The sequence below is a fragment of the Vitis vinifera genome, chromosome 13 (assembly GCF_030704535.1).
Source record: "Vitis vinifera cultivar Pinot Noir 40024 chromosome 13, ASM3070453v1".
NCBI lineage: Eukaryota > Viridiplantae > Streptophyta > Magnoliopsida > Vitales > Vitaceae > Vitis > Vitis vinifera.
Genome location: NC_081817.1, coordinates 2,927,168 through 3,043,679, shown reverse-complemented (window position 1 = coordinate 3,043,679; position 116,512 = coordinate 2,927,168). Strand labels below are relative to the sequence as shown.

At 33.1% G+C, this 116,512-nt stretch overlaps 10 protein-coding genes and 1 non-coding gene across 18 annotated transcripts; 5 read left to right on the top strand and 6 right to left on the bottom strand.

The window, feature by feature from the left end:
* Positions 1–25,626: 25,626 nt before the first annotated feature.
* On the bottom strand, positions 25,627–27,165 carry LOC104881137 (uncharacterized). The gene is made up of 2 exons (XM_010660271.3): positions 27,049–27,165; positions 25,627–26,681 (listed from the first exon to the last, which is right to left on the bottom strand). The coding sequence occupies exon 2, from the start codon at positions 26,653–26,655 to the stop codon at positions 25,882–25,884; it is 774 nt and encodes a 257-aa protein (XP_010658573.1). The 5' UTR covers positions 26,656–26,681; positions 27,049–27,165; the 3' UTR covers positions 25,627–25,881.
* A 6,894-nt stretch (positions 27,166–34,059) lies between these two features.
* LOC104881165 (uncharacterized) lies at positions 34,060–34,719 on the bottom strand. Its single transcript, XM_010660368.1, has one exon. The coding sequence runs from the start codon at positions 34,717–34,719 to the stop codon at positions 34,060–34,062; it is 660 nt and encodes a 219-aa protein (XP_010658670.1).
* A 19,082-nt stretch (positions 34,720–53,801) lies between these two features.
* On the bottom strand, positions 53,802–54,793 carry LOC104881139 (protein VACUOLELESS GAMETOPHYTES). Its single transcript, XM_010660274.3, has one exon. It carries the CDS (start codon positions 54,645–54,647, stop codon positions 53,871–53,873), a length of 777 nt encoding a protein of 258 aa, XP_010658576.1. The 5' UTR covers positions 54,648–54,793; the 3' UTR covers positions 53,802–53,870.
* A 3,875-nt stretch (positions 54,794–58,668) lies between these two features.
* LOC100266766 (trans-2,3-enoyl-CoA reductase-like) lies at positions 58,669–62,585 on the top strand. Of its 2 annotated transcripts, XM_010660275.3 has the most exons (4): positions 58,669–59,233; positions 59,966–60,005; positions 60,789–61,543; positions 62,259–62,585. In XM_010660275.3, the coding sequence occupies exons 1-4, from the start codon at positions 59,165–59,167 to the stop codon at positions 62,325–62,327; spliced, it is 933 nt and encodes a 310-aa protein (XP_010658577.1). In that variant the 5' UTR covers positions 58,669–59,164; the 3' UTR covers positions 62,328–62,585. The 2 variants fall into 2 exon arrangements, with proteins under 2 accessions (XP_010658577.1, XP_059597639.1); XM_059741656.1 differs by having other exon boundaries at positions 58,694–59,233; positions 60,789–62,585.
* Positions 62,586–65,279: 2,694 nt separating this feature from the next.
* Positions 65,280–73,337, top strand: LOC100244452 (actin-1). 5 transcript variants are annotated; one of them, XM_002283554.4, is made up of 7 exons: positions 65,280–65,432; positions 65,934–66,066; positions 66,197–66,347; positions 71,182–71,251; positions 71,364–71,757; positions 72,219–72,832; positions 72,927–73,337. In XM_002283554.4, exons 4-7 carry the CDS (start codon positions 71,192–71,194, stop codon positions 72,990–72,992), a joined length of 1,134 nt encoding a protein of 377 aa, XP_002283590.1. In that variant the 5' UTR covers positions 65,280–65,432; positions 65,934–66,066; positions 66,197–66,347; positions 71,182–71,191; the 3' UTR covers positions 72,993–73,337. The 5 variants fall into 5 exon arrangements, with proteins under 5 accessions (XP_002283590.1, XP_059597862.1, XP_019080143.1 ...); XM_059741879.1 differs by having other exon boundaries at positions 65,316–65,432; positions 71,170–71,251; XM_019224598.2 differs by lacking the exons at positions 65,280–65,432; positions 65,934–66,066; positions 66,197–66,347 and adding an exon at positions 69,177–69,322.
* A 1,445-nt stretch (positions 73,338–74,782) lies between these two features.
* LOC100261575 (uncharacterized) lies at positions 74,783–82,034 on the bottom strand. 3 transcript variants are annotated; one of them, XM_010660280.3, is made up of 11 exons: positions 81,934–82,034; positions 81,484–81,628; positions 81,333–81,384; positions 80,714–80,820; positions 78,546–78,591; positions 77,285–77,419; positions 77,061–77,150; positions 76,828–76,959; positions 76,653–76,736; positions 76,436–76,500; positions 74,783–75,293 (listed from the first exon to the last, which is right to left on the bottom strand). In XM_010660280.3, the coding sequence occupies exons 2-11, from the start codon at positions 81,594–81,596 to the stop codon at positions 75,107–75,109; spliced, it is 1,011 nt and encodes a 336-aa protein (XP_010658582.1). In that variant the 5' UTR covers positions 81,597–81,628; positions 81,934–82,034; the 3' UTR covers positions 74,783–75,106. The 3 variants fall into 3 exon arrangements, with proteins under 3 accessions (XP_010658582.1, XP_019080172.1, XP_002283615.1); XM_019224627.2 differs by having other exon boundaries at positions 81,484–81,658; positions 81,934–82,028; XM_002283579.5 differs by having other exon boundaries at positions 81,484–81,597; positions 81,934–82,028.
* Positions 82,035–82,114: 80 nt separating this feature from the next.
* Positions 82,115–82,187, top strand: TRNAK-CUU (transfer RNA lysine (anticodon CUU)). Its single transcript has one exon. It is a non-coding gene; the product is annotated as a tRNA-Lys (tRNA).
* Positions 82,188–87,380: 5,193 nt separating this feature from the next.
* Positions 87,381–88,363, bottom strand: LOC100241117 (uncharacterized). Its single transcript, NM_001402605.1, is given in 1 exon segment — positions 87,381–88,363. A coding segment is annotated over 1 exon segment (675 nt). The 5' UTR covers positions 88,300–88,363; the 3' UTR covers positions 87,381–87,624.
* Positions 88,364–92,195: 3,832 nt separating this feature from the next.
* Positions 92,196–95,126, bottom strand: LOC100256478 (glucan endo-1,3-beta-glucosidase). Its single transcript, XM_002283611.5, has 3 exons — positions 93,950–95,126; positions 92,939–93,215; positions 92,196–92,424 (listed from the first exon to the last, which is right to left on the bottom strand). Exons 1-3 carry the CDS (start codon positions 94,985–94,987, stop codon positions 92,396–92,398), a joined length of 1,344 nt encoding a protein of 447 aa, XP_002283647.1. The 5' UTR covers positions 94,988–95,126; the 3' UTR covers positions 92,196–92,395.
* A 5,167-nt stretch (positions 95,127–100,293) lies between these two features.
* Positions 100,294–101,770, top strand: LOC100263391 (protein RDM1-like). The gene is made up of 2 exons (XM_059741473.1): positions 100,294–100,297; positions 101,349–101,770. The coding sequence occupies exons 1-2, from the start codon at positions 100,294–100,296 to the stop codon at positions 101,768–101,770; spliced, it is 426 nt and encodes a 141-aa protein (XP_059597456.1).
* Positions 101,771–105,127: 3,357 nt separating this feature from the next.
* Positions 105,128–106,783, top strand: LOC100258254 (putative UPF0481 protein At3g02645). The gene has a single exon (XM_059741472.1). It carries the CDS (start codon positions 105,128–105,130, stop codon positions 106,781–106,783), a length of 1,656 nt encoding a protein of 551 aa, XP_059597455.1.
* The last annotated feature ends 9,729 nt before the right edge of the window (positions 106,784–116,512 follow it).

Sequence of the window (116,512 nt, the reverse complement as noted above, 5' to 3'; positions counted from 1 at the left end):
AGCTGTAAACTAGTTTGTTATATATGGAGAGATGGAAAATATTAATACATCCCACCTGCTTGTTGGAATTTGAGATGCAATCACCCTAATGTTTGGCACCTAGTTGAGCCAAGAGTTTACTAGAAGAAGAAGAAGAAATATGATAGAGAGAAAAGAAAAGCAGGCATGTGATATAGCATTGGTGCAATGAAGATAATTTATAGGCAAAGCAAAACAATTTTTTATTGAGTTTGTACTTTAACAGTCCACTATTGAAATTACAGTTACTACATTGTGATGAGCAACTAGTCCAAAAAACCATCCAATCATTTTTAAGAAACATAAATAATATATTTTTGGATTGGGTCTTGATCATCTCATCAGCGTAGGACAAGTCTTTTACCACTATTATTCGGGTAACTTATCCATTGACTTAAGCACATTGTTGCACCTCAACAATCCCTTCCTCCCCTAACATGACGTTCTTGTGGCTCAAATTCATGATCACCATCTTATTTGAGAGCTAATTAATATCCAATGGAGGTATGATAAGCATTTTATGACATTCGGCCACCATCATTTGGGCAACTCATCCACCGGGTTTAAGAGTAACATTATCACAGCCTAACATATACCTCATGCTTTGAATTAATCAAAGACTAGTTTTTGTATAAACTAATGTATTTCTCTTTGTTAAAATGAAAACAAGCTATTCGTGTGAACTTGACCACCAAGAAAGAGATTGCCCATTTTATAACATTTTGAAGGTTTGAATTGATCAACACATGAGTATAAAATTGGTCCTTCCTAAATCAAAATAACTTTGTGGGTCTAAACCTAATTAGGAAGAGAAGAGGATTAGGGTTGACGGATAAGGATTTGAAAAATTTTCAAATCACCGAAATGAACATTTAACATAATTAAGCCACAAAATCTTATGACATAAAAACATAGGAGCTACCCAATTACATTTCAAAATTTAGTGAAATGTTTGTAAAACTGAGTTATTAAAATGGTTAAAGAGAATATATTCGTTGTGTGTTAACGATTAACAACAAATTAAGTAGATTACATATTATATATGCATAACTCTGGGTTTTTATGATATAGGCTAAGATTTATCTCAGTTCATCTACAAATAAATACTTGTGTCAATATTACATGGGCTAGAGATTATATATATAAGCAGCAGTGAAGCAAACAAGGAACAATTAGTAGGATATGGAGAGAAAAGGAAAAGCAAAAGGAATGGGTGCCCATTAATAATGATACACATTGAAGACAGATGGAAATTGAATGCATGATACAAAAGCTAAAAGGGGAAAGGAGTAAAACCCTAACTTTGAAGCAGTAAACAAGGAGCAATTACTAGGATATGGAGAGAAAAGCAAAAGCAAAAGGAATGGGTGTTCATTAATAATGATACAGATTGAAAACAGATGGAAATTGAAGGCATAATAGAAAAGCTAAAAGGGGAAAGAAGTAAACCCTAACTTCGAAGGGGAAGGAGTAAAACTCTAACTTTGAAGCCGTAAACAAGGAGCAATTACTAGGATATGGAGAGAAAGGCAGAAGCAAATGGAATGGGTGCTCATTAATAATGATACAGATTGATAACAGACGGAAATTGAATGCATAATAGAAAAGCTAAAAGGGGAAAGGAGTAAACCCTAACTTTGAAGCCAGAAACTATATATATATATAGAAAGATGGAAAATATTAATATATCTCACCTGCTTGTTGGAATTTGAGATGCAATCACCCTAATGTTTGGCACCACCTAGTTGAGCCAAGAGTTTACTAGAAGAAGAAGAAATATGATAGAGGGAAAAGAAAAGAAGAATGCATGTGATATAGCATTGGTGCAATGAAGGTACTCAATTTATAGGCAAAGCAAAACAATTTTTTATTGGATTTTTACTTTAACAATCCACCATTGAAATTACAATTACTACATTGTGATGAGCAACTAGACAAAATCATCTAATCATTTTTAAGAAACATAAATGATATATACTTGGATAGGGCTTTGACCATCTCATAAGGATAGGATAAGTCTTTTACCACTATTATTTGGGTGACCTATCTATCAACTTAAGCACATTGTTGCACCTCAACAACCCTAACTTACTCCCCCAATATGATGTTCATGTGGCTCAAATTCATGACTTTGACTCTTATACCAATTTTTAAATTGGGCTTTGACCATCTTATCTTAAAACTAATTAGCGTCCAATGAGGTATGTTAAGCTTTTTATGACATTTGATCAGCATCATTTGGGCGATTCATTGACTGAGCTTAAGAGTAACATTATTGCACCCTAACATATACCTAATAGTTTGAATTAATCAAAGACTAGTTTTTGTATAAACTAATGTATTTCTCTTTGTTAAAATGAAAACAACCTCTTCATGTGAACTTGACCACCAAGAAAGAGATTGCCCATTTTATAAAATTTTGAAAGTTGGAATTGATCAACTCATGAGTATAAAATTGGCCCTTCCTAAATCAAAATAACTTTGTGGATATAAACTTAATTAGGAAGAGAAGAGGATTAGGGTTGACGGATAAGGATTTGAAAATTTTTCAAGCCACTGAAATCAACATTTAAAATAACTAAGCCACAATATCTTATGACATAAGAACATGGGAGTTACCCAATTACATTTCAATTTTTTTTGAAATGTTTGTAAAACTGAGTTATTAAAATGATTAAAGAGAATAGAATTCAGCAGGCAAATGAGGCAAATTAGCGAGGGCACCTGAGCCATGCATTGTTTGGAGTATAAATATCTCAAGCTAATAAAGGTGTAATATTAGAAGGTGTCTCCCTTATATGCTAGATGTTGAACATTTCTAGAAATTAATCAAAAGGTTAGACACACCTCGTTGATGATGATCAATTCTACTAATTGTATGCTTGATGCACATATAACCCACCAAGATATAGCTTTGTGAAAATTCTGAACATAATTAATCTATACAATGCTAACAGATCTGATTGACAAGAAAAATCAATAAAAAAATATTTATGACAAGCCTTTGTAGGTATAAAATTCATTCCAATGCAGAAAAATGACTCCATAGAAGACTAATTATTGAGAAATTCAGGACAAACATTCTAGGAAATTTGCAGTGGTTTCTTATATGACTTTCTTCCTCCATATAACCTTTTCAAATAGAGAACAACTCTTTTATTAAATCTGGGCAATATTTCTGGTTTGTTGGTTTCCCAAAAAAAAAAAGTTAGTTTTAAGCTTTGTTCTTCTCTAATGCTTTTTGTTAGTTCTTTTTCCCCTCCAAATTGAGCCTGACTTTTAGAGGTTTCCTTTTATGGTTCGAATTCTCAACAATTTACAAGTTAGGGTCACCAGCCTTAGCTTATTTCTGATCAGAACCATGTTTCCCAGAGCATATATAAACTCCATTTCCATAGTTTTCTCCATCCAAAAAGCCATATATTCTGAAACAGGACTAGTGATCAATGCACAATTCAATTAAAATAAAAAAATGGATTTTTAGTTTTGGGATGGAAATATAAAACAGAATGCAGGAAGATTAATGTAACAACTCTCACCCAACCGGGTAGATATTATTCCCTCTCAGTCCAAACTCCCACATCAAGGTCAAAGATTGGTTTTGATACCATTTGTAATTACCAGCACCCAACTATGTAGATATTATCTGCTCTTAATCCAAATGAGTCCTCACGACTTTAAAATATGTTTATATGATTAAAAGGAGTTCATACTCTTATGAAAAGATTCTTATAAAAAAATTACAAAAAGATTACCGAACCTCGAGTCAAACAAAATATAACAAAATACCTAAAAAAATGAGGAAGGAAATTTTTAGATGTATGTATTTGTTATTGTTCTATTTCAACAACAACAAGGTTTCGGTGCAAAAGATTTATGATCTTTTAAATTTATTAAATTCAAATATTTAATATGGATGCTTGTTTCTTAAAAGAAAAATTATAAAATAATTTAAATAGAACTTATGGAGCATGATAAATGTTGGAAACCTATCTAAAATATCTGAATTTATCTAGTAATCTTATTGTTGACAGTGGCATTGAGATATGCAGTGGAAATTTGTAGACCTGCGATTCTTCTCTCTAAGTTTCTCTTCCTTTGTTTTTTAGCTTTTACACGGCAACATCAAGGTTCTTAAGGCTACAAACCTTAATTAAAGACTTGATCTGATCAAGTCTATCTTATATATTTATATGTCCTTTTGACTCTGAAGATCAAATTAGCTGAGGCCCCTTGACAAGCCCTTTTTGTTTCTTGATTAATGCTAGCTAGTAAAATCCCTCTTTTCTTTCCTACATGAGAATAAAAAATAATAAAGCTTCTATAGTCCACCATTCATGACCACCGTACCGGCTTTGTTGTTTTTTAGCTATTTATTATTTAGAAAAATGAAAGTGTAAAGTCATTTGACGTACGTACAAGTTGTTATTAAGTAATAGACATATTTTTCATAATCTTAGTCACAAATATTAGAATAAATTTCTAGATACGTACTGCTAACTAATCTTCTAATAATTAATTTACTAGAAATATATATGTTTGAAATAAAAGAGTTGACTTTATTAATAAATATTATGTCTTTGGGAGCATCAAGCATGCATGTCTCAACGATAGACTCTACCTTTGAGGTCTTCATGATCTGTTTATGAACGTCTTTTATGCTGGATTACGAAGAGAAACTAATAGAGTCTATATTCGATTTCATTATTGCTTATGTTATGCGGAAGCTCCAGACGGGAGGGGTGTATGACATGTGCCTTACTTGTGAGTTTGGGTAGTTGGTATACTTGATAGTCTCGTGTGGAAGATTTGGTTGGATAGGATTCACAATCATGTTTTATTATAATTTATAAGAAATCAAGCAATGTGTTCCTATGTCCTACTTGGAAAGAAGTTGTCCCACTTTTCACATTTTTCTATTATGACTCGTAATTTCTTATGGGTCATAATGGAAAGAAGTTGTCCCACTTTCCAAGCATAAAAATATCGTTTTTGATGGATTAATTGATAACTTTATTTTTTGAATATATTGAAATATATAAAAAAAAATATCGATAGATATTTTAATTAATATAAAATCTTGATGAATCGAAAATTAATAAAAAAAAAACTCATAATATTGAAAAAAAATCTAATAAATGATAAAACATACAATAAATGTGTATGAGAAAGTTATGAAAATTTTCTTAAAATCTTGGTACTAGTTGATGCTTGTAAGTGTGTACTAATCTTTGTTCATACATATACTACCTCTTCTTGAAGCACGTACCATCCCATGTTCATGTCTACGGTTTAGCTTACTTTTATATATTATTAGCTTGTCTACTATCCAAGTAATTAATTTAAGAAGAGTCTCGGATGCGTTTAATCCCCAATGATATGGTTCTCTAAACCTCATTAAGAAAAAAGGAAGTCTCTATGAATTGTAGATTTGGACAGAGGGGCATACCATGAAATATGGTCATGGCCAGTGGTGAAACTAGCTAGCAATGGCCCAGTATATTGAATTTTTCTGAGTTTGATTCTAGCCCTTCTTGAAGGAAGAGAAATAGAGTTACCATTAGGCAAAATGTATCATTTATATGACTTTGCCCGCCTTGAATAAACATCCTATTATTTGTACTCCTACAATAAATTTCTAGCTATCTCTACTATTATTGATGGCAGAATCTGGCTAATTCAAGAAATTAAGTGTCTTTTCTTACCAGAAGAAGGAAATTGAAAGAAAGGAAAGCCAATTTTATTCATGTTCCAGTCTCGTGCATACAAAAATAATTAGTTCATTCATGATCAAATGAGAGATCACCTCATCTCTCACACACACCCTTACCTTGGATATGATGACACCACACACTTGAAAAGGTAGACATAGTCTATTTATTTATCGTTGAAAAAAGGCAATAATTTAGAGGCAGACCAAGAGAAACACACCATTTAAACAGAAGTGACACTAGAATTCAGAATTCAGAGGCACCTGCACTTTTGTCATCATCTTTAGTAGTATTTGCTAATGCAATGGTATGTAAATTTAGTATGTTTTTTTTTAACCATTTCAGGGCTAATCCAATAGGGAGAGGAGGCAGCCCAAAGAGGAGAGAAACGATTAAATTGAGAATATCAACAGCCAGCTCCCAGCAGCATTCGGTGACCACCTCTCCAGGGCGCAGTTTTATATCTGGGTTGTGAGCTCCCTTGTCAAGGCTCCTCTACTGGCCTCAGTTCCAACACTTTGTTTCTGATCACCACACTCCTCTTCCTTCCCCTCCTCGACTTTGCCCTTCACACAGGACACTTGATAACAGTATTTTCCACAACGGGAATTACTTAGGCCCAGCTCCTGATTTCATTTGAAAAACCCTCATTTCCACATGCTAGGCACACCGATGTAATATTTTCTTTAAGATCAAGTACAAGGCTACCATTATCCGTTCTCTTAAATGGAAGCTTGGCACAACATGGGTGCAAATGAAGTGGTTCCCCTCGTGATAAGCCATGGTAAAACCAACCTTTCACGTCCTTCCCGCATACATCACAAGCCAAACCATATTCTTTCCTCTTGGGTCCTGCTGAAAGGTAAGGTCGCAACTGATTAATCCTAGCCAGAAGGGGAAGGAGGAAGGGACGCATTCCTCAAGTGGATGGAAGCCGCATTTCTGGAGCTAGCTCATTCTCGTGCTCACACTGGTAACATGGTTTTAAATCAAACTCTAATTCTTTACAGCCCACACAATGATCTGGTTTTTGCGCAGGCTTCTTCAGTTTAAGCGTCTGTGTGGGTGGCTGTCTATGGATATCTCTTCTGGATGTAACTCCATTTTTGTGGATGATAGCTCTCCAGCACCTGCACACATATGTGTATCATATATTTGTGTGTGGTAAATACCAAGTAGTTTTGTGTTAAAGATTAACTACAGAACAGAATACATACTAAGTTATGGGTTTTAATGCTATAGGCTAAGATTTATCACAGTTTATCTACAAACAAATGCAAGTGTACATGGTACATGTGTTGGAGATTCTATTTTTCATTTTTAGATAAGCAGCAGTTAAGCAAGCAAGTAGCAATTAGTAGAACATGGAGAGAAAAGCACAAGGAATGGGTGCTCATTAGTAATGATATTTATTGAAAACAGAAGGGAAATGATGAATGGATAATACAAAAGCTAAAAGGTGGAAAGTAGTAAACCCTAAGTTGAAGTCTAACACCATTGAGAGGGAGTCCTTACATATCACCTACTGGGTAAAACACGAGATGCAATGAGCCCTAATGTTTGGCGCAATTGAAACGAAACAAAAAGAAGAAATCTGATAGAGGGAAAAGAAAAGAAGTGGAAAGCATGTGATACAGCATTGGCGCAATGACTGTGCTCTTTACAGGCAAAGCAAGACAATTTTTTCTTGGGTTTTTATTTAACAGTCCACCTGCTTTTTGTGATGAGCAACTAGGTCAGAGAATCATCCAAACCATGTGTGTCCAGTTCATTTTTAAACGAATGTTATACCTAATGGTTTGAATTAATCAAAGACTTGCTTTTGTATAAGGAAGTAGAAGAAAATTTGAAGGAAGAAGAAGAAAGGGAGCAAGGCATGTGACTAAACATCAGTCTACTGAAGGTAATCTTATGTAGGCAAACCAATACTCTAAAACTTGGTTCTTATTGGAATTTTTTTCTCTAAGCAAGCTTTCAAACGTTACTGTTACTGCATTGTGATGAAGAACTAGGTCAGAGGATCACCCAAACTATTCATTTTTAAGCAGAATGAACAATATACATAATGATTTGCCGATGAAAGACTAGTTTTTGTATAAAAACCGATTTCTTCAACGCAAACTTGACCACAAAGAAAGTGACTGCACATTTTAGGTCATCTGGAGAATCTGAATGGATCAAATCATGAGTATATTGGGAAAAATGAGCTAAAGGTACTAGCCATAATCATAATATAGGCATGAAGGAAGAAATAAAAGATCATATATATTCAGTGAAATAGTGCCGGAAAATAGACGCATGTCACCTGACTGTTGGAATGTGAGGTAAAGTGACAGAAGAAGTTGAGCCAAGAGGTTGCAGGAAGAAGAAGCAGCTACAGTGACAGAAGAAATAAAGAAAGGAAAGGGAAGGCATATGATACTGGCGCAACGGAAGTACTCCTTATACAGGCAATAAATTAAGGAGCCTAAAAATTTAATTTTATGGGACTTTTGCTTCACAGTCAAACATTAGTGCCCATTTCAGTTTAAGCAAAACAAATGTAGTACCTGAGTTTTTAAGGACACGTTAGATTCTAGGATTCTAGGAGTATAAAGTCTTTCATAAAATTGTGGGTCAAATGGTCAAAAAAAGTGGTGAAGATCCATGTGTCAATATCTAATTGTGAGAGATTTTGAAAAAGTTAGTCAAAAGTCAATGTTTGAAAATTTTGCCACATGTAAGGAGTGAGAATGTTAGAAATTAAGTTTAGATTTGGAGAAAAATTTAGCCATCAAATAATTGAAATTAGTTTTGAAATTTTGAATATTAAGTACATTACGGGAATTAATTTAATTATTATTGAGTAATTCTCAAAAAAATCGTAGTAAGAGAAACTTGGTAAAAATTTATATTATATCAAATTGTTATAATGGATAATTAAAAAAAATGAATTTAATTTTATAACGAATCAAATTAGTTTTTATAATTGGAATTTAACTTTATAAAATTACAAAACATTAATCGGAGTTGAATTGAAATTAAATGAAGAGTAAATTATGATATGTAAATTTAGAATATATATATATATATACAAAAAAGGTAAATTAATTAAATGTGAATTTTATGAATTTAATTTTTGAAATTTTGATGCGATTGAATAATTTGAAAAATTAATTAAATTAAATAAAAGTCATACCAAATGATTGAGAAATTGATTTTTATAAATTGAATGACTAATTAATTTATGAAAATAAGTTTTAGAATATTACTTAAATTTTGTTAGTAAATAAATATTGGTAAAATCAATGAATTAATGGTTATTACAAATTTCAACTTCTTTGTTGTCGAAAAAAAAATTATTTTATGTATTTAATATTTTTATGAAATTGAATTTTGTTAATAGTTAATTATATAACGTTTGAAGTGAATTTCAAAATAAAAATGTTTCAGGTAATTATAGTCAAATTATACTTTTTGAAGAGCAGACTTGTAGCAAATTAAATTACAAATACGGTAGTATTTTTTGTGAGGTGGAAAATTATAATTTGGGTTTAATTCATAATTATAGAAAATAAATTAAGGAATAATGGTTTTAATTTATTAAGAGAAAAGAACGTGTGTGGCATTCTAGGATTTGTTTAATAATATTATATATACATATATAAGTGAAATGGGCGTGGAAGTTGAGAAGAAGAAAAAAGGAAAAAAAAAATGAAATTGGAAATGGAAAATAACCAAATGAAACTAAATAAAAATAAAAAAAGGATTTAATTGGAGCCTTTGGATTTGGGCCTGGGCTGTAGCTTAATTAAAAGCCTAAGATGGTGGGCTATGGTTTGTTAAAACAAAGGGAATAAATGCGTTAGGCTTTTGGGCTTTTGGATATTGGGCTAGCTGATGGTTAAATGAATTAAAGAAAAAAAATGGAAAAAGGAAACCAATTAAACAGTGGCAGAACGGGAGAGGAAAGCGGACTTTTCTCAATAGTACAGTAATTTAAAAAAGTTATGCTTAAATTATTGTAGTAGAAGAAGTTATTACAAATATATGGTAGTTTTTGCTACATAGGAGAGAGGAGAGAGGGTGAGAGAGAGGAGAGAGGGTGAACGAATAAATTCTTTTAAAAAAGGAAACTCGTCTCTTGAAGAGACGAGTTCCATGAAAAAAAATATATATATTTTTTAAAAAAAATTCCTATTTACTAAAGGGAACTCGTCTCTTCAAGAGACGAGTTCCATGAAAAAAGACAAGGGAAAGACGAGTTCCCATGGAAAAAAAAAATATTTTTTTTTAAATATATTTTTTATTTAAAAAAAATCCTAAATTAAATTTAAAAAAAAAATTTCCTAAAGGGAACTCGTCTCTTTGGGAAAAAATTTTTTTTTTAAAAAAAAAAAAAAATTTTATTTTAAAAAAAATCCCAAATAAAAAAAAAAATTCCTAAAGGGAACTCGTCTCTTCAAGAGACAGTTCCCATGTAAAAAAATATATATTTTTTTTAAAAAATATATATATTTAAAAAAAAAAATTTCCTAAAGGGAACTCGTCTCTTGAAGAGACAAGTTCCATTCAAGAGACGAGTTCCATGGGAAAAAAAAATATTTTTTTTAAAAAATATATTTTTTGTTTAAAAAAAATCCCAAAAAAAAAAAATTTCCTAAAGGGAACTCGTCTCTTGAAGAGACGAGTTCCCATAGGAAATTTTTTTTTTTTTAAATATATTTTTTATTTAAAAAAATCTCAAATTAGAAAAAAAAAAAAATCGAAGAGACGAGTACCCAGGGGAAAAAAAATCCCAAATTTAAAAAAAAAAAAAAAAAAAAAAAAAAAAAAAAAAAAAAAAACAATTCCTCAAAATTCCTAAAGGGAACTCGTCTCTTCAAGAGACGAGTTCCCGTGTAAAAAAAAATATTTTTTTTAAAAAATATATATATATTAAAAAAAAAAAAAAAAAAAAACAATTCCTCATGGGAACTCGTCTCTTCAAGAGACAAGTTCCCATGTAAAATAAAATATTTTTTTTCCCATGGGAACTCATCTCTTCAAGAGACGAGTTCCCTTTAGGAAATTTTTTTTTTTTTAAATATATATATTTTTAAAAAAAAATATTTTTTTTTACATGGGAATTGATTTTTTTTTTTCCCATGGGAACTCGTCTAAAGAGACAGTTCTCTTTAGGAATTTTTTTTTTTTAAATATATATATATATTTTAAAAAAATATTTTTTTTTACATGGAAGAGACGAGTTCCCTTTAGGAATTTTTTTTTTTTTAATTTGGGATTTTTTTAAATAAAAAATATATTTAAAAAAAAATATTTTTTTTCCCATGGGAACTCGTCTCTTCAAGAGACGAGTTCTCTTTAGGAATTTTTTTTTTTTTAAATATATATATTTTTTAAAAAAATATATTTTTTTTTACATGGGAACTCGTCTCTTGAAAAGACTAGTTCCCTTTAGGAATTTTGAGGAATTGTTTTTTTTTTTAATATATATATTTAAAAAAAAATATTTTTTTTTACATGGGAACTCGTCTCTTCAAGAGACGAGTTTCCTTTGGAATTGTTTTTTTTTTTTTTTTTTTTAATTTGGGATTTTTTTTAAATAAAAAATATATTTTTAAAAAAAAAAAAAAATTTCCCATGGGAACTCGTCTCTTGAGTTCCCTTTAGGAATTTTTTTTTTAAATATATATATTTTTAAAATAAAAATATTTTTTTTTTACATGGGAACTCGTCTCTTGAATTGTTTTTTTTTTTTAATATATATATTTAAAAAAAATATTTTTTTTCCCATGGGAACTCGTCTTTTAGGAATTTTTTTTTTTAAATATATATATATTTTTAAAAAAAATATTTTTTTTTACATGGGAACTCGTCTCTTCAAGAGACGAGTTCCCTTTAGGAATTTTTTTTTTTTTTTAATTTGGGATTTTTTTTAAATAAAAAATATATTTAAAAAAAAATATTTTTTTTCCCATGGGAACTCGTCTCTTCAAGAGACGAGTTCCCTTTAGGATTTTTTTTTTTTCCTTTTTAATTTGGGATTTTTTTTAAATAAAAAATATATTTTAAAAAAAATATATATTTTTTTTCCCATGGGAACTCGTCTCTTGAAGAGACGAGTTCCCTTTAGGAAATTTTTTTTTTTAAAATATATATATATTTTTTAAATCCCTTTGGAATTGTTTTTTTTTTTATTTGAAATTTTTTTAAATAAAAAATATATTTAAAAAAAAAAATTTCCCAAAGAGACGAGTTCCCTTTGGAATTGTTTTTTTTTTTTTTTTTTTAATTTGGGATTTTTTTAAATAAAAAATATATTTAAATAAAAATATTTTTTTTCTTTTTTTTAATTTTGGATTTTTTTTAAATAAAAAATATATTTTTAAAAAAAAATATTTTTTTTCCCATGGGAACTCGTCTCTTGAAGAGACGAGTTCCCTTTAGGATTTTTTTTTTTCCTTTTTAATTTGGGATTTTTTTTTAAATAAAAAATATATTTTAAAAAAAATATATATTTTTTTTCCCATGGGAACTCGTCTCTTGAAGAGACGAGTTCCCTTTAGGAAATTTTTTTTTTTTGAAATATATATATATTTTTTAAATCCCTTTGGAATTGTTTTTTTTTTTATTTGAAATTTTTTTAAATAAAAAATATATTTAAAAAAAAAATTTTCCCAAAGAGACGAGTTCCCTTTGGAATTGTTTTTTTTTTTTTTTTAATTTGGGATTTTTTTAAATAAAAAATATATTTAAAAAAAAATATTTTTTTTCTTTTTTTTAATTTTGGATTTTTTTTAAATAAAAAATATATTTTAAAAAAAAAATATTTTTTTTCCCATGGGAACTCGTCTAAAGAGATGAGTTCCCTTTAGGAATTTTTTTTTTAAATATATATATATTTTTAAAAAAAATATTTTTTTTTACATGGGAACTCGTCTCTTCAAGAGACGAGTTCCCTTTAGGATTTTTTTTTTTTTTTTTAATTTGGGATTTTTTTAAAATAAAAAATATATTTAAAAAAAAAAATTTCCCATGGGATTTTTTTTAAATAAAAAATATATTTTAAAAAAAATATTTTTTTTCCCATGGGAACTCGTCTTTTGAAGAGACGAGTTCCCTTTAGTTCCAAATTGTTTTTTTTTTTTTTTTAATTTGTGAAATTTTTAAAAATATATATATTTTTTTTAATGGGAACTCGTCTCTTGAAGAGACGAGTTTCCTTGAAGAATTGTCTTTTTTTTTTTTTTTTAATTTGAGAATTTTTTTAAAAATATATTTATATTTTTTTTCATGGAACTCGTCTCTTGAAGAGACGAGTTCCCTTGAGTAAATGGGGAATTTTCTTAAAAAAAATATATATATTTTTTTTTCATGGAACTCGTCTCTTCAAGAGACGAGTTCCCTTTTTTTAAAAAATTTATCCGTTCACCCTCTCTCCTCTCTCCTATCTCCTCTTTCCTCTCTCTCACCCTCTCTCCTCTTTCCTCTCTCCTCTCTCCTATGTGGCAAAAACTACCATATATTTGTAATAACTTCTTCTATTACAATAATTTAAGCATAACCTTTTTAAATTACTGTACTATTGAGAAAAGTCCAGAGAAAAGCAGTGGCCGACTGTGGAGGATATCCCATCTCACCGGAACTTTGACCAGCCGTTTGGACGGTCAAACGACCTCCATTTTGGCTCAAATTTTGAGGAGGTGCTCTACTCGACGAGAGGAACAATCCTACGATGGTCAATCGTGTTTTTAATGGTCGAATTCTTAGATATGTGGTAGGAGAACCTAACCCTAAAACTTAATTTAAATGCGTTTCTCATTAAAAAAAAAATTATAAATCTTGTCATTATGGGTTAAGTAGGTAATGTTGATGTTGTGTGAATTTTTTTGGATGATTTGGAATTTTGTTGGAATTTTTGTAATTTCAGAAATACTTTTTTGGTTGATAAATAATTGTTTTGAGTTGTTAAAAATTATTAGAAGTATTGGAAAATTTTGAAATTAGGTTATAATTTCAAATTTAGTGATATGTGAATTTTTGGAAATTGGTTGGAATATTTTCAGAATTTTTATGATAGAAAATTAGTCATTTTAGAATATTGGAATTTATTAGAATTGTTGAAAATTTTCGAAAGTGTGGTATAATTGCAAGTTTATTGATACGTGAATTTTTGAAAAATTGTTGTGATATTTTCAGAAATTTTGATGTGGAGAATTTATTTTATTGGATTATTGGAAATGTTGGAATTGTTGAAATTGTTGAAATTATTGAGAAATCTTGGAATTGTGGCATTTGTTTGCATCATGAATTGTGTGAAAAAAGAATAAAGATTGTAAAAGGTGTATGAAACAGAAAAAGAAATGAAAAAAAAAATGAAATAATGATGAAAAGTAAAAGCCCGTGTGAAGCAAATTAAGAAGGGAGAAAGATCCCTAAGGTGAAAGACCCAAAAGTTTACCCCGGGAAGACTCCGAATGGGTAGTGTATTTGGGTGCGGACGTGTATCCTTCGGAAAAATCCCGAGAACAATAGTGCATTGTATGACTGTGTGTCACACGTTCATGTGCATTCATTTAATTGTTGAATGTTATGGAATTGTGTATAATATTATATATTAAATTATGTGACTTGATTAATACCGTTGAAATATTCCTTTTGTGTTCTTTGAAACTTAGTAATCCCTTTTAACCCCCTTGGGTGTTAGGCACCCTACTGAGCAATGTGGAAATGCTCACCCCTTCCTTTTTACATCTTTTTAGATGCAGATATCATTCCTGAGGATCCACAGGTGGGGCAGGGAGGACTTCAAGATGCTCTTGGAGCGACCTAGTGGAGCGTGTCCTTTTTATTGTGTATCTAGTTTTGGGATTTGTTTTAGTAACTATGAACTATGGATTTGTAATAAGACCGTATTTTGATTAAATTGTATAATTATGAATTTTATTTTTGAACTATAATAAAAAAATTATTAAATCTTGTTATTTTTTAGTAATGTTTGGGATATTGTTAGTCGGTGAGAACTCTAGTGGGACGTATGTGTAGAAAAAAAAATCAAAGTATTTTGGTTGATTGTCAGCGTGGAATAAGAGGAACCCTTAGGGTCAAACCTTTGACCTAGGGTCATGGGCCAAATTTTGGGTCACCCAAAATTTGGGTCGTGACAGCGTGGTATCAAAGCTCAAGATTGCGATAATACCTGAGTTTGTGTGTTATGTGTGCTTACCTTCTTACGTTTTCCTTCTTTGACACTTTGATATATCATATTAGTTGTCAGTGGATTTCAATTTATGTGTTTAAGAAATAACATTGGAATAAATATTGAAAATAGCTTGAGCATGCAAATTACCTGTAATGGGTGCTTAAATTGCTTGTAATTAATATTGTTGACAATGATTGAATAGAACATGATTTGTTGTTATTATTACTTATTGATATTAAATTCCAATCATGTTGTTATGCCTTATTGTAATTTTGATTATATTGTGATGGATTGATTGAAATGTTTCATTAATTTTAAGTTGAACGATTAAAGTAAGTGAAGTATTTGGACATGGGATTGGGATGTTCCGAAGACTCAAATGAGGTGATATGGTGTGAGAAAAAATAAATAAAAGAAGGAAAGAGGTAGAATTGCACCTCGTAACTTTTGCATGATTTTGGAGTTTTCCAAATATGAGTGGTATTGTAATTGTTTATATGGATGTTCTTATATGTCCCAGATTCCAATTGTTATGATTTTAGTAATGTTTATTTGGTTAATAATTGTTGAATTCAAAAGCAACATGTATTTTGTATTAATCATGAAGCATGTTTGAATTTGATGTGAAGAGTTGCCTAGGTTGAAAAGAGATGTGATTAGATTCGAGATAGAGTTGGAGGTTGAGTTTCTTTCAGACCTTGAGTGGTCAACTGGCAGGCCAACCAATTTACCAGCTAGGGACTGTGAGGTTTATTTTTGCTTTATCTCGTTTATCACATCTCCCTTGCCTTGTCATTGTGAAATTTAGTGTGATTGTTTGTATTATATGCATCTTACTAGGAAATATGATGTGTGTTGAATAACAAGAAAAAAAAAATATTTTATAAAAAGGAAGTGTTGAAGGCGACGTAGGGAAATTAATTGACTAAGAGTATTGAAGAGATATAAGACATTCAAACTAAGGGGTTCTAATAGGAAATAAATAAAATCAAGTGACATTACAATTATTGGGACATTTGGGGCTGCATAAATGAAATATTTAAAAATATTAGTGAGTTAAGATAATAATTTACTAGACGAAGTTAATGGTAGATTTAATCAAATTGTTTTCGATGTATGTCAAATAATAATAGTAATTATAAAAGGCTTTGAGAAAGAGAAGACTCTTAATTACTGTGTGAGATAAGATTGGAAAATTCAAACTGGGGTAAATAAAAGCAATAATGAAAGAAATCAAAGGCTAATAAATGCAAGGTATAATTTCTTAATTGTGGAAGTGAGGAATTGTGATTATGGCATGAACTTAATGACAAAACATGCACACGTTCAAAAAAATTCACTTAGAAATAGATTAGCTTGAGGAGATAAAATAAGATAAAAAGTGATACATTAAAATATTTGAGGTGTAAGGAAGAAAATGCAATATTATAGGATTACGAAGAATAATCACAAGGAATAAAATCCTAAAGAGTATCTAGACAATAACTCAAAGTCGACCTAGATTTACAACTACGAGGATTAGATAGTGAAATTTCAATTCCATGAAATCCAAATGCAATAAGAGATTAGCAAATGTTTGGACTATATTATGATCTTAGGCTTTCAGTAATTCACAAGGGACAACTATTAAGCTAGCAATAGTTAAATTTCGAGGATAAATTTTTTTTTTCAGGGGGAGAGAATGTAATACCCGGGTTTTTAAGGACACCTCAGATTCTAGGAGCATAAAGTCTTTCGTAAAATTGTGGGTCAAATGGTCAAAAAGAGTGGTGAAGATCCACGTGTCAATATCTAATTGGGAGAGATTTTGGAAAAGTTGGTCAAAAGTCAATGTTTTAAAATTTTGCCACATCAGATGTAAGAAGTGAGAATGTTAGAAATTAAATTTAGATTTGGAGAAAAATTTAGCCATCAAATAATTAAGATTAGGTTTTGAAAATTTGAATATTAAGTACATTATGGGAATTAATTTAATTATTATCGGGTAATTCTAAAAAAAATCGTAGTAAGAGAAACTTGGTAAAAATTTATATTATATCAAATTGTTATAATGGATAATTAAAAAGAAAGTGAATTTAATTTTATAACGAATCAAATTAGTTTTTATAATTGGAATTTTGTTATAAAATATGAGATTTTGTACCACTATAGTAACTTGTGGATGATACTCCACAAGTATCTTTTGTAACTCCCTGTAAAAGGGAGAGACCCCTAATGAAATTCAATAGAGTCTTCCTACATTCTATTCTCTCTTTCTTGCTTTCTTCTTCTCCCACTTTATAATTTTACAACATGTTATCAGCACGAATAGTCTCTACAAGAGAAATAAAAAAAAAAAAACTCTTCTCTTTTCTTTCTCACAAAAGGTATGTGATAAACTTATATCATTATTTTATATTTTATTACCCTTTGATTTCTTTCATTTATTTTATTCGAATGCATAAATATTACAATCCCTATAACCAGAAATTATGGGATAAATTATAAATTATTGGATAAATTCATAACCAAAAATTATGAAAAATATGCACAATTCCTATAACCAGAAGTTATGGGATAAATTATAAATTATTGGATAAATTTATAACCTGAAGTTATGAAAAAATATGTACAATCCCTATAACCAAAAGTTATGGGATAAATTATAAATTATGGGTTAAATTCATAACATGAAGTTATGAAAAATATATGCAATTCCTATAACTAGAAATTATGGGGAAAAATTACAAAATTACAAATACATGACCAGAAGTTATGTATATGATCCCCAATTATTTATTTTTAATTATATGGTATAATTGGATGTTATACCAAACAATATTATAGCTAGAAGTTATAAAGTAAATAAATAAATAAATATTCATAGCTCGAAGCTATGTACAAATTTACATAAAATAATTTATAGCTTGAAGTTATATATATTACTTTGCACATATTTGTTATGATAAAATATTCATAACCCGAAGTTATAAAAAGGAAAAATATATATGTATATGTTAAATTTTAATTCTTATTTCATATTTATGCATTTTTACCATATTTACTGATAAATTTGACGTCATTATATTTTTAGATATTGTTTACTTAAAATATTGATAAAGAATTTTTAATTTATTATAATTAAAATATTTCTCTAATTAATATTATATATAACCTTCAGATAATGTCAAACCTTGCCAAGCTTGATTTTGTTGCCCTTAATATTTCGGGCAAGAACTACTTATCTTGGGTTCTAGATGTCGAAATTCATCTAAATGCGATGAATCTTGAAAATATCATTAAAGAAGGAAATGACGCATCCCTGCAGGATCGCGCTAAAGGTTTGATATTCTTTCGCCATCATATTGATGAAAGATTAAAAGGTGAATACCTTACACCAACATAAGCCCGTGTTCTTATGAGCACGAATAATACAGTTACGAAGTTTCAGAGAATATTTCTGTCATAATCTTCATCACTAAGGAGATGACACGTGGACTTATGATGGAAGATAAAAACTGAGAAATATGCCAACAGAAGGCAGATGAAAAATCAGTGTAACAACAATCCCCACCTTCGACTTCGTTTTGTGATAGCTCCGCTTTGAGCCCTCGTCAAGGATTCACAGCTGCAAATCTTCCTCTCATCACTAGTTTCTTTGATAAGATATCGATCATCATCACACCATGTCCATAACACATGCCACATGATAACAGTGTTTCCCACCGTTGGAAACGTAGAACCAGCCCCCGAGTCCTTGGGAAATATTCACACTTCCGCATTCTAGGCACTTTGATGAGGTCTTGGCTTTAAGATAAAGCACAATCCCCTTCTCTCCTTTTTGCTTGATGGGAAGCTGGGCGCAACAGGGGTGTAAATAATGGGGTTTCTTACACATTTTACACTGGTAAAACCACCCTTTCACGTCCTTCCCACATGCATAACAAGCTCTCTGATCGCCTCCTGGGGCTTCCTGATGAAATACAAAGTCACATTTCTTACTCTCCAGGAAGGGGAATTCGATGAAGGAGGGCAAGCCGCCATCGGATAAATGATAGCACTGCTGATGAAGATGATAGTCACAATTCTCAGCATCTTCACACTGGTAAACTTTTCCTAGGCCTTTCTCTTTACATTCCCCACAAGTATATGGCGTCTCGTGAGCATCCTTCAGCCGAAGTGGGTGTGGGTGGAAGCTTGCCGTTATGTTTTCTGGGGGCACACCTGCTCCATAATATATGATGAGTAGACGGACGACATGAGGATCGATTACAGCTCACCTGCACCTGCACAAAAGTATAGTTTTAGATTTTTATGTTACAGAATATTGTCTACAAAGTACAAACAAATGCTTGTATTATTTTAGAGAAAAGAGGGATGCAACAGTCCCTAACTACTAACCATGATAACGAAAACTAGGTCAATAAAAGAAAGGTTAAAAGAGTATTTGCTTACCTGTTGTACTTGTTGTAGCATGTGGCTCATATTGAATGAAAGACATATGAAGAAAAAGAGGCAAATATGAGAGTGAAGCGAAGTGAAACGGAGCGGAGCGGAGCGACGACATTTTCTATTCAAGCTTGTATTTTCATTGTTGAGGACGAACGATAGGTTGAGGTTGTGGGGAGTAATGCCCTCCATGATACGGTTCAGATGTATTTTTGAAATTTCATTATCTGAAGGTTAATATAAATATATTTTATATAACCCTAATTTGACATATAGTGAAGGTCTTCTTTCCGTTCCGTGAAAGTCTTCTTTCTGTTCCCGTGAATGTAAGCAATTTGTCGAACCATGTTAAATAAATTAATGTGTCTTTCTTTTTATTTTTCTCTAATTTTTCATAGGAATCATTGCACGAAAATCAACACTACTATGTGTGATGCTGATGCCTGGAGATTTGTCTATATATATAAGATTTCTCTCAACAAGGAATTGATCATTTTCTCTTAGAGAGTTAGCTCTGAAACGTCCCATAATCTATGTATGGATTTAGCGTACCGTTAAAAATCTCTTTATTTTAATTTGCCTCGATGCTGTTGGGTTACAAAAGTCGGAGTGAACAACCGGTTTTGGCTATTTGGTTGTTAAGCCTGTTCCATGTTCCAAAAGTTAAAATCTTTTTGATATCATATATTAAAAAATGGTTTGGCTAAAGAAATAATCTTATAATGTCACAAATACACCCTCAGGAAGATGTACGTCTTTCATTGAAGCTCCTTTACGCATGGCCATGGCGATGAGGGTCGTCCTGTCCCATCCACAGTTGGATCGATTAAAAAGTTTGAGATTTCCCACTATTCTTTCTACCAAAAATCTTATTTGTCTTATTCCTTCCGGGAACCTGAGGTCTCTGGTTTGTAGGGCTCATACAGTCACGCGTTATTCTTGAACATAATATTAGCAAACCAACCATTGACTTGAAATAATTTAAGAGAGAGAGAGTGAAGTCGGACGGTGTTTGGAAATGGGCGGGGAGAGAAATATGTCAAGAAATGAAAGAGAAAAAAGGGTAATTGCGGGGGTGCCGGGGGGCAAGGTGGGGGTGGAACCGCGGAAGTTGTTTGGAAGAGGGGAAAGTGAGAGGCTGAAAAGTGAACTCTAAAGGAAGGTTTTTCCATTTCGCAGACAATTAATTAATAATGATGTTGTTTGAAAATGGACGGCAAGAGAAATTGCGGGGCTGTGGGGAGTGCGGGTTGAGGGTTGTGGGCGAAGTTGTTTGGAAGAAGGGAAACTGAAATAAGATTTTTTTTTTTTTTTTTCATTTGGCAAATTTTCAACAGATTTTCCTGAGAAAATTTCTTTCTTGTGTTTTGTTCACGGAACTGGAACAAAATGAATGCCGAAGGCTCTGACGTTGGGTAGTTGTGTGATATATGCATAAATTATGGGCTGGCATGTACGTCATCATTGACTAAATTTAATTAATATATAATGCCGAGTTTGATAATTTCACGAACATTCCACTGGATTAGACAGGCCATGACGGCAATTTCCCATGAACTGCCCAAACTTTGATGCATGCATGACAGTTGACAAAGGAGAGGCTGTGAGGATGTTGCTTGGAAGTCAGACAAGAAGACAAAGATTCGTCAAGGAGTGTATTCTCTGGTTGACTTTCTGATTTGATATTTATCAAAGTCTACGCAAATATAAGTAATAGTATATACACGCTTTTGAATCTGAGGTACAAATAAGGAGAGGCGGTTTGGGAAAATAATTAGAAAAACAATTATTATGAAAATTAGCTCCAAGGATTCCATTAATATTATTCAATACTTTTTAGAATTAAGTGAATTAGAAAACTTATTGATTCACAAGTTAATGGTTAGATATATGGTTGAATGGTAATTGAATCAGTAATATTATAAATATATAACATATATTTTATTAAAATTAAAAATAATTTAAAATTTTTATTAAAATAAATAAAATTTAAAATTAATAATATTTATTTTTTTCATCTTTAATTAAATATATTAATATTTTAAATTTTATTAAATAAAATATATGTAATATTTAAATATGAAAATATAAATTAAGACAGGAAGAATATTATGTGATTTTATATATATCTTATACAAACCATGATAACGAAAACTAGGTCAAGAAAAGAAAGGTTAAAAGAGTAGTTGATTACCTGTTTCTGCTACATGTTGTGTTGATGGATGCCCTTTGAGGTTCATCTATTTATATATAAGATCTATCTCATCATGGAGTTGATCATTTTCTCTGAAACTGAGAGAGTTAATTCCGAAACTTCCCAGAATCTACGTAAAGGTTTAGCGAGAGTTCTAGATGGACAACGGCCCATCAGCAAGCTGCAGGAGATTTCCCATAAACCGCTAAAAATCTCTTTACTTTTATTTGCAAGTCGGAGTCAACAACCTGTTTGGGTTTGGCTTAAGAAATTAATAATTTTATAATATTACAAATGCACCCTCACGAAGACGTACGTCTTTCGTTGAAGCTCCTTTAGGCATGGCGATGGCGATGGCGATGGCGATGGCGATGGGACTCGTCCTCTCCCATCCACAGTTGGACCGATTCGTAATTAACGTAAATCATGGGTGGCTTTTGAGATTTTTTATTTTTCTTTCTTCCTGTTTTAAACCTGAGTTTGGGCATTGCCTTGTCTGATGACTCTCACCTAAATTATATATAAATTGATTTTATAAAAATAATTTAATTTAAATTTTTTTATTTACTCATTTTTAATATGTAAAAATAATAATAAATTATTTTTTTATAAAAATAAGTTATAGATCATTATAATATTTTAACTATTTATAAAATATATTTATTTTTATATAATTTAAATTCTTTTAAAAATAATTTTTTTATAAAAAAAATAAAATGAGGTGAAGGCACTTATCCTATCTTGTTTAATTCTTTTACTCGCTGAAAATGATAATTATTTTAAATAAAATGAATCAAATTATAGGCAATCCGTTCCAAACTCAACCCGTTTCATTGTCATTCATAATCTTCTTTATTGATACATTTATTTAAAAGTAAAATAATTTAATTAGATTATTGAATCATTAATTTGATGGTGATCTATCTAATATCAAATTATAACCATTTTTGTTCATGGACCATGGTCATAAAAGAAGACGTAAATAATAATAATATAAATACATAATGAGAGGTATGCCTATATTTATTTTTAAATTGATTGACGGATTGAATTTAAAATTTTTGTCATTCAAAAATGTAAGTTGAAGGAAATGTGTCCTCCAACATCGATAAAGCGGGTCGTTTACTATTGACTGGCGTCAATGAGGCGTGTTGGAGTGGGCAGTAAGGAAGGTGTTGTGGCCCATCTGGATCCTATAGGGGCCCATGAGGAACATACATGGCCTTTTCTTATATCATGAACCTTAATGCTGAGGACTGGAGCCCACTAAAGTCAGAATACAAAGAATATGAAAATTAGCCTAGAGTTTCTTCTTCCCAACTTGACTTTTCTTCTCTTCCATCTTGCAAATCAGCCAAGGCCATCCTCAAATGGTAAAATTATCATATCATATATTATTGGAGCCCATTAAAAATTTTTTTAAAAAAAAGCCTAAAGAGGCAGGCAGTCATTTTCCTTGGTAATGGTTTGTATCCTGTTAACCAGTCGGAGCTTTCCCACCGTTTCATGTGGAAAATTTTCTTGGTCGTTTTGCCGTGGATTATGGTTTGTAGGGCTTCACACGTAATGGTTGAACATGGAATTAACTCAATAAAAGCTTGATGCGTGTAAGGGTATAGTTTGCACTAGTAATGGAGATTGGTCATGGACACTGACCCGGTCAAAGATTGAAAGGCCACCTCACACCCCAAGTTGTGGATTTTTTTTCTTTTTTCTTTTTTGGAAGAGAGTAGGAAAGGAGAAGGAAATTGGGAGAAAATAAAAAATAAAAATAAAAATAAAAATAGAAAAATAGAAAAAGAAAAAAGAAAACCAAGTCTTCATGGAAGAACATAAAAGTAGGGTTTTTATTTTGAGAAAAATTAAGGGCATGTTTGATAATCGTTTTGAAAAATAATTTTTGAGAATCATTTTTAAAAATTATTTTATAATGTTTTATAGAATAAAAATTTGCTTGAAAAATTAAAATATTTTTAAAATTTTTAAATATGTTTTAGAAATAAATTTTATATCTAATATTTTATTTTTAATCATTCTACGTATTTATACCATTATTTGTTAAAAAATAGTCTTTAGAAAATAAATGAAAACAATTAAAAAATAATGTTTTGAAAACATTCTATTCTTAAGAACAGATAATAAAGAACATAAAATAGAAAATAATTTTTAGTTATTAAAAGTGTTTTTAAAAACAGTTGTTAAATAAACCCTAAAATTTTTAGTATTAATTTTATTTGTGATTCTCATTATATTTAAGACTATTTGGCAGAAAAATGATTAAATAACATGTTCTCTTGAACATGAATAATAAATAGGCCATTCCAATTTATATATATATATATATATATATATATATATATATATATATATATATATATATGTGATTAATTACATACAAATTGTTGCGCAAAATCTTTTTTTATTCTTGACGGTCAATATTGAAACGTCGACAATACCGTGTTAGAATGAGGAACCACCGAACCAGGCCAGAAAATCATCCAGGCCTCCGTTTCAGATACATGAAGAATAAATATATGACGTATCTTACTGGTTCTGAAGCTCATATATTTGTGTTTGTTGAACAAAACTGGCCATTTTTTAAGCACACTTGACCAATGGCAGCTATGTTTTAGCATTTGAGAGTTTGAACCGATCAACTCTTAGGATTATATTGGTCTTTCCTAAATCAATTAGAAGCTTCATGAAAAGTTCTAAAAGTAACCCATAGTTAGTACAACGGTAATAGCAGATGTAATAAATCAGCAAAATCAAATAAAAACTATCATTGTAACATGAGCAGATATTTTAATATTCCATAACCCTTCAAGACTGAAGATTTCGTGACATCACATCAAGAAGACCAGCATTAGAGGAAGTTGTGATAAACATGCAGAGAAGTTTAGTTCTGGTTTTTTATGCAATTTCTTCCTCCATGGACAGTAGCTTCAGAGAAAGTTGAAATGAACATACATACAGAGAAATTTTAAATTTTCAATAGGGTACGTATTAGATTTTTTCTGGTGATTGTGTTCTTAAGTGTAGATGGTCTTTTCAATTGATAGAATTTAAAGTAAATAAATCATCTTGGACGGAGGAGAGTCTTTTGCAAGTCATTTTCACGGCATCTTCTATAATTTTCCACGCCGAGTAGAGAAACTAGAATTCCACGCACGAGAATTGAAAGTCTGAAGCCAATCCTCAGTTTATTAAAACTTCGGTGATTTCATTGTTTTTGGAAGCAAGTTGGTGTACTTGATATCATAATTTCGGTCAAAATGCCTTGACGTAGGTGCGTGGAAATAGTTGTGTTCACAAGGGTGGTGACAGCCGGGTACGAGTGAGGTAGAATTAAGCTACACATACCCTTTTTTTTTTTTTTTAATTTGGATATAAATAATCTGGATATAAAAAAGTTGGAATTGTTATTTTTGAAAAAAGTTCCAAATTCCTTATTATTTTTTATATTTATGTCATTGTAATATTATATTTTTTTTATAAAATAAAAAAAATTATTATAAATATTTTTATAAATATTTTTATAAATATTTTGGTTAAAAGAAGAAAAAGTTATAAAACTACAGAAAATTATATAAAGTGAACAAAGATAGGAGGAGGGATAGGAAAGAGTGGAGCAAGAGGCTGGTCGTTAAAGGTGTAAATATAAGAAATGAAAAAATATGAAATATTTCATAAATTAATAAATATTTCTAATTTTTATTTTTTTAATATTTTTAATAATATGGTAAAATGATTTTCTCTAAAAATGATTGACCAACTCATATTAAAACCTCATATGTTTTTATATTAATTATTTTATTTTTATATTTTTAAATTAATATTTTATGCATTAAAACTTTGATTAGTACTACACTTAATTTTATATCACTTTTTAATATATTCGCATATTTTCTTGGTTGACACCCGTATTCCATGTTGTTTTCCATAGAAAATTCGTTGTTATCAATAAAAAATTACTTCAAAGAACCGTACCAATATCTGTATGAACCTAAACAACAATCAATCATCATGTTTGTTAAAACATTAAAGGGCGTTTATTTTGATATTACAAAAAGGGAAATGAAAAAGAAAAAGGAAGGAAAACAAACTTCATTTATGTTCCCATCGAGCACAACCTTGATCAAACGAGAGCTAATCTCATCTCTCATGCATACCTAAAGAACACTACACCTCACACCAGAGATAAATTGACCACGTCAATCGAAAAAGGGGGCAAAAAGAAAAGCACTCGAAACAAAAGAAAAAAGCTCGCATTTGCTAAAAAGCCATAACAACTAACCATGATTAATGATTTTAGATGAATCACTTTCTGATGCGATGACGATCTATCATTTTCTTTTTAACCATTTGATCACCAATCCGTAAGGCACAGGGACAGATACCCCAAAGATGAGAAGAACCACGAAAGTGAAAATATCGAATGCCATCTCCAAGTAATCGAGGACCTTCTCTCTACGGCCTGTTTTTATCTCTTGGTTCGGAGCCCTTCTCACCAAGGCTCCGCTGCTGGTCCCAGCCCCATAACTTTGTTGCTGATTACTACCCTCCTCTTTGTTCCACCTCTCCACTTTGCCCTTCACGCATGCCACATGATAACAGTAATTGCCACAGCGGGAAACGTAGACCCAGCTCCTGAAATCTTTGGAATTGCCCTCATTTCCACACATTAGGCACACTGATGAAGTCTTTTCCTTAAGATCAAGTACCATACCTCCCTTATCCGTCTTCTTAAACGGAAGCTTGGCACAACAAGGGTGTAAATAACGTGGGTTCCCCCGCGATGAGCACTGGTAAAACCATCCTTTCACATCCTTCCCACATCCATCGCAAACCATTTTCTTTCCTCTTGGAGCCTCCACCTGAAAGGTAAAGGTGCAGTCTATAAACTGAAGCCAGATGGACTCGGAGTAAGGGTCACAATCCACATGAAGATGGAAGTCACATTTCTGGTGCACATCCTCGTGCTCACACTGGTAACATTCTCGTAAATCTATCTCATACTCTTGACATCCCCCACAATGGTATGGTTTTTGAGCAGGCTTAAGTATAAGCGGCCAGTGTGGGTGGCTCTCTATATATTTTTCTCTTGGGTGCAACTCCATTTTTGTTAATGACAGCTCTCCTGCACCTGCAAACATGTATCCTGAGTATTACACATATGTGTTTGGTTACCAACAAAATAGATTTCATACATATAAAACATGCATAATTTTGGGATATGCTTATGTCAGTATAAGTTAGAGATTCTACTTTTCATATTTAGATAAGCAGCAGTAAAGCAAACTGGTAACAATTTGCAGGATATGGAGAGAAAAGCATGAAGTAAAAGGAATGGGTGCTCATTAATAATGATACAGATTGAAAACAGACGGAAATTGAATGTATTAGACAAAAGCTGAAAAGGAGTCGAAAGGAGTAAACCCTAAGCTCGAATCCGTAAACTATATATACATAGAGATAGATATAGAAAGATGGAAAATATCAATGCATCTCACCTGCTTGTTGGAATTTGAGATGCAATGACCTCTAATGTTTGATACCACCTAGTTGGGCCTAGAGATTAGAAGAAGAAGAAATCTGATAGAGGAAGAAAAAGTGGGAAGGCATGTGATAAAGCATTGGTGCAATGAGGGCACTCTTTATAGGCAAAGGAAAGCAATTTTTTATTGGGTTTTTACTTAATAGTCCACCATTAAAACATTACTTTCACTGCATTGTGATGAGAAATTAGGTCAGCAAATCACCCAAACCGTGTGTGCCCATTTCATTTTTAAGACAAATGAATGGTATACCTAATGGTTTGAATCAATCAAAGACTAGTTTTTGTATAAACCTAACGTACGTATTTCTCTTCGCTAAAATGAACCGCCCTCTTCAAGCAAACTTGACCACCAAGAAAGAGGATTGAATTGATCAACTCATGAGTATAAAATTGGTCCTTCCTGAATCAAAATAATATTGTGGATCTATACTTAATTAAGAAGAAAAGAGGATTAGGGTCGACAGATAAGGTCTCTAAATTTTTTTTTCATATCACTGAAATGAAAATTTAACATAAGCCACCAAATCAATGGCAAAATATTTTCCCAATTATATTTAAAATTAAATTTTGTGAAGTGTTTGTGAGACTGAGTTGTTAATATTTTGTCACTTGAAAACCAGTTAAAGAGGATAGAATTCATCGGGCAAAATGAGGTGAATTAACCAGGGCACAGGAACAATATGGTGCTTGGGGTATAATCTCAAGCTAATAAAGCTGTAATACCCCGAGAGTGTCTCCCTTCTATGCTAGGTATCAGACATGCCCAGAAATTGATCAAAAGGTTACATGCACCGTGATGATGATCAGTTCTACTAATTTTTTACTTGGTATGGATACAAACACGAAGATAGCTTTATGAAAATTTTGAACATAATTAATCTGTAGTTAAGGATGATTAATGTTTACAGATCTGATCAATTAACAAGAAAAATCAATAAAAAAAAAAAATTTATAACAGGCCTTTGTAGGTGTGTAATTCACTCCAATACAGAAAAATGACTCCATTATTTTATTTTATTTTGGTTCATTTTAAATTACAATTTAACTTATTAACTTGATGAATATTGGTGTGAACCTTTCCAAACTGTCTGAACCTATCTAATAAATTGTTAACAATGGAATTCAGATATGAACTGGAAATTTCTAGGTGACTTATGATTTTTCAGAAAAGTTCATTTTCCTTTGCTCTTCGTAGCGTCAATGTGGAAATTTCTAGATTTAAAATGTCTGGAAATTTGCTAGGGTCATTCTTTCACACGCCACATGAAGGTTCTCAAGGCCACGAACATTAATTAAAGACTTGATCTAGAGTCAGTCTTATATATTTATTTGTCCTTTTCACGTACGAAGATCAAGTCAGCCTGGGGAACAGTCGTTTAAATAGAAGATGGATAAGCATAATCACAAACCATGCAGGATTAAGTTCAAGTTAGGAGCACCAATGAAGAATCAAATACAAAAGCTCATTAAGTTTCAGAAGTGTTCTTATTTTGTGAGAAAAATGCAAATCTTTATAGCTCATAAAAAGGTATTGAAAGTTTATATTATGAGATTAAAAAGGTATGAAAGACATATATGTCCCGTTATGTTATTGAATTTCATTTCTATATTGCAAATTTTATAAATTTCTAGTGATTAATCACTATATAAATTACAAATTAATTAAAGTATAACTTATGGAACTCGATCAATGGTGTGAACCTTTCCAAAATGTCTGAATCTATCTAATAATCCTATTATTAACAATGGAATTGAGATATGAAATGGAAATTTCTAGATGACTTATGATGTTTCAGAGAAATTCATCATCCTTTGCTTTTTGTAGAGTCAATGTGGAAATTTCTAGATTTAAAATGTCTAGAAATTTGCTTGGGTCATTCTTTCACACGCCAATATCTAGGTTCTCAAGGCTACAAACATTAATTAAAGACTTGATCCAGTCAATCTTACATATTTATTTGTCCTTTTCACGTATGAAGATCAAGTCAGCTGGGGAACGATCGTTTAGATAGAAGATGGATAAGCATAATCACAAGCCATGCAGGATTAAGTTTCAGAAGTGTTCTTATTTAATTTGTGAGAAAAATATAAATCTTTATAGCTCATAAAAAGGTATTGGAAGCTTATATTATGAGAATAAAAAGGTATGAAAGACATATATGTCCCGTTATGTGATTGAATTTCATTTCTATATTGCAAATTTTATAAATTTCTATAAATTAAACTAGAGATCGATGAATTTCAATTTAGGTTGAATGGGACGGGGGTTGCTAAAAAATCTTTTGGTTTCCATCAATTAGTTTAGGCTGATGCCTATTGCTTCTTCGAAATCCACTTGGGCGTCATTCATTGGTTTGAATGAACATGAGTCGCATCAATGGGTTGTTAAAAATATTTCATTTTCAACAGTCGTTATATTTATTTATGAAAAGACCTTATTAGTATTCTTTTGGTTGACTTGTACGTGATTATTTTGAAGGGTGGGTGAAGGTCTTTTCAGATAGGGATGTCCAATGAAGCAAGAGGGGGAAAAAGTAAAACTAAAAATAAAAATATATTTGTAGCTATCTAGACATGAAACCTTCTGCGAGGCTCCAGCCCTTGTGACAGCTAGTTTTTTTTCTTTTTAATTTTTTGGCCCCTTTTCGTTTATTTCTTTCATGAATGAAAATGAAGCTGGTAGGGAAGCTTCAATTCTATGGTCCCCTTGACAACCAACCTTTTTGTTTCTATAGTCCACCTCTAACCACCGGCTTTTTTGTTTTGTTCTTTAGAAAAATGAAAAAGTGTAATAGATATATTTTTCATAATCTTAGTCTAAAATATTAGAATAAATCTCCAGATATGAAAGGGCAGGTTAGTTGGTAACCAATCTTCTAATAATTCTTTATAGAAATAAAGATGTTTGAAGGAGAGGAATTGACTAGATTATGATAGAAGTCAAGCAACGTGTGCCTACCTCCTACTTGGAAAAAGGCTGTCTCACTTTTCGAATTTTCCTTTTATGACTCATAATTTTAATAATATTGCGCCCCAGTGATTTCTCTTTAATATCAAAGATTGAAGATTTCATGACATCATCACATATAGAAGACCAGCATTAGAGGAAGTTGGGATAAACACACTGCCAAGTTTAGAAGTGGTTTCTTCTGTAATTTCTTCTTCTATACAACCATAAAGATAAACTATTATAAAGAAAAATTTAAACCCCCCAATTAAGCGCTTCTGATGGAGAGTACGTAGTTTGAGAGAAAGTTGAAATGAGCAAGTGTAGATGGTTAAAAATAAATAAAACATCTTCCTGTTCCCTGAAAGGAGGAGGGAGATTTGCAAGGACATGTTCAACACATCTCCTGTAATAGTAGAGAATCTAGAATTCCAAGACAAAAAGTATATTCCACGAGAAAAGTCCGCAGCCAATTCTCAGTTTGTTAATACCTTTGAAGTTTCTTTGTTTTTGGAAGCTAGTGACTTTTGGTATGTGGAAATAGTTGTGTTCACATGGATGGAATTCAAAAGGTGGTGATAGTAGATTAGACTTTCGGGCTACGAGTCAGCTAGAATTAAGTTAAATTTTTTATATAAATTAAAAAAATTTAGAATATGTCTGATTCTAGAAAATGAATTTTCTAATACTAAAAAAGTTTAAAACATTTTTTTACAATTATTATTAAACGTACTCTTAAAATTATTTGAAAAATTAAACACTTAGCATTTGTTAGAAAGCCACATGATCAAACCACATGCGCGTCATTGGTTTCAATGAAGGAGAGTTGTTAGTGAAAATCATATGTATATTAATCGGTTGTTAAAAGTATTTCACTTTCAACCGTTGTTATATTTATTAATTGGCTTCATTAGTATTCTTTTTGTTGTGATTATTTTAAAGGGTGGGTGAAGGTCTTTACAGCCAGGTATGTCCAATTAACCAAGAGAGGAAGAATAATGTGTTGGAAGTGACCCTTCTGCCAATTCGCAAGAATGACGTCCTTCACAGGACATACATGATAACATTATTGGCTACAAGTGGAAACTAACATCGAACGAGCCTGTGATTCCTTCAAAAAATCCCCTTGTTCTTGCATTTTAGGCATTTCGTTGAGGTCTCATCTGTAAGGCGCAGTTAGATTTCATTATTGCTTGTGTTATGTGGATACTTCGAACAGGAGAGGTGTATGCCATGTGCCTTGTGAGTTTGGGTAGTTGGTATGCTTGATGGTCTCGTGTGGAGAATTTGGTCGGATAGGTTTCACAATCATGTTTTATTATAGAAGTCAAGCAACGTGTTCCTACTTCTTATTTGGAAAGAAGCTGTCCCACTTTTCGTAATTTTAATATCAATTGCGCCCGATGACTTCTCTTTAATATCAAAGGTGTCAAATGAACTATAATATTATAAAATTTACATTAACAGAAATGGAGGTCTTGATGAATTGTAGATTTGGACAGAGGGGCATACCATTGAACATGATCGTGGCCAGTGGTGCAGCTAGCAAAGGCCCACAGTATTGAAGTTTTCTGAGTTTGATTACAGATTTGGGCAAAATTTTTCATTAACTTGTATATAATTTTGCCCCGCTTGAATAAACATCCTATTATTTGTCGTCCTACAATAAATTTCTACATGAAAGTTTATATTTTACCTAAGAGGAAATGCACTATTTACTCAAGGAGATTGCACCGGTTAAGGAATGTTGATATCGCCGGAAGATTGGTTAACGCTCATGACTGGTGGATTTTTTATTTTCCCTTTTATTCCCTTGATCTGTAGCTTGACCCCAGGAGATGGTGGGATCTTTAATCTTGGCATATGCCCCCTTAAACTAGCATGTGATTGAGGATGAACACCCTGTTTGTCCCTGAATATTTGAAAGGTAGCCTTGGTTAATGGCTTTGTGAAGATATCAGCAAGTTAAGACGGATAAGGAATGTGTCTTGTGATAAGATGACCCACTGCAACTTTCTCTCATATGAAGTGATAATCGAGCTCAATGTGTCTTGATCTTGGATGAAACATAGGATTAACTGACATGTGAAGTGCACTAACATTGTCACAAAATAGCTGCAGTGGGTTTGCAGAGGGAATACCAAGATCATGAAGAAGAAATATGATCAATGCTATCTCAGTTGTGGTGGAGACCGATCTAGATTCAACATCAGTATTGGATCGAGAACTGTGGGTTGTTTCTTAGAACACCAAGAAATATAGTTGGCACCAAGAAATGTGCAGAAACCTATAGTTGGCACCAAGAAATGCTATCTCCTTGTGGTAGTGCAACTAGCCCGATCTGCATCATTAAACACATGCAGGTTTGTAGAACTTTGGGCAACATAGCTGTTGAGGCCTTGCGTCCCGATGATCCACGTTGCTGCCAAATGGACGCACGCTTTCAACCAAGATTGAGTTATGGTTTAGTTGTCCCTGCAAAAGATGTCCGGACAGGGTGTCCGGACACACCCTCCGATGGTTTTGTCAGCCATATCTAGAGAGATTAATCAGTTGACCTTTTTCTAGGTATAACAAAACTTACCTTCCTCCTTGTGTGAAGATCCATATGTATAGTGTCAGAAGCTCTGTCTCCCTCTTTAATGGTGGGAAGACTTTTTGGCTTGTTATGATGCCTGTAGGTGGTGGTAGGGCCATCATCACCCTACGGGCGGCTGTTAGAGATCGTGGGAGGCGACGCGGCTGTCAGAGATCGTGGGAGGTGACTTGCCATCATTCCTGTCCTTTCGCTCTACAGGTGGCGGAATGTGGGCTGTGGTAAGCTGTCGGAATGACGTAGCAAGACTTGCTCACTTTAGTCAACGATCCGGACAACATATCTGGGTAGGATATGCTATCGTCCGGATATGATGTTCGCGAGTGTCGTGTGCTTCTCCCTGAGGAAGTCCGGATAGGGGAGCGCGCCACGTGTCCCTCTTTTGGGAGTCCGGATGGAGTTGTTCCGGACAGCGAGGCGCGCCACGTGTCATCAGGGGGAGGGGTCCCTACAATAGCCATCGAAGACCAAAATTTTATGTGATATTTAAGTATCTCAGGATCCGTTTTACAACTTTGAAATGGGTGAAAGTAGGGCAGCCAAAGAATTGACACATTATTAACTAAATAAACTATGTTGGGTCTTGTGAAGGTCGAGATATTGGAGATCCCCCTACTGAGGAAACAGGTGGTATCAACAAGTTCTGAGTTGGAGGAGATAGCTTTGTTTTTTTACGGTCATTGGTGTAGCAAAGGGAGAACTTTCTAGCATTTTGCGAAGTATGTCATATGTATGGTTGTGTTGGGACAAGAATACTTCACCAGACAAAGGCTTCACTTCTACTCCAAGAAAGTAGTGCGGTGATCCAAGATCCTTGATCTCAAACTCTTGGCTTAGTTTATTGAATGGATTTTGAAGAAAAGCATCAGTATTTCTTGTGAGAAAAATGTCGTCTGCGTAGACGAGAATGATGGTTGTAATATTATGGTGCGATGTATAAAAAGAGAGCCATCAGACAGGCTACAATGGAAGCCAATGCATATATCCTGAAGAACAACCAACCATAGGGTGCTTATTTTCATACTAGTTAAAGGAAAAGAAAAGAAAACAAACTTTATTTATATATGTTCCTGTCGAGTACATCCATGATAAAACGAGATCTAATCTCATCTCTCATATATACCCTAGAGAACACCACACCACAACAAGATAGGAAAACAAACCTTTTTCATCTATTCTCCTGTCGAGTACAACCGTGATAAAATGAGATCCAACCTCATCTCTCATATATACCCTAGAGAACACCACACCACACACTTAAAAAGATATATTGAGTAGCCATGTGAAACGGCGGGGGGAGCAACAAGAACAGATGGGAATCATTTTTATAGAAAGCCACATATGCATCAACTAGCCATGCATGAATAATTTTAGATCAATCACCTCATTTATTCATTTTTATATTTTCCTGATGTAATGATCTACCATATCTTTCTTATCCATTTAGACACCGATGGGAAAGGTATCCCAAAGATGACAGAAATCAGGAAAATGACAAGGTCGACTGCGAACTCCAACAAATCGAGGCCCATCTCTCCACGGCGTGGTCGTACATCTTGGTTCTGAGCCCTTGTCACCAAGGCCCCGCTGGTTGTTCCAGTCTCATAACTTGGTTGCTGATTGCTAGCCTCGTCTTTCGCCCCTTTCTCGACGTTGTCCTTCATGCATGACACATGATAACAGTACTTGCGACAACGGGAAACATAGACCCAGCTCCTGAAATTTAATGAATGACCCTCGTTTCTACATATTAGGCACACTGATGTTGTCTTTTCTTCAAGATAAAGTACAATGTCACGATGATCGACCTTATCGTTAAATTCAAGCTTGGCACAACATGGGTGTAAATGACGTGGTTCCCCTGGTGTCGAAGACTGGAAAAACCGACCTTTCACATCCCTGCCGCATGCATCACAAACTATATTTCTTCCTCCTGAGTCCTGCGCAAAGGTAAATTTGCAACTGATAAATGTTAGAGTCAAGGACTCGACAGGTTTGCATTGCTCATGAAGGTGGAAGTCGCATTTCTGGTGCCCATCCTCGTGCTCACACTGGTAACATTCTTGTGAAATAAACACCATTTCTTTACATCCCCCACAATAACATGATTTTTCAGCAGGCTTCAGTTTAAGGAGCCCGTGTCCTGGGTGGCTATCTATATTTATCTCTTTTTCATGTAAATTCATTGATGTTGCCATTTCTGTTGATGATGGCTCTCCTGCACCTGCACATATATTTGTATCCTGAGTATTACATTCTTGTGTTTGGTAAATAGTCGTTGTGTGTTAATGATAAACAACAAATTAAGTAGATTGCATATTATATATGCATACCTCTGGGTTCTTATGATATAGGCTAAGATTTATCTCAGTTCATCTACAAATAAATACTTGTGTCAATATTACATGGGCTAGAGATTTATTTTTCATTTTTTTTTATAAGCAGCAGTGAAGCAAACAAGGAAAAATTAGTAGGATATGGAGAGAAAAGGAAAAGCAAAAGGAATGGGTGCCCATTAATAATGATACAGATTGAAGACAGATGGAAATTGAATGCATGATACAAAAGCTAAAAGGGGAAAGGAGTAAAACCCTAACTTTGAAGCCGTAAACAAGGAGCAATTACTAGGATATGGAGAGAAAAGCAAAAGCAAAAGCAAAAGGAATGGGTGTTCATTAATAATGATACAGATTGAAAACAGATGGAAATTGAATGCATAATAGAAAAGCTAAAAGGGGAAAGAAGTAAACCCTAACTTCGAAGGGGAAGGAGTAAAACCCTAACTTTGAAGCCGTAAACAAGGAGCAATTACTAGGATATGAAGAGAAAAGCAGAAGCAAAAGGAATGGGTGCTCATTAATAATGATACAGATTGAAAACGGACGGAAATTGAATACATAATAGAAAAGCTAAAAGGGGAAAGGAGTAAACCCTAACTTTGAAGCCAGAAACTATATATATATATATATATATAGAAAGATAGAAAATATTAATACATCTCACCTGCTTGTTGGAATTTGAGATGCAATCACCCTAATGTTTGGGACCACCTTGTTGAGCCAAGAGTTTACTAGAAGAAGAAGAAATATGATGAGAGGGAAAAGAAAAGAAGAATGCATGTGATATAGCATTGGTGCAATGAAGCACTACTACAAAAATTGAAATTAATGACGCTTTATTTTATAACGCTTTCTAAAAGCGTCATTATTGAGGGTATACAATGACGCTTATAAGAAGTGTCATAATTGTATTATTTATCTTGATACTTATTATAAGTGTCATTATTTGATGTCATCTTTTTCCTTATAACTGTGTATATAATGACGCTTATAAGAAGCGTCATAGTTTTATTATTTACCTTGACACTTATTATAAGCATCATTATTTGATGGGTATGTAATGACGTTCCTGAGAAGTGTCATAGTTGTATTGACTTTTAAAATTTTTGTTTTTAAGTTAACTTATACAAATTTTGATATTAGAATTTTATTCTATAAATTAATTATGGTAAATTGACATTAATATTAATGACATAAAGTTGCTACATTAAGGTTTTTTTTTTAAATTTGGATATAAATAAAATAAAATCCTAATAAATTATTTTTTTATTGTTTGATATTAATTTTTTTATAGTTTGTATCAATACAATCTATTTTCATAAACTATTTTTCATTTTTATTAAATTAGAAATTATCTTATATTTCATTTAAAAATAATTTGTTAATTTATTTGTGGACCACAAAAAAATGGCCTATTTTGAGCACTTGTTCGAGCCTTGGGCCACATTTATTGGGTTTAACCCTTTTATTTGAGAAGGTTTTATAGTTAATGAATATAAATTTGAAATTATTTAACTAAAATGAAATAAATTAATATTTAAATTAATTTAATGATGATTAGACTCACAATAAAACTAAATGCAATAAGAATATTTATAAAAACTTTCTAATATTTATGGGAATTAAGCTCATTCCATTAAATTAGTTTTTTTTTAAAATATCAATATTCAAATTAAACCAACATCAACCTAAAATATCAAATAATTAAACAATATAAATTCATTATGAGTTCAATATATAAAAATTATTATTGGAAGATGAAATAAAGAATACTATTTTAATTTATTGAAAAAGGACATGCATGGTATTTTAGAATTTGTTATAAAGTCTCCATTGAAAACCCTAACTTTTGGAAGACAAGAAAGAAGGGAGAGAGCCACCGTTTTTAGTGAGAAAGAAGAGAAGAGAGAAAAATGCAAGTTTTTCTCATCATGCCCAGATTTCATCAAAGGTCTGATCCCACTTCGTTCGTGGTCCGATCGAGCTGAAATTTGGAGGAGAGTTTCGTGACTCATTTATCTTCAATCTGAACGGTGAAGATCGGATTTGGAGTTTCGGAAAGTCATTAGAAAGAAAGAGGAGAAGAGAGAAAAACGTAGGTTTTTCTCATCATGCCCAGATTTCATCAAATGCCCGATCCCGCTTCGTCCGTGGTCCGATCGAGTTGAAATTTGAAGGAGAGGTTTGTGGCTCATGTATCTTCAATATGAACGGTGGAGATCGGATTTGGAGTTTTGGACAGTCATTAGAGAGAAAGAGGAGAAGAGAGAAAAACGTAGGTTTTTCTCATCATGCCCAGATTTCATCAAATGTCCGATCCCGCTTCGTCCGTGGTCCGATCGAGTTGAAATTTGAAGGAGAGGTTCGTGGCTCATGTATCTTCAATATGAACGGTGGAGATCGGATTTGGAGTTTCGGACAGTCATTAGAGAGAAAGAGGAGAAGAGAGAAAAACAGTGGTTTTTTACATCATGCCCAGATTTCATCAAAGGTCCGATGCCGCTTTTTTCATGGTCTGATTGAGCTGAAATTTGGAGGAGAGGTTCATAAGTCATTAATCTTAAATTTGAACGGTGACGATCGGATTTTGAGTTTTGGAAAGTCATTTTTCAGCCAAAAACAAAACCTTTATTTTATCAAAGATGGCGCTTCCTGAAAGTGTCATTGTTGCCTAAGACATACAATGACAGAGGCGAAGAGGACGCTTTAGAGAAGCGTCATCTGTTACCTTTCTTGACGCTTAAAAAACGTCATTGTTTCCCATTTTTCTTGTAGTGAAGGTACTCAATTTATAGGCAAAGCAAAACAATTTTTTATTGGATTTTTACTTTAACAAACCACCATTGAAATTACAATTACTACATTGCGATGAGCAACTAGACAAAATCATCTAATCATTTTTAAGAAACATAAATGATATATACTTGGATAGGGCTTTGACCATCTCATAAGGATAGGATAAGTCTTTTACCACTATTATTTGGATGACCTATCTATCAACTTAAGCACATTGTTGCACCTCAACAACCCTAACTTACTCCCCCAATATGACATTCGTGTGGCTCAAATTCATGACTTTGACTCTTACACCAATTTTTAAATTGGGCTTTGACCATCTTATCTTAAAACTAATTAGCATCCAATGAGGTATGTTAAGCTTTTTATGACATTCGATCACATCATTTGGGCTATTCATTGACCGAGCTTAAGAGTAACATTATTGCACCCTAACATATACCTAATGGTTTGAATTAATCAAAGACTAGTTTTTGTATAAACTAATGTATTTCTCTTTGTTAAAATGAAAACAACCTCTTCATGTGAACTTGACCACCAAGAAAGAGATTACCCATTTTATAACATTTTGAAAGTTGGAATTGATCAACTCATGAGTATAAAATTGGTCCTTCCTAAATCAAAATAACTTTGTGGATATAAACTTAATTAGGAAGAGAAGAGGATTAGGGTTGACGGATAAGGATTTGAAAAATTTTCAAGTCACTGAAATGAACATTTAAAATAACTAAGCCACAATATCTTATGACATAAGAACATGGGAGTTACCCAATTACATTTCAAATTTTTTTGAAATGTTTGTAAAACTGAGTTATTAAAATAATTAAAGAGAACAGAATTCAGCAGGCAAAGGAGGCAAATTAGCGAGGGCACCTGAGCCATGCATTGTTTGGAGTATAATCTCAAGCTAATAAAGGTGTAATATTAGAAGGTGTCTCCCTTATATGCTAGATGTTGAACATTTCTAGAAATTAATCAAAAGGTTAGACACACCTCGATGATGATCATCAATTCTACTAATTGTATGCTTGATGCACATATAACCACCAAGATATAGCTTTGTGAAAATTCTGAACATAATTAATCTATACAATGCTAACAGATCTAATTGACAAGAAAAATCAATAAAAAAAATATTTATGACAAGCCTTTGTAGGTATAAAATTCATTCCAATGCAGAAAAGTGACTCCATAGAAGACTAACTGTTGAGAAATTCAGGACAAACATTCAAGGAAATTTGCAGTGGTTTGTTGTATGACTTTCTTCCTCCATATAACTTTTTCAAATAGAGAACAACTCTTTTATTAAATCTGGGCAATATTTCTGGTTTGTTGGTTTCCCCAAAAAAAAAAGTTAGTTTTAAACTTTGTTCTTCTCTAATGCTTTTTGTTAGTTCTTTTTCCCCTCCAAATTGAGTCTGACTTTTAGAGGTTTCCTTTTATGGTTCGAATTCTCAACAATTTACCAGTTAGGGTCACCAGCCTTAGCTTACTTCTGATCAGAACCATGTTTCCCAGAGCATATATAAACTACATTTCCATAGTTTTCTCCATCCAAAAAGCCATATATTCTGAAACGGGACTAGTGATCTATGCACAATTCAATTAAAATAAAAAAAATGGATTTTTATGTTTGGAATGGAAATATAAAACAGAATGCACGAAGATTAATGTAACAACTCTCACCCAACCGGGTAGATATCATTACCTCTGTCCAAACTCTCACATTAAGGTCAAAGATTGGTTCTGATATTTAATATAGATGTTTGTTTGTTAAAAGAAAAATTACAAAATAATTTAAATAGAACTTATGGAGCTTGATAAATGTTGGAAACCTATCTAAAATATCTGAATTTATCTAGTAATCTTATTGTTGGCAGTGGCACTGAGATATGCAGTGGAAATTTGTAGACCTGCGATTCTTCTTCTAAGTTTCTCTTCCTTTGTTTTTTGTAGCTAGGATCAAGCTTTTACACGGCAACATCAAGGTTCTTAAGGCTACAAACCTTAATTAAAGACTTGATCTGATCAAGTCTATCTTATATATTTATTTGTCCTTTTCACTCTGAAGATCAAATTAGCTGAGGCCCCTTGACAACCGGCTTTTTTGTTTCTTGATTAATGCTAGCTAGTAAAATCCCTCTTTTCTTTCCTGTATGAGAATAAAAAATAATAAAGCTTCTGTAGTCCACCATTCATGACCACCGGCTTTGTTGTTTTTTAGCTATTTATTATTTAGAAAAATGAAAGTGTAAAGTCATTTGACGTACAAGTTGTTATTAAGTAATAGACATATTTTTCATAATCTTAGTTACAGATATTAGAATAAATTTCTATATACGTACTGCTAACTAATCTTCTAATAATTAATTTACTAGAAATATATATGTTTGAAATAAAGGAGTTGACTTTATTAATAAATATTATGTCTTTGGGAGCATCAAGCATGCATGTCTCAACGATAGACTCTACCTTTGAGGTCTTCATGATCTGTTTATGAACGTCTTTTATGCTGGATTACGAAGAGAAACTAATACAGTCTATATTCGATTTCATTATTGCTTATGTTATGCGGAAGCTCCAGACGGGAGGGGTGTATGCCATGTGCCTTACTTGTGAGTTTGGGTAGTTGGTATACTTGATAGTCTCGTGTGGAAGATTTGGTTGGATAGGATTCACAATCATGTTTTATTATAATTTATAAGAAATCAAGCAATGTGTTCCTATTTCCTACTTGGAAAGAAGTTGTCCCACTTTTCATATTTTTCTATTATGACTCGTAATTTTTTATGAGTCAGAAAGAAGTTGTCCCACTTTCCAAGGATAGAAATATTATTTTTGATGGATTAATTGATAACTTGATTTTACGAATATATTGAAATATATAAAAAAAATATCAATAGATATTTTAATTAATACAAAATCTTGATGAATCGAAAATTAATAAAAAAAACTCATAATATTAAAAAAAAAATCTAATAAATGATAAAACATATATACAATAAATGTGTATGAGAAAGTTATGAAAATTTTCTTAAAATCTTGGTACTAGTTGATGCTTGTAAGTGTGTATTAATCTTTGTTCATACATATACTACCTCTTCTTGAAGCACGTACCATCCCATGTTCATGTCTAGGGTTTAGCTTACTTTTATATATTATTAGCTTGTCTACTATCCAAGTAATTAATTTAAGAAGAGTCTCGGATGCGTTTTATCCCCAATGATATGGTTCTCTAAACCTCATTAAGAAAAAAGGAAGTCTCTATGAATTGTAGATTTGGACAGAGGGGCATACCATGAAATATGGTCATGGCCAGTGGTGAAACTAGCTAGCAATGGCCCAGTATATTGAATTTTTCTGAGTTTGATTCTAGCCCTTCTTGAAGGAAGAGAAATAGAGTTACCATTAGGCAAAATGTATCATTTATATGACTTTGCCCGCCTTGAATAAACATCCTATTATTTGTACTCCTACAATAAATTTCTAGCTATCTCTACTATTATTGATGGCAGAATCTGGCTAATTCAAGAAATTAAGTGTCTTTTCTTACCAGAAGAAGGAAATTGAAAGAAAGGAAAGCCAATTTTGTTCATGTTCCAGTCTCGTGCATACAAAAATAATTAGTTCATTCATGATCAAATGAGAGATCACCTCAACTCTCACACATACCCTTACCTTGGATATGATGACACCACACACTTGAAAAGGTAGACATAGTCTATTTATTTATCGTTAAAAAAAGGCAATAATTTAGAGGCACACCAAGAGAAACACACCATTTAAACAGAAGTGACACTAGAATTCAGAATTCAGAGGCACCTGCCCTATTGTCATCATCTTTAGTAGTATTTGCTAATGCAATGGTATGTAAATTTAGCAAGTTTTTTTTAACCATTTCAGGGCTAATCCAATAGGGAGAGGAGGCAGCCAAAGAGAAGAGAAACGATTAAATTGAGAATATTAACAGCCAGCTCCAAGCAGCATTCGGTGACCACCTCTCCAAGGCGCAGTTTTATATCTGGGTTGTGATCTCCCTTGTCAAGGCTCCCCTACTGGCCTCAGTTCCAATACTTTGTTTCTGATCACCACACTCCTCTTCCTTCCCCTCCTCAACTTTGCCCTTCACACAGGACACTTGATAACAGTATTTTCCACAACGGGAATTACTTAGGCCCAGCTCCTGATTTCATTTGAAAAACCCTCATTTCCACATGCTAGGCACACCGATGTAATATTTTCTTTAAGATCAAGTACAATGCTACCATTATCCATTCTCTTAAATGGAAGCTTGGCACAACATGGGTGTAAATGAAGTGGTTCCCCTCGTGATAAGCCATAGTAAAACCAACCTTTCACGTCCTTCCCGCATACATCACAAACCAAACCATATTCTTTCCTCTTGGCTGCTGAAAGGTAAGGTCGCAACTGATTAATCCTAGCCAGAAGGGGAAGGAGGAAGGGACACATTCCTCATGTAGATGGAAGCCGCATTTCTGGAGCTAGCTCATTCTCGTGCTCACACTGGTAACATGGTTTTAAATCAAACTCTAATTCTTTACAGCCCACACAATGATCTGGTTTTTGCGCAGGCTTCAGTTTAAGCGTCTGTGTGGATGGCTGTCTATGGATATCTCTTCTGGATGTAACTCCATTTTTGTGGATGATAGCTCTCCAGCACCTGCACACATATGTGTATCATATATTTGTGTTTGGTAAATACTAAGTAGTTTTGTGTTAAAGATTAACTACAGAACAGAATACATACTAAGTTATGGGTTTTAATGCTATAGGCTAAGATTTATCACAGTTTATCTACAAATAAATGCTAGTGTACATGGTACATGTATTGGAGATTCTATTTTTCATTTTTAGATAAGCAACATTTAAGCAAGCAAGTAGCAATTAGTAGAACATAGAGAAAAAGCACAAGGAATGGGTGCTCATTAGTAATGATATTTATTGAAAACAGAAGGAAAATGATGAATGGATAATACAAAAGCTAAAAGGTGGAAAGTAGTAAACCCTAAGTTGAAGTCTAACACCACTGAGAGGGAGTCCTTACACATCACCTACTGGGTAAAACACGAGATGCAATGAGCCCTAATGTTTGGCACAATTGAAACGAAACGAAAAGAAGAAATCTGATAGAGGGAAAAGAAAAGAAGTGAAAAGCATGTGATACAGCATTGGTGCAATGACTCTGCTCTTTACAGGCAAAGCAAGACAATTTTTTCTTGGGTTTTTATTTAACAGTCCACCTGCTTTTTGTGATGAGCAACTAGGTCAGAGAATCATCCAAACCATGTGTGTCCAGTTCATTTTTAAACGAATGTTATACCTAATGGTTTGAATTAATCAAAAACTTGTTTTTTATAAGGAAGTAGAAGAAAATTTGAAGGAAGAAGAAGAAAGGGAGCAAGGCATGTGACTAAACATCAGTCTACTGAAGGTAATCTTATGTAGGCAAAGTAATACTCTAAAACTTGGTTCTTATTGGAATTTTTTCTCTACAGCAAGTTTTCAAACGTTACTGTTACTATATTGTGATGAAGAACTAGGTCAGAGGATCACCCAAACCATTCATTTTTAAGCACAATGAACAATATACATAATGATTAATTTGCCGATGAAAGACTAGTTTTTGTATAAAAACCGATTTCTTCAACGCAAACTTGACCACAAAGAAAGTGACTGCACATTTTAGGTCATCTGGAGAATCTGAATGGATCAAATCATGAGTATATTGGGAAAAGTGAGCTAAAGGTACCAGCAATAATCATAATATAGGCATGCAGGAAGAAATAAAAGATCATATATATTCAGTGAAATAGTGCCGGAAAATAGATGCATGTCACCTGACTGTTGGAATGTGAGGTACAGTGACAGAAGAAGTTGAGCCAAGAGGTTGCAGGAAGAAGAAGCAGCTACAGTGACAGAAGAAATAAAGAAAGGAAAGGGAAGGCATATGATATTGGCGCAACGGAAGTACTCCTTATACAGGCAATTAATTAAGAAGCCTAAAAATTTAATCTTATGGGACTTTTGCTTCACAGTCAAACATTAGTGCCCATTTCAGTTTAAGCAAAATAAATAATGCGTTATGGTTTGAACTAATCAAAGACTAATTTTAAAAAGGAAAAAATATGCTGTAATATTATTTAAAATAGCTGGCCATCCAAAGTATGCAACCTTTGCCAATGGCTTATATGTATATATTTGAATCAAGATTCTTCGCCTTTGCGGGACTGAAGAAATAAGAAAGAAAGCCGAATGCAACCTAACACTCATACACGCAACTCAAACATAAACCTAAAAAATATTAAATACTACTTGGAGAGAAGCGACTCTGTAACCACACAAGCGAGAGTTATGGTTGGATCCCCAAATAAAACGCACATTACAATCCTCAGTATTGACTTCAACATCTTCCAATACTTGCTTCCTCTCCCCCCATTTCCCTTTGAATTGCGTTGCAGCTGCAGCTTCATTTTACTCACCACCGCTACACTCTTACCATCATCATCATCATCACTGCCACTGCCACCGCCACCCTCATTTTGCCAAGCCTCCAGCATCATCTCCGGCACACAGCCCACATGAAAATAGTAGTCTTCGTTGCTTGATGCGTAAGCCCAGCCTACTCTTGAGCCCTCCTTGCACCAATTGCACCGCCTTGACACCTTATCTTGAAGCCGAAACCCCTCACCGTTGATATCCATTTTAGTCTTAAGGTTTCGGCAACATGGATGCAAATCCAAATCGCGTGCCGCACAGTGGTAAACAAAGCCCTTCACGGCCTTTCCACAGGCGTCACAGTATGTTCTGCCGTGGTTCCTGCAGTGCTTCTCTTTGCACTTTGAATTGGGTGGTCGAAGGAGAAATTTGAAGGCGGCATTTCCGAAGAAGTCGTGGGTAGTGGTTTCAGTAGGGAACATGCAGTCCTCATGGAGATCGAAGTCACAGGCCTCACATCTGTGCCTTGACCCGAATCCTGGCTCTTTGCATCCGTCGCAGGTGTAAGGTTTTTTGTAGTTTTTTAACTCCAATGAGTGCTCCGGATGGCTAACGTGAGTCCTGTCTGTGGCCCCCATACAATCACCTTAATGGAAAAATAAATAAAATAGCAATAATAATAATAATAATAAAGAAGAATATAAGAATGGATCGAATTCCGAAGATATATAAAGAACTGAACAAGCAGCTATTGGTGTTGAAGAATATGGCTGAAAATGGTGAAGGCAATGCCCTATATATAGGATAAAGTCATATACAAATATTAAGGCATACACATATACCCACTTTAATTGGGTCGTTGCTGAAACTTGCCACATAAGTTTTACTGTACTGGACTTTTCCATTTGAAAGACTTCCAGACCACGCGACATCAGGAAATTAATCACCTAAAAGGTCTCTCGATTTTGCAGACTGACTGAAAAATAAAATTAAATCATAAATATATATATATATATATAAGTACTGTTGCATTTAAATGATTCTCAAGGGAGAGGGGCATGGATGGAGGATGGGGTTCAAGGGAAGACACTGGGTCATTTGGTCGTGGCTCGTGGGAAAGGACTCAAGAGTACAGAGCCGCGTTGAGTGGAAGGCAGGGCGGTCGTTAGTCGATAGGAAAGAAAATGAGGGCCCAGCCCGAAACCCCTTGGGCCTTTCGTTTATTAAACCCACAAAAATTCACCACAACACCCTGGGACTCCTGCCACCTGTTGGCAAAGGAAAGCAATACTGCCCGTCCCGAAATTACTAGGCTCTTTCTTTTCCATTCTCAGTCCTCCCGGGTAGAGTGGGAGCATTGAATTCCTTCACCAAAACAAATACTCCAGGGGAAGACAGCCATTGGGTCGTGGCAAGTGGGAAAGGAGTACAGAGAGGCGTTGGACTGGAAGGCAAGTCAGTCGTTAGGAAGCTAGATGAGGGCCCAACCCGAAACTCCTTGGGCTTTTCCTTTGCTAAACCCACAAAAATTCACCACCCTCGCACTCCTCTCACCTCATTGCTAAAAAAACCAATGCCACCCGCCTCGAAATTGCTCGGCTCTTTCTTTCCATCCATAGTCCTCCTAGTCCGGGGTAGACTGGGAGCATTGAACTCCTTTCTGTTGACGTGTCACGGGGGACATGAAGGGGTAGGAAGCCATCTCTTGAGTCTGTTCCATAAACGAGATACGGAGAAGAGTCCGGGTCAACTGCAAAAGTTCAACCAGTCAACTACTTATGAGTCACTTAGGACTGGGCCGAATGGATCTTACCTCCCATCTACCTTCTGATGAGGGGCCCATTAGGAGACTTCTTAGGCCTTTCATTTGGTATTTATGTCCCCAATAAAGTCCACAATATAAATGGGAATGTGAGACTTGCCTTAATCTTCTCCAGCCAACTTCAATTTTCTCCCCTCTTTCCGATGTTCAAATTGGCTTTTGGCGTTCCAAATAGTTAACCATGAGATGCATGAGGCCAATAGATAGACCATTGTGTGGACTCTAATTTTGTTTTGGATTAATATGATGCAGACCCATTTGCTCAGGGTTACACCTAATGTAAGGAACATTAAATTTTGAAATTTTATTAATCAAATGAAATCCTCAAATTGAATTGTTTTGGAGTATCTAATCTTGGAGGGCACATGACTAAAGTGGGCTCCAATTGCAACATGATTCTAACAATCTTGAATGCTCAAGAAGACAAGATAGTTCAGGCCCATTGGGTTACAAATAGGTAGGCCCAACCTAGCCCAAAACTGGTGTGGACAATGGGCCGACTCCCAAGACCCGCATTTCTAAGCTTAAAACTCATAACATTGGGCCTCAATTGCTTATTTTTATTATTTTGATAATAAAAGTGGTACCATGGTTTAAATCATAAGCATATACCCACTCCAATTTTTATTATTTTTATTATTATTGGCTCATAAGTTTCACTGTACTGGACTTTTCCATTTGAAAGACTTCCAGACCACGCAACATCAGGAAATTAATCACCTCAAAGGTCTCTCGATTTTGCTGACTGACTGAAAAATAAAATTAAATCATATATATATATATTGCATTTAAATGATTCTCAAGGGAGAAGGACTTCGAGGGAAGACATTGGGTCATGGCAAGTGGGACAGGAGTACAGAGAGGCGTTGGACTGGAAGGCAAGGCAGTCGTTAGGAAGCTAGACGAGGGCCCAGCCCGAAACTCCTTGGGCATTTCCTCTATTAAACCCACAAAATTCACCACCCTCGCACTCCTGACTCCTCCCACCTCATTGCTAGAGAAAGCAATGCCGCCTGCCTCGAAATTACTCCGCTCTTTCTTTCCATCCACAAGTCCTCCTAGTCCGGGGTAGAGTGGGAGCATTGAACTCCTTTCTATTGACGTGTCACGGGGGACATCAAGGGGTAGGAAGCCATCTCTTGACTCTGTTCCTTAAGCGAGATACGGAGAAGAGTCCGGGTCAAGTGCAAAAGTTAACCACTGAAGGAGACTTATGAGTCGACTGGGCAGCAATGGGTCTTTCATCCCATCTACCTTCTGATGAGTGGCCCATTAGGAAACTTCTTGGGCCTTTCATTTATAAAATCTATATTATAAATGGGAATGTGAGACTTGGCATAATCTTCTCCAGCCAACTTCATTTTTTCCCCCTCTTTCCGATGTTCAAATTAGCTTTTGGTGTTCCAAATAGTTAACCGTAAGATGCACGAGGCCAATAGATAGACCATTCTGTGCACTCCAATTTTGTTTTGGATTGATATGATGAAGGCCCATTTGCTCAGGGTTACGCCTAACGTAAGGGGCATTAAATTTTGAAATTTTATTTATCAAATGAAATCATCAAATTGAATTGTTTTGGAGTATCTAATCTTGGAGGGCACATGAGTAAAGTGGGCTCCAATTGCAACATGATTCTAACGATCTTGAAAAGCTCAAGAAGGCAAGCTAGTTCAGGCCATTGGGTTACACAAAGGTCGGCCCAAGGTAGCCCAAAACTGGTGTGGACAATGGGCCGACTCCCAAAACCAGTATTTCTAAGCCTAAAACCCATAACATTGGGCCTCAATTGGTTATTTTTTGTTATTTTGATAATCAAGGATATATCAATCAAATATCTTTGGGTGTTCGAAAACTATTTTAAAATTTTTTTTTTCTAGTATGAAAAATAGTTTTTTAATTAGAAAGACATGTGGAGAATTCGTTCTAAAAACAAATTATTTTTTGGAACAAATTTAAGGTGTTTTTAATTATTTTTATAAAGTGTTCTAAGCAATAATTGAACATACGGATAATACTTTGAAAACTTTTGCATTATACAAGAACAAATTATATTGATTAGAATAATTTTGTTCATTAAAAAAACAATTGAAAACTATTTTTAAGAATGATTCTCAAAATCTGCTTTTTGATAATTATTTTTTAATGTATTTCCAAACAAATCCTTAGCTTTTAGTAAGGCAAAATTTTCAATTCAATCAATAATAATTGTTTAGTGAATATAGAACTATTAGAGCTATGTTTATCATAAGCTTATTTGAGAAAATTAGTATCTAGTCATCCACCACCAGTAACCCTAACCCTAACCTTAAACCCTTTTTCTTTTTTTTCTTTTTTTTTTTTAACAAATTATGAATTCTTTTTAATGGCTAATGGAAGATGTAAAAAGAAAAAGGTGAGAAGAAGTTATTTAAGAGAATTAGTGAATATAAGATTTGGAAGCCTTTCTTAAAGGGCTTATAAACTCATTTGCATTCTATTAAAGTTCTTTGAAAAGGTAGGTCGACCAAATCTCAACTACGAGTTTTTCATGAGAGTATGAAGTTTCCGCATTCATAACTTGCTACTAAGGGGAATTAATGGAAGTCTTGTGAAAGGATTGAGGCTCATGAAACTCTACAGATAAAATAAAATAAACTTATTTTAAAGATCAAAATACATTAAAAGTACATTTAGGAGTGATTCTACAAAGCATTCTTAGAATTTCTAACACCTGAATGATAAAAAATTTCAAATATTAAAAACACTAAAATCGTTTCTTAAAATCATTACCAAACGGACTTTAAAACAAGTTATAAAATTCAGCAACACGATGATTAATAAGATAGCCAGATACGAGATAAAGAATGACTTTGAGAGCAATTGTTGCCCCCTTCAAAACCTTCATCATCCCCGCCTTTCGACTTCCCTTTCTCATAGTGCTGCTTTGAGCACTAGTCGAGGATTTACAGCTGCAACTCTTCATGACAAACGATGAGTGGATGGACGATCGGATGACAGCTCTCCTGCACCTGCAACTGCACACATGTATAGTGTTGGATTTTTATGTTACAGAATATTGTCTACAAAGTAGGAACGAATGCTTGTAAGATTTTCGAGAACAGAGGGATATTGCAGCAGTTCCCTAACTACAAACCATGATAACGAAAACGAGGACAAGAAAAGAAAGGTTAAAAGAGTATTTAATTGCCTGTTTCGGAGGTTTGTCCAGATATATAAGATTTCTCTCGACAAGGAGTTGATCTAGTTATTCCAAGTTCAGAGGTCCCCGGCGCGTGAAGCCCCCACAAACCATCATCCACGGCAAGAGGACTTAGAAATTTTAATTTTTTCATAATTAAAAAAAAATTATTTATACTTGACTTGAATTTCATTTTATATTATTATATATTCAATTTATAAAATAAAAGTAATACATTGTTTTTAAAAATAATACAAATTCTTTCATCCAAACATGCTTTTTATTTTTTGTTTTAAAAGACTATTTTTTAAAATATTTTGTCACACTCCTGTTTTTAAAATTTGTTTTTTATTCTCTATTTTAAAAAACACCTTCAAATAAATTTTTATCTTTTAATTGTTTTTACTTATTTTTTAAAGGTTATTTTTAAAAAATAAATAAATATGAAAGCATGTAGAATAATTTAAAATAAAGTATTAAAAATTTTTTTGAAATAAATTTAAATATATTTAAAATATTTCAATTTTTTAATTTGTAAATTATTAAAAAACAACTTTCAAAAACCGTTTTTAAGAACAATTTTTGAAAACCGTTTTAAAAAATTGTTACCAAACATGTCCTTAATTATACTCAAAATAAAAACCCTACTCTTTTGCTCTTCCACAAAAATTTGGCTTTCTTCTTTCCTTTTTATTTTTTTATTTTTAATTTTCTCCCAACTTCCTTTTCCTTTCCTACTATCTTCCCCAAAAAACAAAATAATCCCACGACTTGGGGAGTGGGCTGGCTGGCCTTTGGACTTGCTTTTATCTGCACACATCAAGCTTCCATGTCCAATGGACCATAACGTGTGAAGCCTTACAAACCATAATCCACGGTAAGACGACAATAACGCGCCGAATTTTAATTCATGCTCGAGACCTTCATGAAGAAGACTTGTTCTAGGGCGGTCAACATGTCTTTTCCTTTCTTTTTCTTTTTGGTTTTTCTGAGGGCTTCAAAGTAGGCCAACTATCAGTAGGCCCATCGCCACCACTTCAATTATACTTTTTCTAACAACTCCCAGTGACGATTGGATAGTTACCAATTATTTAATTTATTTTCACTTGCTATTTGCTAAAATAAAAAATGACTAACACGAAATCATTACAAATTATTGACAATTTATATAATAAATCGAGGAACAGCCGATCTGGTCGGTGGAAAACGTGCGACCATAAGTCAGGCGGAAGATTAGGACTCAGAGATTAGTCGTGTGGGGTCCACCCTTCAACACCCTAATTAATTCATATGATATATTTAATTTTGTAAATTTCTTGCAAATTAAAGCGGTAGAGATTACGCTGATCATTGAATGTTGCTTCAAAAACTTTTCTTTTGGCATATTACATCTTCTTTTGTTGTAATAAATACAGATGAAGAACACGTGTCAAATTTTAGATAGACAGAATTCGTGTCAAATTTTATGGATCAATCAAATTTGATAAATTTTATAGCAAAAAATTTCTTAGAATGATAAAAGAAAAAATCTAAGTTTATCAAAAAAAAAAAACGAAAAGGAAATAAGAGAAAAATTAAATAATATAAAATTATTTAATATTAATAAATTATAGAAAATTAAAACAATTTTGGTTTGAATTTGAGAATTTATTAAATGGAGTGAAGTTGAAAAAAAAATGATGAAATTAAATGAATTGGGAAATGAAAGAAAAGAAAAACAAAAATGATTAAATTATATATATATATATATATATATATATATATATATATATATATATATATATATATATATATATATATATATATATATATATATTTAGGTTTGACGTGGCAGGCCACTTTTAGTGGAGAAAGGGGGAGTTGCTGGGCCTAGTGTAGTAGGAGACCGTCGTTCACCTTCGGCGCATCATTTCAACCGGCAAACTACTTGGTTTCACATGAATTTTTAGAATAGCGCTCAACACTAGGAACGTTTTTACGGTGTCCTGGTCGAATTTTCCAATCGGATTGTTTAACCTAAATCTTCTATCTAATTTTTTTTTCTTGAAAAAATTTAAAGATTTTGTTATTGGAAGATAAATAGGTAGTATTTTTTAAAAAAAAAAATTTGTGGCTTTGGAATTATTTAATTGTAAAAAAATTGTTATGTTGGATGATCGAAATTATTTAAGATTATTGAGAATAAATAAAATTATGTTATAAATTGTGTTTTGTTAATATTTTTATTATTGAGAATTTTTTTGGATGTTTAATGGTATTAGGTGTTAAAAATTATTGAGATTGTTGGGAATAAATAAAATTAGGGTATAAATTGTGCTTTATTAATATTTGTATTAATGAGAATTTTCTTAGATGTTTTTGGTGATGTAAATGTGGAACAAAAATATTGTATTGGGTGTTAAAAATTATTGAGATTGTTAGGTATAAATAAAATTAGGTTATAAATTGTGTTTTGTTGATATTTATGTTATTGGGATTTTTTTTAGATTTTTTGGTGATTTAAATGTGAAAAAAAAAACTATATTGGGTGTTAAAAATTATTGAGATTGTTAGGAATAAATAAAATTAGGGTATAAATTATGTTTTGTTGATATTTGGATTATTGAGAATTTTCTTTGATATTTGAGGGTGATGTAATAGTGGATAAATTATTATATTGGACTTAATAAAAAGAAAATTGTTTTGGAAAAGTTGTGGATAATGATATGTGAAATCATTGTATTTCATATGTATCATGGTTATATAGAGGAAAAATAAGAATTGTTGAAATGTTGCATGAAATGGAAAAGAAAGAAAATAAAATGATGATAAAAAGTAAAGGCTCGTGAGATGCGAATTAAGAAGATAGTGAAATATATAAAAGTTTACCTGAGGAATACTCTAAATGAAGAGTATATTTAGGTACAAACACATATTCTTCAACAAAAGCCCAAAAACAACAATACATTGTATGTTTGTGTGTCACATCTTTACATCCATTTTATTTAATTATTGGAAATTATTGAAATGATATAATTAGATCAAATAAAATATTTAGATTGTTTATTTAATAGTTGAATGTTTTATTTTGTATATCGTTGAACCTTAGTAGAACCAATTAACTCCCTTCTATGTAAGACACCTTAGTGAGTAATGTGAAAATGTTCATTTCTTATTTCTTGAAACTTTTTAGTGCAAATATTGCTCCTAAGGACCATCGATAGAACAGAGAGGGCATCAAAATACCCTATGAGATTTTGGAGTAACTCAGAGAGTTTTAACATAATTGCTATGTGTGTTTATTTTGAAACTCCTATGAGATTTTGGAGTAGCTAAGAGAGTTTTAACATAATTGCTATGTGTGTTTATACTTTGACTTTATTTTGTTTAAACTTGTTCAAACTGTGAACTTTTATTACATATTTATATTAGAGACTTAGAATGATTTTTACTTTCTCATGTTACTTTTGAATATTGGTTTCTATATCGGTAAATTGAAGTTTTGTTTTGATTTAAATTGTGATTTATTTTTGGAAAAAACAAATTCAAGATGTTTTAATTGATTGCGAATTTAGACAATGAAAACTCTTAGGGAGTGTTTGGTACACTGGAATAGGGAGTGGAAATAGACATCTCATTCATTTTCTCTCTTATTCCTATGTTTGGATAAATGTTAAAAAGACATAAATGAAATAAAAAATTATTTAGACAGAAATCAAATTCAACTTATAAATCGAATTTGAATTCATAAAAAATATGTGGTATTCTAATTCATTAAACTCATTTGATAATATAAAATAACCTAAATTTATTATTTTACCCTCTTATCTCATTCTTTAAGCCCGATACTTATCTTCTTTGCAAAGCTAGAGACCTATTCATCATCCACTTCTATGTAATAAGTGATTCTCCCAAACTGAATCAATCAAACCTTCCACGATATTTGGAAAAAAAAATTCAATTTCTAATTTTTAGGGTTTTGAATGAAATTTGAATTCTTTTATTTCCTTTTTTGGAAATAGGAAAAACATTTGTTAGCTTTGAAAATTTAAATATTATAATATATATATTGTAAAATATAATTTTATAACTGCTTAAGCATGACAAATTATTCAAATTTTTAATAAAATGATAATTGAATATTTGTACATTCTAGTTATATGATTTTTTATGGTTAATTTTTTATTTATTGACTATATATATATATATATATATATATATATATATTTAGTCTTATTATTTAATTAAAAAAACTCTCAAATTTTATTTTTATTTTTTTAAAAAAATTATTTTAAATTATATGGAAGGATATTATTGTAAATTTATTTCTTTTTAATTTCTATTTCTATTATTATCAAACATTGAAATAAAAACAAATAATCATTCCAATCATCTTGTATTCCTAAGTTCATCCATAGAAATGGAATCATAAAATTCATTTATATCCACTAAAAAATAAAAAATAGGAATGAAAACAAAATATTCTTTCAAAAGTACCCAATACCCCCCTTAGGTCAAACCTTTTACTTGGTTCATGCTTCTAAGTTACACGAAATTTGGGTCGTGACATCAAGAGATATAAGCTAAATAAAATCATCAAAGCTGAATGCAAACTAACACTCATCCATACAAATGAAACATAAACCTAAAAAATATAAAATATTACTTGGAGAGAAGCGACTCTGCAACCACACAAGCGAGAGTTATGGTTGGATCCCCTAATAAAACAGACACTATAATCTTCAAGATTGACTTCAACATCTTCCAATACTTGTTTCCTCTCCCCCTATTTCCCTTTGAATTGCGTTGCAGCTGCATCTTCATTTTACTCACCGTTGCTACACTCCTATCATCATCATCATCATTGCCACTACCACCGTCATTTTGCCAAGCATCCAGCGTCATCTCCGGCACACAGCCCACATGAAAATAGTAGTCTTCGTTTCTTGATGCGTAAGCCCAGCCTTGGACGCCTGAGCCTCTGCCATGAAGCTTCTTCTTCCTGCACCAATTGCACCGCCTTGACACCTTATCTTGGAGCCAAAACTCCTCGCCGTGGATATCCATTTTAGTCTCGAGGTTGCGGCAGCATGGATGCAAATCCAAGTTGTGTGCCGCACAGTGGTAAACAAAGCCCTTCACGACCTTTCCACAGGCATCACAGTAGCTTTTGCACTTGTTCCTGCAGTGCTTCTCTTGGCACTTTAGATTGGGTGGTCGAGGGAGAAATTTGAAGGTGGCGTTTCCGAAGAAGTCATGGGTAGTGGTTTCAGCAGGGAACATGCAGTCCTTGTGGAGATCGAAGTCGCAGGCCTCACATCTGTATCTTGATCCGAATCCTGGCTCCTTGCATCCGTCGCAAGTGTAAGGCTTTTTGTAGTTTTTTAGCTCCAGTGAGTGCTCCGGATGGCTAAAGTGATTGCTGCCCGCGGCCTCCATTCAATCAATACCTCAATTGAAAATGCTAATAAAAGAAGAAATATAAGAATGGAATCAATCCACAGATATAAAGTTGAAGAAAAACTGAAGAAGCAGTAGCTGTTGAAGGGTATGGCTGAAAGAGGTGGGGGAAGACCCTATTTATAGAGATACCACATGCCCATATTCACTTCATTTTGATTAAACTTGGCCCTTAAGTACTTTATAGGGAGGACCCTACTACCCCACGAGCCAATCTGGTTGAACTTGGCCCTGAAGTTCTATATATAAAAATATCGAGTCATGCATACACATATTCACTGGGCCATAGCCACACTCTAATTTGCTTAAACTTGGCCCATAAGTAGTGTGTATTAAGATGTTGAGTCACACATATTCACTTCAATTTGAATATTTTAAAAGACTTAAACTTGGTCCATAAGTACTGTATATTAAGATGTTGAGTCAAACACATATTCACTTCAAGTTGAATATTTTAAAAGACTAGACCACGTCGCATCAGAAACATATATGTAGAAGTTCTGTGGCCGGTGGGAAGGGAGTACAGGCTGGCGTTGGACTGGAAGGCAATGTCAGTCGTTAGGAAACTAGATGAGGGCCTTCCTTGGGCCATTCATTTATTAAACCCACAAAATTCACCACCCCACTTTTGAAATCCTGCCACCTCATTGCTAAAGAAACCAATGCCGCCCGCGTCGGAATTACGTGCCTCTTTCGTGTGACGTGGAACATCAAGAGGTAGGAAGCCATCTGTTGATTCTGTTCCATAAATGAGTTAAGGAGAAGGGTCTGGGTCAAGTGGAAAAGTTAAAACCACTCAACGACTTATGAGTTGTGTAGGACTGGGCAGCAATGGGTCTTTCATCCCTTCTGCCTTCTGATGGGCCCATCGGAGACTTCTTAGGCCTTTCATTTGGTATTTATGTTGAACATTTGGGCCCAATAAAGTCGATAATATAAATGGGAATGCGAGACTTGCCTTAATCTTCTTCAGCCAACTTCATTTTTTTTCCCTCTCTTTCCGATGTTCACATTAGCTTTTGGCGTTCCAAATAGTTAACCAGATGCACGAGGCCAATAGATTGACCATTGTGTGGACTCTAGTTTTGTTTTGGATTAATATGATGCATTAAATTTTGAAAATTTATTAATCAAATTGAATTGTTTTGGAGTATCTAAGCTTGGAGGGCACATGAGTAAAGTGGGTTCCGATTGCAACATGGTTCTAACGATCTTTGAGGCCCATTGGGTTGCAAATAGGTAGACCCAAGTTATCTCAAAACTGGCGTGGATTAAGGGCCGACTTCCAAGACCCACATTTCTAAGCCTAAAAAGCGGTACCAATCAAATTTCTTTGGTGTGTTTGAGAACGGTTTTTAAAGAGAACTATTTTTATTATTAGTACGAAAAATGGTTTTTTAAATTAGAAACACATTAAGAGAATTAGTTCTAAAAACAAATTGTTTTTTGAAGCGAGTGTTTTAAGCAATAATGGAAGATACAACAATATTTTAAACTTCTGAAATATTACATGAAAATAATTTAAAATTATTTTTAAGAATGATTCTTAAAAATTGGTTTTTGATAATTATTTTTTAAAATATTATCAAATAGATCCTTAACTTTTAGTAATACATATCCTTGTAATTTTCGATCAATAACAATTCTTTAGTAAATATAGTACGACTCAACTATTAATATCATAAGCTTATTTCCCCCCTATTTCTTTTCTCTTCAACTTTCTTCCCTTCCCTCCTTAAGTCTATATGTAAAATTTCAACTAAAAGTAAAAAATATGGCTTCTTAAATACTCTCTAATTTCTCCCAAGTGTAAAATGACACAAAAAAAAACCCCTCTCTAAATATGACTTTCACTTTCTAAAAGAGAAAATTGGTATCTAGTCATCCACTAACCCTATCTTTAAACCCTTTTTCATTTTTATTTTATTTTTGTATAAATTATAAATTCTTCTTAATGGAAGATGTAAAAAAAAAAAAATTGAGAAGAAAGAAGGTATTTGAGAGGATTAGTGAATATAAGATTTGGAAGCCAATAAAGTTTTTTAAAGGGCTTGTAAAAAGAATATATATATATATAACTAAATTGTGATTTTAGGGTTTTTAATAGTTCACGGATGATATCCTTGGTATAATATGTTATTGTCATGCATTTTTTCTTGTGTGATATTTTACTAAGCAAAATTTTAAAATTATTATTTAAAAAAAAAAAGACTATTAAAGTAATTTTTAACCGCTAGTCTCTTCATAAAATAAAATGTCCTTTAATTTTTTGATTAAAAAGTTTATGTCAACAAAAAAAATAGAAGGAAGAAAATAAATGAAATATATATATATACATGCACACACTCGAGGGTGAAGATGATAAGTAATACAAAATTAATAGTCACCTTATTCTTGTAGAGTAATACAAGACAAAACCTAGTTGATTGTTGCTTTAAGTTTGCAAAGGATATAGATGGACAAGAAGATGAATCTTTATACATTGGTGGAGTACTAGTGGTAGTTGTTGTAATCTTTTTGTTGATGAGTTTGTGGTAATCCTCAATAATATGCATTGGCTTATGACAATATCAATGATAGCATTACACATGTAGTCCTTTGAAATAGGTTGAGTTTGGAAATGATTATGTGGATGGTTATTTTGTTGGTGGAAAGACTTGAAAGCAAGATGTCTAGGAGCTTTTGTGCGTATTTACGAAGTAGCCATGATTGTTTTCTTAAGAGTTGATAGTCCTTCAATTGGTTGGCTATGCATGGTATTCTTTTGAGTCTCTTCAAACAAAATCTCCATCAATGCACCATCAAGGGGAGAATGGGTTTGCGATGAAGCAATGAGTCACAAACTTGCTCAAAATAATCATTTAGTGCTGTGAGAAATTGATTTAATTATAACTTATCTCAATGCTTTTCAAATAATTTTGCATGTTTCCAATTGAGATTGAGATAAGGCAAGTTAATCCTAAAAAAACAACCTATAAATAAAAGTCATTGTCATATTAACTTAATGCAAGTTTCATGTGATACAAAGTGACAAGAATATAATACTGTTGAACCAAATCTCCCGGACATAATGAGTAGATAAGAAGTTTTAAACTTTTTTTGTTATCTCAAAGTAACTAAATGGCATATCAATGGAAGTAACGGATGTATAGGTGATTCATGTAATAATTTTATTGCTATTGTTATCTCAATCCTTAAGGTGAAATTCAAGCTCTCGAAGGATTTAGAGACACCTTGAAAAGTATTTTGCAATTATTATCATAGTTTTTGTCATTTTAAAAAGTTATGTATAACTTAGACCCATAATCGGTAATTAGAAATATTGAGAATAATAAAAATGGGATACAAAACATTGATTGTGTTTAGAATATTTTCTTAACTATGAATTTAACTTATTTTTTATTTTTTTTTATTTTTTTTCTATATTTTATATTAGTTGCAGCAATTTCTTGTTGCAAATCGAGGTATGTGCACAAGAGTTCGATTACATAAAGCGTGGGAATGAGGAATTAAAAACTCTACTATCCAATATAGGGCCGTACATGTGATCCACTTTTAGCTAAAAGACGGGGATGGGTCGTAGTCATGGACTACCTTTCATCAAACCACCATGGGCCCAGATATTTAATCCTAACGGCCCAATCAACAACTTGATTTAGTAATCTACTTATTGAATCCTATGGCTGCCAACCAACTCATTTAGGTTTCATTTAAATTTGTTGGGTTGTTTGAAAAGATGGGTTGGATGATGTCCTATTTAAACCGGCCCATTTCTTGGTCATGACCAATATGGCCCATAAATTTATAAGAGGTGTAGCCGTGTAGGGTTACAATGGTAAAATAATTGAAGATTGGTTCCTAAATTTAGCCCATTCTGCACTACTATAAAATGAGGACTTTTTATGGGTCCTACTACTATAAAAGACATCGCCAATCTCATCGTGCCACGTGTACAACTTTCGATCTTTTAATTTTATACTTCACTATCATTTATTAGATATTTCAAAATTTAATCCACCAAGGATTGATTGATTTTTTTTTTATTTTTTTTTTATCTTTTTATTTTTTAGCAGAGTGTGGAACCTTAACCCAATGCAATTGTGGGTGTGGGAGGAATTGGAAGACCTCCAGTAGGGCATGAACAAAGTGTTGAATGAAAGAGTTGGGTGATCAGCTCACATAGTTAGCTGTCCTACCCCAACCATACACAATTAATTACCTTTGTATGGACATTGGACACCACCTCACAATAATATCCACGATCAACAATAAAGGCCTCCTCCGAGCCTCCAACTACTCAACCCATCATCTTTCAAGTCTCGTATTTAACGACCTTGGGTTGGGCTCTCCTCACATCAGAGAGGTGGGTTTTGCGCCTGATTTCTCCTCCTCTGCTTCTTGTTTTGATCTTCTAGGAGATATTGTTTTGCAGATCCAGAGTCCATTTCTTTCTCTTTCTATTCTCTCTCATTTGAACCTTTTATCACATCTTGGAGATGAAGGTCACGGTGGTTACGCGGAGTGGTAGAGAGCTCATCAAGGGTGGGCTTGAGCTCGATGAGTCGGTATGCTCTCTCTCTCAGGCTCTGTCTTTGTTTCGCCATCTGTGTTTGTTTTTGTTTATTCTGTTTGGTTACTAAGAAAGTGGAGGAGAATGGAAGAAAAATGAGTCCTGAACACTTGTAATTTGTTAGAACCCGATCAAGTTATTTGAGGTTTTTTGTTGAGTAAATAGTAGAAGTAGAAATTTGAATTTATTTTCCTTAGTTTTCTGGGAAGGCAAACAGGGGGTAGATTTCGTTTTGATTTGGAGATGGGTGTGGAAGATTTGGTGAAATTGAGATGGTTATGTGGATCTTCTGATAGAATAGGTAGTGCTTGCTCTTGCTTTGCTTGGTGTGGAAGAAGAGATCAATTTCGCTAACTTTTGAGTTTGATAGTTCATTTGAGATTAGGTATTAGGGTTGCTGATCTTGGCATTGGGCTTCAAAATTTCTCATGTTTTAGTTTCTCTATACCCTCCGTTTGGCTGCCGAGGAAACCAGGAGGGAAACGGAAAGAAAATGAAGATTTAAAATTTCTGCGCTTCGGTGTTTTGATTTCTAGTAAAAGCTGAAAATTTTGGTAGGCCAAATGGTTGTATTAGGTTCAGTTAGGGATGGGTTTTCTGGGATTCCAATGGATAATAGATCTAATACTCAAAATTTAAATTTTGTCATCTTTTCCTACAATTTCTCAGAATGCAAATGAAGCCTGTGCTATGCAATTTTGATTGTATTTGTCTTTGGATTTTGCAGGCTACTGTGGTTGACCTGCAGGAGGCAATTCATCGGCGAAGTAAGTGTCAGATATATGCTTCTGTTATTGCTACACTGTTGTCTATGATTAGTATTTGATGTTAGAACCGAAGACCGACATTTGATCTTGCACTTAGTTCCCTTGCCCAATCCCTTCATGTGTAAAATTGATGTAACTCGAGTGCTCATTTTAAATTGAAGTGAACTTTGTTAATTGATTTGAGATGAAATTTACTCTTTTGTTTGATGTATTTAGCTTAGAAAAGAATATGATATTTCATATAAATGGAGCCTTTAATATAAATTCTTAAGGAAGTGCTACAAGTAAATGTGATACTTTATTATATAATGGGAATATTGGCTTGATTCAAGTAGCTTATTATATACATGCCTCAGTCACCAGCAGTGCATGCTTAGAGAAAAGATGGGTTATATGCATTTTCATCCCTTTGTCCTTCTCCCATATTTTTGTTCATGTAAGGAAGGTGGTAAAGTTTCCTTAGTAACAACCCCCTCCCCGCAATGCCTGAATTATAACTCAACTCAACTCAACAAAACCTTTTTCCGATTGTCTTGATGTTGGTTGTACGAATCTTATTTTGTCATCTCTACTTAGAGCCATTTCTTCAATTAAATTCTTGCAATGATGTCCTTTTTAACTAGCTTGTCCCATGTTTTTTTTGCCATGCTCTTGTTATTTACTGAATTGGCCACTTTAATTATGTTTCATAATTCCTTTATTCCTCTTTTCTTCTTCTTTGTGTGGGGTTGAGGTAATGCTCTATGATTTCAGTTAACTGATGTACATTTCTTTCTTTTACAGCCAAAAAATACTATCCCTCCAGACAGCGGCTAACCCTACCCCTCCAACCGGGCTCAAAGGAGAGGCCTGTTGCACTTAACTACAAAAAGAGTGTCAAAGATTATTGTGATGGAAACTCAAGCAACTTAACTGTAGTGTTCAAGGATCTGGGTCCACAAATCTCCTATAGGACACTTTTCTTCTGGGAGTACTTGGGTCCTCTTCTCATATATCCCATCTTCTACTTCTTCCCTGTTTACCAGTACTTCGGTTATAAAGGGGAGCGTCTCATCCACCCAGTTCAGACGTATGCCTTGTACTACTGGTGCTTCCACTACTTCAAACGTATCATGGAAACCTTTTTTGTGCATCGGTTCAGTCATGCAACTTCACCGCTCTCTAATGTTTTCAGGAATTGTGCTTATTATTGGACCTTTGGCTCTTATATTGCTTACTATGTGAACCACCCACTTTACACCCCTGTTAGTGACCTCCAAATGAAAATTGGGTTTGGGTTTGGGTTGGTTTGTCAGGTTACAAACTTCTATTGCCATATCTTGTTGAGGAATCTTCGAAGCCCTGATGGAAATGGAGGGTACCAAATTCCTCATGGGTTTCTATTCAATATTGTGACATGTGCAAATTACACAACAGAGATCTATCAGTGGGTGGGCTTCAATATTGCAACACAGACTGTTGCGGGCTATGTCTTTCTTGTTGTTGCTGCTGCTATCATGACCAACTGGGCCCTTGCAAAGCACCGTCGTTTGAGGAAGGTAACTTGCTTTTCTCTTTTCCTGAACAAGTTATTTCCAATTCTTTTGCATACTCTTAAAGAGGCATGTGCTTCTTACACAATAAATAGGGGCTCTAATTCAGGATTTCTATCTGATTCAAGTTTGTATCAGATCCATTTCCTTGGGTGCTTTTCCTTTTATGTTTCCTCCTAAGAATTTCTTATGCTTGTCTGTTATTAAGGATGTTGCATGACTCTGCATGATTATGTGTCTGCATCTCTACGTGCGAGCACACACATACATTCACATGTCCGAGTTTGCCCACCTGAGAACCTGGAATCTTATAGGAAAGATTTACTGTTAATCATAAACAAATTTGTTAATGGATTTGTCCTACATTTTGCTGCAATTTTGGTCATGGTACCTTAAAAAAGGTGTATCATAACCAAAACCAACATAGCACAGATTCGAGGGAGAGTCCTTTCTTTGGCATGCCTAGATTTATAATAAGCATTAAACTGATTATCATCCATTCCAAAGGACACCATGGACCCAGATTTTAAAGACATGTTCTTAATGTACAAGGATCCTTAATTGTCAGTTTGAGTGTTGTCTTCTGGATCCATGTCCTTCATTGATGCATGATTGTGAGTGAATAAAATAAGAAACTATGGTTTCATTTGCCGTCTTGTCTCTCTCTCCTGTCTGCTAGACTGTTTTTGTTTCTTTAACTTGGGCTCATTGTCATGTGCAGCTATTTGATGGAAAGGAGGGAAGACCCAAGTACCCACGCCGATGGGTGATACTACCCCCATTCCTGTAGAAGTGGGAAGCAGGCCTGCCATTCGGTTAGTCTCTTTTCATTCAAGGGTCTGGATTCACAGCATGATTGGGATCCTTGAAGGTCAATTCTTGTGGGAAATGAACTAAAAAGAGATGACATTCAATGCCTGTTTTCTCTTGGTGAGCTTAGTTTTCTATTTAGACAGTGTAATCCATTTGAATTTGTTCCCATCCTTGGGATCCTACTTGGGGATATTCTCTTATTTCTTCTTATCAAATTATCGTTTGGAGAGTTCTACATCTACTTATTTTGGTACCCTTCTGGTTTGCATGTTGAAATACTCGGATAGCTCTTCAGAGAGGAAAAAAAAATGTGAGCAAGTTCATAAAGATGATGCATTGAAATTGTATCAATTTCCTTGCCCTGATTGTTTTTCCAAGTCTTTTCTAGTCTCATTTGTTTTTCAAGTTACATTTTGTTTTCAAATAAATTTTAACTGAAATTTGTTTGTTACATTTTTTTAGCATTATTTAGAATTCTGACATGTTCAGATTTCGTCATGATCTAAATTCTTAATTTTTAGAACTCTTCACACTTTAGATAAAAAGACAAAACTCTTTATCTTAGTTTAGGGGTGAGTAGGCTAAAAATTCAAGTTCAGATTTCTTCATGATCTAAATTCTTCATTTCACACTTCGGATAAAAGACAAACTCTTATCTTAGGAGTGACTGGGCTAAAAATTCAAGTTAAAATTTCTTCGTAATCTAAATTTTTAGGTTTGCTGTCATAATTGCTTTTGAGAATAATTTTTTATTCTCTAAAAAAAAATAAACACAGAAAAGAAAACAAACAAACAAACAAACAAACGCATGTAAATCAAAAAATTGTTTTTTATTTTTTAAAAATAAAAATTATGGACCATATTTGATAACAATTTTTTAAAATAGTACAATTTTTAAAAATTATTTTTCAATATTTTGTAAAAGAAATGTCAATATGGGAATTTAAAATATTTTAATTTGATTTTTTATGTTTTTAAAATAATTTTTATATGTAATGTTTTATTTTTAATCGTTTTATTTTTTAAAAACAAACCTTAAAAAATAAATTAAAACAATTCAAAAAACAAGTGAAAACAACTTATGAAATAAGTAAAAACAATAAAAGAAAAATGTTATACAATTAAAAATGTTATTTAAAAATACTCTATTTTTTATTTTTAAAAATAGAAAACAACTTTTTATTATGTAGTTGTCAAACTTGTTTTTCTATTTTTATGCTTTAGATAATAGAAAATTATTTTCAAAAAATATTTTAAAATTATTTTCATTTTATTCACTTTCTTTTCAAGGATTGTTTAAAAAATAATTATATAAATATGAAGAAGAATTATGTTGGGTTCTCAGAAAGTACAAAAGAAAGAAAAATAATGGTAAGAAAAATTATTTTCTCATATTTGATTGTCCAATAAAATATTTCAAAGAAAATTAAATATAATTAAAATTAGTTAGAAACTTATGCATTTTAAAATTATTTAATCTTTTTTATCGATGAATTAAAATAAATAAAATGAGTTTGAAATAGTAAATAAAAATAATTTATTATCTTTAACTCTATTTTTTATTTTCCTTCATTTTTTATTTTCTTTGTATTTTCCCTCGAAATTTTCCAAGAACCAAACATAGAGTAAAAATGAAACATTAGATATAAAAATGATTATTAAAATATATTTTTAAAAACAGAATAAAAATATTTTAAATTAAATTTTTAAATAGACTTTTATTCTACAAAATATTAAATAATATTTTTAAAAAATCAACTATGAGACGGGATCTTAATTTTTAAGAGGTTTCTGAGTGTAGATAAATAGACAATTTTTAAGAGGTTGCTCGGCTTCATTTGATAAAAATGGCGGAAAAAAAAAAAAGAATTAAGTCGAACTATTTGGAGTGTTGATTGGGGTTGTCAATGGAACACGTTTGGGTAAAGCACCTCATCTTGATCCTGTTTGGATCATTTAAACCTATATTCATTCTCATTCAGATGAAGTTTAAATGGGCGGGTCGGGTCGGGTCGGTTGCGCTTTTATTATTTTAAAATCTTATAATATTGATATAAATAGATAATATTAAATTTATAATTTTTATTTTATGTGTTTAAAAATAAAAATAAAAATAAATTATTTATCTAATTATTTATATAATCAGGCAGACATGAAGAAATAAGATAATTCTTGAACCCAATCCAAAAATTTAAAATAATTCTTAAATAATTTATATTTGATTATGAAAAAACTTATATCATTGTCATGTTACATATAATAACTATTTTAAAAATCTATGAAACAAAACTCATGATTCTCTTAAGAGATAACAAAGACCTTGGTTTGAAAACCCTTTTTAAAAGGGTTTTTTTGTTTTATATATATATATATATATATATATATATATATATATATATATATAAACACACGTTTCACAATCAGAAAATCAAAAAAAGTTTTATATTCTTAAAAACAAAAGACATATTGTTTTCAAAAAATATATTTAAGTTGTTTTTATTTATTTTTAAATAATTATTTTAAAATATAATTATATACATTTTTTAAATGATTAAATATAAAACATTATATAAAATTTATTTTTAAAACACATATAAAAATGTAGAAAACAAATTAAAAATATTTTTATCTTTTAAATATATTTTTACTCTACAAAATATTATAGAACAGTTTTTTTCTAAAAAAAAACTACTATAAAATACTGTCTTAAAAAATACTTAATCAAAATCAAAATATTCTTCAATTTTTTTTAATTTTAAATGTTTTTAGAAAATAATCTTTACTTATTTTATTTTTAATTATTTTTCTATAATTATTTTTTAAATCACAATCAGCAAACAAATGAAAATTATCAAATGTTTCTGAAAAATAGTTTTTTATTTTAAAAATCGTTATTTAAATGGGGACTGTAATTCTAAATCATACCTATTTTTTAAATGTCATTTATTTTTTATTTGTTGTTATTTATATATATGTATGATAGTAAAAGCTTCTCTTGCAGTTTCAGAAGGCACTTTTATATCATCATCGTTTCCGCAGGCTCCCTAGTCTTAATTTCTTCACTCTCTTGCAGTATTCAAAGGTACTTCTCCATCGAATCTTCATCGATTCGATTTTTCTTCGTTTGATTTGATAAAAAGTAGGATGTGAATTTCGTTGATCCATTATTGATATTAATCATGTTTGCATTTTTTTTTCTTTATTGTAAATTTTGAATTTCGTGTATGTTTGGTTAATAAGAAATGGGAGGAGAAATGAATCGGCAGTGTATTCTAGAAACTGCTAGAAATCGACGCCCTTAGATTAGGGGGAAAAAAATGATATATTCAAGTAGCCGAAGCTCAAATTGTCAAAATCAAGGTTTTGCCGAGTTTAGGAGGGCTTGTTCAATTGAGTGGCAAGCTGTATAAAGTGCCAAATGTACCATCCGAATCATGGCTTTGGGTCCAGTTTGCTTCCAGATTTGAGGTTATAATTGTAGAAAAGATCAAACATCTTTCTAGAATGATCAAAATGTAAATCTGAATAAGCCGAAAGAATTAAAAGATTAATCATCAATTTGATTCGTTTGATTTGGTTGCAGAGGAATGAATCAAAAGTTCGGAGGAGGGAGGCAGCCGACTGGTACTCCTTCGTTGGCATGGTCGTGCGTAGTTGTGATTGTTTCGCTTCTTTCAGGCGCCTCCGTTGTCCACAACATCTTCAAGCCGGATCTAGTAATATTCTCTCTACCCCTATGACCTGTTTGATAAAACGCCTGACACTAGTTCTAGGCGCTGCTTGAACTTCCTACCTTGTTTGATAAATTTCAATCTCATAATGGAGTTTATGACACATTGTATGCAGTCATTGCCTCCAGTGGAAACAAAGGAGAAACAGTCTGACAAATGATGGATGCTTCTTTTGGCTCCTAACAACTAGAATTCGTTTATTTGATGATGTTTCATTGCTGGGACCGTTGTCTAGATCCAAAGATCTTAGTTCCTTTCAAAATGCTGTAAGTTGTTCCTTTGGATGCTTCTTTGAAAATTTCCTTTCAAAATACTGTAAGTTTTATTTTTAAATCCTGCTCAAAGCATCTAATCCATTTGAATCCCAATTTTCTCCTAGCAAGTTGTATTAAATCATTAATCATAATGAATTCAGAAATGGCAAACAACCCAAAATTGCTTGCATGATAACCTCCATTTAATTCAAAATTTAAAAGATAAATAAATTAAACTTTAACTAAAAATTCATGAACTCAGGAATTGCAAATATAGGATGGAATATTGAAGATTGGGAGTTTGAGAATTAGAAATGGGTCAGCTCAAAGTTCAGAATCGTAGCATGTGCTGGTGAATGGATATGACTCGCTTGATCTGTTGTTCATTGTAATACAAAACTGAAGAACAAAATAAAATCTGTTAGCAGTTTCACATATGCATAGCCACAGGACGTGGTTGAGTTCTCCTAATGCCTTTCATGACGCTCTTATGTCTATACAAAAATGGATAATACTAATGAGGATGACAAAAATTAACTCATTGGGGATGGGGCAGTCTCACATCATCATTATATGGTATATTGTTACAATTGTTTCTATATAATTTTAAAATAATATACGTAATATTTTTAAAAAATAATAATAATATATTAATTTATATATAATTTTGTATTTATAAAATTAAAAATATAAAATATAAAATTATGAAATTACAAAACTAATTAGGATTTCCGTCTTGAGTTTCTCCTCCCTCTTTTGTGTAATCAATTACAGGGAATGAAACATGAATGAGAAATAAGTTTACAAATAAAAACTAAGAAAAAAGGTATATTCTAACCCATAGTTTAGGTGCAAGGTGTACCTAATGTTCAAAAGTCTCTCATAGCTTAGGTCTAAGAGGTGGGATTTTTTGGGTACTTGTTCAGCCCATATCAAGGAAAGGTTTTGAATAAAAATAAACGAGTTTGGGCAGTTTAGAAAGCCTTTAAAACTTAGAATGAGTTTGGGGTGGGTTCGAATATGATTTTGCCTCACCTTGTTTCATTTTGATTATATATAATTTTAAATAAAAAATTATTTTAGTTATTTTTTTTTTCAATTTTCAACTTTTTAAACATAAATGAATCATAAAAATAAATTTTAAATATTTATAGTATTATATATATGTATATATAATATTTATTTTCATAAATTTTGAAATTTTAAAAGTAAAAAATTTGAAAAATTTTAAATAGGGCTAGATGGGGAGAAGAATTTTCTATACTCATTACATCTTGTTTTATCTTATTTATTTATTTATTGATGGAAATGAGGATAGATATAAATAAATGAGATGAAGTTGGGATGCGAGTGATTCATCTGAAACCCTCATCCCATTGTCATCCCTATGCCTAAGTAAAATGAAATATGACATCTATGTGTATCAATTTTATAAAATATGATTCAAAATTTAATTTAAATATCTAATTAATAAAAAATTTAAGATGCCAAATATTTAAAATGAACATTTAATAAAAAAAAAATTTAATAAAATTATATAAATTTTAATATATAATTCAAAATTTCATAAATAAAAGTGTTTAAAATCTGACAAAATGCGCCTCTTTAACAAGGACATGTCTTACAAGCGAGGCGCTATAATCAAAAAGTTGTTGCGAGAGTTTAGACTTGCTTAAAGTGCACCATTTAAAATTATGTCACCTTGTGCATACCAGTTGTATCCCTCACTTAAGCTCTTTGGAAGATATTCTCAAATCTAACGACTTTAGGAAAGCTAATCAGAATTTCCCTAATGCTCCCTAATCCTTTTAGTGTCAACCAGGGAAGAGGACGAACAAGAGCCTTGTTCTCACCTCGTCCCTCGCCCATACATTTACAGCCCTCACTTCATTCGTTGGAGCATATTCTCAAATCTCAACTGATTGATATTTGATCTGACTCGGTGTCTTTCTTTGAGTCTTTCAAACATCCATTTTATGTGGCTTACATTTTCTTTTACAACGTTTTGTCTATATCCCATTCCAAGTTGTGTAAGAAGTAAGAAGTCTCAACTCTCAATTTTTATCTCTAACTCCAAGCCGTGTAGCTTGCTCTGGAATATAAATTAAATTCAGATGTAAGTGCTGGACACGTCTGTAGGCTATGATTGATGGTGTGGATGTAAGTTGTGGCAATGGGTCCCCTCCAGTTGGCCTCTTCTAATTTTTTATTTCTAGGTAGTTCTGGGTAACCGCTGGGATATTTTAAGTTGGCTTTAACAACCTGTCCCTTTTAAAACCATCCAGTATGGGACATTTGGGCAACTTTTTAGTTGTCACATCAGCACGTACATGTGAATATCCTTGAACCTGAACCCATTATCTGTTATCTGAACCGATGGCCTGTATTCTTACGAGCCATTCATTACCTTTTCTTAGGTCCCCATCCGATTATGCTCATCTGAGCAATGGCCCAACAAAATAAAAATAAAAATTGAAAATAATTATTAAAGTTATTTTTCAAATACAAAATTATATTTAAAAACTTAAATATATCATAAATTTATAAATAATATCAAATTTTTTATATTTTTAATTATTTTTTAGAATAATATAAAAAATAATATATTTTTATTTCTATTTAATAATCCCCTCTTCATTTTTTGAGAAAGGCTTGTATTACGAATACTCCTCTGTTGGCTAAAAATTTACGTTTTGTCAAGTCTCACGTAGCAGTGTCCTTGCAATCTTTTTGTATTTTTTAAATTATATTTAAAAAAATAATAAATATGATATTATTAAAGAAAAAAAAAAAGACAAAGGAAAAAGGAAAAAAGGAGAGAAAACCGGAAGAAGCTGTAGCCGGTAAGGAGGATTGAATGAGTGAAGATAACCCCAGAAATCAGAATCAGGAGAAACCACCCAGGTGACGTGTCGGGTTGCACGTGCATCTAGGGTGGATACAGTCAGCAGCTCTTCATGTATATATAAGGGACCCCTTCATTTCTGGTTAGCTCCTATTCGCGCCTGGTTTCGCTCGTTTGAGTTCTCTCCCATTCATATTTTTCCATTTTCTGTCTCTAGGTTTCTCAAAGGTGCATTTCTCTCGCTTCTTCGTTCTTTCTTTCTCGATCTTGAATTGGTCTTAGATCTGTGATTTTGGTTCTCTATTCAATTTCATTCAATTATCGTCATCGATTACATTTTCATTTCGACAGGCATGAAATTGTGGATTTGGGTGTCTGATCTGTTTTTTGTTATTTCGAGTCTGTTTGGTTGCTGAGAACGTGCGGGAGACCAAAAATAGTTTTATATTTATGTTGGATTCGGATGGATTCATTGGTCTTTTGGTTTCCGCGAAGTCTTTTGAATGTGATTAGCAATTGCGATTTGAATAGAATTATGTGGAATCTGTATGATTGCTGAGAAACCATCGGAGGAGAAATCAAAACCAAATTGAGATCCATGATATTTTGGTTTGCATGTTCTTGCTTGAATTTCTATTCCTTTTATTCTGGTTTAAGGAATGATCATTTTATGTGTTGTTTTGCAGCATATTGTGGTTAGAATTCATTTTTGTAAAAAATTTCTCCTGAGTTACATAGTGGATCCATAAGTAAGTAATAATAGAGTTCCTCTGGATGCGCATTGGATCTAATGGTGATTAGCAAGGGTTACTTTGGATGCATTTTTTGCTGGTTCAAATATAATGTGTTTGGAATGTCCGCTCTTCAATACACAATATGAAAATTAGCACTAAAAGGGAAAGCAAGAAAGGTAATCTAGTGGTGATTCCAAAAAATTTGATTTTGCACAATGGCTGGTTTCTGAAGATTTTGATCAAAACCAATCTTTTTCTCCAGAAATATAAACGTTTTTGGTGTTCTCATATTAACAGTTAATCATTGGTTTGTATTGAGAAATGAAACAACAGAAAAAAACATGTTTTATTTATTTATTTTTTGCCTTTTTCATCCTCAGAATCAAGAAGTTCAAAAACATGTTTCTGAAAATGTAAGAAAACAGGCATGGACATTTTATATATGAAAGAATGGTTTTGACAGATTCTATTTCATGCTTTGCACTTTTCTTTCTCATTTGAAAGAAACAACAGAGAAAATATAAAACCAAAACAAAAACTGGGGCAAAAGATGAAAAAGAGAACAAAGCTCTAAGAAGCAAATTCATGCAATATTGGTTTTAATATTTATTTCATGTTATCTAGTAAAAAGGAGCAAAAAAATGAAATGTCACAATGAGGTCCACCAAAGTCTTTTCTTTTTTGATTGGCTAAGAGGTCCAGCCAGATCTTCGCAGTCTTCATTTAATGGATAAGTGCATTGGAAATTAAAAGTCATATGGATGTGAAATTTGGGAAGCTAAAAGTGAAAGCAAGATCATATGTGTGTATTTATGTATGTCTTTTCCCTTGCCACAGGCTCTCTTTCTTTAGAAAGGTCTGTGTAAAGCATGGGAAAAAAATGGTTGCATTTTGGAATAGCCTATTACATGAAGAGCTTTGTCTGGTGGATGAATAGTGTTTGCTGTAAATAAGAAACAACCTGTACACCTTTATATTTATAGGATAGGATGATCCTATGTACATTGGCTGTTCACATTTCTTGTTATTGATGTTTCTTAAGCAAATGGCTTGGTGTGAATTATATGTGCCTGTCTCTTGAATTAAATAAATTGACAGAATTTTGTTGCCAGTTAATTGCTAAGGCTCAATTTTTATGTTTTGTCAGTCAACATAGGTTGTTGTTATTGATCATATGGTATTTTAGTTGAAAGATTGGGGAAAGGGGGGATTAGAAATTTTTAGCATTGTTTGCTTTCTCTTATTAAAGTTGCAGTTTATCGAGCAGGTAGTGCAAGATGGCAGATGGTGAGGATGTTCAACCACTTGTCTGTGATAATGGAACAGGAATGGTTAAGGTATCAAATGAGGATTCTTTCTATGTGAATGTTTAGTAGAATGCTTGTATTCTACAGTCTGCCTTTTTCTTGTATTCAGTCTGAGATAACTGATTGCAATGTTATCTTCTAGGCTGGATTTGCAGGAGATGATGCTCCTAGGGCTGTGTTCCCCAGCATTGTAGGTCGTCCCCGTCACACTGGTGTAATGGTTGGCATGGGCCAGAAAGATGCATATGTAGGAGATGAAGCTCAATCCAAGCGTGGTATATTAACCCTAAAATACCCGATTGAGCATGGTATTGTGAGCAATTGGGATGACATGGAGAAGATATGGCATCATACCTTCTATAATGAGCTTCGTGTTGCTCCAGAAGAGCACCCTGTTCTCCTAACTGAAGCTCCTCTCAACCCTAAGGCTAATCGTGAGAAGATGACCCAAATCATGTTTGAGACCTTTAACACTCCTGCTATGTATGTTGCCATACAAGCTGTTCTTTCCTTGTATGCAAGTGGTCGCACCACTGGTAAGCATTTCAATCAATCGATCAACTTATTAGAGTTCGAGAGCTGTTAACAGAGCTGAAATTCAAATACCCAGACTACATGTGCAAATGTTCAAATGCATTTTAACATTGCAAAAGTCTAAAACTGGTTGAGTTTTTACACAGTTTGAAACTTCAGAGAGTTCTCTTTCTGGAATTATAGGGAAAATATCCTACTTGGGTTGGTGCTAAGATGCTGCATAGTCTTGGTTTTGACATTAGGATGCTGAAACTATTAACTCTTTTAACTTTTTCTCAGTTCACCCCCCATCCTGTGGTTTTCATGAGGGGCAGCTGGTCTTTATAGAGTGTTGTGCTTGGAGTTAGCTATTTTGTTAAATATGACAAGGAGATGATGTATCGTCCTCCAACCTACTCTCCCCTCCCCCTGCTTTATAGTGATAATGACAGATGTTCATGTGGGTACTTTATTTTCTGTGCAGGTATTGTGCTGGACTCTGGTGATGGTGTCAGCCATACAGTCCCAATCTATGAGGGTTATGCCCTCCCACATGCCATCCTTCGTCTTGATCTTGCTGGCCGTGACCTTACAGATTATATGATGAAAATCCTCACTGAGCGTGGGTACTCGTTCACTACCACAGCTGAGCGTGAAATTGTGAGGGACATGAAAGAAAAGCTCTCCTATATTGCCCTTGACTATGAGCAGGAACTGGAGACTGCCAAGACCAGCTCCTCAGTTGAGAAGAGTTATGAGCTGCCTGATGGGCAGGTGATCACCATTGGAGCTGAACGTTTCCGATGCCCAGAGGTCCTTTTCCAGCCATCTTTCATTGGAATGGAAGCATCAGGAATTCATGAGACCACATATAACTCCATCATGAAGTGTGATGTGGATATTAGGAAAGACCTTTATGGTAACATTGTCCTCAGTGGTGGTACAACCATGTTCCCAGGCATTGCTGATAGAATGAGCAAGGAAATAACTGCTCTGGCCCCAAGCAGCATGAAGATCAAGGTAGTGGCACCACCTGAGAGGAAATACAGTGTCTGGATTGGAGGCTCCATCTTGGCATCCCTCAGCACTTTCCAGCAGGTTTGCTTCTTTTCTGCAAAGATTTATATGTGAATGATTCTAACCGTGAATCATCTTTGATAGTTTCTGATTGGAGTGCATTTTTTGAGTGCAGATGTGGATAGCAAAGGCGGAGTATGATGAGTCTGGGCCATCAATCGTGCATAGGAAATGTTTCTAATTGTTCAAGAATAGGATCATGGAAGAAAGGAAGCACTGCACTATTTCTTGGAGAGAAATGCAGCTTTACAACCTTTGGTTCTAGCTTGTTTTCTTTTTATGTGTACTTGTGTCAAGGTGACGACCTTGACTGGGCTGAGGTGTTGATTACGGAAACAGTCCCGATTCTTTCATTATTATTTGTTTTTGAAATTTTCAACTGTTGCCATGCAATTTCTTTTGCAGCTTGTGAATCCCAGTGTTACTTTCCTTTAGGGGTGAGGTGTGGTGGAAAATAGGCTAAATCTGCAATTTGCTTCATCCAGAATTAATCTATTATTTATTATTTATTTATTTATTGAGACCAGTTGGTGTTTTCGGAGGATCCAGGAACACTGAATCACTTCGTTTTGTGTTTTAGCATAGCATCAAAATTGAAGGGAAGGGTTGCCATTCAACAAATTGGGCTTGTACCAGTGCCACGACAACTGGACCAACTTAGCCATCAAGGGTAAAACCATTTTCTTGTGGTTGATGTTCTGTTTTACAATATGAAAAACTCTTTTTTCTTGGGGGCTTTCTTTGCCTGTTTTGGAGTAACCTCTACTAAATCATTGGTCCTTCCAGGCAACTCAACTAGTTTCTCCTATAGTAATTTGTTGATATGGTAGTATATACAATACTACCATAACTGATATGGCAGTGTTATACATACTACCATATCAGTCACAAAATTTACATTTCATAGCTAATATGACATTTTGTCGTAAGTTACACATTTTGTCACAAAATTAAAATATTATCACTAATTTCTTTTTGCTACAAATTTCTTTTTTTGGCCATGATTCTGTTAATGGATAAAGTGTTTTTCTCTAAAGTACACTTCCCATGATAAAAGTTTTTCAATAAAAAATATATTTCACATATTACCACGGAAGTCTAAAGTAATGACTTAAAGTAAAAGTTGTCACAAATTTATTTGTTGCAAAACTATACGCTACTTTATTTGCCACAAATCTCACATTTCATATTTAAAAGCAATATGCTTTTAAAAATATTTTTTGGCAAAAAATAAATTTTACTTTTGCAACACAAATGAAAATTTTGTGACTAAAAAAAATAATTTGCAATGAGTGTAAATTTTGAAACTCTTATTAAAGTAGTATTTCTATAAAATTATATGTAAAAGTTATTAGATATTAGAAAATATAGTATTCATTTTTTATTTTAATATTGAATAAATTTGATACTAACAATTAAAAAAAATATGAGTCAAATTAATAAACATTTTTATTCATTAACTTAAAATACTTTAATGAATAATTTTTTTTTAAAAAAAAAAGCCTTTTCATTCAACTTTAAAAAAAAAATTGATGTTTACCAAGAATGAAAAATAAAATCAACTATTCAACCCTTTTTTTATATATGAATTGTAACAATTCTAATGGTGAAAAGATAAATGAAGTTCATAAAAAAATTGTAAAATATACAATCTATGGAAAAATTTAAAAATTAGTTTCTCTTCCATGGTATAACTATTTTTTTTTCTTTATATATATATATATTCAATGAGAATGAAATTGATTTCCTACTCCCATACTATATTCCAATGTTCCAGACTTTACCTAAAAATTGCTAATAGAAACAAATTGTTCTTCCAAAAATTACTCAGAAGGTCAAAAAATCTTACCCAGGATGGCATTAATGATCCTGTGTACATAGGCAAGCCTCGCCCACTAAAACTTCAGATCCTTAAACCATGAGAAATAAGAAACTAAGCAAATTTATACTCATTACATCTCTCACACCTGATTAAACAATTTCCCAGCATTTATTTTAACTTTTTCTTGTGTGGACATCCCTGACTCTATAGTCTAATCAGCAATTGTAAGGAACAAAGACAATAAAAATAGTAGTTTCCTTTGTATAATTTTACAAACTGAACTACCAGGTCAGATCATGGCTTGCATAAAAATTCACGAAATTAGTAATCTTTGTTCGTGCAAAAGTGAAAGAAGATTTGTGTCCCCTAAGGTTTGCCTAATCAGGTGTCACTTCTGTCTGTGAAATTGCATCAAACTGGAGGCGGCAAAAAAGATGACTACTCGTCTTGGATCAACTTCAAAATATAAATACTCAGGTAGAAATTTTCCACATACCAGTCCTATATCCAGCAGACATGAGTGCAAGCTCCCAAAGCATGTTGGGAATGCTTAATGGATTCACCTTAGAACCAGGAATCTCAGACCAATTTACAGATATCTCAATCATTGGAATACCAAACCATTTGCATAGATAGACTAACTCAACATCAAAGCACCACCTGCACCAAGTCCATGTGGCTATGTAAGTACCCCAAATTGAATATATATATATATATCAAACATAGAACAAGACAGATGGAACAGATCATTGCAGAGCATAATTCCCCAAATAAAGATAAAAAATTGATAAAAAAACATGCCCACTTAACTGATAAGTCATGTGTCCCATTTATATCTCTACTGGTTTAGGCCTAACGTCTGCGAAGTTAAATATCCAGTCAGGTGTAGCTAACCCTGGCCAAGAGTCATCTTCTGTATCTGGTGAGTACACAAGTCCCATGTATACACCCATTGAAAATGGTCCCCCCACATTAACATCCAATTCAAGATTGGTGTGATGGGGGAATGAAGGTGTTGGGGGCGGGGAGAGAAGAAACCTTCTCCAGGAATTGTCAGCCGCATCTTGACATAAATTGTTTGATGCCAATTTCAATAGCTTGGACCAAAGGCAACAGTTTTCATAGATGCATCTTATCTATATAGAATTTGCTCATAGCATCTTGGCATAAACTTTTCTAATTTTCATTCGATCACTTGGATTGCAGGTGAAAGTGGCTTTAATTTACTTGGTACATACACTACATGAATGTCCTCAAATTGTTCTTTTTCTGAGAATTTAAAATAAATCATTGTCATAATAGAACATGCTAATTTCCATGCTTCTGAAAGCATTTCAATTTCCAATCTTGATGTTTTTTTGTCCTGTAGATCAAATCCTTAAATGTATTCTAGGTCACTTTTCTTGTATTACATGACCTGCTTTTTCTATTTAGTTGTCATACAGTTGGAAACCATACTTGTCTGTAAACTTAACACATGATGAGTTGAAATGCAATCCTAAACTTCAATATCAGCCCTGGCTCCTTACAAATTCAATAGATTAACTAGCGTTCTACCCAGAGGTATCAATTCCTCAGTTTCACTGGAGAGAAATCGCTACACCAAAAACTAAGTTTGAAAGACACTGGATGCTAGATTAAAGGTACAAAACAGAATAAATTAGCTCCAAAGGATATATTCGATGAATAAACAAGAGTACACATAATACTTCACAATTCCTATTAAAACAAAAAAGAATCATTAGAAATTGAAGGGAATATTGTAAGCGGATCATCAATAGCATCCAAAGTTATGTAGTTACCTTTTCAAGCGGATGTTTGTGAAAAGCTTTCGGGCAGCCGCCCTAGTAAACATCTTAAAACCACACTGTGATGCATGAAAATGTCCATATCAAGTAAAATTTTTAGAATATCTATATTAACCCCAGTCTAAAGGCTTTAATTAAGAATCCAAGAAACGATAGGGATCACTACTCATATCTAAGGGAAAACAAATTATTTGTGACGTGGAAAGTCTACCTGTGTATCCCGAATTCCAGGACCAGCAGTTAAGAGAACCACAACATGGAAACCCTTCATTAAAAAATTGCGGTACCACTTCCTCTGAAAAATGAAGTAACTCTACTAAGAAAAATTTAACAATATAAAAAATCGAAAATATATAAAGAAGCAAACGTCATCAGCAAGACTCAACTGTAGCCAGAGCTTTCTCCTCAAGATGAGCACGAGAACCAAATGCAGCAAGTGGAATATCAGAAATTCTTAAACTTGAATCGCCAGTTGCTGAATCTCCAAACTGAATTTCTTTCATGGCAACTACGTGAATCTGACAGGAAAAAAGTCAGGTGGTCTGTGATCAACTCTGACCATTCCAATTGTCATTAAAAAAGGTATATTCGCAATGGATGGCATACAGCCAGAAATAACCTGATTTTCAAGTTTTTCTAGGTCAGTAACCTTGGTTGCCCCATCAGCATCCAGCATCAGAAGTAGTTCACCACGTGAATGAAGCATCCCCTGTTTTCCAATGCTTTCACAGAGGTAAAGTGCTTCAATAAATTGTCGTCACACAAAATAGAGAAAAATAGACCCATCATAGAATAGGAAAATATTTGTAGCTGACTGAAGAATAAATAGGCTAACAGACTCACTTGTCTTATAGCTTCTCCTTTACCATAATTTCTTCCAAGAAGTATAACCCTAACATTGTCTATTGTGTATTTTTTTACAAAGTCAAAAGCTACTCTGTTTGTCCCATCAGCACTTCCATCATCGACAATCACCACCTGTACAAGAACACATGCCCCAGTATATGTGAGAGAAGTAGAGAATGCTAGGATAAAGCCCATGTTGCTATTTGGAGATAGTAATCAGGACATCCTGTAAAAGATATAAATCATATCAACAATCTAGGCAACAAGACAATGCATCAGACGTGAGTCCTAGCTCATATGGCGAGGAGTTAGGGCAAGGAAAGGGTGAATCCAGGTTAATTCTATGTATTAAAAGGAAATACCTATAAAACAGGAGGACAAAACAATAGCAAAACCAAATTTTAGCCAAGCAAAAAAACAAACCAAAAAAAAAGGCAAAACCAAATTTTCTATAATCATAAAACATGCAACTTTCAGTATGAAAACAATTATTTCCTGGTTGAGAAGAAAACACACAACCTGACCTGACACAAGAGCTGACAGAATGTTTTGAAAGAATTTGTTGTTGGGCTCCCATACATGGTTATCTTGCAGGGTTTTTTTTTCCTCTTTTTTGACATGCAATATTTGTTGTCCCAATTGGGTCTCAAACCTGGAACCTTCCACATCCCCACACCAACCCCTCACCACTTGAGCCACACCAACAAGCTTCCAGGCTTTTTATACAAAGATTTCAGGAAACATTTACATGGTTTTTTCTTTATAATTATTATAAGAACTGTTATACATATTACTTTGAAGTTTTCAAAATAATTATCACAAATGTCACAAATATTTCATGATAACTCAGATAGACACCGTGTAAACTTCAATTAGTTAACAAGCTACTGCATAAACTTAATGGACATATAGACTAATAACACACAAACTTATCTCAAGATACTATCACTAAGAGAGCTTTCGCATAATGGATCTACATGGATGGTTAAGACCTTAACCATGAAGTGAGGACCTTATTCCCTGTCAATTTGGGAGAACTTCCTGCAATGGTAAAAACAATAATTTGTCTGCTTCATAAATGCAATGCACTTCATCTAAGTATTTTTTTTTTAAGGTAATGAGTCAGCAATACCATAATCTAATTTTCATTTTATGGATCATTAGAAAAATTTTTTCCTTACAATTACAGTATGGCAATTCCTCAAAGCCACAAAAAGCAATTTAAATGATACAGCAAATAAAAGGAATAAAATTATACCTCATAAGAAAATGACTTATCCTTGGCTGCACGTTGTTGAAGATAACTACAAGTAAAGATTCAAATATTAGAGTGCTTCTACAATTTATAGAACTCTGCACATTATCCACTAACAAATTGATTAATTACCATTCCGCAAATGCACCTTCATTTCCTAAGACAAGTCTTACTTGTGCTACAGAATATGAATAGAGATGGCATATATTTTTGAGTGCCAATAGATATGTGTGTGCACATGCACAGTTCCATATCTTAGTAAAGGTGCATTATCACAACATGTTTGTAAAGAAGTCCTACAATGAAGGATTGAAAATCTCAATTTTGAACTGAACCCTTTAAAGGACATTGTTGAAACAACTCTAAAAAATGATTAAGCACAACTCTATAACAACCATACTTTTTAAAAGCATTGTTGAAGCCAGTATAAAATAACCATAGCCAATCAGATGTGGATGAGTTTAGCAGTATTATTTTCCTGATTCAAACCAATTCAAGCCATCTTGGTAAAATTTCTTTACATATTGTCCACTATTGAGATAGACAATCTATCATGAACTCAAGCATGTCCCCAACTAGAACCATATGAGTCAATATCGGATGAAGATGTGTTCCTTAGAACACTGGATTGCGAAGAAGTTGAAAAAAATCATATTAAAAGGACCCTTTCAACCTTCTATTTTATTTTGCCACCTTTATATGATCCCTGCCTTCCTGCTAATTATAGATATTTTCCAAGGGAAAAGAGTTCTGTCCAACCACTTGTGCAATTTTTATTTATATGAAACTTGTTCGCGGATGTGCTAAGTATAATATAGATTGGCAATGACAAAGCATTTGTAATGCATGTAAATTCCTAAGAGAATTGCCCTTTTCCTGAGAAACAACAAAGATCAGGTTCCCAACTCAATTACCTGCTCTTGTTGTAATGCCACATGCAACACAGATAAAAGGCAGGATAGCATGCTAACAGAGAGCACATGGAAAATTAAATACAAGGAATAATTATATCCTAGAGCACAAAAAAAAAAAAAAAATGTATCAGATCTTATTCTAAGAATGAGAGTTCAATAGATTTTAATTTTCACAACTCTGGTGCAATGCAGCGGTTCTTTTTGCTTCACTCATGAAATTTTCAATTCTCTCCAAAGGTCTAAACTCATAGAAATGAAAATTTTCATGCTTAAGTTTTTCCCATGGGAGTTAAAACTTCAACCCAAATAATACTACAATTCTTGATCCAATATGAGCAATAATTCAACTCCATAGACTCACTGGTACAGTTAAAAGAAACATTAGAATCTGAGTTGCATTACAGGAATCTGAACAGATTGATCAAAGCATTGTTTTTAAAATTGCAATTTCTCTTACATATTAATACATTTAATGTAAATGTTTCTATAGTTTTAGGAGGTTGAAGTAGTTGGTTGCTGGGATTTTCTTTAAAGTAACAGTTTACAGATTTACAAAGTGTGGACTATGATATAGAAGAAAGTAGCTAAGATTAGAACTATCGATTTGGTCCATGAGTCTGTCCAGTGATTGTTTATTGAAAGTAATTTAGTAATCCTGCACCTTACTACCTATTTATGTATTACGAACACCAATAAACACACAGATACATGTGTATTGTGTTTGTGTATGCATTTGTAACACCTTTTTCTGATAGAATTGGATAGTGCTTTAAAGGATGATAGCTTTTGCAGGGGTTAAGTCAGTTCAACAGATTCATCATCATTTGACTCAAGATATAAATGAAGGTTAGTATTGATTAATGCACTAATGCAAGAAAAACTAGTTGTCTATATTCCCTTTTGCATCAAATACCCATCCAAACCACACATCCACAAATTTGCTTCTGATCACAAAAAAATTGCTCCATCCATTCACTCACTAAATTGCTTTCAGAATAATGATGATTAAGTAATTTTTCTTCTGCATATCAGTCACAAACCAATGATGAATTGCTCAGGGAACAATTCTGTTGAGTGATCTATGCTCTCTAATTCCATTTCTCAAATGACTAAACAGTGTATGAATAAGTTGATGTCAAAACCAAATCATTGTAAGATACATAGACAATGATGTCCAAATCCTATCAAATAATTACCAATCATAAACTTGGATACTAATTAATTAGAATATATGATGATAGATATACTTCTGCTTACTTCATGGTTTCATCAAGCGCTCCAGGAAGTCTAAGCTCTTCATTGAATGCAGGAATTATCAAAGATATATACTTCTCAGCAGGATCAGAAATATTAGGACAAGGAACCTGTGACAAATGGGAAAAATGCTTCCAGCAGAATAAGTATTTCCACAACCACTTCCACATCCTAGCTAGATAATAACCACCAGATTTACATAGTAAACTAAATAAACTTGAATTGAAACAATTCTATTGGTATGTTGAAATGCTTAAAAATTAGTTCTTTTTAGATCATTTTAATCATTTTCTCATCCAGAACTTTTTTTTTATTTTTCTATTGTTCTAAAATAATAGAAAAAGTAAAAGAAATCATTTATTTATTTATTCAAAGAGATGTATAGATCATGTTGAGATTATATTCTGATAGAAATTTTTAAAATTTTCAATAATATAACTTAAAAAATGCTCCACTCAACTAAGACTATCCAATTGTTAGTTTAACGAAGTTGCATTCGTGCATCATTTCAACACCAAAAGAACAACATTTAAAAAATAATTTCTCTTTTTCTTTTAATCTTTGAGAAACCAAAGCCAATGTTTCATTCCTAAAATGCATATGCAGAAGAAAATACAATTACCTGCTTCAAAGAATTTGGATCTTCGAATACTGCATTACCAGATTCAACATGACTGCCAAAAGATTGAAATGTTAACAAAAACAACAGCAACATTAAAAGAGAAGAAAAAAATCAAATATGAGAAAATTTAGAGTTCAGGTATGAAAAATACGCATTGTTGTGTCTTCTCCTGAACGACTCGAAGATTATAGCAAACCCTAATCCTAAAGCCGCAAAGGTCACAGCAATGACCAAAAGTTCCGTGATGATCCACAGCCATCCCATCCTGGAGTTGTTTCGTCAAGTTATTTTAAGTACTGTAAGGAGAAAATGATCCAATGTGACAGCTGAAATTCAACCAATTAATGATCCTAATTCATATATTTAGAGTTCAAATGAATAAAACAAACCGTCGACCAAAAGAAAAAGTAGATTAAAGTTCAATCCAAAAGAAATGAAGTGAAAATATTTCAATTGCATGTTTTTTGGATCTGAGGACAGAGTTTGAAGTGTGATTACAAGATCTTTAACATGAAAAACCTAGATTCAATGGTTTAACCATGGAAACATCAGAATCTAATACGAAGTAGAACGATGGAATTGAAGGAGAAAAGAAAGGTACCTCGATCGGTTGGCGTCAAACAACCCTCTCTTCACCTTCTCTCTCGCCAGAAGTGAGAAGACTCAACCCTAGGACGGCTCAAGTGGTCAACTCTGTAATTTACTTCAATCTTGAGGTTATAAGTATATTGGGAAGAAAAATTATAATATTTATATCTTAAAAGTTTAGCTTTGACGCCACAGCCCGTCTAGCTCAGTCGGTAGAGCGCAAGGCTCTTAACCTTGTGGTCGTGGGTTCGAGCCCCACGGTGGGCGCATTTTTTCCATCTCTCTTCTTCTACCTTTTTCTTTCTTTTTTTCCCATCTTTTATTAAACTATTTTAATAAATTAGCTTTTTTTTGTAAATCCAAATTTAAGTATTGCTTTTTATTACTTCTCTCTTTCTCTATAGTAATGTTTAGCTCTAAAAAAAAATTAAGAAAATGATAATAAGGAAAATGATTTTTTTTTTAAAAAATACTAAGAAAATGAGCCCCATTGTAGGCATTGTTTTTTGCTTCTTTTTAATTTTTTTTTTCCAATTTAGACTTCAAAATTATAAGAAGATCCAAGTACCTCTTCTTAAACTATTCCAATAAATTAGCTTTAATTATCTGAATTAAGTATTATTTTTTTTATTAATTATCAATTTTTTAAGTCTATGTTTGATTCCCAAAAATTAAAAAAAAAAAAAGAAAAAGAAATAAATGCTTAGAATGAGAAAAAAAAAAGTTAAGGAAACTATTTTTTTAATGTTTGATTTACTATGAAAAATATAAAATCAAATCAAATATAATTACAAATTAATTACAAATTTATGTATTTTTAAATTAGGGTTAATTCTATTAATTTTTCTAAAGGTTTTGATTAAATATACCTAACTTGTATTGGTTTGAATAACTTTCTAGATAGTGAAGAGTTGGGTGTAGCTATGATTTTCCTTCATGGATGTAAAGCCTTGGGCATCAAACAACGCTTTTCTCCTTACCTTGACCATTAAAGCCTGAATTAGACACTTTCCTTGCACCTTAGAAGTAGCTACAACATGGGGAGGAACCATGGAAAAGATAAACAACCACATGTATTTTGAAGATTTGAACATTAAAATCTATTAAATTGATTGTGATATTCAATTTATTCTTAGAGTGACTTGTAAAGTTGTGAATTAATTTGCATTTTCTTTATAAACTTGATATCGAACATTTGAAATCTTAAGAATTTTCTATTCATTAATTATTTTAACTTTATTTTATCATTTGATAAATCATGTTTTTATAGACTTTCTTTAGATCAAATCAAATTTTAAGTCAATGAAAAATCACTAAAAATATCAATGCTTTATACATATTTTGAAAATCTTCTTGTCAAATGATACGTTACTTATATTTGTTTCACTGGTTTTTTTCTTAAATATATTTTTAGTGTTTTTTTTTTTTGTTAAGAAATACTTAAAATTTGTCAGGTCAAATTTTCATCGCGTTTTTTGTTTCAATCTTCACCAAAACTCAACATTTCTATTAGAATTTCATCAAAATTCAACGATGTCTTAATCCTTGGTTATATAGAGACAATCCAAGGATTGATGTTAGGTTTCACCTCCATGAAAGTGAAGTTGAAAGTGATTGAAAGAATTGCTATGCCTTCCTTTATTGATGGTTGAAAACTTTTGTTGCGTGTGTGTGTGAAGTTTTTGTTTCATCTTGAAAAACAACTAATTAAGACCAAGCTACCCAAAAGCTTTCAATTGCACCTACTACCTAAAACCCTTCAATTACATACATTTACCCCACTAGATATCCTTTTATTGAGAGCAACTTTTAGGTTCCAAAGAAAGCCAATAATTGTATGAAATAATAACAACATCATTTGGCTTCAATTGCTTTTAGTTTTGACCACCTTTAGGTTTAAATACTAACATTGTTTTTTATTAATCCAAAATTTGATTGAAGGGTTTAACTTTTAAAATAATGGATGTTATAACATTTCTTTGGTTTTTAAATATTTTAACATTTGCTTGTTCCATTGCTCCTACCGGTGCTATGTGTGGTTAGTTCAAACCCCATTTATCCTACTTATGTTACTTGCGGTCCAAAACATCAAAGGATATTTTTATAAATAATTAAAATATTATAATTTATTTTTTATTATTATATTATATTTAAAATAGGAAAATAAAAATTAAATTAATTCATTTTTGAAATTAAACTTTATATAATTGGGTTGGGGTGGGGTGGGCCGAGGCAAGATAATACCCGAACCCGCCTCAAATCAGTTCTAGGTTTTTAAAAAAAATTCAAACTCATCTCAAACCTTTAAATTTAAATTTCAAACCCGTCTTATTAGGAACAAGATGAAGTAGATACTCAAAAAAATCTGTCCCATAACCATCCCGACTTGACTTTCAAATGATAAGCATTTATATACTTTAACATTATTATTTTTTAAAATCATTTTTGAGGTTGAAATTTGAAGATTCTTTAAGAGTGATTTTTAGGAAATCTTGAGACGCAACATCCAAGTAATTCTATGAAAATTCTATAAAGAAAATAGTATGAAGTTCAAATATATTAATAATCAAAGAATACTAGATAGATGGTCGAAACGAGGATTGAATATTTTGTACTAAACAAATCTCTTGTACTATTTTTTGAATTATTAGTGGATTATTTTTATAGCTCTAGACCCAAAATATTTTTCTATCTCTAAAGATCATTTTCATTATATTGATGTCTATTACATAATTATTCTCCCAATCTCTCGTTTCATTTTTATATTCATATATCTTAATTGTTATTCCAAATCAATGAAAAAGAATGCAACTTTACATATCATACATAGTTGATTCAAATTGACCATATATGGATGAAGATGAAATTGAAAGTGAACAAGGAAAGTATTGATGCAAAGCCAATTGGTGTTGGATTCGTCCAGCTCAATGGGAAATGGACAATCTTCCTCCCTTCGTTTGCCTCTCTGAACATTCGTTCCAATGATAATGAGGTTGGATAAACTCTTTTCATGTACAAAAAATGTCTGGACAGGTGGTCCGGGTACGCCCCTCCAAAGTTTAAGTCAAATAAAATATAGCTCAAGCAATTTTAGAGAGAGAGATAGTCACTAGGCTTATCTCTGCGTGCCTTGTTTGTATTTGTAGAGAGTTTTTATAATGCTAAACAGAATGTCATTGTAGTCCTAACTAAGCACTTTGACTTTCTCTGTAGTGATGATTGTCTTGTAGGTGGCAAGGCAATCATCACAGTTTTGGACGGTTGACAGGTGCCATTAGCTGACATGCCATGATGTTTGACTGTGCAACCGTTTGTTCCTTCAACCTTTTGATAGTTTGGGATTATGTGTAGCAATTAATTGAAATGGACTTGAGGATTGGAAGTGGTCCCATCAACCATTTCATTGTCAGTACGTGAATGATTACTCATGTTAGTGGGTCTTGAAAGCTTGATTGGACGGTTTCGTCTGTTTGGAGAGTCAAGTCTCCCTTATTGTCTAACCTTGTAGGGAAATAACCTTTTTATATCCGTGGCCAGATGAATTGGGCATGGTCTGGATGGAAGGATCCAGATGGTTGCTTGCCTGTGCCACCTGATCAAGTGTTACGATTGGAAAGTGACACGTGGAGAGAGCCCCCCACATAAACTCTACCTTCATCTTGCTATATGTCATTTGTCCATTTATTAAGAGCCTCTTTTAAGTTCCAAATAAAGTGGTCAATCAAAACATCTTTGATGGTATTAATGGCTTCAAAAACGTTACATGCATTCATCAATACCCACCATATAAATGCAATATATATATATATATATATATATATATATATATATATATATATATATATGTATGTATGGTTGAAGAGGCCTTTGATTTACTAAGCATACTCTACTCAAAAGTCGGAGGGGAAGCGGTCTAGCAGAGAGATGTGTAGATGATTCATGTGACAAAGTAGTTGGCATGGGACCTTCTCATGACACGATTAAAGGCAAAGGAGGAATAAGAAAAAGAAAGATTTTCCCTTTTTTCCATTTTTTGTTGCTTTTCCCTCACTTTTGTAGGCCATAAAGCTTTGGAATGGGTGGCGAGGGTACCCCATTTCTGCCTTCCATTATGCCATACAGCTTTTCTCCACCACCATCATCATCCTCCTCCTCCTCCTCATCATCATCACATGCCATCATCATTCACTCAACCATAATAACTGACACTTCTTCAGTCCACTATATATATATATAAAATTTTCTCAGGTTTGGTCCGTTTGGACCTCTCGAGAAAGTTTAACGTGTTGCAAGTTGCAGCCAATATAAAAATGAGTTGGACGCGTGTTTCAAAGCCATTGGTGGGGATGTGGGTGGGTTCACGGATTGCATCTCTGCGCAATTCACGAAAAAGCCAGTGCCCGATGGACAGAAATTTGGACGGTCTAGATCATGTATTAATTTTGACACCAACCATGACTCGTATTCATTGGACGGTAGTGATGGCTCCATAGTTTATACAGCGAACTAAGCTCTTATATCTGTATTTTATTTGCCTGTAATTTGAAAATTAAAATTAGGATTATTTTATTTAGATTAAATTTTTAAAATTTATTAACCCTTTTAATAAAATCATCTAAAAATTTACGAAAACTATTATTATTATATTTTAAAATTGAGTTTAGTATGCAATTTTCTACTGTGATTGATTGATTGCTGAATTTCAGCATGGGCCCTAGGGTCGGCAGGGGGTCTCACCCATTTTAAATGGTACAAATTATATAGGGACCATCGACTCACAACTCACAAGGGAGACAGGAAGATTTTTTCCCACTCAGAATATTCCTTTTACAATCTCAAGGGCAGATAATTTGATAATTTTCTTATATAAACAGGATTTTACTTCTTCTTAATTAAGTATACAAGTTAAGCTAAAAGCAAAGTGTTTTTAACACTGGACTAGTTTTGATCCTATGACTATGGCTCCCAAGAAGATCTTGCAGGCGAGATCGTACCAATATTTAAAGAGGGTTTGGTAGCAAAAAATGGGAACTGTTTTTGTTTTTGAAAACAAAAAACATATAAAATTTCACAACACATCTTCAAAACAGGTTTTGAAATTAAAGAAAGTTAATATATTACTTCAGAGTGGTTTGGGTTCCTGTAGTTAGGTTAAACATCATGGTGGTAGGTACCATAGCCAAGATCAGTGGATGTCAGCAGAGGAATCGAAAAGAGTCATAAAAATTGAAAATGTTTTGGAAATGAAATTAAAAGTAATTAATAAAACAGGAGAAGAGACGAAGGGAAGAGAAAATATATATATATATATATATGAGTAAATATTATTCTCCCTGTGATACCAGCCAATATTGATGATAAGGGTATAGCAGTGGTGCCCAATTGTTCTAAGTTAGAAAAATGTCACATACCTAGTCATGGATGATTACTTCAGAATTTTGCCAGTAACATGTGCTTTTCTGCAAATCAACAGACCAGACCCATCTGAATTCACTGTAGAAACCCACTGATTTATTTGTACTAAAAATAGGAAAAGAGAAAACAAAAGAAAGATCTCCAAAAAAATTAATCAATCCCCTCCCCCACCCACCGCCCCAACATCATAATCACAATATTAAAAAAGAAAAAAAGAAGTCAACAAATTAAAGAAGTCTTGAAGGAGAAAAGATGAGGATGATGATGATGATGAGGAGGAGGGTAATGGCTAGTGAGCCATGGCCACCGGAGGTGCAAAGGCAATGCTTCTCTGGTGAGGCATGGCAAGCATAGCAGTGTGATCCAAGAAATCCTTGAGCTCGACCACTGACTGAAGAATTGTTCTCAGATCATCAGCGCATGAGAAGCCCAAGTTACCTACTCGTCGAACTGCATAAACGTAGAAAGTGATGCACCCTTTTCTGAACTTAAACCGAGCCATTTCATAGCCTGTCAGCCCTCTAATCAGCTTCTTGTTCACTTCTCCGAGAGGAATCTCCGGCGGCCACACACGGTCCACAGCCACCTTCAAGTTCTCCGATTCAAAGACAAAGAGAAGGACCTTAGATTTCTTGGTGCCAAGGCCCAGTGTGAGGGTGTGCCATGCATGGTGAGCTAAGATTGTGAAGTTTGTAGGCAAGAAAGCTGTGGTTGAAGGAAAAGGGAGTTTGGCTTTGGTTTTATCTTTGTGGTGATTGGTGGGTGGGAAAGAGAGGACTTTGAGGAGCTCCAGAGGCCTCGCTCGCCGGATTGTGAATGATTTTACGATGAACTGACCCCCAAATCGGAGACCCTTTACTTCTGAGCTGAGCTTGAAGGCAAAATCTGATGAGGGTTTGGTGGTTTGATCATTGGGGTGTTGGTGTTTTTGCTTCTTCTTCTTGCTCTTCTCCTTCTCTTCCATGGTACATTTGTGGGTTGTGGTGATGCCTTTTGTTTTGTATGATAACAAACCAATCTATTGCTTTTGATGATGTGTTGTTATCTTCCAACCTTTAATTATGGAATATCACAGTCAAAAAGGGAGGTTACTACTTTAGAAAAATTTGTTCATTTTGATATTATTTTAATTATTAGTATAACCTTGATTTTTTATTTTATATGTACGCCAGTCTATTATTAAAAGTGGGCTTGGAGATGAAGTAGGTTGGAGTTATTGAGTGCCCACATATTTTCATGACATATCTCATGATGTTGCCTCTTCTTTCCTTCACCTTTTCCCTGTATTTTTCTTGCATTTTCTTTATGTGGCATCTCTATACCATTATGGATGCATCAAGGCTTAAATATTTGCAGACCTAGAGGGATAAAACTTGTGATTTGCAATTGAATCTCAGAGGCACCACATGGGCAGAGAGAAGACCTTGGGACTTACAAATGATAATTACCCTCTAAATATGGTATACGTGGAGTTTTACAAAGGAGAGGGACCACATTATAGAAAACCCATTTTGGAAATTTGAATCCTATCCTCAAGGCTGAACCCATTTATCCATGTTCTTGTATTGGATGGCTAACATTATCTGATATGGGTAATGGTAAATGTGAAGTTTTTATCAAAGAAATCTCCAAAATCAGGCAGACTCATGGGTGGTTCCAAACTTGGACCATGGTCCTTTTTCTTTTGTGTGTAGTAGGGTTCATTAAATGCTAGCTGTAGAAGGGTTAGTTCAGCCGTAGCTAGGAATCGGCCCCATTACCAAAGGTTTGGTGGAAGTTGTTCATATGGTATGCCAAGAAACCATAAAAAAGAAACGGGGAAAAAGAGAAATGGGTTTCTTTGGTTTTTGTATGAGAGATAAGGTTGGCTTACCTCATTTGACAACCCATAAGTCTTCACATTAAAGTTGTTTCCTTCTAAAGGCAACATTGGCTTTAATCATTTCAAGGGAAAGAAATTCTCAGGCCCTTCAGAAGACCAACTAAAGGCAACAAGTCTTGCAAGTGGGGACAGCATGCCCTGATTAAGATTTATGGCTGGTTTCATGTTGGATGGCTTGCCTTTGCCTTTATTTATCAGCCTTCAGCCAAAATAAGTTTTGAGCCATATTTTGTGGTGAGCAACAGATTGGGGAGAGACCTCCAAACAAAATTTGGAGTAGTGCAAGAGACTTGGCATGTAATCCTGTTTTTGTCATGGTTAAGAGGCTTGCCTATTTTGCCTTTAAACCAATAAAACATATGGCACCAGTGACATGGGTTTCAAGTCTGATGGGCAGATCTCGGTATCATGATTATAGTAATATTACACTAATTATGTTTCTTTCCCAGTTGCATTAAGATTGGTTAGAAGTCAATTTTATTATTTGGCTGGCTCTAATCAATTTTGAAATCCAAGGTCGCTTAGAAGTCATCCTCATGATGTTGGATTGATATCATCTAGAGTTGTTTAGATGTCATCTTTCTCATGATCCTTGGGCTATATGGCGTTACACTCTTCATTCATTCAAACAAATTCAATGGTAGCTTATACGATCCAAAAATTAAGACCCTGATTGAAAGGTGTTTTCAAAAACAGTTTTGGAAAACAATTATTAACATCTATCTTATGATGTTTTGTAACACAAAAGTTTATTTAAAAACTAAAATATTTTAAACTTGTTTTTTTTTATATTTTTAAATATGTTTTAAAAATAATTTTCATATGTAATATTTATTTTCATCATTTTCTATATTTATATGATTTTTTTAAACCATCCCTTAAAAAATAAGTAAAAATAACTAAAAGATATTATTTAAAAACACGGAACAGATGAATTGATCATGCATAAAAAGGAAAAACCACCCATAATCTGCCCATAAAGGTTGAAACCCAAAAAAAAGATTGGCCAAAATTTCTAAATGTTTAGAGATAAAACAAACCAGAATCTGTATGGATTGCTAGAATAAAAATAAAGTACTCCCAACAGTAATTAAGAAAAATAAATGAAAATGATGACAAAGGAGACAGGTTGGATGTTGTTCTCTGAGCATAGTTGGGTGCATTATTATCAAAATATTTGTACTTTTCCTTTAACTTCATTCATAACTTTTCTCTAGTTACCATGTACCTTGTCTTATTAAACATGCCCCTCATTCTCGCATATTCTTGACTCTAAGGAGACCACATGATTACTTCTCACTTCACAGTAATTACCTTCAAATTTGAAGCAAGATGAAGAGGGTGTTGAGCAGTCCAACCAGAAGCCTAAAATCTTGCAATGCATACACGTCTGCCGAACTAGCAATAACTAAAAGACGATGGCACTCGTGCTATTGTAGAAATCTCCAACAAATTCATTTGAAAAATGTGACCTGACTCCGTAAATGATCAAACATAAACTTTAGGTTTATTGGTCAAAAGACTCAAAACTACTATCAAGATACTAGTAAGGGGATGCTAGGAGTCGAGCTCTCTGCTGAACTTGCAGAGATTGAGCTTGCCAGGGTTTAAGGGGTTCCTAGAAATTTTATTTATTTATTGAATAACGAGTTTACCCAACTGTATATTTAACCTTTTCATGTTTTAATATTTTGTTTTAGAAATAAAAAAATTAGAGTGCAATTGTGATCGAGAGGAAATTAGGAAAATCTTCACCATTATAACTTTTTCTCTTTCGTTTGATTAGTAGATTCTTGAGTGTTGATGCGTTTCGTAAATATAGAGATCATATTGATCATCTAGTGTAGTTTGATTACCATTACATGATCCATCATTAGGTTTAAGAGCTGCCGAACATAACATTCTCGAGAGTTGAACTCATGACCCGTGGCTCTGATGCTAATTCTTTGAATCAAACTTTCATTATTTTATCTAAAAATTAATTGGTTTCCAATGAGGATAAAACCAAACCTTTTATCACACCAGACATCACATCCTAAGGACTTGTTCTAAAAGTCATTATATGGACCACCTATCTCAAGCTTAAGAACTACTTTATTGCACCCGTCCCCTAACAAGACCTTACTAATAGAAGTCAAGCAAAGCGTATGCACAACAGCCAGCTTAAAAAAGCTCAACCATCCCATGTGAAAGGGGAAAATGGATCTCTTTCCAAGTCATGATGCAGTCAGTATAAAAGCTACTTTGCTGCACAAGCACACGGGCTGTGCTAGAGGCTGATGTTGGCACCATGTAGCGTTGGCATAAATTTAATGGCACTTATAGTAATTCAAATGCATTGATGAACTCTGTAGCAGGTATTCCCTGCAACCTGGGGTAATAGGGGCTTCCTGTGCGTAGGCAGGCAAATCCTTAGTTCACTACACTGGAAACCTGCCAGACAATTGGACTAAGGCGTTTCATTTCCTCTCTCAGCGGGGGTTTCATTTTCCCCCTCACCCCCTCCTATCCCAACTCATTGATATTTTCATACACAATCTCTATTTTATGAGTATGATTCAAGTTTCTCCAATTCTCCCAGTGCCAAAGTTGCAAAACATTCAAGGCTTGGAATACTTAAAGGTTTTAGACCCCACTCTGTTTTCATTTTTGCCTCCGTGAATAACAGAGAAATATGACTAGAAACCTTTTCTTGTGCAGGTTAGAATTCTTCATCCTACCTTGATTTTCCTCTCTTGGCACTGGTCTTTCTCATTAACTTGTTACATCTTTAATTTGTCTGCCTTTCGTTTCTTTTAAAATTGTCATCATTCCATACCCTGCAATGTTATCTATTCCAGAGGACCAACAGGCCTCAGAATAGGAACCACATACGCCTGATGATACAGCCTTTGGTACCATTGAAGGCCCTAGTAATTACCCATGAAAAACAAAAAAGCAAAAGCAAAAGCAAAAAAAAAAAAGGCAGAGCAACACAGTGTAAAATGTACAGACATGAATATATGGTCTATATAAACTAAAGTAGCACACTGTCATGGGTTATGGACTAGTCATCTGCTTTCCCAGCTAGCAGCAATATTTTAACGAAAATAAATAATCACCAGAGGATAAATACTGTGAAGTCAGATGAGGTCTCTGGTCAGGCAATGCGCTGTTTGCTTGAGTTCAACTTCCAAACTCAAGAGATGTATTGACATGGACCATGACCTGTATACAGAAGCACATAAAGGATGAACATCACAAAACTTCGAGAATTAAAAACATGTGTAAGAAAAATAAGGCAATTGAGAAAAAGGTGGTGCGAAGCTTATATCAGAGGTTAATGACAGGCATTACGCTCATGTCTCTAATCATTTCCCTAGAGAAAATGTCAAAGAAAGGGAATACCGGCATGCGAGGAAGTCATTACACTCAACAAGATCAATGAGTAGGCAAGCACAATGCTTAAAAAACTCGTGTTCCACAAGTTTTATCATCTTAGCATTAGAAATAAATGGGGGAAAGGGAAGCATGATCATGAAACTAATCAATCCCCTTAGAATATGATGATTCAATCAATTCATCTTCAATCAGAATTCTTTACACAAGAATAAAGCTTGCAAAACTACTCATGTAAAGTATGCAAGTCATGATCATGAGGAAAGGACAAAAAAAAAAAAAAAAAAAAAAAAAAAACGAAAAAACAAAAAAACAAAAAAACTAGAACTCTTTTATTACTTACTTGGATCAGAGGTTGCTAGAACACCAGTATTGGCAAAGTCACAATTGAAATCATGGCGACCAGAAGTCTGATAGTAAGCATTCATGGCATACGAAGCATGAGATCTAATGGTGTTGGGGTCGTAGCAGGCCCCACCAGGTTGTATAGGCTTGCAATCTACTCCTGTGCTGCAGACGTAGTTTATGTTGGATTGCAATGCTTCGTCGGTAGCATCTGGTTTTGGTACACACCACTTCTTGCCAGATGGCACAGTTGGTGTTGGTGCGCCACCAGCAGACTACACAGCAGCAATGTGAAACAAGCCGATTAAAATAAACCTAACAGACATGACACAGATCTAAAACATCTTATAGACGGCATATGCAGTCCACTCTCCTCATAGTGTTGTTTAATCAGTCTAACAAAAACACAAAAAGATCTGATTTGTTCTTAAGGAAATACAAAGGGGGAGCTTCATTCGCATCTCCATTAGAAAATGTGCATGTTGATGTAGTCAAATGATCAAATTACTAAGAGGTCTCCATAGAAAAAACATAATATTGTATTAGACGATCTTGAAACTCTAAATATACTGCAGTTGATTGTCATGTGGAGTGTAAATTCCAGAGAATCTGCAAGCCTCACCTCTAAAAATGAAAATTCATCTCTTACCATCTCCAAAATCTATTTTCATTTCTAAAACTGATATGCAATTCTATTCACACATCCTCATGCTAAGTCAGGACAAATGAGAGCAGGGAACCTACCTTACCATATGATAGTATTTTTGAATAGTGTACTTCAATTAGCTCAATTGCTGGGTTTAAGCAAAAATTAATTAGTATGTACTGTTCCACCTGGCGTTAAAACTAATCAAACTGAGCTCGAATTTTTGGAGAGAAAGCGACGAATATTGCCAAGTCAAGCAACACAAAGCCACTTCATTAACAAGGACTGAATAAATACCCATGTCGTAAGCCATGATCTTACCTAATCCCCACTCAAACTAATAAATAGAGAGCATAATCTCACCTGTTTCAGAATCCCAATGTCGTAAACCGGAGTGAAGTCAGGTCTGAACAATCCGAAATTCCTCTCGGCGGTCGAACCCGGTTTAAGATTCTCGTTGAACAGCGAGAACAGATACGTCTGGAACCGCCGGTTTGGCATCAGTGGCGTTCCCTTGCCGGAGCTTATATGTTTCAACAAGTTGCCATTGTACGAAGCCGCGTTCTCGAGATTCACACCCACCTGGTTTGGGTCACCCAGCGACGGCCAACCTGTCTCCGCCACCATAATCTCCACGTCGCCGTAGCCCAACACTTTCATTGCAGAGTAGACAGCGTCCATCTGTGCGTCGAACATGTTGGTGTATGTGATCCCCGTGAACTTATCGTGAACCCCACGGTTAGGCTTGAAGATGCAGTAGTTTAACATGTTTGGGGAGAAGCCGAAGTATGGGTATGGGTTCACCATGAACGGAGACTTGGTTTGGCGGTGGAACTCGAGCATGGGTGCAAAGATGACTTTATCGTAGCCGCGTCTGAACCGACCCACACTCGGTGGCTCGGACATAGAAAGTATGCCGAGAGAGTGAGGCGTGGAGACCTTAATGTCGGTGATCTTCGCGAGTACGAGAGCGTTGTGGAGTGCTTTCATCGCCGGAACGAGGTGGCCAATGAGGTTCTTGTCGGCGGTGGCCATGATCTCATTCCCAACGGCGACATAGTTGATCTTGGTGCTGGGGTAGAACGGCAAGATGTGGGTAGCGACCCAGTCGCGAGCGGCCGGGAGTTTCGTGATTGCTGGGATGTCGCCGTTGCCAACGGTAATCGTGACGCCGATGCCGGTGCTAGCGAAGGCTCGAAGAATATCGGGGTTGCTGTCGAAGATTTTGATCTGGTCGATGGTGGTCCGGGTTTTGAGAAAGTTGGCGACTTGGGCAGGCGGCGGAAGGTTATCGGCGAGAGTGCCATAGTTAACGCCGATGGAATAGGCGGTGGCGGAGAAGAGAAGAGCGGAGACGCCGAAGATTACAAAGCGAAGAGATTGTAAGGCGAGAAGAGCCATGTGTGCGGCCGTAGCTTAGGAAAATGGAAGCAAAGGAGAGAAAATAAGGAGTATTTGTGGGAGTGGGGAGGGATGTGCCAGATGACCGGTCAACCTGATGTCAACACCTCACTATTGTTATTAGCATTAAAGACACCCAATTAAACACAAAGTGAAATAAATCTTAATTTATTATTTATTTTTTAATGATTTAATTTTAAATTAAGAAGACTTCAAAAAGAATTAGTAGTATAATCCATCAGGATACCATTTATTACGTCTTGTTGCCGCATAAATAGTTACATTATTTTTATTAATTTAATTTATAATTTTTACAATTTAATTTGGAAAAAGGCAGCACGGCAGTCAGGCCGATAAGGGCGGTTTCAAATTTCGATTGAGCTGGCACCCGAGTTTTTTGACCGACCCGCGTTCATTGTGTGAAATTGATGGACATGGGGTCTGAGGAATTTAATATTATTGGGCGTCGTGCTACCGCCTATGTCGCGGACACGGGACACTTTAGGCGCAAAAAGGAAATATTTTGGACCACGTTACGCGCTTTCTGCCCACCACCAACACAAAGAATCAAATCCAAGATGAGCGGCTTAGCGGCTTCATCGTGACGTGTTGAAAATCGGATCGTTCCGTACACTGGAAATCCAGAAAATAACCTGCAAGATCTGTCTCCATCTTCTTGTCCTTTTGGAGTGCAAAACTGAAAAAAAAAAAAATTTCAAGAAATGGTTTTTATTTTATTTTACTTATTTTTTTATAGCAGAGATGCATTAGATTGGACCTGAGCGATGCATCCGGATATGGTTGATGATGCATACGCCTCACACACACCGATTCAGTATTCCCAAGCCAGTGGCTGGTCGGTTGTGCCGTGTGCGGCTTCTCTTGTTTTCTACTATATTAAATAACCTCTTGATACAAATGTTATAAAAAACTAAGGGGTCCCCATACTTTGGTTAAATTTGTTTTCGAATTTAAAATTTTATTAAATACCTTTTTTATTAAAAAAAATGAATAAAAATAATAGAAAAGATATTTAATAAAATTTCAAATTAATAAAAATGAAATGTATTTAACTAAAATTTTAGAAAAGATAATAAAATTAACCTTAAATAATAATTAATGAACTAAATTGTTATTTTTACTCATCATATTGCCATGAATCCAATATAAAAATAATTTTATCTTGACCTATTTTCGATGTGGGAATGGGAGAGATGAGGATTTAGCGTTTGGACATAAGGCTCAAAGGATGAAAACAACTCTATTAAACTACTTTATGCCTTCTATTTAATATTGCAAACCAAAAAATAATAGATATGATTCTTTTCAAAATTATGATAATAATAAAAGTATAAATAATATATGTAAAATAGTGTAATATTTTTAAAAAATATAAAATAATAGGTTAGTAAAATAAATTAAATTTCAATAAATGTCTTCAAGTTTAAATATTATATATCTTTTATTCAATAAAATATTAATATATTAATATATTTAATTTGATAATATTAAAGATGAAAAATAAATATTAATAATTTTTATTTTATATTTTTATATATAAATTTTTTATAAACATTTTTTATTTTAATAATATATAAATTATAATATAATGACATCACCAATTCAATAGGGATTTGAATAAGAGATTTAAGTGATTGAAATACCTATAGTGAAATTTAGGTTATTAAATAATGATACAAATAGATGAGACCAAGATATAAGGTATAAAAAAATGAGATCCTAATACAATAATGAAACAAAAAATTATATGCATGATACCACTTAATTAATAGTATTTTTCGATAAATACTGAAAAAGTATCCTTGATATTATAACCAGATTCTTCATTATAACATTTTCTCATATCATCCTTTTTTGTTAATTGAGTTGACTCTCCAAATACTACAAAGGATCAAGGGCAAGAAGAAAATAATTCTTGTAGATTTCATCGTGTCTTTTCATTTTTCATATTAGTTGAAATTTCCATTATCCATGTGTACATTTTTCTTTTTTCAAGGTGATAAATTAAATTTTGAATCTTTTTTAAGGTCTTGTATTTTTAAAATTCTTTGAAGGTAGCTTTTAAGCATTGTCTTTACTTACCATAGGATTGAGTTGATCTATGTTATTGAAAATTAATTACCTTGTAATTAATTGATTTGTAAATTAATTACCATAGGATTGTCTTTACTGCATTTATGCCATGAATACGTAAATGACTATAACAATGGCGTTTTTGTAAATAATGAAAAATTGATTGGTATTTTTATTTTGGAAAAACGAATATTTTTAGAAAAGTGGTAAGCAATGGTGTTATAGATAAAATGACCTTACCTGTTAACAAAAAAGGGAGAGAATTTCTTTTATTACTCAAGTATCAAGATGTTGAAGAAGAAGGGTTCCTTTTTTGACAAACATATCTTGGTATCAGATTCAGAGACTGAGTCAGAAGATATGAGCAGGTTTTCTAAAGTCCAGACACCAGAGAGACACAAAAAGAGAAAATGCACCGATGGAAGAGGCAGAAAAAGAGGAAAAGGATATGGAGGAAATCCAGGTTAATTTAAACATTCTACATCTCTTAGTTTTTTTACTTTTACTTTGCGATTTATTATTTCCATTAGTGATTATTCTTTATATTCATGTTTGGTTCTCGAAAAAGTATCGAGGAAAAAAATTGTTGAAGAAAATGATTTTCTTATATTTGATTGTGTTATGAAAAATTATAAAAAAAATCAAATATAATTAAAATTAATTATAAACTTATACATTTTCTAATTATTTAATTTTTATATTGATAATTTAAAATAAATAATTTGATTTTGAAATAACAAATAAAAAATAATTTATTAATTTTAACTTTTTTTTTTTACTTTTTCTTTCTTTTTACTTTTTTTCTTTTCCTTTTATTTTCCCTTAATTTTTTTAAGAACCAAATATAACCTATATTTATATATAGAAGAGGATCACATATTCATGGTTCCGGCATAAAACCCATCAACATTCTTCATTTTCTTGTCATTCTCATTGAATCTTAATTTTAATTAATATGCTGAATGATTTTAATAAAAAAGATTCAACACTAGTTGATGAAGAACACATTTGATACTCTTTCTACTCAAAGTATTTATATTAATGGAAGTGTTTTTAAGAGAATTATCTATAAATTATTTTTTTTTAAAATATTACTAATAATTTTTTCATTCTATAAGTGACTTTTCATATTTTTAAAAGTATTTATTAAATTTTATCAAACACCTATATTATTTTTTTTTAAAAAAATATTTTATATGTGAAAAATACTTCTTAAAATCATGGCTAAACAGACTCTAATTACCATATTTGTAAAGTTGGTATAGCATTTCAAAAGAGTTGATGAGAAAATGAAAGACCTTCAAAAGTAACCGGATTTGGCTAGTAGAAAATATGAAAGTAGCTTTAAGATAAGAATTGTAGTGTTAAAAATATAGAAAGATGTTGTCCATACCTTTAGAAATGTAAGATTAAAGTTATGTTTCGTAACTATCTTTGAAAACAATTTTTAAAAATCATTTGTGATGTTTTGTAGAACAATATTTGTTTGAGAATCTAAAATGTATTTAACTTATTTTTTATACTTTTAGTTATGTTTTAAAAATAATTTTTGTATGTAATATTTTATTTTTAATCATTCTCGTGTATAATTATTTTATAAAAAATTAGTAAAAACAATTAAAAAATATTTTCTAAAAACATTTAAAAATCTCTTTTATATTTTTTTTATTGTCAAATATATTTTATAGTTTTTTTTATTTGTTCTGAATAATAAAAATATGTTTTAAAAAATAATTACCAAACAAACCATAATTTTTTTTAATAGAAAAATACATAATAGTTTTCTCAAGATACCCACATTTATTATACATAATTGATATGTCCATGTCTTCTCCTTTAAGACGAGCTAATTAAGATAAATATTTATCATGCAAATTTAAAAAAATAGGGAGAATTATGTTTTGGGGGTAGATGGGCCCCCAAATTAACAAAAGGTCCATGTAACTCTTCAAATTGAGTTCAAGACCCAATAAAAGTATGGAAATTGAGTTGAAGGATATCATCCTTCAGTATTTCCGAAAATGCCCTTTGTTGATTTTGAGAAAAAATTAATATTTTTGAAAAATACTCTTATTTAATTTAATATTTTTTATTTAATTTAATATTTTTTAAAAATGCTTTTATGTAATTTAATATTTTTTAAAATACTTTTATTTAATATAATATTTTTTAAAAATAAATTTATTTAATTTAATATTTTTAAAAATACTTTAATTTAATTTAATATTTTTGAAAAAAAAATTATTTAATTTAATATTTTTGAAAACTACTTTTATTTAATTTAGTATTTTTGAAAGAAAAATTATTGAAAAAAATTATTTAACTTAATTTTATAAAATATTTTATATGTGTTCTTAAAGGGTATATTTGTCTATTACTATTTCATATCCTTCAACTCAATTTGAAGAGTTATATGGATCTTTTGTTAATTTGGGGGCCCATCTACCCCCAAAACATAATTCTCCCTTTAAAATACATCTAGAAATTCAAGAGGAGAGTTAATGCATTAGGCTTTTTTTTTTTTTTTTTTTGAAATTTCATTTTTCAAAACTATGGTTTATGTTTAAATAGGTAATCCATATAGAATTAGGAGGGAGTTAATGCATTAGATTTTTTGTTTTATTTTTTAAATCATTGTGCTATAAATAGGATAAGCCACTCATAAATTCCTCTAATATTGGGAAAAATGAGAATTAATTTTAAATTAGTGATATATAATACTATTTATAAATTTCATTTCTTTTGATGAAGAAGGAGAATGTTTTTTTTATATTTCTTCATCTAGGATCCGACTTTATATTGTTGATGCTAATAAGAATTGAACCATTATAACAAAGAAAAACTTGATTCAGAAAAAGAGAAAGAGACAAAAATTGGAACAGAAATTTCATTTGATTTGTCATCATGAAATAAAATTTTATCTTTGAGTGACCATCAAAACAACCATCTATTACGTAAATTTGGATATGCATCTAAGTAATTAGGGAGGAGTTAATGCATTAGATTTTCTATTTTATTTTTCAAATCCATGTGCTATAAATGGGAAAAACCTCTTCAACAATAAGTGTGAGATTTAAGCATAAATTGAAATATGTACATGCTAACTAAGACCTACACAAACATTTATCATACAAATTGGATGCGTCTAGTAATTAGAGTGGAGTTAATACTTTAGATTTTGTATTTAATTTTTCAAATCAATGGAGCTATAAATGGGTAAGTCTCTTCTACACTAATAAATTCCCTAATATTTAATAAAATTCATAATTAATTTTAAATTTTATTCCGCAAATTAGGTAGCTTATATACGTTTTGTTACCCTAGAAAATTTAATCATGGGTTTTAATAAGAGAAACATATTGGGGTATTACAAAATCTCCTATTGAAACTTCCTCTTTATTGGTAAAATAGATTTAAAAATAATTTTATTTTATTTTTTAAAAATAATGATCCCTTCACCTTTAAATATTTTCAAATTCAAATTTCAATTGATTGTATTTTTTAAAATATGAAAAAAAAATATTTTCTACGCATATATTCTTAAAACAAGCATTTTAATATAGGACAACTAATTTTTTTTAAATATTTCAAAGTATATTAAAAATATTTAGTTTAAAAGTTTTTTAGGAAAATTGTCTAAAAAAGCACTATAAATGACTTTTCGATATTTTAAAAATATGTTTTAAATTTCTTTCAAACATCTTAATTTTTTTTAAAAGCACTTTTTTATGTCATAAGTGTTTTTGAAAAGAAGTGTAAAACACACTTTAAACTACATTTCAAGATTTTGTTATTATTTTCATTCTTTAAAATATTACTGGATTATGAAATCTGAATTAGTTTTGTTATGTTTGATTTGATATGCTAGAAATTGAGTTGTCCGATCAACTCGCAAGGATTGAAGGGGGTAGTGCCCCTTGGAGAATTTTTATTTTTATTTCTTAGGTGATTGGTAAGTTTTTTCTTATTATATATTTTAACTCTTTTGTTTTTTGAGAGAGTGGTCATAATTAAGATGTTTTTTTTTTTTTTCATCATTTTACTCTTTCTTTATTTTAATGAGTGGATTGTTGAGTGTTGATGCTTGCTATGGGCCTAAAGATCACATTGATAGCAGAACTATGTCAAAAATCTCGTATTTTTATTTTATTTTCTGTTCATATATGCACATGATTTGATTAACAAAAGACCACATTCCAAAACACCAAACAGGGCTTGCTTATTTTCTAATTAACTAAAACCTCATGTTGACTTTGCAACCATGCAGGTGCGGTACTGAGGCCATATGCAAACGCTTACCAGCAATACATGAAGCAGTTGCCAATTCCCTCAAAACGCTGCGAAACGCATATTCCAAACATCACATGGCGAGAACTCGGCAATTCCATGAAACAATTGTACGGGCAGCCACTGCACTACCTCACTAATCTCATGCTTCAACGATGGGATGATTCCAGGATCGGTAGTGAAAATGAGCACAGGCCCATGCACAGCATCATTGAACCCAGCGTAGCCGAATCCACCATCTGGGTTGTTGAAGAATTTCATAGGCGTAGCACCTCAGCTCAACATGTGGCTACTCTCTGGATTAATGACCCCAAGTACAGTGCTTTTATTGATCCAATTCCTCATACAGGTGGCTGCTCGGATGCGAAAAGTGCCGAAAACACCGATTCATGTATAATTTAGTCTATAGATGAATAATAATAATATGGGCATGTATTATGCTGGCTAGCTCTGTGTTTGTGTGATTCGAGTTAGAAAAATTCATGGTATGGTTTATATAATATTTGGATATCCTCTAGATGATTCAACTTTAATTTTTAAGATCTGTTGTATTGTTTGTTATGGGAGAGGAATTGATCAATTCTCAATTGCTTTTAAAAACGAATTCAAGGGGGTATGTGTAATTTTTTCCTTTTTAAAATTGTTGAGTATAATTTAAAGCTTATCCAACATTACAAAGAAAAAATGTATGGTAACGTTTATAACAAATCATCATAAACATACGATGTCATTATAACATAACGTTATCTTATCTACTAATACTATAGAGGATACCAATATGAGAGATCAATTTATTGATCAGCTATGAATTATTTCGGGTAAAAATAACATCATCCATATAAATCAAAAGTGAACTTATTTTAATATTATGATTATAAATAAATAGAGAGGAATTTGTCTTACTTCATGAAAAATCATTAGTTAGTAAGTATTTAGAAAGTCTTTTTAAACATATATAAGTGACACAAAGATGGGCATCAAGAAGAGATATCCCATGCATGAATTGAGAGAATGTGAGTCAAGGTAGAAATTATTCATAAATTTTTACTCAAATTATTTATTTTTATTTTAAGGGAAGTTAATATTTGTAGAGTCTGTACATGTTTAGGTAAATTATTGTTTTTGAATTTGACTAGAATCGGAAAACTTATTGTTTTGGATTAACTCATAAATAAGACTAAAAATATGTGACTTTACATGGAATTTGTTGTAAGGGGGAAAAAAGTGAGCCATAAGAAGTGTTAAGTTATAAGAAGAGTGAAAGAGGGTTTTGGGAGGAGAGAGACTCAGAAAATTCGAGTATGTAATTGTGAAGTTTTTAGTGAATTTTCCCATGATCAGACAATCACGCTCAACGGCTAAATTTTTTTTGTCTTCTATATTTTACTTTATTTTTCCTCTGTGTTTGGGTGTAATGTCAACACATGAGATGTGCAATCATCTTCCTTTCCTGTCTAAATTTACATACATTCAAATAGCAGTACGAATGGGGATTTGAAACCTCTAACTAGAGCTTCAAAAATCACTCGACATATATTCTCGCACAATCATTTGAATGTGTGTAAGAACCAAATTAAATCTCGCGTAGGATTGTGAAGACAAGTACTGCAGCAGCCCACAAAATACTTCTTTTGGTCTGGTTGCAATGGGCATTCGAGCTTTGCCACTCAACTTCGAATAGGGCTGCAAAATCAGCTGCTGAAAATGCCAAGTTATGCATGCATCTTCTATATCTTAGTTCGAATAGACATTCAAACTTGGCATTGCCAATTCATATGGGCATTTCGAAACTCACTACCCAAACTGCAGAAATCACCTTTGCTGCCTGTGTTTGAATGGTCATTTGAAATGACATTCAAAATCCACTAAAATATTAATTTCTCCTTCTTTTGCTAATACTCCAGTCATTCATCACCCCATTTCAAACCATGCATGAATAAAAGCTTTCTTCCAATGAAAAAAATTCTCAGCTGCATAAGCCTCCAAATTGTCATCCTCTCCATAGCTATGGAGTTACTACCCTCTCACTTCATGTTCAACATTCCCATCCTTTTTCCATTAAGCATGGTGATTTCCATCTCTCCAAGTGAATTCGCCATCAAACACTCCCATTGAATTCCACTCATTCTCTTCACCTTTCACCATTGAAACACAACCCAATTACCAACTTTCCCATCAAACCTTCCACCCCTCGTTTAAAAGTTAAATTTGTTAATGTGAGAGATCTTACATTCAAAATTTGTAGTTGAGTCGTTGACAATCTAGCTTTGTATATGCAATATGGTAGATTTCTTCACAATACCTTTAGAATTTCTTTTTATATGAGAAACGATGGATGATAATTACATTTTGGAAACATTTTTATGTATTCAAATTCATGAAAAGTATTTTTAGAGTGTTGTATAATTTCCATAAACTAATTTTTGAGAGGTTCAATATCATTTGTAGATTTTTTCTATACATTCAAAATTATAGATCTTCAGTAGATAGAATATCTATTTTAAATTACTTAACTAGTTTATATCTTAATTGTAGAATTAAAGGAAATTTTATATCACTATTTAAAGTGTGTTTAATAGTGATTTTAAAAGTATTTTTAGTTTTTTTAATACTTAAAAAATAAAAATTTTCAAGTGTTAAAAAATTAAAAAATAATGCTTCTTAAAATCACTATCAAACAAACTTTTAATTAGTTTATAACTTAAAATATAACTAAAACCTAAAGAATTTATCTATGGAATTCATACTGACCACTTTTTTATTTTATTTTATAGGAAAGCATGATTGCTCACTTTCTTTCGTTTTTTGTAGTTCGTCCATAGATATCATAAGAGTTATATCGACTTAAGGGAGCAAGACTACCCTTATGCTCCTTTGTTTTTTCCGTATTTGTTATACACCTGGACCCAAGTGGGACTAGAGAACTCTTTGAGCTAACAACACTTCGAGACACTATTTCAAGCTAGCTAGTCACACTCGTTACCTAATACTGTTTAACAACTAACAAAAAAGAAGTTCTTGGCGGCATTTCTTTATTTTGTACTCACCAATGGTTTTCAAGAATTGTTATTCATTTGATTAGACATCTCGTATTTGTTTAATTAATCATAATATATACATTGTTCAAGGGAAGCTATCTAGCCAACAAATTATAATATTCCCTCCACACATGAGATTAAAGTGAACAACACGTGCTACTCTTGAAAATTGATAAAACCAACTTGTATTAATTCTACTAATTGACTTGTCACACGGCCAGTAGAAAACTTCAATTGGGTTTCATCTGACTCCCACAGTGTCCAATCTATTTTTTTTCACATTCACATCACATGTTGCGTAACTGGCCTTCTGAATCAATTTCAAAGAAAAAAGATGCCCATTCGATTATGAGATATAGATGTTCATTATAAAAACCCATATGGAAAACGCACGATCTCGTTAGGTGATAAAGTAACCAATGAAAGTTGCCTAACTGGCCTAGCACATGCCTAGCACATGTTGCCTAACTGGCCCTAGCCTCTAAATTAATCTCGAAGGTGAGAAAGAGCCTCGGTTAACTGTGAGATATGTTTTATAAAAACATGTGGAAAACGCATAACCATTAAAGTCCATTAATCCTATGCCTACAAAAAAGAAAAGTGCTTCATTGATAGCATGTTTCATACTATATAATAAAGTCTCATTCTCCTAACTCCCTCGCATCTAATACACCAAATTGAACTGCCAACTCCACGAAAAACTTCTTCTCTTCGATCCACCATGACCTCGAACTCTAACTCAAGCTTTGATGAGCTCGAGTGGGTGATACAAATACGTAGAACTCTAGATGAAGAGCTTGAAGACAATAGTGAAGTCCCTGTGTGCATCTTCAATGTACCCAAAACCCTAATGGCTACTAAGCCGGATTGCTATGTTCCACAAGAAGTTGCACTGGGGCCTTATCATCGTTGGCGGCCGGAGCTCTACGAGATGGAGAGGTATAAGCTTGCAGCAGCGAAAAGAATTCAAAAGAATCTCCAGAGCCTAAAGTTTCATAGCCTTGTTGATCAGTTGACCAAGCATGAGCCAAGGATTCGAGCTTGCTACCACAAGTTCTTGGAGTTCAATGGTGAAACCTTAGCATGGATGATGGCTATTGATGCCTCTTTCTTACTTGAGTTCCTTCAAGTCTATGCCATGAAGGAAGGTCGGATGCTGACAAGAGTTTCCTCCAGGATGTCACACCTAGTTGATTATGCGGGGACCAAATCAGCTCATAATGCTATTCTTAGAGACATGGTGATGCTTGAGAATCAAATTCCATTGCTTGTATTGAGGCAGGTGTTGGAATTTCAGTTCTCATCTCTAGATCAAGCTGATGATATGTTGTGTTCAATGTTAACCGGGTTCGGCGAAGATCTTTGTCCTTTTGGGATGATGGAGAACTTGCCAAAGATCCAGGTTGAGAAGTATGCCCACCTGCTGGATTTTCTGTACCATCTCATCGTGCCGAGATCAAAAGAACCATCTGAAATAATTGAAGTCGAAAACGAAAATGAATCGAAGGAAGGCAAAGAAGAATCTTTTGGAGACTCCAGTTATGTACAACAACTATTTGAAGAAATTTGGAAGCTGCTCTCAAAAATGAATCGTGGCCCGGTACGTATTCTCAAGAGAATTATATTTTCCAAGCCTGTAAAAGTCATATTGAAATTGCCTTGGACAATCGTCTCTAATCTCCCCGGGTTTGCTATCTTGAAACAACCTGTTGAATACTTCTTCTTTTCCCAAGACAAAGAAGAAAACAAGCCAGAAAATGGGAACTCCAAGTCCAATAGTAGCATTGTCAAACCTCCACTGATAGAGGAAATCACCATCCCTTCAGTCTCCGAGCTCTCCAAATCTGGTGTGCGTTTCTTACCTACTAATGGTGGCATCTCGTCCATCACTTTTGATGCTAAGATGGTCACCCTTTACCTCCCCACTGTTAGTTTAGATGTAAACACAGAGGTCACTTTGAGAAACTTGGTTGCATATGAATCATCAAACGCATCAGGGCCATTGGTTATTACTCGGTACACCGAACTAATGAATGGGATTATTGATACCAAGGAGGATGCCAAGTTTCTAAGAGAAAGGGGTATTGTTTTGAACCGATTGAAGAGTGATGAAGAGGTGGCCAACCTGTGGAATGGGATGAGCAGGTCCATAAGGTTGACAAAGGTGCCTTTCTTAGATAAGGTGATTGAAGATGTAAACAAGTATCACAGTGGCAGATGGAAGGTTAAAGCTGGAAAGTTTATGAAGCGCTATGTGTTTGGTTCATGGCAGTTCCTGACATTTCTAGCTGCCATTTTGATCGTGTTGTTAATGACACTGCAAGCATTTTGTTCAGTTTATAGCTGTCCTCGAATATTTAATGTCGCCAGTGATTGATGATTTTCCTATATCGATCTTAAGTTATTCATTTTCACTTGGAGTACTGGCCCCATATTATGGATTGCTTCTTGTGAAATTTCCAATTCAAAAGCTGTTGCAAGCTTTGTGTCGATAGCTGAAGAAAAAGCTAATTTGTTTTATGCTTTCTGTATGAAGAATTATGGGTTGCAATGATGAAGATAATATGTTTAATTTGTTAGTAGTAAGAATGATGCAGGCCAATACCACTTTTCTTAAAAGAATACGTGCTCGAAGCTTTAATTATTCCACTTCTTGTTTTTCTTTTAAGTTTTCCTTTTTGGCCAGAGTCTTTGGCACTGTGATAATTAACATACAATCATCTGGAATATAGCTAACATTGCACCATGCTCACTTTGGTTGATGGTCACCAATTTTTCACCCAAATGACCATGTTTAACTTGATCTAGCTAGGCCCATAAGCAGTTCTGGTGCCAGGCGGGAAGTCTAGTTCAAGCTCAGTTTTTGTTCATTTTAGGGTTTGATTTATTTAATTTTTGTTGTAGCATGTGACTTATATTAAGTGAAAGATATATAAAGAAAAATAGGCAAATGTCGGAACGAAACAGAGCAACGATATTTGTCATTCAAGCTTATATTTTTATTGTTGTGGGCGAATAATAGGTTAGGGGGTGCGGGGGCATTATGAATATTTTTTAAATTTCATTATCTGAGGGTTAGCATAGATACCATTTTATGTAACCCTAATTTGTGATATAGTGAAAGTTTTCTTTCATGTTCCCATAGATAATCTGTCGAATTATGTTAAATTTATGTGTTTTTTTTTTCGTTTTTTTAAATTTTTATCATAAATCGTTACACATACATCAAAAATTTTAAATAAGAAAGATTGAAAATATATGAATATAGATTGATCAAAACTTGGAGCATTGAGTGTTTTATCAAAGGGACTATTGTATTAACGATCTGATCTGGTGGAATAAAGGAGCTGTTTCACGCGGCCATCAAATTTAAAAAATAAGAGTGGTTGTCAAAAGATGGAAGTGCAGGGTTTTTGCGGAAAGAGAGGAAGATATTTTTTATGCGAGAGCTTAATAAAAAAGTGAGGGAAAACACTCAAGGCCTTAGCGATAAAGGCACCTTAGGTGGAAAGTATGGGCTTAAAAGACCAATTAAAAATTTTACGAACACTTAGCTTCCGCCATGTTTGGCTATGATGGCTTAATGGTAATCCAAAAGATCACTTACCTAAGTATTAATTACTGTAAGTGGGTGATTAGATATTAAGGATATCAGTCGAGCACCTCGAATACCCTTTAAGAAATAATTAAAATTAAGTTGCAATGAAATACTAATTCCTTCAAAATTAGTAATTTAAAAGAAGATCCATTCCATAACTGTTTTTAAAAACAATTTTTAAGACTATTTTATAATGTTTTATAAAATGAACTTTGTTTAGAAACTTAAAATGTTTTTAATATTTTTAAATATATTTTAAAAATAAATTTTATATGTAATATTTTATTTTTAATTATTATGTATTTTTTAATAATTATTTTTTAAAACAATCTTTAGAAAGTAAAAATAATAATAGAATAATTAAAATATATTATTTAAAAATACTTTATTTTCTATCTTTAAAAACAGAAAAAAGAAAATAATTTTTAGTTGTTACACATTGTTTTGATTTTTTTGTTTGGGAGAATAAAAAACTATTCTCAAATACAACTTTCGGCCGGATTCTAAAAGTCCACATAATCATTTAAGCACCTCTACTACCCCTTAAACAGTAGCTAATTGTGGGCAATAGTTATGAATTAAGGAAAAACCAATAATGCGGAGCAAACAATTAATCTTTGAAAACCCAATTTTTATGGAACACAAATGCAGAAGAAGTTCACTAGATGGAACCCCTTCCCCCTTCCCTAGTTAAAAATCTAGCTATTGAAATAAAAGTAAGAGAAATTCATAATAGAAGCATAAATAAACTAAATATTAGAAAAAAAACATGGTTTTAAAAATCATATTGCATTGATTGGCTCGACCGGTCCAACCGTTGGCCGATCACAATTTCTATTTGATTCGGAAATTGGACCAAAATTAGATTGAATCGGGATTGGATCACTTGAATTGGCAGTTCAACCAGTGAACTAGACGAATCGGTCGGTTTGGAGAGAACCGACCGGTTCAATTAAATTTAAGTTTTTTTATAGCATCAAAACAATGCCGTTTTGGACGGCTATAAACCCTCCCTTGTCCACCCCACAGCAGTTGCCGCCCCACTCGTCCGTGATGCACCGCAACACCCAAGCTGGGACAGCTCCCACCGGCAGCCATTACATTGTGCAAAACCGTCGCTTGACTCACCTCTTCCTAGTTCCCGCCGAGCCATTGCAAGCCGGCAACCCCCCCTACCGCTGTAAACCACCCCTCCCGGCTGTAAACCCCCCACCCCCTCGACGGTCTGACAATTAAAAAATGTTGCTGATAAAAGAAACTGAAATGAGTTCGTGATGTGGGGTTTAGGGTTTGCCCTGGAAGTGTTGGAGAAGCGCTTGGAATGCGAATGAGAGGAGTGGGGTTGCTGAGCTTGGTTTTGGTAATGGTGGATTTGAGGAGGAATAGGGTTGGTTTTGACAAAGAACGATGGTGAGAAGCCATTGGAGCAGGGTGAAGACAATTGTTCAGTTTATATGGATAAAGTAAAAAATGTCTTTTATATGGATTTACATGGATGATATGAGATATGATTTAATGGTAAAATTAAAAATATTAAAATTTTAAATAAATTTTTGATTTTAAAATAAGTTTTTTATTTAAAAAGTAAATATTAAAATTTTAAATTTTAAATTAAAATTATTATTGTAATTTAAATTTCTAATTTGATACTAATTTTTTATTTTTAAATAAAATTTTAATTTTTAAATCATATATAAATTATTATTTTTATTTTAATAATTATTTTAAATTTTAATAATTTATAAATTGTATATTTATGATGTCACCGGTTCGATCAGTGAACTGATAACTTTTTCAGTTCAACGACTGTTCCGGTTCTGAAAACTTTGGAAAAAAGAGAAGAAAGTTTATAAAAGTGAGTAATGCACATATCCAAGTGTAGCCATAGAAGATAATTACTCCAAAAACTAAAACCTAAGTTAAACTAACCTAAACGTCAAAGAAGAAAGGGGGGAATCTCATGTGCAAAGGATCTCCCTCAAGAAGATGGAAAAAACCCTTCTATGGCTACCAAATAGGGTACTTAAAATCTTTTATATATGGAAGTGTGTATTTATTAGATAGGAAATGCAATATTTATTTTCCTTCTTTTTCAGTCTAAAGCTTGCAGATTTTAATCTCTGGGATTTTATTCTGAGTTGCAGCTTGTAGCTTGGAGATTTTATTCTCTTCAGCTGTATTGGAATCTGCATGAGCTGGATTCTTGACACTTATATAGCCCTTCGAAGTTTGCCTTAGCTTGGCAATGCTTGAGGGCATCCTAAGGAGCCATCAAAGATCCAAGGATTAGGAGGAAAGTGCCAAAAAAATGGGCTTGAGCATCGGATGCTTTTTCAGACAAGTAGCGCTACAGGTTTAGGCATCATGGGCAATGTCGCCCTACTACTGCCAAAATTGCAGTGTATAATGCAGAGCTTTAAGGGGGTTTGGACAAAAAAATTATTGGACCTCATGGTCTAGGTTGCCACCCAAAATAACAACACCTCATCCTTCCACTGTTTTATGTGTTTACACCTCTTCTTCTTCATTCTCTTGCTTTAGATAGCCTTGTAATGTTCCTTTAAGTGCCCACTATTCACTCAAGCGAGTTGCAAGACATAAAAAATGAGGGAAAAATGTAAGAATGCCAATCATATGCAAGGTAGATTAAATGAATATTGGTAACTGGGTGTGCACTTGACGAAGTTATTGTACTAAGAAGGCAAATTTTCACTTGAATTAAAATTCATTATTTGACATCAATAAAAAATCTCTACTAAAAACTAAATTCTTTTGAATTTTTGTATAAGTTAGGTATTTACAAGCTTCCTTCTACCAGCTTAAGAAGGAATGATAAACTAAAGCACCATAATGCCCACCAAGATCAAGATCAACAAATCATAGCCAATAATCTGCAAACTAATTTAGCAGAATGTGGGCGTTGTCTAAGGGATATTCCAACACAAGATTAGCATCAAGAATCATTCGAAGTCAGGTCCCATCATTACTATAATTTTGGATCTTGTCTTAATTAAGATCCTTAATTAAGTTAACATAATTAAGATTACCTATAAGTGTTCTCAGCTAGAGAATTTTCAACATAAACACATTTTAATTAAACTTAATGTTTCAACCTTGTGAGTTAGGCCACCCATATCCTTAAAGCCCCCATAACCTATTTGTTTGTCAAATTATTGTTGTATTAAAGGCTTAGTAATGGTCATCTTAAATTATAATGTTTCTCACCATTAAGTGCTTAAGATACCCTCAAAGGGCCGGGGTTCCTAATAAACTCCAATTTGCAAACAATAAGATATGGTATTCTAATTAAAAATAGACAACCTATGGTATCCTTGAAGCTTCCACTACTTATTTACTTGCCAAATCATAGTATTAAGGACTCAATAATACCTGTTTCAAGTCAAAATGACTCTCGATCACCCTTTTAAGTGCTTGAGATATCCTCAAAGGGGCGCTCCTAAACTCCATTTCCAAGCATTAAGACATGACATTCTAATATATATATAAAAAAAAAAGAAATGTTCAACTTACAAGCTTAATAAATAATTAATTACCTAAGATTAGAAGATCATCTCATAGGCATAAGGGAGGTCCTAACTCCTAAGGACCCCATTCTCCTCATCATACATGATCCACAACTCAAAAGACATGAAATTGAATCAAAATGAAGAACCAAAACAGAGCATGGAATAAGAACCATTGAAATCCAAAATTAAGCTTCAAACTTATACAAAACTAGAGAGTAAATATAATAAAAATGCAAACACAATTAAAATAAAGGAGTTTAATATATTGGAAAAATCTTAAAAATTGGAAAACATTACAAAGATTCAAGTTGTAGCAAGTCTCAAGATTGGAGGTTGAAGAAGGGCTTCCCACCAAGAGGTGTTCCCCCTAAATCCCCCTTCTCCACTTGCAAAATCTCTTCAAATAAGTGCTCCCATGTTGCCTTAAGTGGTATACCACGTGGAAGCATAAACAATATAGTGGAAGATCCAATGGTGGCTTGGGAAAAGTCCAAAAATGTCCTACGTGTTCTCAATGTTCTAGCACAGTTATAAGGTGACACCATATATCCTGGTGTCATTTTTTCTAGTAGATGGGCTTCTTTTGCTTAAAATAACGCTAAGGTAGGGAGGAAATGGTGCAAGGGCTTGTGGAGGAACCATCACAAGGCCATTTTTTTTTTCCTAGAAAGCTCCTTAGCTTCTTCAACATTATTCTTATTTTTGAAAATTGGTGAGATAGATCTTAAAAGAGTATAATTTAAAAATTTATTTGAGTTCATTTGGACATTTCTAGCCTCCTCAAACTTTGAATTGGTTGAAATAGGATTGCTTCATTGACTTTGAGCCCTCAAGACCCTCATTATTCATGAAAAATGACTTTAAAACATTGATGGCTAAAAAAATATGTGAGAAAACTAAGCATATGTAAGATAACATACAGTTGACTAGTTGGAGAATAAGTATAGTGCTAAAATTGAAGATAAGATGTGATTTTTGCATTCATTATCGCTCAATATATGACATCAATCAGTTACAGAAACTTGGAAATTAAAAGGTTGTAAAAACCAAGAAAAATGCATTAAACTACTAAGATCGGGCTTAGCAAAACACATTGGCTAAAAGGAATTTTGGACAAATTCTACTTGGCAAAATCATTCAAATGAGCAGTATATATACACTGCTCGTATATAAATAAAAGTGAAAATGACAGAATGAAAATAAATATGGGTACATGATAATGTCATAGCAATGAGCATGATATACTTTGGGAATTTTCAAATAGAGATCCTAAGCCTAGGGGTTCATCACACAATCAACCGAAACACTGGATTCTTCCCTATACAGCAAACCACTAATCAATCAACGGAACTTAACTCATCTTCGCCTGGTCAGGAAATCTCCAAATGACACTTCGGTGTTAATTTCATCATTCTCTTGACGTAAGAAGCAATGTTTCCACTCCCTAGACATGCTAAACTATACTTTTGCATACCATCATGCTAAGCTATCGTCTTGATCATCATATTCATTAACAGGCTGGGAACACTCTAGCGTTTAGACCTTTATTCCTTTTTATTTTACTTTTTCCTTCTTTTTACATTGAGAAATGCATTGTTTAGGGTTCACTCCTTGGCCAATGTAGTGGCGGTTAAGCCTGTGACCCTCAGACCATCTGGTCTTAGAGTATTGGGCGATGAAGCACTCCCAGTGACCTCTAGATGTGAGGCTTCTTGGATGTTGTTGCTTATATATGTGCTAGCTGTGGGGCTTCTTCATTTTCCACTTTTAAGCTCCCTGAGAGACGACTATTGTAAGTTTGCTATATATGCTAATTAATTAAGATAGATTGCATGTGCATCTAACTATTTTAGAGGAGTTAATAATTAAGATTTTTTATTTCATTGTTAGATTCATATGCTACATATATGGATAACTCTCTTCAACACCCATAAATCTCCTCATGGAAATAGATTTGAGAGCTATCCTCTTTAAACCTATGACATTCATATTCAAAGAATTTATTTTAATTGACATGAGTCTTGACTATAATTTTGCTTTATTTAATAACATTTATACCAAATATTACTCTTTTATTTTATTACCTTATGCTACAATAACTCATTTTTATGATTTTTTTTAAATTTAATTTAATTAAAAAAGAAAAAGGGAAAAAGACAACATGGCTCTTGTATGGTTTTTGTTAAAAAAAAAGTCTGTTTAGTAGTTTTATTGAAATTATTATTTTATTTTAATTCTTAAAATAAAATATTGATAAGTAGTCTTTTGTAATATATACATATTTATTTAAAAATACGTAATCCCAATATTCTGATGGCGAGATATGTTTTCTAAATGCGGATTTTTATCGAAATTTGATTATTGTTTCTAATATTACTCAACTTAAAAAATCGAGGAACACGGTTTTTTTCCCAAACAGTCCCTTTTCATTTCTATATAAATCCTTAAATCTTATTGGCCTGAAGAGTAATCCAGCAGGTCCATAAGTTTAGTGGCAAATCCGCCTGATTTGCTCAACTTTACACTCATCCAACAGTTGAAAACAATTGTAAAGTTTATTAAACAAGATTGAAGACACACTGCCGCGCTATATATTATCGATTTATTTTTTCAGACAGACGAATATCTATCTGAATTTGCCTTACTTGTCTAAATTGGGTTAACTATAAAGTACAGCTCAGGATGTTTAGGTGAAAAATATTGTGTGCGTTAATGGGCTATTTGGTCACACCTAGATTAAAAAAAAGTACCATTTTTTTAACAATAAAGTCATGAAATGAAATATTAATTATTTCATGAAACTCAAATAATTTCCAAAAAAAAATAAAAACACTTAGATAACATAAGTTAGAAGGATAGTTTATATATATAAAATTGTAAAAAATAAATAAATAAATAAATAAATAGATACAAATCGGAATTCATATTTAAATATGAAAGATAGCTAGCACTGAAGTTTCTATACGGGGTTAAGCATCTCCCAATCATTTTGAGATTGCCCACATATGGATTAATGGTAAGAACAATGATGTTTTTTCCTTTTATCATACAAACTTAATCTGGATTCTGAAAATCGCATGTGTAGTTCAAAATCAATGAAAAGAATAGGTTTTTCTTTTAATTTTTATTTTTATATCCATTTTGTTTCAAGGGTAGAAATCAAATAAACAGCAAAGAAGTGGCACAAATAAGGAAAAAGGAAAATCTCTGAATATATTAGGGCATGAAAACCGAAGTAAAACCTTGATCCTAAACCCTGAAAAAGCCACTTCTCAGTCCTCTCTCTCATCTCCTTCACACTCAAACTCAGAAATGGCAGACAATGAGAACTCCATTGACCAAAACGGACATCACCCACAAATACAATCAAACAACTTCATGACACACTCACTCACCATGTCACCCTTAACAGCATCAACTGTTTTACGGGTGCAACAGCGCAGCAGAACCCTTAACCCAGCCATAAGATATGCATTGCACGATAATACGTCACCTGCATATAGATGGCTGCTTCCAGGCTGGTTAGCAGAAGAAAGGACTGTAGCCAACGGTAGAGTCTATAGGGTAAGACCTCTGGATCTTTTTGACGTGTGAAAATGGTCTCTGCATTTAGGGTTTCGGATGAGAACTAGTAGATGCGCGGGTGTGGGTGTGAAGTGATTGAGGATTTGATCACTGTTATCCTCAGATCTGCTATATATCAAAATTGAGAGGCTAGGGGAGGTAGGTTTCTAAAGATTTAAGGCATTTTTAGGGGTCTCCAATGGAGGGGTTGGAGTTGTAGCCAGAAAGCCAATGTATGTGCGCTTATGGGTGCAGATCCACAAGTGGAATGGCTAGAAATGCACAATCATAGGAATTTTAATATTTGAAGCTTAGCCAAAAGGGATGATCTAGAACACTGGATGACAATTTAGATCATTTGTTGTAATATGCTGATTCCATGATTGATTGCTGTGCTCCTTTGATGTCTATTCTGAGACTGTTTATGTTGATTTTGTGATTCTTGAATGGATTTGTGAAGTATAATATAGCCTGCACTCGCCCTTTGTTATGATAGATTTGTTGTTCTTTTGTTTTCCTTTTTAGGATTTCATTCTATAGATAGAAATAAATTACTAGATCAAATATGTTTTTTGATCGTTTTCTTTGACCTATTGATTTCTGTTCTAAAATCTCATGGATTTGATAATCTTCAGAAGAGTAAGATAAAAGCGTATGCATAATGGAATGATTGCTTGTCTGAATCCATGGTAACTTAACTCTCTAGAGGAATTATTGTTTTCTCTATCCTCAGTCCCCTCCAACCCAAAACTCCCAGAGGAAATTTGGTATATGATATGGTATGCTTCATGTTCTACCAATGCTGCCTAGCTAGTTGTTTGCTGGTAGTATGGAATGAAATTATGCTTTTGTGTTAATTTGGACATCAATGTTAAATGGACTAGTTATACCCTAGGGCTCATAACAACCTAACCGTTAAATAGGGCTGATAACGACCTCATGGTTAAATAGGGCTCATAACGACCTAACCGTTAAATAGGGCTCATAACGACCTAACCGTTAAATAGGGCTCATTACGACCTCACGATTAAATAGGGCTCATAACGACCTAACTGTTAAATAGGGCTCACAACGACCTCACCCTTAAAACAGTTTTTTCCTTGTTGTGATGCTGTGATTAGTAGCTTTACATTTTTGCAGCTCCATCCATGATACAGGTATGCAGTATTTAGCTATTTTAGAGAAAATGGATTAAGAGCTCAGTCTAATGAAAATTACCAAATGTATTTCACAACTTCTTGATTTTCATTTGCAGTTTTATGGTAGCATTTATGTCTATATTTACCTAGCCTAAAGGTTGACACTGATGATAGAACTTTTGAAATTGTTGTGCAGTACTATTATGACCCATCTGGCCGTCTTTATCGAACCAAGAACGAAGTTCTTCTAGCCTGGGAGCTCACAGGGATCATAGTTC

Coding starts and splice junctions, on each gene's coding strand:
- LOC104881137 (XM_010660271.3), bottom strand. CDS start 26,655: ATGGAGTTGCACCCAAGAGAAAAATATATAGAGAGCCACCCACACTGG.
- LOC104881165 (XM_010660368.1), bottom strand. CDS start 34,719: ATGGTGTTTATTTCACAAGAATGTTACCAGTGTGAGCACGAGGATGGG.
- LOC104881139 (XM_010660274.3), bottom strand. CDS start 54,647: ATGGAGGCCGCGGGCAGCAATCACTTTAGCCATCCGGAGCACTCACTG.
- LOC100266766 (XM_059741656.1), top strand. CDS start 59,165: ATGAAGGTCACGGTGGTTACGCGGAGTGGTAGAGAGCTCATCAAGGGT. Junction 59,234..59,965: donor GGCTTGAGCTCGATGAGTCG/GTATGCTCTCTC, acceptor TGGATTTTGCAG/GCTACTGTGGTTGACCTGCA. Junction 60,006..60,788: donor GGAGGCAATTCATCGGCGAA/GTAAGTGTCAGA, acceptor TTTCTTTTACAG/CCAAAAAATACTATCCCTCC.
- LOC100244452 (XM_002283554.4), top strand. CDS start 71,192: ATGGCAGATGGTGAGGATGTTCAACCACTTGTCTGTGATAATGGAACA. Junction 71,252..71,363: donor ATGGAACAGGAATGGTTAAG/GTATCAAATGAG, acceptor GTTATCTTCTAG/GCTGGATTTGCAGGAGATGA. Junction 71,758..72,218: donor TGCAAGTGGTCGCACCACTG/GTAAGCATTTCA, acceptor TTTTCTGTGCAG/GTATTGTGCTGGACTCTGGT.
- LOC100261575 (XM_010660280.3), bottom strand. CDS start 81,596: ATGGGATGGCTGTGGATCATCACGGAACTTTTGGTCATTGCTGTGACC. Junction 78,592..80,713: donor GCGCTTGATGAAACCATGAA/GTAAGCAGAAGT, acceptor CTTTACTTGTAG/TTATCTTCAACAACGTGCAG. Junction 76,960..77,060: donor TAGAAAAACTTGAAAATCAG/GTTATTTCTGGC, acceptor TTTTCCTGTCAG/ATTCACGTAGTTGCCATGAA.
- LOC100256478 (XM_002283611.5), bottom strand. CDS start 94,987: ATGGCTCTTCTCGCCTTACAATCTCTTCGCTTTGTAATCTTCGGCGTC. Junction 93,216..93,949: donor ACATTGGGATTCTGAAACAG/GTGAGATTATGC, acceptor GCTGCTGTGTAG/TCTGCTGGTGGCGCACCAAC. Junction 92,425..92,938: donor TCTAGCAACCTCTGATCCAA/GTAAGTAATAAA, acceptor TTCTGTATACAG/GTCATGGTCCATGTCAATAC.
- LOC100258254 (XM_059741472.1), top strand. CDS start 105,128: ATGACCTCGAACTCTAACTCAAGCTTTGATGAGCTCGAGTGGGTGATA.